Source organism: Scomber scombrus, chromosome 9 (genome assembly GCF_963691925.1).
Source record: "Scomber scombrus chromosome 9, fScoSco1.1, whole genome shotgun sequence".
NCBI lineage: Eukaryota > Metazoa > Chordata > Actinopteri > Scombriformes > Scombridae > Scomber > Scomber scombrus.
In genome coordinates, this window is record NC_084978.1 from 20,239,663 (window position 1) to 20,353,475 (window position 113,813).

General features: G+C 39.6%; 8 protein-coding genes across 9 annotated transcripts; 3 read left to right on the forward strand and 5 right to left on the reverse strand.

Moving 5' to 3' along the window:
• The first annotated feature begins 403 nt into the window (after positions 1 to 403).
• On the forward strand, positions 404 to 9,347 carry neurl1b (neuralized E3 ubiquitin protein ligase 1B). The gene is made up of 6 exons (XM_062425792.1): positions 404 to 645; positions 4,233 to 4,477; positions 4,577 to 4,910; positions 6,470 to 7,213; positions 7,771 to 7,896; positions 8,337 to 9,347. Exons 1-6 carry the CDS (start codon positions 615 to 617, stop codon positions 8,582 to 8,584), a joined length of 1,728 nt encoding a protein of 575 aa, XP_062281776.1. The 5' UTR covers positions 404 to 614; the 3' UTR covers positions 8,585 to 9,347.
• Positions 9,348 to 13,023: 3,676 nt separating this feature from the next.
• Positions 13,024 to 24,397, forward strand: mtnr1c (melatonin receptor 1C). The gene is given in 2 exon segments (XM_062425794.1): positions 13,024 to 13,234; positions 23,532 to 24,397. Coding segments are annotated over 2 exon segments (1,077 nt in total).
• Positions 24,398 to 35,442: 11,045 nt separating this feature from the next.
• On the forward strand, positions 35,443 to 39,090 carry vma21 (vacuolar ATPase assembly factor VMA21). Its single transcript, XM_062425635.1, has 3 exons — positions 35,443 to 35,617; positions 35,869 to 35,978; positions 37,995 to 39,090. Exons 1-3 carry the CDS (start codon positions 35,556 to 35,558, stop codon positions 38,132 to 38,134), a joined length of 312 nt encoding a protein of 103 aa, XP_062281619.1. The 5' UTR covers positions 35,443 to 35,555; the 3' UTR covers positions 38,135 to 39,090.
• Positions 39,091 to 42,656: 3,566 nt separating this feature from the next.
• Positions 42,657 to 44,497, reverse strand: LOC133985657 (gap junction alpha-3 protein-like). Its single transcript, XM_062425308.1, has one exon. The coding sequence runs from the start codon at positions 44,495 to 44,497 to the stop codon at positions 43,412 to 43,414; it is 1,086 nt and encodes a 361-aa protein (XP_062281292.1). The 3' UTR covers positions 42,657 to 43,411.
• Positions 44,498 to 47,836: 3,339 nt separating this feature from the next.
• Positions 47,837 to 48,996, reverse strand: LOC133985704 (gap junction beta-1 protein-like). The gene is made up of 2 exons (XM_062425375.1): positions 48,987 to 48,996; positions 47,837 to 48,698 (listed from the first exon to the last, which is right to left on the reverse strand). The coding sequence occupies exon 2, from the start codon at positions 48,682 to 48,684 to the stop codon at positions 47,857 to 47,859; it is 828 nt and encodes a 275-aa protein (XP_062281359.1). The 5' UTR covers positions 48,685 to 48,698; positions 48,987 to 48,996; the 3' UTR covers positions 47,837 to 47,856.
• Positions 48,997 to 60,867: 11,871 nt separating this feature from the next.
• Positions 60,868 to 63,800, reverse strand: LOC133986293 (transforming growth factor beta activator LRRC32-like). Its single transcript, XM_062426120.1, has 2 exons — positions 63,661 to 63,800; positions 60,868 to 63,489 (listed from the first exon to the last, which is right to left on the reverse strand). Exons 1-2 carry the CDS (start codon positions 63,748 to 63,750, stop codon positions 61,606 to 61,608), a joined length of 1,974 nt encoding a protein of 657 aa, XP_062282104.1. The 5' UTR covers positions 63,751 to 63,800; the 3' UTR covers positions 60,868 to 61,605.
• Positions 63,801 to 63,937: 137 nt separating this feature from the next.
• LOC133986294 (tumor necrosis factor ligand superfamily member 13B-like) lies at positions 63,938 to 66,683 on the reverse strand. Its single transcript, XM_062426121.1, has 6 exons — positions 66,458 to 66,683; positions 66,246 to 66,333; positions 66,064 to 66,120; positions 65,868 to 65,980; positions 65,634 to 65,778; positions 63,938 to 64,633 (listed from the first exon to the last, which is right to left on the reverse strand). The coding sequence occupies exons 1-6, from the start codon at positions 66,641 to 66,643 to the stop codon at positions 64,518 to 64,520; spliced, it is 705 nt and encodes a 234-aa protein (XP_062282105.1). The 5' UTR covers positions 66,644 to 66,683; the 3' UTR covers positions 63,938 to 64,517.
• Positions 66,684 to 67,014: 331 nt separating this feature from the next.
• eda (ectodysplasin A) lies at positions 67,015 to 79,344 on the reverse strand. 2 transcript variants are annotated; one of them, XM_062425797.1, is made up of 8 exons: positions 78,949 to 79,344; positions 72,310 to 72,409; positions 70,303 to 70,341; positions 69,799 to 69,969; positions 69,414 to 69,448; positions 69,217 to 69,268; positions 68,505 to 68,629; positions 67,015 to 68,203 (listed from the first exon to the last, which is right to left on the reverse strand). In XM_062425797.1, the coding sequence occupies exons 1-8, from the start codon at positions 79,273 to 79,275 to the stop codon at positions 67,943 to 67,945; spliced, it is 1,110 nt and encodes a 369-aa protein (XP_062281781.1). In that variant the 5' UTR covers positions 79,276 to 79,344; the 3' UTR covers positions 67,015 to 67,942. The 2 variants fall into 2 exon arrangements, with proteins under 2 accessions (XP_062281781.1, XP_062281780.1); XM_062425796.1 differs by having other exon boundaries at positions 68,499 to 68,629.
• Between the last annotated feature and the right edge of the window lie 34,469 nt (positions 79,345 to 113,813).

The following is a 113,813-nucleotide window of genomic DNA, read 5'->3' on the forward strand; positions in this document are numbered from 1 at the left end:
CACAATGGAGAGATCAATACTCTTGAAAATCTCTTTAGTGAGATTAGTTTAACCACTTCAGGATGCTATTCTGTCAAACAATCATCATCAGTAATCTTGATCGCATCAAAGTTTGCACCATGCTGCCTGCATGACTCCTCTATATGCAAATGTGCTGCCAACACTGCCTTCCTGTAGATTACATCCCCCCTCAACACCCCTCCTTCAAGCTTGATGTTTAGTGTCAGCCCTATAAACTACACACACTCATTAGGCTTCATCACAGGCTTTGAGTGAGTTATTAACCGAATTATTCAGAGGCACTGTGATGCTTTTGAGGGGCTTCTCCGCTTACTGTGTCTTTAAAGTCTTGCAGAGGGGAGCCTACACTAAAGAAAGGAGGGGGCTGCTGTGCGCCAGTTGGAGGTATCTGCCTGTCGCAGCGGCTTGGGGTTGACATTAAGAAGAGCGTGTCCATGCTTCAGCCAAGAGATAAAGCGCAATTTGAGGGCAGCGATACTCAGATTGAACGGCTTCCAGACAAACCCTCATCACTACGCGGGATACATGGATGGACAGACACACATTGCAATCGGAATTAACTTGTCAGCCGGTGCGAGGAATTTCTGGATATAATGGGGAATACGACACCCAAACCTTTAATAGGTGAGACTTGTCATCGATTTATCATTCACGAGATTTATAAGGCACACACGCGCGCGCGCACAGGGAGCGATCTCTGTGTGAAACAGCTCGGTAGATACACATGGTTTGTCCTAATGCCTCTATTACTTGTGCTCGCTGTGCGTAGAGACGCGCTTCCCATCACGGGGGAGCTGAGCGTGATTCCTGGCAAACAAGTCCAAGCGAGCGCTGGAGCTGGAGCAGCCGCGTTTCTCCACAAGATTTACCCACAATTATTCACTCAAAATCAATGACTTTATCCTTTTTTTTAATGTGATTCAATCTTTTTTTAAAATATATTTTTGCTCATGTGAAAAGGCAAATGAAGGGCGCCTAATGATGATCATAACGCAAGTAGCACCATTAGAAGTCATTCATATTTCCGGAAAGCTTATTCGCAACTATTACCAAAGATCCAGTTAATACTAAACAGATCAGTCTGATCTGTAATGATGTGTATAAAGTATTTTTTTTCATATGTAAACACATACATGCTGTTAAAAGCTGAGTCTCCAGATTATTTGAAATGAATGTAGTTTGTGCAGAATAATGCACATTTTAGTGGTGCACAATCTGATTTTTGTGTTTTGTCTTGCTGCTTTCTTCTTGTCATTTGCAAGATTTATTACACGTGAATCTGGCTTTTATTTCACACAGGGATTACATTTTGTGCCTGTTTTTGTGTCATATGCAGCATTAGTCATTTTTTATCTCAAGTGTCAAAGCGGTTTTGGATAAAGGACAATCTCAAGTGATTGCCAGAGAATTATTCCTTCAACAAGATTGTCAGCACATCTGCATAAAGCTGTCATTATGAGTTCTCAGAGTATCACTTTCTGAGCCACTTTGTCATTACACCTAAAGCGCATTACTTGATAATCAGTTCCCCATATCACTTTGATTTAATGTCTGTGACACTCCCACGCCCCCAGCAGATCTACTCTGGCTAGGTGATGTGGTTAGTGCCACCAGAGCCAGCTGACGTAGGGTTTGGACTGAGAACAGTTAGTCACAGAGGAGCAGTTTGGGTCCTATTGCTTGCAATTCATGGTTTCGATTAACACTAATAGAATATCTGTGTTTACTGTTTCTACATTAGAGATGCTGTACAACATATCAAAAGGTATTACTGTTTAATTTCTGATCACTTTATAGAAAGATGGCAGGCCTTGGTGCAAGTCATCTGTGAAAAGGGTTTCAAGTCTTGTTGATTCGACCAGAAAATTCATATTCACAACGACTAGTAACATAAATGTAATTCCTGAAATTCTCTTAAAATCCACCCTGGCTCATGCATTGAGCAGTGAATGAGCAACTGTGTGATGAACACATACAGCCTAGAGATACAGGAGAATGAAGAGCCTGATCATCTTGTGGCCAAAGATAACTCTGACGAATGCACATAATCAGTTTTACATTTCAAAAAGCTTTGCTTGGCACAGCCATGTGCCTTGTGCAGTCTTATGATTTCATTTATTCTTGCTTTCTCTTTCATTAGGAACTGGGAGCTGCCATTCCTATTACCCAACTGCTTTTTTTCTTATCATGTGTGTGGTAGCAGTTATATACTGTATGGGGGACTTTTTTATTTTTTTACATTAACAGCCTCCAAACATGATAACCAAAGATCTGATCAGCTGCTTGTCTCTTTCATCTATACTGCAATTTCAGTCTGTCTCAAAAATCTCCACATCCTTCATATAAAATAGCCCCATTACAAATGTTTGATTCTCAGTACTAAATTCAAAGAGATATTCTTTTCATTTTATTCATAGGGTCACATGATTACAGTGTTTTCACACCAACAGGTTAACCTCAAAGTCTAATATGCACTTGTGCCTCATGATTAAAGGAACAAGCACAGTAGTTATCTATCACTGTAACCATACATCTGAGAGACATACAGCTATAAGTATCTGATTTTCTGATAAATCAATACCCAGCAATGTTTGACGCAGAAGTTCATTTAACAAAACTCACTGCTGCTTAGAAGGTATTTCCAGTTTCCTGAAAGACTCGTCTTTACATGTGGATGAAAAATATAGAAAAAAATGTAAATTTTTAGCCCTTTTTCTCAAATTGCAATCCTATCCAAGAACTAGAAAATGTGAAATTATAATTAGTAACATCAATAGACATAATAGTAAAAATCTTTAAATTTGGTCCAGTTGCGTTCTTGTCATGTCAGCTTGAGACAGAATATTTTTTCAAACAGATGGTTAGAAAAGTCTGGGGATTGTGGAAATGCAACAAGAACAGTAGTAAGTGTTGTTTAATGACCCTCGCATCATGTTATTTTTTCAGAGCATCACATTGCTTAGCTCTCAATGAAATAATACATGAGAGGTACAAACTGGGGCTAACACTGACCCTCCTGGGAGCTGTCCTTTGCTGCATGACCTGTTGTGCTATGCCTTTCATCTAATAATGGCAAACAAGTGTCTGTATCAATCTTCACTGTAGGTCTTTTTACTGCAGACTTTGTCAGCGAGGCAGTTGAGCCTGAGCACTCTAGGCTAACGCTCAGCCTGTTTTTCTCCATACGCTTTGACCGAAGTATGGTTTATTTCCTCAAAAGATAGATTCCCTGAGTAGCCTAATCTGTGCCTCAGGAAGAAAAAGGCACCCACACATCATTTGAGATTTTACAGATGTTCTTGCTGCTGCTTCATAGTTTACAATATAATCAGTGATAATGTCTAATTTAGGAAATGTACTGTGGAACATTTCACTGAGTTATTGTTTTTACACTAGATCACTTTGAATTGAATTTTAAGCAGAAATTGAATCACTCCGTTGCCTGGAGGGAACTTTAAATATTGGCTCCCAGCCAGTCTATACCATAAACAGTCATCCACAGCTTTAATTTAATTTTGATATCAAAACAAATGAAAGGGGCTATTCAGGGTTTGTTTATGCTGTAGGCCAAGGGTGTGTTCAGCCCATAAATAAGAGGAAGACTCATCCCGTCTGTTGTCAACTTTCTGTTGATGTCTTTTATTAGGTTTTCTCTCTCGTGTGAGGCTACTAATATTAGCATTGCTCTAATTTATGTGGATTTTATATAAACCAAATGTCCTTTTTAAGTTTTCTGGACAAATATGCACACTGAGGTTTTGTCTAAATTTACCTTGTTTTAGTTCTGTGATATAAATGTCCCATATGCGTGCGGTAAGAGGACTGATTTGGGACAGTTTGCCTTTTTATACTGTAAATATGGGTTAGATGCTAAAAGAGACTGTTTTATGTAGTTGTTGAGAGGAGCAGAGAGGCTTCATAGTGTCAGTGTGGGAAAGGAAGTGTCTGAGACTGTGGGCTCCTTTACATAACTGGCCTCTGCCCTCTAAACCAACTGCCATGGACCACTTGCAAACAAGTTGTGTGCTGATATGTTCGCCACTTTTTCCAACAGCTGGTATCACTAATATTGCTGTTTTGACCTTGTCTCAGTCACACAAAGCAGACCCACTATTCACATGCCATGTGGACCTCTAATTTGGTTGATCAGGTTAAATCCTTGATGAGTTTCTTGCCTCTCACTTTTCCCCTTGATATTTTTGCACCCACAGATGCGACCCTGCAACCCCGCCCTGTGGCAAGCAGGCAGTACTACACCCTGCCAAACAATGGGGCAGGTGTGGAGAGAAGAACCTCTGCTCCTCCGGTCAGCATCAGTGTGGAATCACCCCGCTTTCACCCCCACGCCAAAGGCAAGAATATCAGGCTGGATGGGCAGCTACGCCGTGCTACACGGAAGAACAGCTTCTGTAACGGCATCACTTTCAGCCACAGGCCCGTTCACCTCTATGAGAAGGTTTGTTTTAATTTCTTTATCACTCACTGTGTTTTTAAGAGGCAGAAATAAAAAATAAATAAAAAAGAAGTTACATTAACATCAGTGCTATTCATTCAGGTGCGGCTTCGCCTGTCTGGTGTACACACGGGCTGGAGTGGAGCGCTACGCTTTGGTTTCACAAGTCTGGATCCTAGCGAATTGCTCTCTACTGACATCCCCAAGTATGCTTGTCCGGACCTGGTGACACGACCTGGCTACTGGGCCAAAGCTCTGCCTGAGAGACTAGCCTTGAAGGACAATGTGTTGTCATTCTGGGCTGATCGCCATGGAAGAGTTTTCTACAGCATCAATGATGGAGAGCCAATCCTTTTCCACTGTGGACTCAGCATCGGCTGCCCACTCTGGGCCATCATAGATATCTATGGCATCACTCAGGAGGTCACACTGCTCGGTAAGCATCATGTTTATCCTGTTTTCTGTACTTATTTTATGCCATCACTCCTACAATTTATTTTTTGGTCATTAATGTCCTGGTTAACTAGTGATGCAGCTGAGAGAAGCCAGCAGTAGTTGACTCATATTCCAAAGGGAAGTGAGAGGAGCAAATTTCACAACTGACTGGTCATGAGTTTTGCACACAGTTCATCATTGAACCTTAAACATATCTCATAAACTGTTGAGTAATGGATGTTTTTTGACTGGAATCAACCATCAGCTAGCAGGCTATGTACTATGAACATGGCTCTGACAGCCCTGAAACCTCAGGAACTTATTTTTATAGTGTCAACACATTCACAGCTAATTTAAGCAGCTTCCTGAGAGTTCTGAGAGCAGCTGTGCCACGAAAATCCACAGCGGTGAAGGCCAAAGTTCAATGATCCACTATCTGTATGACAAATCTATTCTGTCTTTGTCTACTGAACCATAACAAACTGTGATAAACAGGATCTTGATCACAGATCTCAATCCATCCTCTCACTCCTAATTACTCTTCCTGCTTCTACTTCAACACTCTCTTACTATTACTTTCCCGCGCTTTGTCACTTTCTCCCTCTATGATTCCTTTATTTCCATCACCCTCTGCCCTGTGGTTCCCTCTCTTACTCGCTGGGTGTGTTTATCTTTAGTCTGACAGGAGCTATGGCCATGTTTGGTCAAGGCGGCAGATCCCAGGAGCTTTGGTGAGGGGCCAGTGCACTCAACTGCTCCAGCATCACTGGAAATAGTAATAAAGGAATGTATCATAAGTCAAAGGGGGACTACTAGTGCCAGATTTGTTTATATCTGCCCATAATACTTTGAGAATTTCAGTGCAGTTGTACTATGAACTGTGTGCATTAAACATACCAATTCTGAAACCTTATGTTAGTGAAGAAAGGAAATTAAATAGGGAGGTAAATAAACTGCTGGCCTGTGCAGCTTATTTGTACTCAAAGCTAAGATTTAGTTTACTCCACAACATGCATCACAACAAACACTTCTTATTTTACATATCAGTGTAGACTTGTATTCCAGCTGTTGGGAGAGGAGTGTCCATCAAAATGTTTCATTCAGTACCTTGACAGTGAAAGACATGTTCAATCTCATGTGTTTGCTGTCAGTCACAGTGGGAAAAAGTGGGAAATATTAAATAGCAGTATAGAAGTAGATATACAGTAAATACATTTATGACAAATTATGCCAATTTACAGAGAGGTCATGTCGTAGTTTTACATGGTATTTCAAAATGTTTCCGTCGTATCCTCTTAATGGAAAAAACCTGGTTGACCATCAAATACAATTCCAAGGTGAAACCGGAAATTGCATTTCCTGTGGAAAATGTGTGTGACTGCTGAAAACTTTGTAATGCTGCATTGCAGGCGAAATACAGAAACACTGCACATCATTTAAATTGCCTACAGGTGGGATTGAACTGTCATCTACTGCTTGCAAGACAGCAGTGCCAAACATTGAGCTAATATGACACTAAACACAGCTCACATGTATGTTTGTCTGTGTTCTCCACCACAGAAAGCACGTTTGCGGAGAGCGTGGGATCCAGCTGCCTGAGTGCAGCCCGACTGAGTGCCTATCTGCCCCAGAGTAGCCACGACTCAGCCAATTACAGCAACAATCAGCTGGAGAACAACCAGGCTGCTGCTGCCAAAATGGCCAACCTCCAGCTCAATAACTACACTCAGCTCATCCCGTGCTGCTCCTCCACCTCCTCCTCCTCCACCACACCATCCTCATCTGCCTCCACTGGATTCAGCGTCCCAAGGTTGGTCCGGGGCCTTCCTTCCCCACTGGACAATGACTTGCACTTTCACCCTGTCCGTGGCTCCGACGTAATACTCTCTGCAGACCGCTCAGTAGCCTGCATCCACTTTTTGGACAGCAGTCGGACTCTGGTGTTTAGCGACCGGCCGCTACATGTTGGGGAAACTTTGTATGTAGAGGTTGGTCACCTAGGCCTGCCGTACTTTGGGGCACTGCTGTTCGGTTTAACATCCTGTGACCCAGCTAGTCTGCATGCTGCAGACCTTCCGGCAGACCCAGAGGTTCTCCTGGACCGTAAAGAGTATTGGGTGGTGCACCGGGGCTTCCCCATGCCTTGCTCTGGAGACGTGCTCAGTTTCAGCCTGCTGCCCAGCGGAGAGGTACACCACGGGGTGAATGGAGTGGGACGTGGCAGGCTGCTTTGTGTGGACTCCTCTCAGGTCCTGTGGGCCTTTTTCACCCTCCACGGGGCTGTCAACAGACTCAGGATACTAGGTAGGCTGGATGTATTGTAATGATGAGACCGGACAGTTGTTTTCCATTTAGTAAGACCAAGTAGTATTAAAATGAAAAATTCCTGAAAAGAACATGTTCTTCTATTATCATTAGTCAATTCTTGAGTCTAGGCAGCCCATGTAATTTATTTTTTCCCAGACTAGAGGAATGCAGTTCAGTACTTTACGTCTGCAATGTGCCTGTTCATTTTTGGGCTGTGACCTATCTCTGTTCCAGTCCCACTACTCCCACGTACACTCCCTACAGCTCAGACCTCATTTTCAACTGTTTCTGATCCAACAATATTATCCTCAAACAGAAATAAACTCCCTCAAAGGAACTTCAAATACAAATAATCTGACCGGTCAGAGACAGTCAATGTAAAGCTTTACACTGTAGCATTACAATGAAACAGCTCATGCACAGTGTATTTAAACAATACAATCAACAGTCAAAAATACACTCTCTTCCTTTCCTCCATTTCTAAATTGAAGCCTAATTATCTATGTTGGGTTTTTTGTTTGTTTTGTTAATGTGTATTTATCTTTGGGACACAGGAACACTGCAATCCAGTCCTCCCCCCAACTCCCCCAGCACTTCTCAGAGCAGCAGTCCAGATGACAGTGACTCAGACCTGGCGTTTAGTGTCAACAGATCCTCCTCTGCGTCTGAATCTTCTCTTGGTACGTTATGAAATTTTTGACGACATGCCTAAAGCTACAGTGTATGTAGAAACCCCCATGAGATCACCAGAGGAAGGTTCTTTTGGTTGCGAAGAATGGCAGTTCTGTTGGACAGTACCATCTGAACTTTGAGGGGTCATGGGAAAAATGTCTCACATGGAAACATTATCACAATTTTAGAAAGATTTGTTAACAAGTCATAATTAAGCATATTTTCAGACCTCAGATGAATGTACTAGTTGGATATTTGTCTTTGACGTAGCTTATAAATACATTAAAAACTCGGCACACACACATAGAATAATAGAATCAATAAAAGTAACACTGCTGTAGAGTCTGGACCTCTTCCCACAAAAACAACAAGAACAAGAGTTATCTGTGTAAATGCTTGTGCCTCTGCTCCATTTCACGTTTTCTGTGTTTTCTGTGTTTTCGTCTAGTGACTGCACCCAGCTCCCCTCTCAGTCCTCCCGTCTCTCCCACTCTCACCGCCCCAGAGCTGCCCTCTTCTGGAAAAAACGGAGAGTGCACCATTTGTTTCGACCAAGAGGTGGACACTGTCATCTACACCTGCGGACACATGTGTCTGTGCAATGACTGCGGGCTGAAGTTGAAGAGACAGATCAATGCATGTTGTCCAATATGCAGGAGGTCTATCAAAGATGTTATCAAAACATATCGGCCATGATGTTCCAGATGGACGGACTTCCACAGCTGGCAAGGAGATGACTGGATGCCACTGGCTTCCGATTCTCAGGCCCCAACCAGAGATTTAGTCACAACAGGACATAATTGTGCCTACAGGATTTCCATTTTATGTGGTTAATCATCTCTGGAAACAGACTTTTCATGTAGAGAACTGTGAGGACACCCAACTTAATACACAGACTGCCTACATGAGCTCCTATATTTTGGCTAAGACGAAATAGATGAATTATGTGCTACCATTTTGTATTTTCAATGTGATGTATTTTATGTCAGATGTATTTGCTGAGCAGAAAAGCCTGCTGTGAATATGTTGTCCATAGTCCCTGATCTATGTGTGCTTCGGCAGAAAATGTGGACTGTAGTCTAACTTCTAGTGCCTTAGATTTTTGTCACATTTTGTGTAATTATGCTAACAATCTTAGCCATATTTTCAATGTATATTACTGAAAGTTTGTGGTAAAAAAAAGGCACAGATGTAGAATTTATGCAATAAAATGTATAATAGTAAGAGTAAGTGGAAGGTGAAACTGTATGGCAAGTGTGTTCAGATGTGTTTGAAGAAAAGTATGCTCGGAGAGTATATATATAAATGAAGATTCTGGTTTTGCACATTGACAGATTAATAAAAGTGAGGTAAATATGATTTAAAATGTGTGTAGTTTCAATAATAAGACTGACCAACTGGAGATTGAAGAGAAAAAAAGTGTTTACTGTAAATGTAAAGATTCAAAGACATTTTGTTTATCTGGAGTTGATCAGAAGATTAACTACAGTTTTATCAGAATAGCTGTTATCAATACATGTAACACCATTTTTGAGTGTCATGATAATTATCCTTTATAATAATTATTAAGCTGTAGCTTACTTTGTTTTAGCCTATTTTACTTTTCTTTTTTTTTTCTTTTTTTTTTTTTACAATTTTGCATCTTCACCAGATCATATCACATAACCTGAAAAATATTATGTGATATGAAAATCTCCAGATGAGCTAAATGGACCTTGAGGTGAGACTGCTTTGTAAACTGCTGTTTTTCAGGTCATGAAGGACTGGTGAAGCCTGACTCTTCAGCAAACATAGACGCAAAAGTCCTGAAAACGCTCAGAAAAAAGGAAATTTGAACACCTTCAGTCCCATAATAATAGGGCAGACTCTATCTTGTGACGAAAATCATGTCAAAAGCTCCACAGCAGCTACTTAATGGACTTTAAGGTGAGACTGTTTCAACAATTATGCCTTCATTTGATCTTCTGATTTGATTTTCTACAGTAATACAGCAGATGTTATGTTTGTTAAGCATTGTAGAACATATGTAGATTATGTCTAAATTAGCTGACTATAGCTGCAATATCTGATTGACATTTTTAATAATTTAATTTTAATATCACATTGTCGTCTAACAAATGATGTATGGAATCCTCGCCCTGTAATAGGTGAGTGCATGATGGCTTTCAGGGCTTATTTTTGAGACTCTGTTTTGGAGTTTTTCTGCCCCCTTGTTCTACTTGTGTAACCATTTATTACACAGTCACAGTGCTGAATTCAATCACCACTGTTACCTTGATACTCATTCACAGTGACTGACAGATGAACACATTCTCCATATGTCTTTGTATTGCCCTGTCGTTGTTTCAAGAGTGTAATTTGAATTTCATGATTTTGATGAAGTGATGTTATGCCTTTACAGAGAAGAATGTGAGTGGTATGTGTTTCATTTACAAATATAATGTGAAACTATATCATAATTCCTTGTAGATAATCATATAAGTAAAAAAAAGTTGTCTTGTCAAACTCAACAAATTAAAAGATTCATTCTGGGTTGATTAATAGAACATTGAAATATCACAAAAGTTCATGTGAAAAAGGCAGCAGAAATCAATCTAGTTTGGGTAAACCACCACTGCTGAAGTCAAGGCAAGGCCAGGCAGCTTTATTTATATAACGCATTTCATACCCAGGGGCAACTCAATGTGCTTTACATAAAAACAATCATTTAGCAGTAAGAATTGGAAACAAAGAGCATAAAAACATACAATTAAAAAAAATAAAAATGAATCCCAATAATAGTAAAAATTGGAAACATTAAAACATACAATTAAAAACAAGAAAAAACATTAATAATAAAAAATAAAAACAAAGTACAGAAAAATAGAAAGAAAGAAAAATTAAATAAAAACTAGACTAAAATAGAGCATAAAATATGAGTTTGCAGCATAAAATAATGATTTGTATCAAAGTCATTAAAAGGATATACAGTGCAAATGAAAGATTAAAATGTATTATGAAGAAACCCCTTTACAGACGAGTGAGCCAAAACACAAAGTGTCTTCATCACAATCACATTTTATTTAATCCTCACAGAAGCCTTCATTTTCTGCGTGTATGGACACACTGATCTTGTAATATTGAGCCATCAGCCTCATTAAAGTGTAGTCTCTGTTACAGGATATTCAATTTCCTCCTCCACCAGCAGGGATCTCTTATCCTGATTTTCATCCCTTTTCTGTGGAGTGAATGTTATAGCAATCTATTACACTATTTACGTGCATGTGCAGCTGAATCACATTTCAGACCACAGGTTAATATATCATTAACTTACGTTGTTGTTATTTTTTATAGCTTTGATATGGTCTTGCTATGTGTATTCTACTTACAGACATAAAGTGTGCTTACATTTGGGAATTACAGGTTCTGACACACCCACACATGTAGTCAATGTGGTGGTTACATCTTCTCGACTCATTTTGCACAGTTGGGCTGTGGGAAATAAATAATAGCTCTTATTTAGTCCATTAAAATAAGAATGAGGTCTTTACATTGAAGATGCTTCATTATGTTAATCAGCTAGTCTCTTTCTGTCAGCAGTTTGTTGTTGGTTTATCACAGCCTTTTTAAAAAAAAAAAAACAGAATCAGCTGCCAATTGAAGTTTAATACAGCAGCCATACAGTAAACTTGCAGGCCAAAAGAAAAAACTCCTCAGAACTCTAGATTTGAATGATTTACACACTATAAAGGACACTCTCACATTACACAGAGTGTTTTTATTTGAGTAATTTAAGGCCGAGTTAAGATAAGGCATGTTAAAACACTTGAGATTGTGGTAATGGTCACTGATTGCTAGGCTATAATGTTCACAGTTAAATGGTTTCATTAAAAGTATCACTATGGGTAGGCCTATAACATTGGATCTGTCAACTATATCCACTGAAGTTACAATGATTACTTGATCAATTGGTTAGTCAATCTACAAAAATTAATCAGCAACAGTTTTGATAACTGATCACTCATTCTGAATGGTCTGTTTTAGACAAGATACAACTGTCATATTCCTGCTTCACACTTGATTGATTAGTAGTCATTTTGACCTTTTGGGAAACTGTGATGGGCATTTTTCAAAATGAGCAAACAATAAATTGATTAATGGAGAAAATAATCAACAATCGATGATAAAACTAATCGTTTGTTGCAGCTCTGATGTCAAGGATATGATTTCCTAGTGAGGCTCCTCTCCCCTGACATCATCTGTCTCAGCTCCAGATGACTCAATGAAAATATTTTCAGATAAACTTCTTCAGCATGTCTCATGCAGTCTTTGGCAGTGGCAGTAAAAGGCTGTGGTTTTTACTACTTGGGTTGGCAAAACTTAGAACTCTATTTAGAAATGCACAATTCATAACCCCTTTTGTGGGTATGTGTTCCTCGTTGTTTGTAAGCATCTCTGTTGGACACGTGAAGGCGCCATTTCCATGCTCGTGAGAGTCCCTATGCTTTTAGGAGGATCAGTGGAAAAAAAACTGTGACAAGTTGTAAACCTTGCAGTTAATATGCTACAGTATCCTTGCCTCAACTCCACATTCAGCCGGATCTTACCGGTTGTTATTTTACGAGAAGTCTATCAGGACGCAAATATTGCAGACAACAGACTTGAAGAGAAAGGCGCTCAAATATTTAAACTGGAGGGTTTTAACTACCGTTGAAATGTGTCTCCCTGCAGACTGGATTGAACACAAGTACAGTCTTTATTAATTCCCACAAAAACCAACACGGGACTCTCCGCTGTCCTGTGTGTGAGCTTCGCATCCCCACATTTCCATTACGCACAGGAGAGCGCTCATATGCCTTTTCGACCAGCTCTCCTGGAAGAAGGGCCTCGGTCACTCATGAGGTACACACTGGAACGGCAGCGACACATGAGCTCCTGACATCTTCATCACCTTGAAATTGAACTTCTTAAATTTCCATCCGTAATGTCTTTTACTGTTTCAATTACCATGGTACTGTTCGCGTCCTCCTACTGTTCCACAGGCGGAGGAGCGTGTTTTCGACCCTCAAGAAGTTCAAGATTCCCTTCAGTAGAGCCCCTGAGAATATTTGGTTTGTGAATTTTTATTTTCAATTGAACAACGGAGTACGTCCACCATGGCCGCTGCACCCTGAGGGGAGATGGATTTAGAGGTGAAGGATTTGAACGGCTCCAACAAGAATGAGAGCGACGGCAGACTGAGCGCTTCCTCTGCTGGAGTGTCCACAGCGCTGGCCAGCGTGCTGATCTTCACCATCGTGGTAGACATACTGGGTAATGTCCTCGTCATCCTGTCCGTGTACAGGAACAAAAAGCTCAGGAATGCAGGTGAGCAATAAAGACATGAGTTGAAATTGACTGCATGCGTTTCTTGTGTGAGCTGATGCAAATAAAAGGTGGAGAGAAGCAGCTTCTAAATGAGGGGAAAAGACGCTCAAAACAGAGATGAGGTAACTTTTTAATTACAAATTGAGAATAATTTACATTAGCATCATCTGCTCCGCATATAACAATATTGTGTGTGTGTGTGTGTGTGTGTGTGTGTGTGTGTGTGTGTGTGTGTGTGTGTGTGTGTGTGTGTGTGTGTGTGTGTGTGTGTGTGTTATATTTCAATAACCTAGAGCATGTGGACTGCACTCTGCTCTTCTGCCTTCATTCATAACTACAATTATGTCATTGCCATTATAACACTATCTTCCCTCAATCTGGCCCTATCCTTGGTTCTCCATCCCAGAGTTGTGTCTCATGACCTGACAGGGTGAGATACCCTGCTGTATAGCCCCTGTGTCCTTTTGAGTAGCTTTTATTTTGAACACAACCTCATATTTTGTGTCCTGGCAGCAATGTGAAGGTGAGGAAGATATTTATTATCATCATTTTAAAACCATTTTTCCTCCTTGGAAAATATGCCATCAGCATTAAATTGCTCCCTTTTAGTCCGAAATTGTTTCAAATGGCCAATAAGTCATTTGCTCTGCCTCTTTTGGAAATAAGGGACTGTACAAAAGTTATTAGGTGGGGATGGGGGGCAGAAAAGTGAGATGGTAATGTATTTTTCCTTTTGGCTATTGGAAGGCATGTTGGCTTTACTTTTTTTTAATTAAAATTTTTGGAGCGCATTCTAGTCTTTTTTCTTTATTTTAAATTTATTTCAGTCTCCATTTGCAAGACAGTTACAGAAACAAAAATGCAGAGGACAACAGCCAAAAAACCAGGGTTTTTATTAATTTTTGTCATCACAATCAGTTATTAGCTAATATGAAGTATTCCCTTCCTATTATGTCATTTTTCAAGAAGCACAGAATACACTTTAATTATTGGTGACCGAATATATCCTTCCAAACAGTGAGTCCTTTTTTTTAACATTTCCGTTTTAACTTTAATGTACGTATGTGTGCAAATTGGAGAGGAGGCGGTCCAGCAGAGCGTCCAAAGAAAACATTGATTAAGAAAGCTTTTTAATTTAGTAAAACATAATGTTCTTTCCCTCCAACCCCGGTAATTTTTGAACGGTCCCAAAAACAATGCAATTATCAGTCATATCTTGGGTTGCAAATGATGCTGGTGTCCATTTCCTTTTATTAAAAACAGATAACATCTATGTACTCAGATCCTATCTTGTTGTCTGGTATAGGAAAACTAGTGACAAGAAAAACATACAAGTCACAACAATATCAAGTCACAGGACAGTCTCAGTAATAAGCATACATTGAAGCCCTATCGGGCAGGGCTTGCAGTCGAAAAGATGGATAATGTACATCTTATCTCTCCAATCACAAGAAACATGAAAGCATATTTTATTTTTAATTACATGCTCAAATCTCATGATTTGGTATTACACAAAGTACAGATGAGAACACTGAGATGTGTTGTGAGAAACGTCTCCCAGAGGCATAAAACAGAACTAGTTCCAATATTGTATATTTGATGTTGCGCTGCTTTTGAACTCCAGCATCCTTCAGATCATGCACTCACACACCATGGCTGTTATACCCAGCAGCTGTATGGATAAAAGTCAAGGCAATAAATTATTTTGTAGAGTCAAAAGACTCAATGATCATAACATGATGCTAATGAGAATACGCAAATAAAGCTTTTTTATAACATTTCATTACATAACACATCCAGTGTGTTCCTGTGTGCACCGTCCAAAAGCAGTTTGGCAAGAAGTTTAAGAGCCCGAAGAATAATTTGATTCTCCATTTTTGCAAAAATTACACAGTTGACTGGTCTCAAACAGAAGGACAGGGGTAAATGTCCTGTTCAAAAGTCTTCTCCATGTTGGCAGACTATGGACACTGCACTGATTGCAGACCCGACATGACTGCTCTCCTTCTCTAATTAGACTAACTGACTGGCCCAGTCACACAAGATATCCCGTTGGTGTTGTGGAGTGGTCAGCATGTCTGACTTAAAATCTGAAACTACATCAGACGCTTAGAGCCTTTATCTCATACTATCCATTTTTTTCACAAGTGTGTCCTTAAGTGACTGAAATTGTCGCTGTTAGCCCATCGACAATGTCCCCTCTGTTCTTAACAAGCTATTTATAGTTTAGGCTCACTTTGTATGAATGTTTAATTGTACAGTGCTTCTGAAAAGGGAAGCATGAACACAGCTGAGGAAATATCAAACACAGAACAGCTGTAGAGGCTCTGTTTGTCATACAAATCGGTTTCTATGATGGATGGCTGTTTTGTGAAGAGGAGATAGGTGCAGTGTAATACAACAACGTCCTCTGGGCCGTCAAACTGACTTGTGAATAATATATTGAGGTATAATTTATGATTTACAACGGTTAAAGACTATATTCAGACATATATTTTTGGGGAATCTGGCGTAAAAGGCAGACTGCTGGAAACATCCCATTTCCTCTCTACATTGCACACTATTCTGGCTGCTGGTTTGCTTTCTCACAGACAGCAGCAGGACCTTTCCGCTCTGCTTCACTTCAACACACTTGCTTTGCACACTGCCTCGATATATATCCCTCTACTACCTACCACTTACCACCACCCCCCACACACACACTAAAAAAAGAAAAATTATTTTTTCACCTCTGGTTGGTAAATGAAGGTATTTTTTCAGAGTGGCCTAATATCTTCTTATATTTGGGGAGAATTGGTGTCTTATGTTGCATTTTCACAAGTCTGTAGGTTCTTTCAAGTGTGCAAATGTAATAGGATCCCTCCACAGAATCTTCAAAGGGTTGAGCATGGCACTATAGGACTGCCAATGGGGTGTTAATACTAGAGTGTCCCACTGGGGTTAACCATACTAAAAATACACTCACAAAATGCACTCACGAGAGAGGGACAGAGAAAGAAAAGGATGAAGGGAGCAGATGGAGAGAAAAATGAGCCTGAGTATGTGAGTGTTGGTGTGTGTGTGTGTGTGTGTGTGTGTGTTTGTGTGTGTGTGTGTGTGTGTGTGTGTGTGTGTGTGTGTGTGTGTGTGTGTGTGTGTGTGTGTGTGTGTGTGTGTGTGTGTGTGTGTGTGCACGCATGTGTGTGCAACTTGCACCTCTGTGTCAGGAGCTGTGGGTCGTGGGGTATGTGAGGTCTGGGATGGACTTCAGTTTAGTTAAATCATGCATTGCATCCTCCCTGTCACTTATGAATAAAACCTAAAAACTGTCCAGAGGGCGGTTAATTGAGTCAGTGGATTTAGTGAGTCAAACCAGAAGCCAATTTAAATTGACAGCGTAGATCCACAGGGAATATGACTTAGCACACTACATTAAACATGTGTTCTTTTCCCGACAACAAAATAGTAGAGGACAGTTATTTTCTATAAGTGTGGAGGTACATTAACAGATTAGGATTATTTTACTATACTACACTTGTGGTGAAGGCAGCATTCGCACAAAATGTTTGCATTATATCCAATCTTTCCTTCCACCTCAGGAAGCTATTTGGATAAAATATACATCATTCACATGCACATCGTCATTATGCTCACTGCGATTATGCCGAATAAGCTGTTAGACCAGACACTGCTTGTGTCCTGATGGTTTGATTTCTCTCAGGGCTAGTGATTCTTATTTTCTCAGACATAGGGGGTCTGATTGGGAGATGGCCTTTGATGATGATGATGATGATGTTTTTGGCCGGGCTCATAGCAGGCTGCATCACCAAAGGCAGCTTGTGTCAGTTTAATGCTAAACTTCTTAGAAAAAATTCTCTGGCCCCTTGAACATGAGTTCATGAAGTAGTCACTACTAATTCATCAGTGCTAATGCCCTTGCCGAAAGGTTATTCTTGCTTATTTATGATAACATGACTGACTAAGTCCAATGTAATCTAATTTGGGATGTGCTGTTGTAGTAATAAGCCCTGTGCTGACATTCAGCTGGATTCAAGCAACGCCATCACTCCTACACATTTTTATGAATTCCTCTTTCCTTCAAAGGTGTATAAATATAGCCGGGTGAATCAAAGCACAGTGTATCACGTTTCCAGTACGAGCTGTGAGAGTGATGGGATGCAGGCGGTGGTTTTGACACAGGAACATAAGCCCTTGAGATTCATATGTGCACACAGCCATGCAAGTTGTCAGATTGAAAATTGACTTGGCCGGCAGGCTTTTGATTTGTCTTTTGGTTTGTTTATTTCTTGCACTGACTTCATTATGTACCTATTCTTGTTCCAGCATAACTCTCTTTTTATTTACTACATTGTTCTTTTTACTATTCAGAACTACTGCGCTTGATTGAAGCAATGTGCCATAAATATGCCGGCATTGTATATGGAGCCTATTTTAATACATATGCAGGTTTTTACCCTGAAAGGGCAGGTGTGAATGCCATTTCCATCTAAAATATTTTTGAATATGCTGCAGCCTGATATATACTCGATGATTCTGGGGACAAATATGTTTGTTTCATTCATGCAGAGCTAAACTCTCTGCTTTGATTTACATGTCATTTACTGAAAAATATTAGATGAGACAGACATAGAGAGAGAGGGATCCACTGGGGCAGCGCATGGGGTCATCGCTCACATCTCCCATCTCCCAGAAGACTAAAGGATGAATTGTTTGTGTTGTTGGAAGAGTTAACTTGGTTGACAGTTTTGTGAGAGTCTGTAATATCATACAATTACAGAGACTGCTGTCACAGGGGTTAAAGTCTGCAAGTCAGCTATCCCTAGTGGCCTGTAACCATTGAGCATTGAGGTTATTCAACTCACATACGTTGGTAATAATAGTTCCCACAGATTCAAGCGGGCATGACTCTATTCTGGAATCCAGGCATGAGAATGTCTTTGTTCGTGGTCTTTTTTAACACTAAAGCTATAATTGAGTGCTGTGAGTTTAGATGTGTTGAGCACCGGTTTGGGCCAAGTTGGTTAATTAATAAGAAAGGTAATAGTTCATCCAGTGTTTTAATAATGGATGCCAACAAAACAAAGACAGTAATTTGGCTACGCCAAAGCAATCCTCTGAACTGTGCTTTAGCACTTACCTCATCCTCTTGACGATAGAGGGGAGGAAGGGTTCAGCCAGAGAGAGAAAGGCTCTACGTAACATGCCCTGTCCAGCCAGCGTGCATGATAACAGTGAACTGCATGATGTCAGCGAGGAATCAAACCTCTGCACAATGACAAATGCACAGAGCGAGTTGTGCGAGCATCACAAATACAATCTGACAGTTTTGCCCACTGAGCTGACTCGAGGATGAAGAAAAAATATTTTTATTTTTATCTTAGCAGGCTTGAGTGATGGCTTGTGATGTTTCTCAATGAGTGTCTAAATACCTGTACCTGTTTTCAACAACAATGAATAAATAAATAAATAAGAAGAGCCCATGCTTAATATTTTTAAGTAACATGATCCAAGAGGGAAGAAATAAAATGACACGTGAAGTTCCGACATGAGAGTAAATTAAAATTAGACTGGTTGCTTAACAACATACCTTCCTGGGATCATAACAGCCTTTGAACGGTACGATTGATGGCCAACATGTGTTTTAAATCTAGTCTCATCATATCTGCCAGTCAACACTGTTGTTTCAGCTGTTGTCTGGCTGAGCGAGAGCCTTGCGCCATCACATTTAGACTTCAGGACGTATTTAGTTTATTTAGGAAAATACAGCTACCGCCTTGTAGGGGCATAACTATTACTCGCTTACCTTGAATTATTAAGAAACCGAAAGGTCTAAGTCCCTGCCCCCAACACCACTGGTCTCATTATCTAACTATGTTTCTTACATATCTTGACGTGCAGTGTTATTAATAATAACACTATCAAGTATGGCTTTCTGACACAGCAGCTACCTGGACTGACTATCTTAAGCACAAACCCTGCCCCTTCCAATATCCAACAGGATAAGTGAGACACCCCTACTCCAAAGTAAGTCCTTAACCAACAAGGTGAGCCAGCATACAGAGCAACAATGACTTATTTATTTAGTATAATCCAATCCAACTTTTATTAATCTCTTTTCTTAGATTCAGGGATTTAAGGTCACTTGTAATAAACATATCAAGTCCAAAACTAAAGAAAGAAACCGCAACTTTTACTGCAAGATAAGTAAATGTTCAACAGTTCACATAGAAAACCAAATATTCTACTTATATTCCTGTATAAAACACAATGTCTCCACTTAAATCTTTGTCTCAGCCCACAAAGTGTCCATGTTTCTGGATTTCCACAAGTGATGTCCCATGCACAGTAGCGGATAATCATCCACTAAATAACAGGTTGGATGGATCACTTTAATCATCACACATTCACCTTTCAGTTCAAGAAGACATATAATTAGCATACCTTTCTCCTTGGTATAATAGTAGAAACAAGAACATAATACCAGTCTGCTGAGATGAGTGGAGATGGATGAGATGAGTCACTGGAAGATTGTAGTTAGGATGGCAGGGAAACCCTTCGTTCAATTTTCCTGAGAATCCCACACAACATGATGTCCACCTGCACAATCACTGCCAAACACCTGCTTAAAGGGAAAACTTCAATGTAGAACTCCTGCCTGATTCCTAGCAATCTCAGTTCTCAGTTCAACTCCTGACATGTCCAATGACAGTCTCCAAGACACAAACCCACTCTGTTTCCATGTGTAAATGTCTAATTCTAAAGCAATTATTTTTATCTTATACTCGCCAGTAAAGCGCAACATAGTCACAAAGCACAACAGGGTCGCAAAGCTTCAGCTTAACCTCCCATTTTGATGTCTTGCCCCTTTTTTAAAGTTATGCCGAACTGGAAGCAGCAAATATATGGCTATATGACAACAACATGTCAGTTTAACACATGCACATTCACACTATAACATGAATATCCTTGTCATATTTTGTTTTATTTGGATACATTTTTAAGATACTCTATCCCAAAACATAATTATTTCTGTACCTCACAGGAAACAAACCCCTATTCACTCTTTGAGGATGCCTAGGTTTGGATGTGTTTTCAATCTCTGTGTCTGATACATCAGTACCCTTTAACTCTTCTACTATGGGTGTCATCTCATCAATTACTTCTTGAGTGCCATTACTGTTGACTTAACCTAGTTTACTCGATTCTCCATGCCCTTCCCTTATATCTGTATTGGGTACAAGTGTCGTAGCTGGAGTGCAGATAACGCTTGTTCAGTCATTATCAGTGTTTAACTCTGCTGCAGACCTTACTCTATCTGTCTGCAGTCTTGTGGGTGACTGGAAAGTGCAATGGCTCAACTGTTCTCTGTGTACAACTTTATCTAGACCTGCTTTCTCTGGTCTGATAGTAAATGAAGGTGAATCTGGGAAGTTCTGTTTCATGACAATGTAAGTTATTGGGTCTCACTTGTCCTGTATCTTACTCCTAACCCTGTGTTTGTGATTGTATAGCAACAGTTGGTTGGTCTAATTCTTATTAGAACCCCTTGGGATTTGCGGATACAATTTCTTTTCTGTCTTCCTCAATCACCATAGCTGTCTTCAGACATTCATAGTGGTCCTTAACCCAGTCATCCAAGTTATCGGCCTTAGGGAGAACCCTACGTCGTCAAGATGGAAAATAAGGATGTTGAAGGTCAAGTCACCAAGTGCCATTGAAAAGTTTCTAGAGCATAACATAGGCCGAGTGGTATCTGGCTCCACTCAAACAGCCCGAATAATATGGTGATGGAAGTTTCCTCTGTTCTCCTCATTCATGGCCACATAAAAGTAATCTGCAGTTAATCCAATCTCGACAACTCCTCCACAGGCAGTAATAGGCATCTTTGCATGTCACCTTATTCAACTTCCTCACAGCAGAAATGCACTATTCTAACTTTCTTTCGCATGGGATACACATGGGGTACAGCACTCTTTGAGAACCCCCAGATATGCCCTTTGAACTCTTTGAAAAGCTGTGGTGTGTTTATTTGGAGCTGCATCCCCAGTAGGAATGTGACATGTCCACACCTTGCAAATATATCCCTGTATCTTGATAGCAGTTCACTAAGCTGTTGACATTGTGGTGGCATGATCATGTCTGTTTCTTACTTGGACAGGGACAGACAACAGTTCTATCTTACAGTTTAAGGCCCTGGCTCTCATTTAAGTTGAGCCCTTTTACATGAACACCAACCCCCCATTTTCATCAAATTCCACCACGTCTCATGGAAATACTTCATTCAGTTTGCTCGCAGTGGTATTTGTACTCATGATTCTGACTGCAATTTTGCCATCTGTTGTGTTTGCAAGGTTGCTGGCTACCAAGACCCCTTTTAGGGAGGCATGCATTAGGCACAGCTTCAGCATTTTACTCTAGTTGACACTCTGCTGTGGTCTTCAACCACTATTTCCCTAAATGGAGGGATAATGACCACTGCCTTCCACACAGCTTGATAGAGCCGGTCTTGCTATCAGGACTTACGTGCTTGGCTTTCTTTACTTTGGACAACACCAAACCAACACCTGCTTCTCCTTCATCAGTCATGTAGTGTGAATTAAGCTCCTCGTTCCTACAATACCTGGCAGCCATATATGGCTTTAAAGCATTACAGGCAAAATGTGTCCTCTACTTGTTCTGATATTTTGTCATCTCAGGATTCTCTCTAGGTACACCCCTTTCCATGCAAATGAAGAACTCCAATAGATCAGTGCAAACATAAAACCTGTATTTCTGAAGTTCACTAGACAGGTGTTCAGAAAAAAGGCATTTAAGAATACTTGTATACCTGTGAGGAGGAAGAGCGGGGCATCCACTAATCGATTCCCGGCTCTTTGTGTCTTCATGTTGAAGTATCCTTGGGCAAGATACAGAACCCCAAATTGCTCCTGATGGCTGTGCCAATATTGTGTGAATATAAGCTTCCCGAAGAAGAGCAGGTTGGCACCCTGCATAGCAGCCCCTGCCATCAGCATATCAATGTGTGTGCTGTACAAGTACAGTCCATTTACCATTTACTTACATGTTTCAACCCTGGAATCATCCAAATTTCATAAAATTATGTTAAAATGGAGCACATTATAATCCTTTACAGAATATTTACAGACATAATAAATGTTCATATTCTGACCACTGATGTAACTGGCAATATGTAATTTTACTAAATACATGGAGAATGAATTACTGAATTTATTTTCTCAAAAGTTGGGAAAGCTGTATAAAATGCCAACATACACTGGGTTTATTTGCACTACATCTTAAAATGTTAATCCTAAAATGTGTAGTGGGATACGGAAAACACTCTTTATTGCACATTGTTGACTTAAAACTAGTGGGAAACTAGGCCTGCTTTTGAAAAACACCAGTTAGGTTGAATTGTGGCTCCACTGTATATTATTGTTAAATGCTTTCTTATCTGACACAACAGTTCAATTTTATTTATTGTTTTATGCCCCACCTAGAACAGCTGCCCTATAATAATATCAGACGTAATTTTCTATGATTCATGTCATCTGAGGAGATCCAGTGCCACACCAGCAGCTTAGACCTCAGGAGAACAGGAACTTGTTTGGATGTTATCGGGCAATAAAATCATCCATTTCCTGTTTTTTATGTACTTTAACTCAATGTTCAAATATGTTTCCTTACAGGCAGATGGAAGCTTTAAAACAAAGCAGCCATTGACTAAATACTGTAGTTTTGTGTGCTGTATTTAGAAAAATGACAAATACTGATAGTATTACTAATAGTTTCTAAATACGACTAAGTCTTTGTGAGGATGTATGACTCAACAAAATTTAACGGAAATCCATCCATATTTTGAGAGAGGGACAGAGGAAGAAAAGAAAGATATTTAAGTCTGGATCAAAATGGTGCACTGACTGAGTAACACTGCCATCTCTAGACCCATGCCTCTAGCGTGGCTAAAAATGTTGTTAGTTTTACCAGAGAGACGGTGAGTTACAGTGAGAAGAAAAGAGATTGTGACACTGAGGGACCTGTGACAATAAAACATTTGCCTCGATCCAGATCTGTGCAGTCAAGAGTACATGGTAAAAGCCTCATCAAAATGAGCCTCAGAGGGTCCAACGGAGCTGCTCTTTTATGATGGAAAATCACAGTTGTAACTCCAAGGACCCAGTTTATTTTAAGGAATTTAACCTGAGGCAGAGAGTAAAAAATGAGTGCTGTATGCTTTAATTATAGATGAGTTTGGGTCATGTTTTGTCTGTTATCTAAACCTCTTCTGTTTCTCCAGGCAACATTTTTGTGGTGAGTTTGTCAGTGGCAGACCTGGTGGTGGCCCTATACCCCTACCCTTTGGTCCTCACAGCCATCTTCCACAATGACTGGATTATGGGTGACCTGCACTGCCAGGCCAGCGGCTTCATCATGGGCCTCAGTGTCATTGGCTCCATCTTCAACATCACAGCCATTGCCATCAACCGTTACTGCTATATCTGCCATAGCCTCCACTATGATCGTGTGTACAGCCTGAGGAACACCTGCTGCTACCTGGGCCTCACCTGGCTGCTCACTGCCATCGCCACAATGCCCAACTTCTTTGTTGGGTCGCTGCAGTACGACCCTCGCATCTACTCCTGCACCTTCGCCCAGACAGTCAGCTCATATTACACCATCTCGGTGGTCATCATTCACTTTCTGATCCCGCTGCTCGTGGTGTCTTACTGCTACATGAGGATATGGGTGCTGGTGATTCAGGTGAAACACCGGGTTAAACCGGAACAAAGAACCAAACTGAAACCAAGTGACATGAGGAATTTCCTGACTATGTTTATGGTGTTTGTGTTGTTTGCTGTGTGCTGGGCTCCATTGAACCTCATAGGTCTGGCAGTAGCTATAAACCCTGTAAAAGTTGCCCCCAACATACCTGAGTGGCTCTTTGTCACAAGCTACTTCATGGCATACTTCAACAGCTGCCTCAATGCTATCATATATGGACTATTAAACCAAAACTTCCGTAAAGAATACAAAACGATTCTCCTCGCTCTGTGCGTCCCACGTTTGCTCCTCGTGGAGACCTCCAGGTGTGCCACAGAGGGCCTGAAGAGCAAGCCTTCACCGGCTGTAACAAACAATAATGTAGCAGAAATAAATGTATAAACTCATGTTTTACTGGGAAACTAAGAGGAAGTTTCTATGGAGCCTCATTGTGGATGTGTGCTTTGATTCACCCAGTGTCTTTACACAGGATGTGTATCATTTTCCTATTGTAAAGATGTAATCACGTCTGGAGAGGACTGCTGCCATCTTATTCCTTCCGGCCATGTCAGATTCTCTTCCCTCATGTTGAGACCATCAATTGTGAGACTGGTACATTGTGTTCCTTTGTGACAGCCCTCCCTGCACTCCTTTCAAAGACAGGCCAACTAAATGGTTAACAAGCAAGAAAAAATATTAGTCACTAGTCTCCAATTATATCATGAAGGGTAATCATCTGTGAGAATTACTCTCCTAAAGTCAATCAATACATGCCATGAAGGGTTTTTTTTAAAGGGAGACTTAATTTTATAAGCCACATCCCACCATGTTATATATCACATGCACAAGAATGACTACTGCATTTCTGCACACCTTATGAGTACATTAACAAAACAGTGGGAAAAAATAAATGTCTTTTTTATTTGCGGTCTTAAATGCAGCTTTAATGATGGATAAGCCAAAAGGTTGTTTTATTTCAAAGCAGTCCTTAATCTAATTCTAGATTCAAACTCAAGTCGTTTTTCGGCTCAATTACCAAAGATTTAACACTATTGCTTGGATTTTATTGACTGAGACTATTGAAACTGGGATAGGTGCCAATCTGGAAACACTTTAGTTGCTTTATAAGTTTGCATCCCATATTCTTTTCCTCAGTGTGTATGAATATCTCCTTCTTACTGGGAATGTATGATGTATCAACTGACTATGATACTGTTTTACCCTTCAGTTTGTCTTCGGAGCAATGATGCCCTCACAAAAACACACTGGAAAATGTTTGTAAGCTCCAGTTTTAATTCAAGAAAAGTCAAGTATCAACCAGAGTGGGCTTTATGCGTTTATGGAAAAGGGCATACCTTGTTGTTTGTAGAATTGAATTTTTTTCATCGTTTTCAATCAATTCCTCTGGTAAACAAAACTGTCTTTTAACCATTTTCACTATTGCATGTATCAGCTTACTGGGCAAAAAAGTTAAAAGCCCCAAGTGTCCTCTCTAAGACCATGAATGAGTTAGAAATGGGAGAAATTACAAAAATGGGAAGAACAGACGATAAACAAAGCTAGCTTTCTTGTTTATTAAATGCCTGTGGGACATGATACGCATCAGGAGCCAGAGATGTAATTTTGTGATACTGCAAGTGTGCCCGAGCACATGTCACCCTAGCCAAGATGAGCTCTGACAGCCTCCCAGCATAGCTTCCACCCAGCAAACAAACTATGAGCGGTTCACCTCACAGGGAGATAATGTGACACATTCTTGATATGATGCACTGTTACTGGAGTATTAAAGAGATGACACATTTTCCATGTCTAATTCAATGATGTATACATATTCTTAACATATTTTAAATTTACTCTCAGATCCATTTTCTGAATTTTGCATTCTAGGCATTGCTGCAGCTAAGCTTGGATACTCTGCCTCATGTCTGACTAGAATTAAACCCTCAGTGGATGATTATAGATGCAAAAATGGGAATCTGAATCCATAATGGATCTTGGAAAAATAGACTCAAGCTATCTTACAGAGCCAGGCACTGTGAAGTTGCACAGCAGCAAAACAGGACAAAACCGTTCAATTGTGCTTGCAATCTTAAAAGTCAGTGTCCCTGATGTGGAAAGAAATAGCCCTCATGCCAGTGCAAGGTCAGCTACAGATGAGTGGCTAAAGGGGCTCAAGGGAAGATGACAGTGTCAGTTTAACCACACCAAAGAGTCACAGACTAATGGCAGGGTCATCCTCCTTCCTCCTTCTCTTACTTTCCACTATTCATTCCCTCCTTTCTGCTCTCTACCATTCCCTCTTTATCCTGCTCTCTCTTATGGGATCTTAAAGGACTAGTTTTGAGACTATTTGGGACATTAAGGCAAATGCTTCGCTTTCTTGCTTTAAATACAACTAGAACAGTCACCTTAGATTAATGGCGAAAATATCAAGCCTGACTCTGTCCTAATGTTTATGTCCAAGTGAAATTAAATAGCCTTTTTTGGCATACGTATCTGCTCTGTAAATGACTTGTATTGTGTTCTCTTTTCAGAAGAAAATCTGAAACCAAAGGGGAGAAATTTACTTCATGATGGTGCACCCTAATTTTACCGTTCCACCATCCATTTGGAGGACAGCAAATCAAATCTAGCATCAAACAGTAACATTCAATCATAGGCAGAGCAGACAGTCACACTGATAGCATCCTGCTACACAACACATAAGCTACAAATTCAACAACAAACAACTTTCCTGCTAAAGTATCCTTCTTATCTCAATTACAAACATGAACACACATCTTGTCCTTCACCTTACCTTGTTGAATGAGCTACCAAACTAAACATTTATGGGGGGAAAGTGCACCACTATCGTCAGTTAGCAGGCTAGCTAGCTGCCAAGCTCAACCAAGGTTCGACTCACCCTCCCCAGCCGGCCGAGACAAAAAAATTGCATTTTTGATTTCCCTAAAGATCTTGTTTCTTGATTGAATATAAAACTATTAACAATACACTACCAATAAAAAGTTTGGACAGTGTAGTTGTATGAATTTTATTTTATTTTTCCGCAAGAAAGCAAATATCAAACTAAAACTATCTGTAAACAATCATGCGTTTCAGACAATGTCCACTCTGACATAACCAAGTTGATATTTGAGGTGTACTTTTTTCTGTTTTAAAATTTATTTATTTATTTTACAAGTGCTGGATAACTCCTGTGATGTGGTAGACTGTGATAAAACTCATATTACTCAGCAGATTAATCAAAAGTAAAATCCAGAGTTCACTATGAGTAATTGAAATGACAATCCACCTTCACTGTCAGTCATTTCCCCTTTGATTTAATAGGAAGGGCAATAGCTTATGGATATATTTTTCTTCCAGTTATGTACTACAAGGACAGCATGATCTACATACGCATAGACATAGGTGGTTCTATCCATCTGTGACTTACACTCTCTCTCTTATAAGTGTTTTACAATATCTCTGGTTTCTCTCTGACATCATCTTCATATGCCTTCATTTTGGCTGCTACCAGGTAGGCTTTCTACAGCCAAGACACATCATAAATCCCCATGTACTGTCATATTTGAATGTTGGAGATTAATATCTTAATTGTCAGGCTGGTATCTTAATCAGGCAAGTATCATTTTTTATCAACATACCCGAGAGCAGTAGTGATTGGTGCAGTATCCACTTGAAGTCACTGGGTATTTACAGCCAAATCTGGACCAAGCACAGGAGGAGCAAGACATAAACTTGAAGTTGGCTGTGGACATGATACTCTACTCCCTCCACAACTGTGTTTTTACTTGCTTATTTTCTTCTCCTCCTCAGTGGTATGTGAACAGGCGAGGCCATGAAGAAACAAATTCTCATTATGCGGGAGATAAAGATTATTTACACAACAGCAGAAACTGTTGCCACAAATGTGGTTAACACAAAATGCAAGAGCAATGAGGCATTGTATGGCCTAATACATGACATGATGGTTTTTCAAAGCCAGCCGTAACTCCCTTTTTGCACTGAGGAATTTCTACAGCTCTTGCACATCATTGAATTTTACAGCAACAGGGTTTCATTGTTGGCCTGCTGCCACAATAGCAAGTCTCCTAATGGATTTGTGCATCAGGTTTAGCACTGCCTGTGTTCTCATGCATATGATGTGTTCCTACATGTCTCTATGGGCGGTCTCAATACAACCAGGAGGTTATAGGTGGACTGCTGTCCAGCTTGACACCCACCACTGCTGCTAGGATTATTAGTAATATTCTTGTTATCATTGTTGTTATTGGTGTTGCTGTGTTTCTCTGTGTCTCTTTCCTCTTTCCCCATTCTTTCTCTCTCAGCCCAACTGGTCAAGGCAACTGGTCACCTACCTAGAGTCTGGTGCTGCTTGAGGTGTCTCCCCCCTAAAGGGGAGTTTTTCCTTGCTGCTGTTGCTTGCTCATGGGGGAATGGTGGGTCTCTGTAGAATAAAGAGTATGGTCTAGAGCTGATCTGTGTGAAAAGTGCCCTGAGATAACTTCTGTGTTGATTTGATTATAAATAAAATTGACTTAACTTGACTTGACTCGACTCGTGGGTCCAAGGAAGCCAGTGACAGCAGGAAATGGGGATGTTGTAATGATTTTCATCAGATTTCTTGACTTTACTTATGGACTGAATCAAATTCCACAGATGGGAATTATAGAGTCATTTGTGAATGTGTAATTTTTCTACTTGACAAAGTGTTTCCATGCTCCGTGATTGCTGACAAGAACATCTAGTGTGCTGTGGTGCCAGTGGTAGAAGAGGCTCACATATCTTTTACTTAAGTAAATGTACCATTACAAACTGTGAAAATATTCCTTTACAAGTTTAAGTCATGCAAGCTGAATATACGTAGGACCAAAAGTCTACTCAAGACTACTCATTCCACAAAAAAATGTTGTTAATACAACTGATGCAACAATATGTTGTATTTTTTATTGTTGGTGTCTAGTGGTAGCTATCCAAAATACATTCAGTATCTTAAGTGTGGTGAGAAGACCCGAAAAGTCTGAAAGGAATATTTCTCTTTGGTGGACCAACTCGGATATCTGAAATGTGACAAGGGGCCCCGCACAGACACTGCTTTTGTGTAATGAGGTCACATACCAAATTGGTTGGAAACCACTGATTTGAAACAAAGCATTGTAATTCATAAGCTCCTTTTAAAAATCTTAATCTTTAAAGTAAATAAAATCTAAAGCTATTAAATAAATGTAGTGGAATAAAGTGTATAATATTTCCTTCTGAAAGTGTAGTGGAGTAGAAGTGTAAAGTAGCACAAACTGGAAACAATAAATATACAAATGCAGTACTAAATGTTTCCATTGCACGCTACCAAAAGAAAAATATTAGTCCATAAAACATGCTGACACGAATGAGTAACAATAAGCAGTTAAGCAGCAGTTATAAGTCTAGTGGATGACAATGGTAATGACAACATGAAACTATTTTTAAAGTGTTTATTCTTAGTTTCACTTTAAATGGAAACTTCATTCCACAAATAGCTCCCCTGTTATGATACTTTACATAATTTCTGAAAGACATTGTGCCACTTGGTCAAAACAACAGGTGAAGGTCCGGGTGTCTCATGTTAAACATAGAGTACTGGTGACGTGTGGAATGTAAGACATGTAGTTGGGGGAGTCCAGAAAGAGAGAGCCATAGGAAAAATTTCCAGAAGGTCAGATTTCAAGATCTGTGAGGAAGGGCATCATTGTGTTGAACATGCAATACAAGACCCAAAGACAAGAAGACACTGTAATTCCATTGCGAAGATTACTTTTATGAAACTCCTAGTTTATAAGCGGTTGTTCTATTAAAATCCATCATCCCACCATACCCAGGGTGAACATGTGCGGCCAGTGTGTGTATCAGTTTTGTCATCTGTGGTTTTGGTATATCCCCAAAGCTTATTGCAAAAAAACATTTAATTAATTGTGAGCTTTGCATCTGTTTCCAGAGAAAATAAAAATCCAGTGTATTGGATTTCATCTGGAATAATTACTGATGACCTGTTTATGAAAAGAGGCCATTGTTTATAATTATTCCTCACTCCAATGATTGGCCAAAGATATGCTACAATTAAAAAAAAGTTTTATTAAGAGTTATGGTTGCTGTGAGCAAGATTTGAGAAGTTAATATTAAGTATTACATGCTTTGGCTCCTAAAAGGTGTTTAAAGATTTTTTTGGCATAGATACCTTTATTGAGCAGTAAACAGACGGGTAACATGGCAGAGAGAGGGGGGTGTGACATGCAGCAAAGGACCTCCGGCCGGGATTCGAACCGGGGTCGGCTGCGTATGTGGCATGCACTCTGGCAACAACTCGACCACCTGCGCCCCTAGGTGTTTAATTTTGATCATTGGCTTGTTTTAAATTAGGTAAAGTGAAGTGAATTAATAATGAAGTTCATCTGATCTTTCATAAGTGATTCTTCATTTAAACTGAGAAAAATACAACTGCTATCCCTTAAAAACAACATTAATCAAATTCCATACATCCACAAAAAGCAGCCTGTTCTTTGATCTGATTATGTAATTTGTGAGGTACAGTTATTACAGTTTTATAAGAAAAGCTTGTTAACAAATATTATAGAAAGGTCTAAGTGTATTTAAACCAGCCACTGAAAAAAAATTACACTGATATGACAGAAAATTACATTCTGCCTTCATTCAAAGTCAGAGAAAGAATGAAAATGATTGTATTTAAAACTAAGCACTAAGGTCAACACACAAGCACATTTGAGGATGTCTATCTGTCTAAACTCTCCCCTGTTCTCCCTGTTTGTCTCCAAAGTGCAACATCCAGAGTGACAAAACAATAAAGGCACAAACTCAAATTTTAAAACTGTTTGTCCAGCAACAGATCTGAGAATATTATGTGCGACTGCAACCACTTTGTGCATCTGCAGAATCGGTGACGTCTGGGGTTTTTGTTGAGAAACTAATTGGGAGTGAAATTGCCACAGAAAGCAAAATGATTACTTTAAGCACACATCACTGGACTGTTCTTAGTGGGTCTGGCTGGTCCGTTTTGAGAGTCTTTTCAAATGAAATGTGTTTTGGGGAACCTGCTGAGCGTGGGGCCGGTGAGAACAAAGCCAACTGGAGCAGAAAGTGCCACTGCTTGACACTCAGCCAGGGGGACTTCAACCAGAAACACAGCCAGTGCACAGACACTAAATGTATATATGCAGCATGAAAAGGGCTAAATGGCTCTCAGTTACACCAGCAATTAAACAAGAAATAGTCTACGCTGTTGCATTATTCAGGAATGTAGGATGCACAAGCACATACTGTAAATGTGCACTGAGCCTGACAGCCACGGAGTACATTAAGGTCATGTGATGTTATTCTTCTTTGTGTCCATTTCCTTCAAAGATGAAACGCAAAGATATTTGAATGATGAATGCAAATACATCCGCTCTTCATTTCTATCCTTAGGGCTAGAATATGGGATTGAACAGAATTGAAAAATATTTTCTTTTCCCATGGGAAAAAGATTTTTAAAAATAAGTTCAATTAGTGTTGGATAAGATCTGTCTGCTTTCCTTACAAGTATAAACATATTATTACTGATACAGTACAGTCCATGATTCAAACTCTAAAAGTCACCCACTTCATCATTTTAAAGAAAATTCTAACCTTCTTATGCAGAAATTAAAACAACAATCTCTTGCATTTCTTTAGATTATTGTATTATAAACATGTAAATTCATTTTCTATTTCAGATAATGTGTTTACAATTGACCAAATCAGCTGTGATTATCAGAGCAGGGGAGTCTTGTGATACCACAAGACATAACATCGTATACACAATCAATCTACAAAAGATGCAGTGTCTAAACGACTAGAGAAAGAAATAGATATATACTTGAATGAATTAATATCCTGCATGAGACACTGAACTAAGCTTCAACAAAAGCACTATTGTTGTCCAATGCCTATCTCCAAATGTCAGTTTTTTATATTGACCAAAGGATAAAGTGTTCTCTTATGGGTTGAGAAAATACTCTTAAGCTAAACAAACCATCAACAACTCTTTCACAGAAATGCACATCGTAAATCCAAAAGTAGATTGTTTTACTAGGTTAGATACCAGATTTTTACAGGGGCAGCAACAACACGTATTATTGTCATACATGTTGTCATACTAATGAAGCTTTGTTGCTGTTCACACAGTCAGTTTTGTGCTGATACAAAATAACCCCAACACACTCTTTATTACATTTAGAAAGAGTTCAACATTTTGAGCCCAAATTGGCTCTTCATTACGTAGAGAGGCATGTAACAGAGTTAGATGTGTGTCATTGAATAAAAAGTCTTCTCTCCTGTGTATGTGGTTACAAACAGGTAGTTGGTACACTTCTCTGAGCCAGTGTCTCTGACAAGCCAAAAATAACCATTGTTCGCTCAAGCTGAATTGCAGTATCAAACACACTGGAAAAAACAATGTTCTTCCAGTTAGTCTGCTTAAGGCAAGAAACAAAGCTATAAAGTTAATAAAGTGCCCTCAGAAGAATTGCATTCAACATACTGTGCTGACACCTCTGGAAAAATGCTGTGGCGTTTACTTTTGTAACAATGTAACCTGTGTGACATCTTAACCTGGATTATGACATGACTGACACTTATGGATTATGTGTGTATGTGTGTATGTGTTCCTGTTCTTTTCTTAATATCTCAGTTATCTACCGGTTTGGTCCTTTAAGAGGTGAAATCGAGATACATTTTGGAGGATGTAGAATGACTCTACATAACAAGTTACCTGATATTATAGGCAAAATGTTATAAAAATGTCAAATTTGCAAATTTTCAATTAGGAATTGGCTCCAATTTATGAGCACACAGCAACTGGTTTTGGTTGGTTCAGTGTAAAAAATCAAAGGCATAATGAGAGGAACTCTGTATTAAAGAGCCGTATGTTTCACCCCAGGGTGGAACTGAGCCCTCAGTGTGTGTGCTGCTCACACATAGACAGTGAACCAGGTGAAGAACTGGAGGTGACTAACTACACTCATTATGTTACTGTAAGTGCAATAAAAGATACCAGAGTAAAAAACGAAGACGAGTAATTTAATTTAATCTGTCCAGAGGATGGATAGATAGTGGGTGACGGTTGGGGGGGCACGGACCAAATATTTATTGAATTAAAATGTGCTATATTGGGATAGATATCATTACTGGGATATGAAATGACTGATATTGTGATGTGGGATTTTGGTCATATTGCCCAGCCCTAGTTGGTATAAACTTAAGTTATTGACATATTTTGTTCTTTATTCGTAGCCAAAAATATTTGTAGCCCTCTCTATCATTAAAGTTGTCCATCCCTGATCTAATATAAACAGTGGTTCAGAGTGACTAAATTATTAAATATATTAAATAATAAGCATTTACTAAAATACTGTAGTTAAAAATAATTTTCTACCACTTTATGCCTCTACTTCACTACATTTTAGAGACAAATATCATACAGTAGGCCTATCATATATATACTTCTTCATGATTAAGATTTAATATACGAAATATGATCAATTAAAGAAATTATTATGCAATGGGACTATTTCTCTGTATTCAAAACAGTACAAATGACCTCACCTTGACAAGCTACAACATTAAAATCCTGATGCATTCGTGCTTCAGTAATAATGATCCAAAAACAAAGAACATTAAAGGACAGGTTCACAGTTTTTCAAGTTGGTCTATAAACAATAGTCAGGTGCCCAAATGAACATTATTACAAGGGTTTTTTTTCTTGCTGTAATCTTTGCTAAATTTCATACTAATCATTAGATCCACTCCAAATGTGGCTACACTGTAAGTGATGAGGGACAAAATCCACAGTCCTTGTTTTGATTTGAACAAATAAAATAAAATAAAAATGTAAAGATTTCCTGAAGAATATATTAGGCTTCAGATGCCTGAGTTAGTCAAATAAAATGGATATCTTTAACAGTTACTCTTTTCAGTAGTGGTGTAGTCGGTGTTTTTTTCCTAATGCATTTGACACTTAAAAGACAGTAACTTTGAAAGATATAGACTTAATTTGACTAATTTGAATAACTGACACCTCATATGTGCTTCAAGTAAACTCTTAAATATATTTTTGCACAGAAGAAGAAGAAGAAGAAGAAGGGCTGTGGATTTTGTCTCCCATCACTCACACTGAAAGGGATCTCTTAGTGACCAGTATGAATAGGAGGAATAATGACAACACAAAGTCTGTGTCAGTGTTAATGTAGGCACCTGACTATTGTTTTGGGAAAGACCCTAACAAACTGTGAACCTGTCCTTTAATATAACTTTAAAATTGGGTCAATCCATGCTTTGCACTTATCATACTTTAAGTACATTTTGCTGATAATAACTCTGTCCTTTTGCTAAAGTAAGACTTTGATTACTTGTAACTGGGCATTCTTACATTGTTTTCTTGATATTTTTAGAGAAAAGATCCGAATACTTCCTCTGTCAGTGGGTATAAAATGGTACATTACAGGCAATTCTTACAGAACACACCACAAACACATTGTTTGACAATGTGGCATTGTTAATCACTTGTCCAATACTTAACTGACATAAACTACTGTGATAAACACTACACTTCCTTCTCATTTGTATTCCATATGTTACTGGTTCCATGAAGATCACAAAAAAGTAGTACTACCGCAATCTAAATCATTCAATTCAATGAATTCAAAAAGTATACAGTATCTCCTGGTATTGATTTAAACTGTCAACTTCACTTTGCTCTATTTTGCCAAGACATAACTCCATAAGACTTGGAAGAATGACCAGAGCTATTACAAATTAATTGAACCCTATACCAACTTTTAATAACAACTATGGTTTAAGATAATTTTTCTGCACGTATGCTAAAAATTGGAAGACAAAAAAAAATCCCATGTCCCATCACAAATTCTCCCTCCTTTTTACAAATTAAATTCATCTGAATCAAAATTGTAACCACTAACATCTCTGTGTAACTTATCTGATATGTAAAATGTGTTCATTCTTGTTGTTTTTTGCTTGCTTTTGCAACCCATATATGTCAAGAATATTCTTTATCTAACTTGTTAACTTTCATCATCTGCCTGCATGTTTCATGTTTTGTATTTTGTATGTTTTTTATTGCTTTTTGTCCTCATTTTGGAAAATAGTTTTTAAAATGAGTAGGCAGATAATGTTTTTTTTCATTGCTCTGCAGTTTGTTTTAATCATTTTAATATATTTTTCCTGTTAAAAAAAATGAGAAATGAAATGAAAAATGAAACTCAGTGCTCATATTTCATCCAAAAGAAAAACACCCTCTATGTCTTCAGCACAAAAGCTGGTTTGACTAATTATTAATAATAATAATATAATAATTGTCCCTAAAGTCTGGTATCGCGAGAGTATGGGCGTCATAACTCGTCATGTGACGGCCCCGTGACCCTAAGCGGAAGAAGGGATTTCAACAGTGACAACACAACACAGAGCGTAGACGCTAATTTTAAGTGGTAATATTTCCCATTTTCTAATCTTCATCTCGTCGCCCGTCTACACAGCTATGGACGGATCTGTCAGAGGCTCTTCAGACGCCGCCGCCGGCCCGCCGCCTTATTTCAGAGGGTGAGAAAACGACCACTTACCTCTAATGGACAGCTAACAGTAGCTAGCTAGCTTTTTAGCGAGTTTATTGAAGTGACGACTAGCCTCAAAAACGTCCCTTCAAACTGTTAGTTTAGGTGCAGAACATGTGCCGACCTTTACAAAGTACTTTTATTGAATGTGGTGTGATCTCGAAAGCCAGCATCAATCATCGCCAGGGAAATCCCGACATGAACAGTAAGGTAGCTGTTGTCTGATTGTTTTCCATGCAGGAATGAAAGCTCCATGGTTTCAGCCCTCAAGACACTGCTGTTCTTTACTATCCTGATGGTCACGCTGCCCATCGGACTGTACTTTGCATCAAAGTCGTACATCTTTGAGGGTAAGTTGAGGCTTGTAACACTATCTTGATTGTGTTGTTTAGTTCCACTGATTTGGATGGAAGAAATGCTCTGCCACAAACTGCCCTCTGGACTTTTTATTAGAGAGTTTAAAAAAAAAAAAATCGAATAAGGATGTTAATTATAACTGCATAAAAAAACTAACTTGCTTTTAGTGCCACAGCAATTTCTGACTTTAAAGGGGTCGTCTCATGCACATTTACAGTTATATATCTTAGGGCCCATGACGATACTGATATTAGTGAGTAAACAATTCCAATATCAATATATTGGCTTATAATCTTATAGAATATGTACATAAAACACACAGTTTTTGCAATGTGGTTATCAAACACTTGTGACAAAGATATTTAATGGAGGTAGGATATTTTACAGTTAGACTATAAACGTTATTGTACATAATGGGAATTTGTTAATTATAAATTCCTATAAATAATGAAACATATGTACGTATATACTGAACTTGAATTAAGAAAAAGGATCAAATACACATAAAATGCTGCATATATAACTTTGAAAAAAATATTGGTGCTGTTACGACCCTTCCCTTTCTGCTCGCCATCATGCAGCTGATTACTTCCTGCAGGAGTTGGCAGTCAGGGAGGGTCATTAGGGCAAGGTGCTGACACCTGGCTAGGCCTCTACCAAGGTGATAAATGCCAGCCTGGTCTATACAATAATAATAATAATAATAATGATAATGATAACTTTATTTATATAGCACCTTTGAAAACAAAGTTTACAAAGTGCTTTGACAGACAAAGCAAAAGCAGCACAATACAAAGCAAAAGCAGTACAGTAAATATAATAGTGTAAAATAAAATGAAATAAAAGACAGCAGCAATAAACAAACAAACAAATGACATCACATAAAAGCTAGTGTGTAGAAATGAAATGGAATATCTTTTCATAATTTTAGTGTTTTAAAAAAGAAAATACACATTTATGTTATACTGACTCTTCATGCAACACAGTTCAGTTTAAACCGACAGTTCAGTCAACAAATTATGAAACAACCTATAGTAGTAGGATTTCACTGCTATTTCTCATTCCTTACTCCAAATGTCAATTTCTCAACTAAATCTGGACACGTTCAAGCCGAAATCCGAATCCAAAATGTATGGACAAACAACACATCGAAAAACCATAGCAACAAAGGATGCAGAACAGGTGACCATTTGTGGGCATTTGAAGGTAGAAAAGACTGTGACAAGCAGTGTTCATAGCAGGTTGAAGACTTTTGATTTGCAGGGAGCTTTTGAAACTCTAACCATGTTATCCAACATTGTAACAATATAAAGATAGCAGATTACCTCAAATAAAAAATAATTTCAAAGAGTTTCACATAGTTTATTATATGTTAAAATGAGCACTGGTACTGGAATTGAATTAGTTCATCCCTACCTACTGCTGGACACTTCACCAAATCATGCTACTAAATTGTTGCAGACCTACCATTGGCATTACTGCACTACAATTGTTGGTAGTGAATTGGACAACACAAATGTCAATACAAATACTTGTTTGTTTCTCACACATCAGCCGATAGTATGACAGGCTTATTTATCTGAAAGGCTTTATTAGTAACTGCAAGGCAAAAAGATGTTTTACAGTTGTCTTACAATCATTCTCGATGCAACTTTCTTTGTAACATTCAGGAAAGAAGCCACTACAGGGTACTGTTTTTATTGATCAATAGCCTGTTTGTGGCTCCTCCAGTGAGAGATTCTGCTGCTTTATCACATTTTATGTGAAAAGCCTGTGAATCCAAGACTCATTTATAAACAGCTTTGAAAACTGCCTGACTGTTATCAAATTTTCACCATCTCACTGTATATAAAATCTTATTGCCCAGCCCATTTTCATTTTTCAAATATGACAAGTTTTAAATTTGATTCAATGGAAGTACTTGGTATTATGGTTACTATGCACTCTCTAGACTGTATTATCCAGCTGCGTGTCATCACTGTTAACTGTCCTCCACTTCCTTTCCCCAGGTTCGATGAAGATGTCAAGCTCTGACAGCTACTTCTATGCCGCCATTGTCGCCGTGCTCGCTGTGCATGTGGTTTTGGCGTTGTTTGTGTATGTGGCGTGGAATGAAGGCACGCCTAAAGGGAAGGGCAAACACGATTAAAGTATGTCCTTATCAGCTCATAAGACCAGAGGAGATGGACGGACGGACACGGGGATGGATCCACAGCTCCCCCCACCATAAACACGGTACCATCTACCAACCAGACAGTTAGGCGATCTGGTTTGCGCTTAAGCTTTAACTCAGGGTTAAAGCCTGAAACTACTGTATACTCCCTGGCATGGGGGCACAGAGACTGTTGGGTGTCCTTTTTTTCACCAGCCCCAGCAGGCATGCCTTTGTGACTTTTTGTTCTCTGAAAATGTTACTTTTGTTGACAGAGGACAGCCCCTATTTTAAGAGGCTTTGTTATAAGCTGTCATTCGGCTAAGTGCTGTAAGTCCCTTCACAGTAAAGAGTTTGCAATGTAGGAAAACATCTTGGATTGTGGATGTTGTGTGGGCGCGGGCACACACACACACACACACACACACACACACACACACACACACACACACACACACAAATCCATACAAATACTACTTCATTTGTATTTGTATTAAGGATTGCAAAAAAGCTCTACATCGATTCTCTCATAATTTGTTGCACTGACTTGATTTTTCTGTCCTCAAATTAAAATGACAAATATTTATATGCATACATTTTCAGATTAATCTTAACTTCAGTACAAACCCACAGTGTTTAATTTTCATGCCAGATTAATGGAGAGTAGATATTGTATTTTTCAACATTCGTCATTATGTCTCGTCTTTAAAATAATCTGATTCATCAGTTTGTCCTTGTAAGTAGTGTTTTTTGTTTGTTTGTTTGTTTGAAAGTGTTTGTGTACTGTAGTTGTGATGTTTCAGAACTTTGTATTAGGGAATAATTAGGTTGCAAGGTCAAATTATGTTCAAAGAAATGCTTTGTATTGAAGATGTTTGGTGATTTGAAGATGTAGATGTCTGTGGTGGAGATGAGAATGATGACTTGCTCAAATAAACTTGTAAACATTTTAACCTTTGCAGTTGTTTGACATATTTTCAACAGCTTTGTGCTTTTGTTGTCTCACTAGAACAAAATACAAATTTACATTTTCAAAAAATAACTTGCATCACTTGCAATAGATTTTTATGAAGCCTCTCACATTTAAAACATTCATGTGGTTTAAAATCTGAGTTTCAATCTATGAGACTGATGACTATTTTTTTTATAAATGAGGTATGTGAGTTTGATAAACAAGCTGTACCACACAAGAGGCCATGACTTCCTCTACCATCTGTTGTGTAAGGCACACCAAACCAATACATGTGCACAGATGCATGCCTTCATTTACTTACCGGGTTTTCCTTTTTTTCCCTGAGTAATGTGAGCTTATGCAAAGTCAAATTCAGAGCTTCTATTGAAAACAGGCTGTATGTGTATTTGAGAGCACAGACAGATTTATTATGGTGTTTATACAGAAGGCAAATTCAACTGTCATAACTGAAACATGTCCGATATGCAATAATAAAATGCTAAGGTGAAAAATGTTAATTACCTAATTCATCCTCCTTCAATGCAGAATGCACAGCAAGGCATTTTAATGGGAGAAACGTTTTATACTGCATGTGTAGAACAACAACCCTGATTTCTCCCAGGTCTGATAGAGATTACAGTGAAAAAAATCAAGTCACCACAACAACACACGCTTTCTCTTAAGTCTGCGGAGAATTTCAGCTGTCACATGGTGGCAGCAAACAGTCAGACTGTTCCCACCATACAGACAACACAAGACATAAACTGACAGATGCCAGGTCATAATGACATTTTCTGCCCCAGAAACCATGTCAGCAGTTGATTTCCATCCTTTTTTCTCTGTGCTGTGGCTCATGCACTATATTCCACAGGGTTTGGTGTTGGGCTGTGTGCAGTCTGCATTGAGTTTAACAAGGCTGGTGTTGGTGATGAGGTGACAGGCCTGCAAGCAATCAGACTCATTCAGTCAGCAAACATCAGAAGCCCTATTTTCCTTTTGGCTGATATTTCACAAACGTGCCCTTGCAGCCACACAAAGTTGGTGCAAGGGTAAGCTTTGCTTCTGGCTGTTTGTCATTTATCACACATTAGCAGGTTGGGTGCAGAGTGCCAGTTTGATGAAAAACAGGCCAGAGATCACTGAACACTTAGTTGAATCAGAGATTAAATACACACTACAATGTTCCTCAAGGATTTTATTCTGCCTGTCCCACAATGCACATTTAATCCACATTTACCTACATTTTATCCTACTTGAACAGATTAGAAAGATACATAGGAATACTTAAAAATATCTGTTTAATGTTTTATGTACAATGTGCTAGTAAAATGAAGAAAATTCTTTTGATTCATTATGAAGCATAAATCCATGTTCTTCGTCCAGCAGATGGCGTGCCCAGCTGCTACAACCCACATACATTACAAGCAGCATGTCAGTGTTTAAGTAAAAGTAAAGGGAGAGGGCAGTAGAGGACTGTGCTACAGCTGGTGACAAAATCACATTAAGCATCACACCACAGGGAACAGACAGAAAAATTATAAAATAACTCATCTGGACACATGCAATTATATCCACCATTAAACATAACCAAGGCAGCGGTTTATTGTGTTAGTCCGAGCTTTTATTTCCCATGAAACTCTGCTCAGGTGCTTTTGAAATGATAATTACTGGAGTTGCTTCAGCAGTGCAGAAACAACAGCACTGGGAGTATTTTTAGCCCAAACATATACAAAAGACTAGCATACAGTAAATAGGATGCCATAATTCTGGCAATTGCTAATTCCACTTCTTTTATTTTATTTAGCCTGTTATAATATGTTATATGTTTATGCTAATGTTTGCTGGTGGTAACAATACATTAAGGTCTGAAGTTTAGTTTTAAATTAAAGTACACCATCTTAATTTCTTTGTATACTTTTCATGGTAAAATGAATTTGACCAATTCAATAGTATTATATTATGTTGAGATATTGTTGGGAGGGTGTTGTAATTTTTCTCTTGGGTGGATCCAAAGAAAGTACTCATAACACTGGGGAGGGCTTTCTGTTTTTAAAAAAGTGAAACATAATAAACAATGCATTAATCATTTTTACTCAGTCCCTTAAATGAACCACACTGAAATCACAATGCTTAGTGTAGTTTTGCAATTAATATCACTTTCTGAACTAATCAGTACTAAAGCCATCACCAATCAAACTGTATTTATAAATGATACTTTTTATACAAAAAGCATTAAGTAGTCCATGTCATCTAACCTAAACAGTTCACAGACTTTGTTGTGTGATTCAGTCAAACTTGAAATCTGATTTGAATTATAATCTCTATGGTAGTCTCCCATGCTCATGTAACAGTTTTGACTTTTATAGATAAATGTAATTTGCTGAAATATGTTCTACATCCCCAGAAATGTGCTATACTGCATGTCTTCTGCGGTCCAATCCTCTGATGCAACCACAGTTTGAAATGTTGGACTTAACACTACAAAGGTTTCATTTCAAAGTGCTGGCTATCCATATGTACTCATAACTCATATCTATTCATCTGTCAGCATTTCAAAAGCACACATGATCCTTTTGTAAAAGATGACCACTTTATTATATTTTTAAGATGATGTATGTCTTAAAATAACTTTGAGAAAAGCGTCATGTTTTATTTTCATTTGCAAAAGTGGATATGACATTTTAAAAGAGAATTTTCTGGTTCACTCTCTGATTTATGTAATCATACATTACAAATAACACTTTGTCTGGTTATGCTATTATTTATATTCTCCAATGACTTAGGGGGGGGGTCTAAAAGTGATATCTGGCACCACAAAACACTACATACTTTAGTAAGTGTGGACTAGACAGAATCATTTCTCAGCACAGTTGAAAGCCTTTTTTTTCAAGAAATTGCAATCTTTTGTTTTTAATATATTTATATTTAAGTATAAATCGTATTTGCTTTTCCTTTGGCACCAAAAATTATGAACACACCATGTTCAAAGTATGCAGTATTCAACGTCATGAACACACCATGCCATTAATTTCAAGGTTTCCATACCAGGACTGCCCTCTATGCAGTGCTGCCTGGCAGAGATTAGTATAAGATGTGCATATGTGGGATATGCAGGCAGCAAAGGCTACACACATGACGTGTGTATTCCCGCTCGAGCACTTCAGTTTTGAACATGTTAAAATGTGTGTACTGCTGGCTCAAACTGCACCTGTCAGATTTTAATTTTAGAGCCTTCAGTGGTCAATAAATACTACAGCAGAGCTACCTTGTATATTGGAGCTACTGTGTAAAGATACTGCACTAAATACAACCAATAATATTGTTTTTACTCCTAAGCTAAGTTGTCCTTGATTTATTTGTTTCAGCATTCTGAAATAAAAATTGCAACATGTGCTCCAGTGAAATGATTCCCGCTTGTTTCTTGATAAAGTCTTGTGAATGTAAATGGACCACTAACTTTGCAAATTTAAGACAGGTTTATTTCAAGGAGTTGTACAAATATGGTTGTCACCAAGTGCTTTACAGAAAACAAATGACACAAACACAGATACAAACAAGGATAAACAAAACAATGTGCTTATAATTATGTACTTGCTGGCTGTTGCAATAAAAAGAGACAGTATAAATCTGGGAACTCCTGAGACCAGTGCAATTTTCTTTTTGAGGCACGTCCTGGAACTAGTTACTTCCAGTGTCAGTGTGTTGTCAGGTATTGCACAACTTCTCACTTCAAGTCTAAGCAAGTGAACTATGCTCGATGCCTCAAAACAGTTAAGAAAGTTAAATTTAACTATTCGCCCTATCTATTTACTCAAATGAGGTCATGTCAGTACTGAACAAGTTTCTGCTCTGGATTCTGTTCCCAAAATTTGGGCGACTTTACACAAGGAGTTGCATTTTTCAGGTTCATTCACATTCATCACACACTTTAAAAAAAAATAAGATAAGCTCAGTGTAAAACCTGAGCAGAAATGTGTTTTATTGTGTTTTGTCAATTTTGTTAGATAGTAGTGAATAGTGGAAAGATTCATACCATAGAAACATTTCAAAAGAAAAAAATATAATGGGACTCTTTCAGTGGAGCAAAACATCCTTGAAGAGGTTTAACTTCATTAGAAATGTTTTTGTTCTACCACATCAGTCCCTTACACATTAAATTGCAACCTCTGTGTGCCCTATAAATGTCACTCTGCTCTGATTTGGAATGAGTAAAACCTTTGCCATCGTAAAGAGGGGAGTCATTCGGGCATGTATGAATGCTTCAAAACAACATACGATCCCCTCACAGCAATTTAAGACCCCTCAGAGAAACATAAACCTCCTCATATCTTCAGATCATCTATTCTAGTCTTGTTGTTGCTGTGTTTGGCACTGCGGCTGGGCCTGGCCTGCGTAGGTGACCCAGGGGCTGATCCTGCTCCCTTCTTTCCTTTCAGGTCACATTCCTCTGGCTTGCTGCTGCTCCTTTCCACAGCCAAGTTATCCTTATTCTGTTTGTATGCCGCCTTGCTGTGGTAGGGTTGAAAGGAAGAGTCTGTGCCCTGAGACAGAGGCGAGAGGTTGTAGCTGGGTACAGGAGGGTAGGCTGGCTGGACTTGGTGATGCCCATGGAAGTAGTCGTTGTAACTTGGCGCAAACGGCACTGGAGTCTCGCTGGGCTCCTTGGAGGAACATACAGATGGCTGTTCATCTCTCCTGAAGGTGATGCCCTGACGGCACTTGGTGAATCCCAGGTGATAGATCTCTATGAGATTGAGGAACAGGGACACGCTGGCTACTCCCAGCATGAAGATGATGAAAATGGTTTTCTCTGTGGGACGGGATATGTAACAGTTTACCACATTGGGGCAAGGGGGTCTGTCACATGTGTACATGGGCTTCAGCTCAAAGCCATACAATAGGTATTGGGCCACAATGAAGCCCACCTCAAACAGGGTCTTAAAAACCACATTAAAGACATAAGTGCGCAAGAGCTCCCCCTGCAGGCGCACACGGCCTTTAGTGTCCCTCACCAGAGCCTTTTTGTGCTTAGTATCCGCAATGAGGGCCTGCTTGTTGGAATGGTGTGCATGTTCCTTCTCTTGGTCTTTATGCTTGTCCTCCATCCGCACCAGATGGAGGATGTGTCCCAGGTAGATCAACGATGGCGTGGACACAAAGATGATCTGCAGCACCCAGAAGCGAACGTGGGAGATGGGGAAAGTGATATCATAGCACACATTCTCACAACCAGGCTGCTTTGTGTCGCACGTGAAGCCCGACTGTTCGTCACCCCACACCTTCTCAGTCGCAGCACTCAGGATCAGGATGCGGAAGATGAACAGCACAGTGAGCCACACCTTTCCCACCACGGTAGAGTGCTCCTGGGCTTTTTCCAGGAGCTTTCCCAGCAGGTTCCAGTCGCCCATGGCTATGTGAGGTCAGATCTGTGACTGGAGGCATTTAAAAAAAATTCTTTAAGCAGAAATACACATTCTCCATTTGATTTGTATTGGCTTGTCTGTAAAGCAAATAAAAGATATGACGGATATAAAAATGATCTAGAGGTTAAAGTAAGCTTAGGTGTAACTCACAAAGATTTTTCTTCCTCTTTAAAATGTCTTGCCAAGTTCAGCAGCAGCTTAGACCAAATGAGTCTCCAGGGAGCCAAGCTGTTAACTGAGTGTACAGTGCAACTGGGGGGACTCTGCTGAGCAGGTAGTGGCCTTTTTCACGTAGACGCAGACAGGATTATATTTACTTTAGGAGGGTATATATTTGGCAAGTGTGGACAGGGGGGGGAAGGCCGGTTCCAGTCATGATTCTGTGGCTGCTGGCCTTCATGGCCTGAAACACAGCAACATGATCCACAAGAGGTGAAATGAAATGCCAGGCGGATGTGGTGGAAGTGCGAATTAGAACTGGTTGAGGACTGTCAGTACTGTCAGCCCCTGTAACACATTGTTAAAAATATATCCTACGTCTAATGGATGTACTGTACAGACGCAGTCCAACAATTTCAGGAGATGCTACTGCGGGTGGGAGCAAGAATTCTGCTAACTGCTCTGCTGGAATGTAGCAGGTGAACTGTTTTTAGGGTCTAGACTGAGCAAAATGACTGTTTTCAATTTAAGCCTGCCCGACTTTGCAGTTTCCCCACAACAAAAGGATAATTCTGTGATGGTCATTCTTCCAAAAATAATAACCAAGAAGTGGTTTTCTCAAGATCTTTCCACACAAGACAAATTATAGCCTTTGGCTGCATGTACTGTTCTTTGTCTGACTATGGCTTCTAATAGAACAAGAACTTCAATCAACAAAGAAGTTTAAGGCTCCCAAATACCGCATAGAACTCATATTGACTGGATAAACCCACCTTGTCAGCTTATACATCCCCTGTGATGAAGTCCCACATGTCTTCGAGGGTCCATGAGGGCACCCGCTTCGCTGACAGGCCTCAAAGCAAGCTTGATCTTCGGTGGAGGTGGGGGGCCCAGTAATGCCCTTGAATGGACAGGAAAAGTGGACTCTTGCTAGCCACAACCTCTGTTCCACACCAACAAACCCACTGACTCAGTACTCTGTCTTCAAGCACAGCTCAGGCAGGATCCAGGCCGCGGGGGTCTTCCACTGACCACAACACACATAACCTGCTGGACACACTCTCAACCATGTCCGGTCTGCCCTCCCTCTAACCCCCCCTCCCGCATGGTTAAATTTGGCACAGGACTCTAATGTAAACTATTAAAGCCCCTCTACTCGCTTGTTGCAGTGAGTGACAGGGCAGCTGGCCAATGATGTCTGCTGTCATGTCTGGCCACAAGTGCTCCTGGCCTCTAAATATAGCATGAGGGTCTCTCCTATCATGGGGGGCATGATTTGGAGATGAGTAGCCATTTGCATCCTCAAGTTACAAATAACAGAGGCAGGAAGGAAGTAAGTGAGCAAAAACATTCAGTTCAAACATATTTGTAATGAAATAAACACTGATTCTAAGTACTAAAATGAAAAAGGCGTGATTTATATAATCACAGAAAATACTTTTGTTATTTTAGAAATCCACTGAGATTAATGTTTGTCAAATTAACAGGAAGTTTATTTATTTTACATTATGTACACACAATATATAGTTTCAACCCATTTTATATATAACTGGATTGTTTACCTGGCTGTAAATCGTAAATTGATATATGTACATTTAGGCACCACAACATAAAGGTGTTTATATGGATACACTGTGTATAAAAACAGGTTAACGTAATAACAAATGTATAAACATACCAGCGTATGGTACATTAAACTTATCAGACCAGAGAGATTTAGAATAATATACATTGCAGGTCAATATTAAGAGAAGCAGGTGCCTTGTCTGACAGTGATGGATCCCTGTTACAAAGTCGGTCGACCTCAAGAATTGCAATGAAGTATTTACAATTGTTTACAAATCCAAAGAGATTACATATGTACAGTACTGGGATTTGCAAACTTCGAAAGGTGACCCAGCAAACAAGTTTTGCCATTTCATCAGTTAAACATCATGTAGCATCTTTAATAGTACCAATTGACACTGAATCAGGCCTGGAGATACTGAAATAAAGACTTTCAAACACTTTTGGTTGGTGGGTTATCCACTGTTAAAAAGTCAGGAATTACACGTGTTTAAGAGACAATTGTATTTAAATTGAATTTCCTTTTGTTGCTACTTGTAGTAATATCCAGGAACAGTTGTCCATAGTTATTAATATATTATCAGTCTGGTTTTTATGTCTGTAAAACATCAATAAATCATATCACATCATAATCAGACAATATTTAAGAATTTTCTTTGGTTTCCTAGCACCATTTGTTTTAATATTCCATAGCAGTATGCCAATAAGCTTACATAATAGTTACAGCAGTTTGCACCAGGTTTAGCATAATCGAATGACAGCAACCATCCAATAAAATCACGCTGTACAGTTGTTGGCTTAAAGGGCTGTTAGTGCAAATCATTTTACTCACTTAAATGCTTTTTTGTTCATTACTTTGCACCAGATGTGACTCAGTCTACTACATACAGTAAAATAAATATTTTTGATGTAAAGTTCACTTTCCTATCCAGCATTTTAATCTCTACAGTAATCTGTGCCTCTATAAAAAAAAAAAAAAGGTCCATACCAGTGTTTTTTCCCCCACAATTTACCACAAAACCATGTACACTTTGGAGTATTAGGTACTTTCCAAGGCTCAGCGTTGTTTTTCTTAAATGTGCTATTAAATATTGTTGCCAGGTAAAGTAGATTAGCATCTAACCAACTGGCCACACCTGCAACATTTTCAATCCAACATATACTTTAAAGTGAATTATCACACAATAACGCACATTGACAGAAATAAAGGCACAATGCTCATTGACATGGTTTCATTAGCTCAAGCAGTCTACTTGCTCAGGCTATTACTTCTCAAACTGTATTGAAATGAATGGAAACCAACTGAAAATCAGAACAATCTAACAAATTAAGGTCATTTTTTCAAATGGACAATAATAACACAAACTGTGTTTAATGTGTTGTTTTCGCACTGGTATGGCATTTAAACTTCACTACTGGCTCCAAGTTCCAACAGCAATTACCACGTCAGTAGAAACTTAAAAGAAAAATCAGGTGAATCAATAAGCAATTGAATGAATGATAAAATACATAAATAGGTATGCTGATAATGATCATATCTACATTTTATGTGACATTAATGCAGAGCAACATGCTCCATGGATGTTGATTAGTTTAAAGGGAATGGGAAAGGCAGAGTCTCAGAAAGCAGAACACCTCTCACCCTTCTCAGTCGGGCCCTTTTTGGTCACAGTGAACTTGGACTTAAGAGAATGATCTGCTATCAGCTGATTGATTTCATTTTGCCTGTAAGATGACAATCTTTGACTTATCCAAGCTCCTTTAGACTCTTCCTCAGAGCCATGGAAATACCGTTTGCAAGCCCTGCTAATGAGGTACACCACCTCAGCCAGGTTGAGCAGCACACACACACCAGACACTGCCAGCATGAACACAGTGAATATGGTCTTCTCTGTGGGTCTGGAGACAAAACAGTCCACTGTGTTGGGGCAGGGGTACGAGTCACACTTCACCAAACGCACCATCTTAAAGTCAGGATAGATCAAGTAGAAGATGTAGAGAAAAGCCACCTCGAAGATGATTCTAAAGATGATACTGATCATGTATGTCCACCACAGAGCTCCGGTGATCTGATACTTCTGGTTCTTGATGTGTTCTAGGTCCTTGGGGCTGCTGCGGCCTGCCCGCTTTAGGATCTTCTTTTCAATGTGGCGGCGGTGGGCCACATGCATGGCCACCAGCAGGGCGGGGGTGGAGACCAGGATAAGCTGGAGCGCCCACAGGCGGATGTGTGAGATGGGGAAGAACTGGTCATAGCAGACACTATTGCAGCCAGGCTGCTGGGTGTTGCAGGTGAAGCCGGACTTCTCATCTCCCCAAACACTCTCAGCAGCAACCACCAGGACCAGGATACGGAAAATGAAGATGACGGAGAGCCAAACGCGTCCGATCCCAGTAGAGTGCCTGTTTACGCCGCTGATCACGGCATAAAAGCTCCCCCAGTTCATTTTCGACTCCAGGTCTACAGAAAGCAAAGGTTAAATATTCAGCCAAGGTTACATGGATGTAGGGTAAGCTACATCTCTAGCTTAAAGCAAACTATTATAACCATATAATTAATGCAATATAAATATATATAAGTGAATTTTATAGAAATTGCCCAAAATGCCTTAAAGTCACATTTGTAGCATTGGATTCTCAGGTTAAGTAACTTAAGAGCTACAAACACTGCTCTTAGTTGTGCACAATAACTTGATATAGTAACTTAGTAAAGGTTTAACTGTGGTAACATTAGTTTTTAGAGGTTTACCAGGCTCAGCCGGCGGTGCAAGCAGCGTAAGCAGCGCCGGGTCCAAAGATGACCATCTTGAGGTGTGACCTGAGCATCAAGCTGGATTTGGCAGAGTAAGAGCAAACGGACAGGAATTGCCAAGTCGCCTGTTGGCCGTATAAAAGCAGGGGCGATGGCCTACCACCATGCACCGTCATAAGACGCAACAGGTCGAAGCCAATTGCGAAACATTCACTGAGCCACGTGATTTGCTCACCCTGTATTAATACTCTACTCCCAAACTGACCTACAGCCCAGTTGCAGACAGACTGACAGACTGCCAGCAAATACCTCCAAGAGACCCAGCAAGACATCCATCTCATTATGAGATTTTTTTAAGACAAGTGAGAGACCTCTATTGTTTGTAAGAAAGGCTACAAACTTGATCAGATTTGCCTCATAAAAAGAAATAAAATGATCACACTATTTAAAAGCTGATTCATTAAAATATTGCTTCTATAAATGGAGATAATAAGCACAATATCATGCCAAGTATTTGTCAAGACGTGTGGCATGTCAGATGTCACTCACATCAAATCTGTCTTACTGCACACTGATTGTTAGTATAAAATAGAATTAAAGGATAGAACGTTTATTTTACCTTCAGCTGTGGTGGTACACAAAAATGTGTACAAAACAGGCAGAAATGAATTAAAATATTGTGTTTTTTAGAAAACCAAAATGCTGGACAGAGAACACCATGCGTTTGGAAAATGCTAATCATTCCTCCGCCACTAGCCACTGCCCTGCACCGTAGCGGTCATATGTCTCTTATATAAACTATTTACATACAATGGTGTCCTTTATTGGGCTAAAACAAGACTCTTTAGAATTCAGATCAAACGCCTCGATTTCCGCCCACCCCGGGCAAAAGAAGGAATCTGTGTGGACACAAAAGGCCTCAGCCTGCCACATTATTTATTGTGCTTGGCAGGGCAGGGAAGTGAAGGAAGCTTTTGACCTGAGCCACTATCATAGAGCATAGAGTCAGTAACAGGTTTTGCAGATTCAACCAAAGAAAACATATGCCGTTCAACAACCCTAACCCCTAACACTACCATAGTGGAAAATGAAATCCAGGCTCAATTAAAAGATAATTCATACACAAGATTGAATTAAGATCACTTAAAATGTGGATTTAATAGTCTTGTTTGTTCAAGCCATTTTTGTAACCTAAACCCAATTTAATATTGTAAATTAAGCATGCAAATACTATTTCATAAAGCACTGCCTTGATAAACAGCAGATACAGTATATTCTAACAAAAATACCACTGTTCTTATGTTTTAACAGGAAAACTTATCTTGGCTGCAACTACTTTTGATCAAGAACTTCTCACATAAATTGTTTGCAGTGGTTTTATAACTATATAAAAATATAATTTATGAACACAGGAAAACATATCCATAGTGATTTGGGTTAAAGGTTAGTTCACAACTTTATGTAAGTTACAGTAGATTTTATCACTATACAGTAGTTTTTGTTATTTTTCATTACCTATTTATTTATGATTACCTGACTTTTGTGGTTATAGTTTTTTCTCTTTCATGGTGTAAGTACTTGTATTTTCTCTAACCTGTTTTTTCAGTTGTTATGCACCATAACGCCAAGGCAATTTCCTTGTATGTGCAAACCTACCTCAGCAGTTATAAAAAAGGTACAATAATCATAACTCTAGTTTGAGATTTCTCAGTTTGTTCCGGTCAAATTCCTCCCTGTAACAGTAGAAACAATAATTTACAGTAACACATGAATGCAAGTGAGAAGACAATGTGGTCGTTTGTCATACACTATCAGATGACCTGCAACAGTTCACTGTGCCATGAGCGTTTCTGCGTCACTTCTGACACATGTAGTGGGAGGGTTTGGGTGGTCGGGTAATTCTTTCAATGAACTAAACCTCATTTATATTCTCTGTATGAAACATACACAACTACAAGATAGACAGATATGGATTTGAACAATAGTGGATAACAATTTTATTGCAAAAGCAGAGACATATACATTCAAAATCTGCCATTGTGCAATAGCTCAATATTAACTGAGACAACATAGCGTAATAATGATTATTCTCAAAAGAACTGTTTGTGGCATACAGATCAAGTATCACAAGGCAGTAGTAGAGGGCAGGTAATCTGACTGAACTGGCACCATCTGGTGGCTGGAATAATAATAATAATGATAATAATAATAATTTACTGCTTTTATGAAAGTATAGACCAAAGGCATACAAAACTATCTTGACAGTACATGATTTTTATTGCCCAGCCCAAGTGGGCTTACAAGACAGCAAAAAAAAGGAACAAATAATAGCAAATGAAAACACAGGTAATGTTCAAAATAATACAACAAGTGCCACAATTATCCTCTCAAGTATAAAAAGGTTATAAAAAAAACAATACAAGACACATAAATACACAAGACAGCTGACAATCTACAGTCAATACCTTCAGGTTTATTTTATTTTGTTTTAAATATCCTTGAATTGTCCTTGTACTGCAAAGTGCCAATCACAGCAGTTTGTCAATGTGAAACCTTTACTAGAAGTCCACTGTGTGCGTGTTTGTACACAGATGGTCAAACTAAATTAGACGATCAATTTAAAGCTCTTTAAGAATCATTAAATGTCTGTTACACAGCACGTTTGCCTTTTGTAATTCAAATGTGACGTTTAGTTGGCTGTGTCAAAACTATTCACATTCTCTGCTTTGTGGATTACTTCTTACTTTTAGTGTAGCACGAGATGAGGTACTTCTCCCAGTCAGAGTCCTGTTTCCTCATTTTAGCTTGAACAGCACCTAAAAAGGCCAAACAAAAGACTGAGTGAAAATGAGTGATAGTATGGTCACGTACTGCCACCTGGATGTGCAGTCTCGGGTAAATGTTGCTGCAAAACTACTTACTTCTTTTCATGACTCCAGCATTCTTAAGTTTGTTGTGTTTAGCATGTCCATTCTGGGTCAGTCTCAAAGACAGTGATGCACCCCTCCTAAAATGCACATAACACCGCAGTATGGTTAATAATGTGTGCAGTTTATGACCCGTAACACTATATAAACATTATTATGTCAATTCAAAGCAGTACATCACTTGTACAATAACAACTGTTAAAATAATAATAATACTACTTGTTGCCAGTAACAACATTAGCTGTGTTAATAACTGTGTAACTTAATTTGCCCCCCCCAACACACACACACAGAGATAGTTATTAATTTATGATGTACATTTAATTGACCACGCTTCATACCTCATAGCCCCAAGCTTTCCCTTTTCCAAGAACAGCTCGACTGTAACTTTGGGCCCCTGTGGGTAGAGTCTGGCATAGAGCGTCCTGTTGTGTACCATTGCTCTGAACCAGCCGACTGCCTCCTCAGACCAGTCTCTCCCATTCACAGGCGTCACCTAAGGGGGGGGAAACAGACACAAAATACCATGAACTGAGATAATTCATTTCCTTTATCACTAAGCGATAGATAAGACTGTGACTAATCGTGTGGACAAATGCCAATAATCCAGTCTGTCTACACTCACAGCAGAGCACAGTATATTAACCTTTTCTACGTATGCAAATCCTGAGAGATAATCAGCCAGCCTGTCTCTAAAAACCTTAACATGTTCATCAGTGGGAAGTGTATGTGCCAGTTGAAATATATGTCGAAAATCATGAAGCCAGTATTGATATTATATGAATAAGGAACTACCTACATTTGCCAGAGAGACCTGCACTGCCTGGAGTGGCAAGTTGGCCATTTCTGGGGTCATCTCCTTGATGTTAAACAGCGACAGACAGGCATTATCACCGTGGTCCAGCCTCTGCACCTCCACCTTGATGGATGTTTCACCCGCTGCTCCGTCAGTGGCATTATTATCTTACATCCAAAAAACAAACAAACAAGAGAACATGACAGCAAGAGCCAAAGATTTTCCCAAGTGGCTACAGGCAAGTTAAATGACATTGCTACCATCTAGAGGTACGCATTGGCAAAACCATTCCAACACACAAAAACCAGACCCACCTCCACTTACTCCACATATCTTCGTCACCTGAGCCCTGCACCATTGTTCTTGCTTAGGGAACCAACACATTACTTGGGTTCCAATGTCTGGAATGCAGTTCTGCACGGCATATGAACTACTGGCTTTCCAGCTGCTGCAAATGAAGAAAAAAAACAAAAAACATAATGACAACCAGAAACATGTGGAATATTAAAAAAGGAAAAAAAAGAAAAATCTACAAAGAGAGCAGTAATGAACAAAAAGGATAAGTGGCGCTTTAAGTTCTGTAAATGTGATCAGGGAATCAGTGAAAGCTGAGAAAAAACAGGCGAGAGATTACCAACCATGCTGAGTGACTTACTCTGTGACAAGGGCCTGCAGCTTCATTATGGAGTCTGCGTGCTGGATGTAGAAGCTGCCTGGACTGACAATATGAGATACAACAACCTCGGTCTCTTCAAACCTCCGGACTTGGAACTCGGGAATGTTTATACCATCGGTGGCTGGCATGTTTACGCCAGCAGAATTGTTTTCATGTTCAGGATCTGTGCACCGGGTTTCCCACTTGATGTTTACACAAGCCTTCTCCACCTGATCCATTTTATTTTGGCAGCCTCCATTTTCAGGGGCGCTGTCGTCAGAGCTCCCCTGCACCACCTCTGTGAAGATGTCTCCAATATCCCACAATTCTGTTTTGGTTGCAATCACACAAGTGTAGGTCAGAGAGCCGCTTGACTCGACCCGTTTCACCCTGAAGACCGGGGCTTCGTTTTCTACGTCTGCAAGCAAAGTTTTTGGAGCCAGTGCGTTGATTAGATCATCTGCCACGCCATGTCTCAATTGGTAGCTGTGTGTTTTGATGGTCGGAGATGACGACTGTGGCGAGCTTGAAGCATATGTACAATTTTTACTCCACTCCATGACCGTGACCTCCAGTGCACCCATGGTTTTGGCTTTTGCTTGGAGGAAGCGCAGCAACTGAGAGGATGTTTGTTTTTGGTGTTGCACCTGGACATCATCCTCACATCCCCAGTGGTGTTGTGTTAGTGGTGTTGTGTTCCTGGGTTTAGGGTTACTCATCTCTGGGAATACAGCTTTAATGGGAGGTACTAGTATTGGTGGCCTTTCTGCATTCATCTTGGGACTCTGCATGATGGCAGGAGGTAGAATCATAGCCTCTGGTTGGCGTTTCCCCTCTAAAGCAACTTCTTTTTCATCCTCTAAATGACAGGACGAGCTCGTAGCCACAACAGCTCTGTCACAGCTGGACGAAAAACTGCCCATCATGTCATCCTCCTGGATGGCTGAAACAGCCATCCAGGAGGAGTGTTTCAGCTGCTGATGGGAAAGTGTGGCTCCAAGTACATGGACTGCTTTGGCTATGGAGCTCGCCATCAGGGAGTTCTGCAACATGGGCCCAAACTTGAGAACATCTGTCTTTAGGATCCCTTTGTCTCTGAGTGGCTGAAGCAGGTTTTTACTAGTAGGCTGCACACAAACCTGTGGCTCTGTAGAGAAAGCAAGGTGGGGAGGGCATTTAGATTAACAGCGCTAGTAACATGATGTTGACTGCAGCTCACTTAACTCACTCACCGTTGTCACTAAAAAGAAGGGATTGCTAATTCTTACAAAGAGATTTTTTGACTTACCAAGTGCTTGGACCTTTAATGAAGCTGAGAGCTTGACAATAGTTTGACATTTCACATCCAAAGCCTTAGCGAGATCACTGGACACACTGGTGGAAAAAGATGAATTCAAGAAACTTTGGACCTCTTCGTAGGCCTGCGGGAGGAATTGAAACAAGCTTAAGTGATAACAGAATTATAAAAAAGGCTTTTGCATTAACAAAATATATATCACTGCAATATGGATATCTTCGGGGTTTTTGAACTGCATTGTACCCTACTGTTATGGCTATTTTTTCATTCAAGAAATCTAAAAACGACCAACTTATGAAATAAGCATTCAATGCAACCATAAACTGCATTTTTATCGTTTTGTTTGATTAATGCTGCATTCACATGGAATCAGACAAACGGCAGACGGCAAACCGGATGTCATTTTAGTGGACGAGAGAAGGACGGTAAAACTTGGGCGAGGCCGGCAAAGAAACCCGTCGACGGCAACGGCCGTTCAAAGTTAAAATGTTTTAACTTTTACCGTCTTCCACCACGGAATTCAGTACCGGATGTGACAAATATAGAGAAGGAATACACAAGTGACTTTCTCATCTCACTATCAATCTTGGAAATTAATGAATGAATTATGTTTTGGAGGGAATTTAACATAAGTTTCAGTTTGCAAGGCAATATCTAGAGAAAACAGAATTGTATAGCCATAGATATGTATTGCTATGATAATAACACTAAATAATACACAAGAATATATTTTTTATATTTTATTTTATTTACTGTAAACAGTCCAGCAGATGTCGTCTGCCTGATTATATGTGAATGCAACATAAACTGCAGCTAATAAATTTAACTAGCCAAATTATAATTCAGCTGTGTCACGAAGATTTGACACGAGTGCTTGCTAGCTTCATTCGTTTGAAGATAATTATACGGATGATAACTTTACCTTTTTGGTTAAATTGCGAAGCTCTTCTTCAAGTGTGTTGCGGGCATTTTCCAGCAAGAACAGTTTATAGGTTAGCTGCACTTTCTGGCTGATGATGGAGGGGTGAGGTTGGCACTGCTGAGGAGTCATGATGCCCGGTTGACTTCTGCCTGCTACTACTGGAGCGAAGCATACCCATCTGCAGCCTTCAGAAAGGTGGACCTTTAACCCCGCCCACGTGTGATTTTGATTGGTTCATAGTCTCAAATGTGGTGTTAAAGGTCGATTGAGATTGGTCGCTGGTTGTTTAAACTTGAAAGGAGACAATGGAGGTTTCCCGCTGTTCCTGGAGGGAGAGCCTGTCCACCATATTCATCTCCCAGACAAATAAGAGTCATTACTATACATTCAATAGTCACTATTGAATGTATAGTAATGACTCTTATTTGTGCACTATTGAATAGTGCACTTGTGCCACTCTAAAATTCTACTTTAGTCAACTAAAGGCAGTAAACAAAATCTTTGTAACACATGATCATAAATCTGCAGCAGATTATTTATATATATAAATAAAATTCTTACAGTAATATAAGTATAACGGTAATATAAATATAGGTATAAAGATTAAAAATAGTGTATATAAATGTGACCAAAAACCCTAATATAAAATAAACTCTAAACTATAATATTCTAACTATAAATCTAAATATTTAAATATGTAATATATTCACTTCCAGTAAGTACATCGAGCAGAAAAGTGGTAATAACAGTGTAGATAATGTGTGTGTATATATATAATAAATATAATTTGTAATATAAAAACATAATACACTGCACAGCTAATGTCAGATCATTTGTATTTTGCACATTTGAGTTGAAGATAATCAGAAAAATGAGTGCTGAGGCACATTCATCCGACAGGCAAACTTCATTCCCTCTGGCCGGCCATAGAGGCTCCTCGCCCGGGCCCGACCGCCAGGAAAGCTCGGGGATCTGCAAGGCCAAGGTACTCAAACCGTTTTCAGTGAGCGACCTTTAGTCCCGCCCACATTCGACTTTCAGCCAATCACAAGCGACCTTTAGACCCGCCAACCAATCACAAGTGACATTTAGATCCGCCCACATTCATTCATTTCAATCAAATACAACCACATATGAGCGGGGATAAGCGTTCACCTTTGGTCCCGCCCCTTTCTGCAGGCTGCAGACGGGTACATGGAAGGAGCTGCAGCCGCTGGAGCCCGGGCTCAGCTCGTGTTAGCTTGCTAATGACTAGCTTGCACCGCAGGTAGCAAATACGTGGTTGAAGTTACAGAGTTTTGACGACATAGTGTGTTCACAGCTTTATGTTTTCTGGGTTTGGGGAGTTATCTCAGAGCTGTCCTCGTTGTTGTCGTTCTGCTCTTTCTTCCACTAACACTTGACAGCCGGTAGACAAAGCGGAGCCCGAACCCGCCATGTTGGAAACCTCTACTGGATCATTTTTGATGCCGAAATAGTTAATTCATTCGAAGGAAATGTTTTGTAGCGTTAATGTTATTGGGTGTCCTACTCTTTCTTCAGCTTCCCCCGACTTTTAAAACATGTTCAAGCAACTTCTATTCTTGCTTTATCTTTCCCGGACACTGTGGACTAAAGAAAAGCACTACTACTAAAACTACTAAATCTTAATGGGTGATATTATAAAAGCACTATTGGCGCTTTTCCACTACACAGTTCCAGCACGACTCGCCTCGACTCACCTCGCCTCGGTACGGTTCCAGAACAGACCTTTTCCATTACAAAAAAGTACCTACTCAACGTGGGCGGGGTCGTCATAGCACGGCTGAAAACTGAAACTGCTGTGACTTCGTTTTATACCCGACACAAAACACATAAACAATGGAGGACATTGAGGCAGTGGTGTACTTGCTGCTGTATGAGGCTTTTTGTCTCACACAAAGCAAGAAAATTGAGCCGTATAGCTGTAACTATGGTTGTAACGCTGCTGCCGGTATCTAAAAATGCCGGGTTTGATTCTTGTGTGGGACGGCTCATGACTCTTCCAGCGACAACTACCAATCAGCGGCCAGCAGTGTGTCGACGTCACATCTTAGTACCGGCTTGGCTCGCTTGGAACCTCACCAGAGCAGGTACTAAAAAAGTAACAGGTACCAGGTACTTTCCCTAGTGGAAACGCAAAAAGAACCGAGGCGAGTCGAGGCGAGTCGTGCTGGAACAGTGTAGTGGAAAAGCGCCATAAGGCCCGGGGTCATGATGTACATTGGGGTCCTAAAGTCTGAGACTACATTAAAAATGTTGGGGTTTTTTAACCTAAAATTGGAAGTAACTTGAAAATGTGAGAAGTTACTATACAAGAAGTAATGGCATGTAAAATGAAATAGAAATATTTTAAAATTCTGCACTATTTATTAATCAGAAATACAATTTAAACAATTTTGTTTCATTGACAAACTGAAGTCCTTTGTACAAAAGGTCAGATTTCTTTTAGTTGTATCCCTTTCATTGAAGCATGTGTTCAGATGACATTCAGGTGGATTTTACCTTCTCATAAGAGGCTCATAGTGTCAGGATTCAAATTGTTATTCTAAACAAAGTGGGGCTTTCTCAGCATCAAATCATGTCTAGACTAAAGGTTTTTAGGGAGGCAATGCATGGAGCTCTAAAATGCTTTGCAGAAACTGGATCGATTGTATCCAAAGCATAATCAGGCAACTTCATCACAGATACAGAATTTGCGAAATAAAAAACGCAAGACTCCTATCAGCAAAAGTACTGTCAAAAGAAGGCTGTCTTGTAGTCTCAGAGGACAAGTAGCAGTTAGTTCTCAGGAGGGAAAACAAGGTCAAGCACTTGTGGTGGGCTAAGAAATACCAGTATTTCACAGTGGATGACTTTGCCCTATTTAATAATGAATCCAAGTTTGAGATTTGTGGCAGTAACAGGAGAGAGAATGATACCGCAGTGTATCAAACCGACTGGTTTGGGAGTATTCAAGTCTGGGGGTGTTTTTAACTACTCTGAAGTTGGACACCAACACTGAATTGACATCACCCTGACCAAGGAGGAGTACCAGTCCATCCTTCAGAGACAGGCTGTAGTCTCTGGTTTGCATCTTTGTGAAAGAGGATTCATGCAGCAGCAGGACCTCAAGCACACCCCTAAACTTTGGAAGAACTACTTCAACACCAAAGAAGACCAAGGAGTCCTTACTGTCATGGACAGCCAAGCCATGCCAGCTCAAGTGCATGCTGTCTTTAAAGCAAAAGAGGAGCATATCAAATACTAAGATAATTTGAAATTCATGTGCATTTTTCAAAGATTCAACTTTCTGACTAGTGGTCTCAGACTTTTGGACCCCACTATATTCGTATAGTTTGACACTGGGATGCTGTTTTTACATTAGATTGTTTTATATGTACATCTTACAACGTGTCTGGAGGGGATCTTTAAAATCACCTAATGTGAACAGTGCAGGTCATGAACTCTTGTGATAAAGGAGATCGACAAATAGACCACGAGGATCTCTGGATAGGTTCAGTTTAATTCCACTGACATGTAATGTATCCCATCATGTATAATTATCTGTGGATTCACACAGTACATCTGCCTTAATTACAGGGATGGAATATTTACTGGTGGATCTAGTCAAGGGTTAAGGAAATTAAGATTCCCTCTTATAATGCTTTCTTGGGAGCAACTTTTCCATTGACCTCGGTCAGACCCAATATTACACGGAAGTGAACTGAATGTTTCAAAGTTACCTCTTAGTGTTCACCTGATAGAAACAAGAAAATAAGAAAATAAATGAGACAAGGTCAACCTATGATTTCTGTATTGAAGCACAGTAATGTTTTCTTCGATGAGATGCTATTTCTACCAAGAGTATAGTTATGTGACAGGTGGACAACACAATGTACTTAGGGTCAGCAAATTCCCACAATGAGAAAACAAAACAGAAAACGGTAGCAGGAGAAACAGTTGGATGCTGAGTAGTCAGGATATCAACAGAATAGATATAAATGAAAACAGAAAGTGACTTAATACAGAAGACCCAGATACCAACAATGTCAGATAAATGATCTTTATGAAGAAACATTTCCAGAGTTTCATATTTGATTGAACAAATCTGACATTTTTCTGGTAAGGATGGGGTTTACTGGAAATATAGTTAGCCTAGAGCAATGGTTTTCAAACATTTTCATGTCAAGGATCCCTAAACTGCCAAAGATTAGACCACAGACCCCCATTTGATAAGATTTTGTCCCAGAGTCCCCCATCTGATATCTTATTTTTGCTATTTGATGTTTTATTACAGAAAGTGTATCAAACACATGACCAAAACAGTCATACATTCTGTCATTCTGTTACTTATAGATGGAATTATAGTGATGATAAATTATTCCCCTTTTTGCTTTGGACCCCCTCAAGGTGTCCCAAGACACATTTGAGAGCCACTGGCCTAGAGGGAGAGACTGATAGTATTAGTTTTCAGTACTTGCTGTTATGTGTTAACAAACAAGCTGCTGCTATAATACTTGAATGCCAGCTACCTTTAACCACCAAGTAGAAGAATGAATACAATTTGCTATTTGCATTCCTATGGTTTTACTAATACTATCCACACAGTGCTCTTTTCTTTGAGTGTTCTTTGCTTGAACTTGTCAAGCTGCTACTTGATCTAGTACCTCAATCTTGTGGGTGGGGCAAGAAAGACATTTCCTACAGTTATATTGCTCAAGAGCCAGATTGATAGGCATCCTGGTTCCTTAACACTAATGCTGGAATCACAGGCCTCTTACCCAGTGGACGAAGTGGTAATGGGTACAAGAATTTAAAAATGGCACTTCTGTGTCACTAAAAGAAGAGGGACAATAAGAAGATTGCTCAACAGGATATCCTCCTGCTACAGCAGTTCCTCCTCCATACACCCTTGTTGAGATGGTTATAAATTCTGCATTTTACTTCTGCACCATGTTATCTTTCACCAGCATTAATGTTATAATCATTGTCTGTGTATCAACAGGGTGAGGCGGAATTCATAGTTAATTAATGTGTTGTTAGTTTGACCTTATTTTATTGCTATCTAGAGGGGTCTCGTTTTTTTCTTTCTCCTCAATTCAAACTCAGACAGATTATTGAGTGAGTATGTATCTTACACTGACTGATAAAAGCTCTTCCAACCAATATTTTATGACTTTGTGGAATTCATGTTGTCCAACTATAAAAAGAAATTCACAAAAACAGAAATCCGTACGCACTCAAACCTCTGTGATTTATTTATAGATAAAGAGGTATTTTTATTTTAAAATAAAGGCTGTTAACAGGAAAAAAATATTGTTATTAGATACAGTATGTTTATTATGTACAGCATGACTGTTGTCAGATTTACAACATTTGATGACAGTCTTCCAGGATCAGAACTAGATAAGTCATGCATTATAAAACATAAACAAATGGAGATAATGATATTTATAATAATGGATCACACATATATCTATATACACTGTAAGATAAGCTATTTTCATAAAGGAACTCTTACAATGTCCGTACTTGGCGTTGGGTTGAATTGTTCAGGAGCTTAGTCCTCATTCTGGGAATGTTGTGCAAGGCTTCACAGACGTCATAAAAATTTGAGCCAAGGTTAAAGTTTTAGTTGCAAACAAACATTTCACAATGAAGGATGGGCAAAAAACAGTGATTTGGCACGCACTGTGACCAAACGGCTTGGGAGTCGATAAAGCCAATTTTAATCACAATATTTCAGCTGCACAGGTCACACAGCGTGATGCATGTCTCACAAACAGAGTAATGTGCAATGGAATGGAGTCTTCTTTATACTTCTTCACTGAAATTGTAAAAGTGGTACAGCCTAAGCTTTTGTTTATAGTGAAACTAGTCATGCACAATGACACTCACAGGAAATATGCTTCAGCAACTGCAGTCTGTTCTCCAGTTTCTCATTTGGTTTGCATACAGTATACACATGTAACCCATATGAAACAATATACACAATAAACCAACAAAAACAGATGTTATATCACACTATTAATGATCTTTGATTGCAACACATTCTTCTGGTGAATATGATGAACACTATCAATATTGCAAATATAAATAAAATAATTATAATCATTTGTCCAAAGTGAGTTTCCTGCGTTTTTGTATGAAACAAGCAATGTATTTCAGAACTGTTCAAATACTCTGTTATCAAAATGTTACCAGCACTTATGAAGCATTCGGCTTGACCGACATCAGGCAGTTTGATATTCGATTCATTTAGGAGCATCAGCCATTCACTGTCACAGCAATTAAAATAATTCCCACTAATGTGCATCATATTTAGGTGTACAGATAAAGCAAGAATCAAAGAGTGGTTTAAAGACACAAAGGCATTATTTCTTATGTCGATTTCTCTCAAGGGAGAGCAACTCAAACTGCTGGGCATGATGTCTAGATCATTGTTTGATACATTCAGCTGGGTTAACGCTGGCATACAAGGTAAAGACAGATCAGAGCTGGTCATGTTGAGTTCACTGAGAGTCAAAGACTGAAGACTTCCCTGCACATCCTCAAGTGCATCCACATGCATTGCCATATGTACATTTCTTGCAAGATTGAGGGAAATCAAAGAGGTTTTCTGAAATGAGTTTGCGTGAAGCATCTTTATGTTGTTTTCTTTAAGATTGAGGTGTTTAAGAGTCCTTAATTGCCCAAAGACGACACAGGATGTGTTGTAATTTATTTGTGCTGTTGACTGAGAGCTTGGCAAATGGTCCATGGGAGAACAAGGCAGCACGGAATTGTCTTGAAGATTTAATGTCTCTAAATGTGTCAGTGTCTTGAGGAAGCGAGGGGAAATAGATACAATTCCATTGCTTTGCAGGTCAAGGTACTTTAAAGAAGAAAAGAAAAGCTGACGATTGTGTCCTGATTCACTATCATTTCTAACATTCCAGATGATGTTTTGAACACAGTTATGGCTGAAATTCAGCGTTTCCAAAGACGAGAGAAGGATCAACGTCTCCAGTGGGAAAGATCTGAAGTGGTTATAGCTCAAGTCAATATAAACCAGAGGCATCAGCCTCCAGTTTGCGTGAAGGTCATTTTTCTTAACTCTAGTGTCACCATGATTTACAATCTCATTATAAAGATAATTGGCTTCTGACACCATTGTTGCCTCTGAATTCAGGGCACCAACCATGTTATTTTGTAAATGAAGATACTTCAAACTGTTAATCTTTGGAACAATTGGGAAATAAAGTAATTTGTTATAACTTAGATCAAGAATTTCAAGTCTGTACAATTGGTGATCCTCATGTGTAAGAAAGAACTCTACTGAATTTCTACTGAGATTCAGATATTTAACTTGATGTAATTTAAAATCACAGATATGGGCCAGATTATTTTGGGCCAAGTTTAGCGTCTCTAATTTGGTCAATGGTTCGAATGTGCCCTGATCAATCACTGATATCAGATTGTCTTCAATATTAATGGCCCTCAAACTTTTACTCTCTTTGAACAAGTTGTGTGTAAGTCTTGTTAAAGCATTACCAGTCATCTTCAGTTGATCAAGGGACAATTTGTTTCGGAGGTATAGCTCCACCGCAGTATCACTCAGACCGTTCATTGATATATCCAAACTCTTCAGTTCACTGATGGATTGGAGGGCTTTGCTGTTACTGCCAAGGTTGTTGTTCAGCGCATTTCTGGACAAATTCAACTCTTCAAGTCGAGCCAGGTTTTCAAAAGCCCCTTCGGAGATGAAACCCAGCTGGTTGCAGCTCAGGTCCAGCTGCTCCAAGTATACCAGACCAAGTGTGTGCAACTGTCTGATGAAGTTATTGGACAGGTCTAGTTTTCTAAGCCTTACATCCAAATCCAGAGGGACAGAAGAGAGGTTGTGGTTGTTCCAGGACTGCTCCTTGAAATGAAAGGAACATTAATCATAATCAAGGAGTAAACCATCGAAACAAAGTCAAACAACCTGCATAGTTTTTTTTAAAGATCTCAAAACTAGTAAAGGTTCAACAAAACTGAATACATTGCAATGATTTTACACATTTAGCATTTAAACTGTTCATCTTCAGCTTACCTTTGGGTCACCATATGTTAGTCCAGTTGCATAAACCTCATGGCTAAGTGACCAGAGCAGTAGAAGATTAGAGAACATGTGTCTGAGCATTTTCCCTGTGCTGCCTATGTTAAACTGTACCACCACTGTTGTCAGAGCTCACATACACACCCTCTTATATCCACGCTTCACAAAAAAAGAGGGGGAAAAAACAGCTGTGGACACCAGATAGGCATTGTTGTATCTATATTTAGACAATCAAGACTTGACAAAAGATATATCACTTACTATTAAGCTTTGGGAATTCTAACTGGGTTAAAAACTTTTATTCAGATAAAGATTGTCACATTTTTCTTTTAACATGATATATTACAACATTTACAGTGTTGAGGGGTTTCGTGCCAAATACAAAACACCTCCTCCTGAGTGATATAAATTTATACCATTGTTTGTTCCTGACATAGTCTTAGGAAAACGGAAACCATCCTAAAATAGATGAGGAACAAATAAACAGACAGACAGTGCGGAGATGGTGCTAGAGGGAAGCCCCCAGCAAGGTATAAAGAGATGTGCTAAAATAGGCTGATGAAAGGAGGTGGTAGCACACATAAACAATGTCATGGGATAGCAGCGCAGGTGGACTAACTGAAAGAGACACTTAAATGCTTTAAAGGATTTCAAAAGTAAAAAACTAATGGGATGTTGATTTTAAAAAAGTTCATTATGTCCTTTTCTGACCTCCCGGGAGGCTGCGATGTTCAGTTTTGCCTCTGCTGTCACTCTGTCCTTTATCAACATCCCCTCACAACGCTCAGTGTCAGCTCTCTATATCCTGTGACAACAAGCTGTGCTGTTATCGTCTTTATTCTGTCCTTGTTTCAGTTCAGCTGTATGACACCAAAAAATGTTGACTCTGCGTCCATGGAGATCAGGGCTTGGGGCCGGTATGGTATCACCAGTTCTAGCTCATCATTCTGACGCAGCTGCACTATGCCTATAACAGAGGACACATACGTTTACAGTTTAAAAAGAAGGCATCAGAGGAGACACAAGTAGGGTGACAAATTAGATAAAATTACATGTAATGTGTCTCAGTAAGGCCACCACCAAGAGCTGCAATGCTTTTTTTAATGCTCTATTGAATTGAACACAAAATATATTCCCTAATTTGGTGGCTTGATGATGGTGGTGGAGAGCGCTGTATGACAAATTGCTACCAAATCTCTAAAGTGTTATTCTTGGTTAAGATCTAGTGGCTGAGAAGGCCACACATCATTTTCATATTCATCAACCCCCATTTGCTGTTGTTTCTTTGCTCATTATTCAGGTTTTTACTTGGATTTGTCACAGATCTTTACATCATTAAAGCAAGGCAGCTGAAGTTAAAGGAATAGTTTATGTTTTTTTTCCGCTTTCATGCTGAGAGTTAGATGAGAAGAATTAAGTTAGAAGTTAGATCATACTCTCATATCTGTACAGTAAATATGAAACTACAGTTAGGTTAGGTTAGAACAAAGAGTGGAAACAGGGAAACGGCTAGTCTGGTTCAGTCCGAAAGTAGGGAAATCTGCCTACAAGCACAACTGTAGCTCAAAAATTAAGAGATCACTTGTCCTTTGTATAATTAGCAGAAAAGTCCAAGTGTAAAAACAACACACACGATAAGTGACAGAATAATTTCGATCCGTGAGCAACCTCAGGGTAAAGACAAGACTCCAGGAAGTCACTGTTCCTGGCTTAGAGATAGTCTGGAACATAGCCAGCTGTACAACCACAACATGCCATTTTAGCTTTTTTTTTTTTTTTTTTTTTTGTATGAATTAAACAAATAAGAAATGTAAAAAGTGCTGGCAGGTGGATTTTTTCCCCAGTTTCTACTAGTCAGCTGGCTGTTAGCATAGCTTCACATTTACCATAAACTCAAAGTATTTTAAAAATGTCAAACTATTCCTTTATGCAGCCTCACTGCAGGCCAGCAGTAGTGCCTTACTGACCTGAGGTGTAGCATGTATTGGCAGCAGCTGCATCGGATATCTCTTGCAGACAGCACAAAAGCTCTGTTGAACCTGTCCCTGATGTCGTGGAACCCCAACTTCGAATTACATGTCCCATAACTGTGCTTGGGCTCTCGAACAAAACCTGTGAATTACACAGAACATTAGCAGAATAGTTGGAACAAATCAATTGGGTATTAACTTAGTTATGCTTGAGTTACAGTGACACAATACTTGTCCAAACACCAAGTAATAACCATCTTCTTGGACAACAATTCTGTTTTCATTAGCTGAAATTGCATTTCCTTGCTGCGCAGAAACAGTCCAAGGGATCTCTGTTATATTTCCTATGAGAGAAGGCAAGATACATTTATTCAAAATAATGGCAGACGGTGCAATGTTAAAGCCAAAGACTTGAATTTAGTTTTACCTCTTATGCTTGGCTGTTTGTTAGTATTAGCTGTTAACTGCAGAAATGATGTTGGAGCTGGCAAGAGGAGGAAACAAACATAATACTTTAATTGTATTAACTTCGCATATACAGTTTATGGTCTCACTACCAGATTAGACCGTAACTAATGAAAACATTTTCAGTTCTCAGCTCCAACCCACCTCTGCAGCTGCCCTGTCCCCGTTTTACTCTCCTAGAAGATATCTTCAGAGAACTCTGAGATATTTGGATAGTACTTGGTTTTATGTCCTGAGAGAAAACAAAGCATTAAGAGAAAATGTATTATTGCAGTGCTATCTGAATGAAACTAATGGCATAAATCTCAGTAGTACAATGTCCAAGATGACTCCATCCTGCATAATCAGTGACATACCTCCCTTGTTTTAGACATCTTGGCCAGTTTCCCATTGACTCCCTCAGAACGTGGCTGATTTAATTTCAGAATTATATCCCCTTGGACTTTGCGAAAATCATTTTCTAAAACACTGGCTTTGTGCACCAGGAAAAGACTAAGACAAAACATAAATGCCGTTAGTGATAATAAAGCATTGTAAAGCATACTGAGACTTGCAGACTCATGTCCTCATGTTAGTCAAATGGGCGAGGTCACACATCAGTTAACCCCGGAAACCTAAATGTTCAGTTTCAAAATTTGCCTCTAAATGAGGAACTATCTCCTCTCTCCTCAAGATGGAACTCATTTAGATAGTATGAAGGTTACGGCCAAATTTTCAGTGTATTGTGAAACTTCCTGCAAAAGTAAAAAAGCCGCATTTTAATAAAGACAGAGGCCTCACTCAAAGAACATCATTTGTTCTTGTCAGTACTTGTGCCAGCGGAGTCCTATATGAAAGAGCAGTTTTAACCTTTTTAAATCAATACCACCGGCTGCACAAACACAAAAGACAGACAAATTTGTTTAGACAGAAAATGAAACATTTTAATCCATCAATCAACTCCATTTACAAAAGTATATCCCATTTTATATACAATATGTACAGAGACATATAAACAACTCTCATTTTTCCACATGGACTCATTCATACGTTAACTAAACAATAGCACTGTAACAAAACATATCACTGATATTCTGCAGGGATGCTGTAGTGCAAATGTGCGCAAAATATATAGTGCTGTTGCTCTGTGAATACCTTATAACTCCAGTTTTAATGGATTTTATCAATGTTGCATAGATACCTTTATACTTGCACTGAACCTTTATATGATACTTTAATCATTCCTTATAACCCAGGGGCATATGGAGCTTTAAACCCCTTCTTGTTAAACCACAACTGTTAATATAATTAAATTAATTAAAAATTCCAAGTCTAAAAACTTAAAATAAAACATTTGGAATAGCTGGTGTGTTTGGAGATACAAGATTATCATTCAACAGCACTTAAACATATGTAAATATAAAGTATCTGTCAGCGCAGTGTCCTTCCTTGTTATAAAGAGAGATGCTGTCTGTGTTGACACAAAATGGTGACTATAAATAGAAACATTTGTTTGATGAGTAAAAGGACATTTGGCTCATCAAGGTTAGTCTCTTTGCACAGAATCAATGGCAGCGGAAGCATAACAGTCCATATTGTCTTTTTTTTTTTTAATACAGAGCTGTGAAAGTGAACAAAAGTCACCCAGGGGCTTCCTCAACTTTATTAACCTGGAGGATTGAAGTATCCTCTTGATGGGGTCTCATGGGGCAAGGCTTGGGCTTGTCGCTTCTAAAACACAAATCTAACCAATTAATCAATCCTGCATGAGGCTGGATAAGAAAAGACAGTGTTACTCTGGGCTGATTTGACCGTCGTGAGCAACGTTTCATTTCTGCAGAGGGCTGGTGATTGTGTAGTTATCAGTTCTGTCCAGCAGATGGAGCCTCTCCAAGTCTGACACTTCCAAGGAAAGTGGTGTGGTTGGTCATACTGATGAGTGTGTCCTCATAGACTATGCGTATGGAGATCCTCTGGCCGGCTCGCAGCAGGCTCACCCCAGCCGTGTAGCAGGTGTTGAACTTGCGCTGTCCCGTCTCGATGCTGCAGGTGCAGCGGAGGAACGGGTTGGAGTCCACCATCACCTCATAGCTGGCAATGTCGGTGAAGTTGAGGTAGTACACCTGGTGGAGAGGGGAGACATAATTCACAGAAGACTGAGAGGGGTAGTCAACACAAATCTGCATGATATTAAAGAGCTCATTCAAAGCTAAAACAGCTGGAATATTAGAGTAGCCAACAAGCGTTTGAGTTATAGATTCACATTTAGCCACAGGGAGCGGGAAAATAAATATGTCATATAATATAACTCAAGCATTCATGGATAAGCAAGGCTTTTAAGCTCAACTACAGAGCAACTGCCAGTTCTTCTGACTCTCAACTGTAAATTTTAAGAGTTACGTCAAGGACCGTACTCACTTCTACCTGACTATATATGAAGTAGACACCATCCAGCAGCACCTCTAGCTCTCCAGAGCGAGAGTGCATTTTAAACACACGGTGATGGATGGACACCATCTTCCAGTTCCTAAGGATGCCTTCAGACAGATCTAAACATGTCACAACAAACAAAAGAAGAGGTAAACAGTCAACATAAACAGCTTTGGCTATGTTTAAACAGAGTTCAGCACTCACAGAAATAAACCTGCTAATGATGCTTACACTCTGTTCAGACTGACAAAGTGATGCAGCATGACTTCAATGCTCCTGACCTTAGTTAACACATGTCTGACTTATAATATAAGCCTCTAACTGTATACTAATCCTGTTATAGCTATAGGTTTATTTTAGGGTTTTACATAATCTTAGAGTAAATATTGGTGGCAATATTTCGCCATCTTAACCAATAAATCTTTGGTTTTGTAATGTAGGTGGCTGCATTTACTTTCCATTAGATTGACAAGAATAAAGTCAATAATATCTTTAAAAAATTACAAACACTTCAACTGAATGTCAACAATTTCCTAGCATGTATATGTCTCCTGGTGTAATTCTGTGGTTTAGCAGGTATACAGTTGCAGCTCTTTGACAGACAGCACTGACAAGGATTGAGCATGTTCATTATCTTGTGTCAAAACAGTGGCTTTGCACATGGAAGTGGTGAAACTATAAGTGAATGCAGACAGAAAGGACCCACCTTCTCTCACTTGGATGGTTGTTTCTTGCCCTTGCAAATGGACCACTGCGGGCTGAAAAAAGAAAAGAAAAAAAAAAAAAAGACATTCTTGGTGACTAATCTGGATACACAGTAACATGGGAGAACAGCTGTTTCATCACCGATTTTTGTGTGGGATAAAATTTATCTCTAATGTTTTAATAGGTGACATAATCTACCTGGAATTCCTTTGTTTTTGTCTTGTCGGGAACTCCTGCAACAAAAAGAGAGACATGATAAAATTCTGGACTTCGACACTGCTGAGGAACAAAGTAGGGATGATGATTAAAACAAAACAAACAATGGCATAGCTTACAGATAGATCACTGCTATCCCACACAATGTTTGACATCCTGCATCAGAAACTGTCCCCGTAAAGGCAATGAGTTCATTCATTTTGACAACTTGAGCCCCCTTCTAGTGTGGGAACATGTCTGCATGTAGGCAAACACTGTAATCTAAGAACAAATCTCTCAACTCGTGGGTGTTTTCAACTTCCCTGGCTTGAGTCTTTTGGCTATATCTCAGCGTGTTAACGTGTCGGGTCTATTTTAAGCTTTATACCTGCTGGACCCTGAGCGCCTGGAGGTCCCTGTGGCCCGGGAGGTCCAGGGGGTCCTGCAGGCCCCACAGCATTGCTTCCTGGAATACCAGGGATTCCAGGGATGCCCGGTGGCCCCTGTGGACCTGCGGGACCAGGGGGACCAGGGGGGCCCGGTATTGACCTTTTCTTTCCTGAGAAAGGAGAAAACGGAATGGTTGGCAAATTAAAAAACAAACAAACACCTAAGCAGGTTAATCTTATGACAGTCAAATGAACTTTATTTTTTATTAGCCAAAATAACATCAATTTGTTTCAAAATGGACCTTATAATCTGTACAGACTGTGAATCCTGATTTAAATCCTCTAGGTTAATACATTTCGGAGAGAATTCTTCAATGGATTTCACTTTTAGCTAACACGGTTATCGGATTTTGAACGACATCTCGATCATACTTCCAGAAAGCCGGCAACAGGTAGCAGTCAATGACCAAGATCTCTGAAATTTAGACTGAATTTTTTATTACCTTTTTTCTTCTCTTTCCTCCTTTCCTTTCCAGTCGATTCTGAAAGAAATAAAAGCAATGTGATTAAGCTTTAAAATGGTCCCCTGAACAATTATCATCTCAGATAACATCTCGGATATCCAGATCACTGCGTGTAGGTATCCTAAATAGGCTAAAATAACAGATTCAGATGTTCTGCACTGAGCAATGCAGTGGAGGTATGTCAGTCTGCGGTATCTTCTAGTGTAGTAATTTGTAAGTGTGGTTTCACCTCCTCTGTATGAACAAGTGCCTTAAGCATTCACAGGCAGTGGAACTGGAGAAGATCATTAGAGAGATACTTTATCCTGCCAAAATCCTTTTCTTTGAATTAAGCCCAGATGGAGAATGCAGATGAAAGTGTGTGTACGTGTGTGTGTGTGTGCACGTGTGTCTGTGTGTACACATGTGTTTGTGTGTGTCTCCCCTTTAAACCCATGTGTATGTGTGCGCGTGCATGGACGTTGGTAGGGCATCTATGTCTGTGCTTGAAAGACAAAATGCACTTAGTGTGTGTGTTTATGTGTGTATGTATGTGTGTGTGTGTGTGTGTGTGTGTGCTCAGTGTACAGCTGAAGAATCCTTTTCAAAAAGCCGTCTCGCTGCTCTTGTGTTTACCATGTCATTACAACTACAAAGGCCATTTAACCTTAAAACCTCACAGTTTGAGTCCCCCTCAAACATATGGCCAGTGTTTCTCCTCTGGCTAAATGACTGGATGCATCCGCATAGATTTCTCTTAACGAGCAGCCCTATCTGGAATCTGGTGCCCGTTAGGAGTGCCGAGAACGCACACATACGCACACACGTGCAAACACGGGACACACACATGCACACACACAAAAAAACACACATCTAAGGCTGAGATTACAAAAGCCTTTGTCTGTGCGCTGAGAGCAGAGGAGAGACCTGGGAATGATTAGTGTTTAGAGGCTCGGGACTTTACTGATTTATGTAGAAAGTCTCAAAGGTGAGTTTTTTCTTCTAATTTAAACACAATCACTAAACTTCCCCCCCAAGTATTCAGTGTCACGCCACAGACATTGGAATGCCTTGTGATCATGCTGCACTTGTTGCACTCAGACATGAAACTTCAAAGGCTGCGCTCTTTTATTTGAATAGCTCACATTCTAAACAAAAACTACAAAAGCTAATTCAGGCGTATTGGCCATATGGTTTGCTGTTGAGCTATTGATTACGATAAATCAATTCGGTGGAATTAATGAAAGCCATCAAAGTCTCAGGCGACAGCCTCCTTCACAAAATGGCCACCTGGTTCACTAAAACATCTGCATGTTCTACGAAATGACTCGTTTTATGTCTTATTTTCCGATGGTTCGGGCCTGACCGATAACACAGTTGGATTCTTGACTCTATATCTGCTTACTTGACAGCTACAAAAGGATATTTCGGGGACCTGGTATTATTTCGAGACGGGGAAATCAACACGGGCTTCGCTGTCTGTTTCAAATTGGTGAAACCCTCAAAAACTCCCTGTTGTCCTTGTTTGCTATCCAAGTAATAATCAATCCCATTCCGTTTAATCTCTTGCTCTATAAACTCGGCAACGTTATGCGGTGGAGCTGCTTTGTTAAGTAAGCACAAAGCAGTAAAAAATCAATTCCACAAAAAGTGAGAAACCATTAACAAACTGTTTTCAAAATTTAAGAGCGTTAAGCCCACCATAAGCCTGTTATTTACACTGTACCGAATCCCCTCCAAACAAACATAGGGTGAGAGAAACCGTTGCTCAACAGTTGACCAGGCTGTTGCCAATTTAATATCCAAAAAAACCCACACTGACGCAGGTGCACCAGAGAGAGATGAACATACTTGTCTGTGCTTTTTTGACTTACTAAAAAAGTATTGAATTTGGAGTTTGAGCCTAAAAAAATATGAAAAGCAAGAACTTGAAAAACTTTGAAACTCAGAACACAACTTCTGTCTCAAAGTGTGAGGAGAAAAGACACAAAAGTAGTAAAGGCGTACCTGTTTCTGGCTGCTTGCCGGGACTCCTTTTCGATCGCTGAGTTATGCCCCTGCTGTCCTCTGTGGCAAGGAAGTCACTATTTCTATGCAGTAACCTCTCCTGGTGAAACACAAAATAAAATTTAATGAGTGTGGAAAATTCACAAAATTTAAGAGGGTCACAGAGACTCTGCTGTGAGCATTAATGCACCTTAAGACCACCCAATATTGATTCTTTGAATCAAACTAAAGGACTGAGTGATACAACTTTTTGAAGATGAAACCCATGTTACAAGTGCTCTTTCTATTTGTGGGGTATAATGTTTGCATAGAGACAACTTTGGGGGATTTGATAAGATGTGAGATGTCAGCCAGCCACATTCATTTGTGGCCAACTCATTGTCTGTCCCATTGGGGCTGTAACCTATCCTGTAACCCAAGTCACTTTTGTCTGTGTTTCTGCCGTTTGAGACAGTCACCTGGACACTGCTGTTCTAAAATTCACCTTTTTATACAAAAGGAGGGCATGAATTGTGGTTAATCTGAGAGCAATACCCATTCATATGGCACCTGGTCCCAGCCCTATTCAAGGGTAGCGTGAATAAGGTTAAAAACAAAAAAAAAATTGTAGTCAAAGAAAGGATCTGATGTAGCTGGTCTGAGCTCATCTCTAAAAAAACAGGAAAAGCTATGCTACAGTGGTGGGGTGTTCCCATGGGCCAATGTGTGGTGGGACAAACCGCACGCCTGTGTTCTTATGTGACTGGTTCTGGTCGACCTACATTCACATGAACTCTGTGGGACGTGCTGACCTGACTGTAGCACGCTCGGATGTGACCGGCTCTGACAGCAAAACTTTTCGTGCTAAGCGCTCGCAGTTCCTGTTAAAACGTGGACTGCTCAAAGTCACACACTGTTAGAACAGCCAGTTTGTGATCACATCTTTGGAGGGTTCCCAATAGGCGATAGACAAAGAAACCCAGCAGTGGAAACACAACAAGACCACCCATAGCCTTCTTTTCGTCAAGCCTCGCAATATACGAGATCACTTTCGGTCACACTTTGGAGTGTCAGCATAAATAATGGTGAGAGTGCAAGGCTTAAAGGCTCTCAATGGCTGAGGACAAACGACCAGACGACTTGTATTGTGCTGGACATCTGCTTGGAGTTTGTGTAACAGACTTCCCCCGAGCAGTGACACGTGCTGCACCTTAGCATGGATCAAAAGATAGTAAATAATAATGTATCGTTTAGTCTTATGGCTGCGAATCAATCAGACAAGCTCACTGACAGACACTTTGACCTCTCTTTTCCACAGAGGCCTACCCCAGTTGGGCACAAGATGACATATTCCATGTTTCCATCTGTGATGCTCGAGTTAACATAGTTGTTAAACCCCCGATGGCGAGAAATCTCCTTCTCCTCAAAGCCGCGTGAACTCCTAGTGCCTCTTTGTGTGGTTTCGAGCAGAGCCACTGAAAGACCATAAGAAGACAGACGAGAAAAGTTATGTTTTGAGTTTTTTCTTTACCTCGTCTCAGATGTGGGAACCCCCCCACACACGCGGTGAGGGATGAGCTGTATCATGTCAAACACCCCCCGCCGGCTGTGTTGGGCAAGCTCAAAGTAGTTAAAGTTCTACATCCCTGACCGGCTGCCAACCATGTCTGACCTTATAAGCACGGGAATTCCAGCCTGATGGAGGAGTATGTGTTGGAATGGTTTTATCGACACACAGACCTCCAGATGTTACCGCGAGCAGCGACGTTTGCTGTTCATTTGGCGCACAGGTGGCTCCACATCTCCTCTCCAGCTGTTGGCATATAGGGGGCTTTTACCTCTCAAAGGATTCTGGATGTATAGTCAAGCATATGGCATTACACTTTCGTCTGTTCTGACAGCCAAACATGATTCAACAGCCAGTTTCTGGCCCGAGATTAAGCCCCATCAGAACGACAAAAAACAAACAAGCAATCTGCAGGGCTACTACCAAACTGGTGTGTCTGGTGTTTTAGATGAAGGCAACAAAGTGATTAAAAAAAAAAATAAAGTTACTCTATTATATGACTACGAGAAATGGTTTTGCATCCTTGTTTGCATCATTTAACTTCATTACAACATTTACAGCCTTCATACCCTTCAAAGGCGCGTAGAGTTACAGTAAATCAGGATGACAGCGTGTTGGTATGTATGCCAAGTGCCAACTATTGAGTAAACCATTCTTTCTCAGCACAAGGGAAAAAATGCTATTAATTAGAGGGCTTTCAAATCTTCAAAGCGTGGGGGGTGCTGTTGCGCGCAGTGGACACGATTCCCTGTTGCTCTGTGAGGATATGACTAAAATTCAGTCACCCTGGGGATGTGTAATTTTGTGATCACAAGATTCTTTCTGCCCTATTAACACTTAGTATAACAAACGGCTTGTATTTGCACCAATTTCTACACTTATACTACTGACATTTGCTGACAATCTTAATATTTAAAGTTTATTGTGGGGGGGAGAGAGATATACTACAGCTTGTATAATTTTTTCATTATGATGCCTTCAACACGGTTTCCAAGCTGACATGTTCTCCAAAAATGTAGCAATTCTGGTTTTACTGACCCCTCTAAATCTCAGACGAGCAGTGAAAATAAGTCCCTAAACTGCATTTGAGAGTGTGAGGTTACAAAGTTGAAGAGGTGAAACTGAGGGCTGGTGGTTGAGGGTAACAGATGCACACTGAGAGCGAGTGGGTGCCCGTCACTGCTGTACTAACTTTAATGGCATGTTGAGCAGCTTCATAATACTCGTGTGATTCACACTCACGGATAGAACAATGACAGCGTGTTTTCTTCTTAAATGTCAGAAAAAGGAGTGGTCATACCTCAGCCAATATCTTCAACAGGCCATGTGTTTTGAACCATAACTGGGGTAATTTAATAACAGCATCCATAGATTGTCATCTATAAAAGCTGTGGAGCTTCAACCTGAGGGAAATGTTGCCTGTCAGCAGCCAGTCACACTTCAGATTGTTGCAACACTGCTGGCAAAGTGATTTCAAGCTGAAAGCCGTGAATGCCTTGAGAATTTATTATTTTGCTAGATGTTTGCAACTCTGGACTTAATCTTTACTGGGCGTCTACGCCATCTGTCTGTCAAGGCAATTCAGTTTTCTATGGAAAAGTTTGCAGCCTCATATCTCTGATGTTTCTACCTCCTCTGCCTTGCGCTTTTACGACACTCGTGTCCATATTGATTAATCCCGATATGGAGGCTCGCTGTATCTGTACATATGATACTGCTGTTTTAGCTAATCATGCACTGGTCACAATTAAAATAAATGTGGGTGACAGCCCACCCTGGCGCCCCAGAGCATGCATGCTGCTGAGGACTTTGTGTCCCATCAAACTGACTTTTTTAATAGCCGTTAACTAGACTCCAGATGTTTCAGCATCTGTTCTTTGTGAGACTTTGAAGGCATACATCAGAGGAGAAAATTATTTCATATAATGGTTATAAGAAAAATGTTAGGCTGAAGAATAAAACGCTATCTGAGATAACACTATTAAATATTCTGCAGAGTGACTTTTATTATGCTTACTTGCTGAGGTCATGTGATTCAAAATGTCTGACTGAAAGTGACACTTGTTCTTATTCACTATTGCCCAGCATCACAGTTTAACCTCAGACTAGAGAGCAACACACACCTGGGAGGGTTTTTTTTTTTTTAACTGTTGGGAACTGGGGAGATCTGCTGGACAGCTGGGGTTTACTGCCTTGCTCAAGGGCATACCAACTGTGAGTGTTGAGGGAAAGACTGTTTGGCCAAGATCATAAATGACGAAATCATCTGCTCTCATTAAGAAGCAGCTACATGGATCTGAGAAAGTGTGAGATGTTATGTGGGACAGAATTTTTAACCGCATGCCTGAAATAAATGAACTTACCAGAAAGTTTCTATTTTTTTTATTTTTACACTTTCTCGTTAGTGAGGTAAAATCTCTGCCGTAAAATCTCTTTCAAGTGCGTCCTACAAAAACATGCTGGATATTACTTCTGTATTTTCATCAGAGGAAACAGATTACATAAACTTTAATAGGCATCCTGACAGATATAGATAGGCTCACATTGTGTGATATTGTTTTACAAATTTGGTTTGATAACGTTTCCTGCTTTGCCTAACATCAACCCCCAACCTGAGTTACAAGCAGTCCCTGGCTTGCTCACAAAGAGATTCTGAAAACTGATTAGAGACTTGTAGTATTACATCTTTTACAGCTTAGATCCTTATCTGGGAATTTTAGCTGCAATCACATTCTTCAGATCAGGTGTATATGAATACATTCTGCCAATTACTCATGTTTTTTTTTCCTTTTTCTTTCAGTAAAAACCTGTAAAACAAGTGGTGGCTGATGCAGAACAAGACAGAGATGAGATAAAATGTATTAAAATGTGATCAAACGCTAAAATCTGATATTGCCAAACTAAGATAAAATGAATGAATGAATTATTAAACTAATACATTTGCAACCTGCATAAACACAGGACAGGGTTTTTATTTTGAAACTGTGACATTAAAACAGATGCAAACACTTTAGCCTTTTTCCATGAGCACTTGGAGAAGTTCAGATATTTACAGCTTGAAGCTGATGTTCATTTTCCATTTTTTTCCAATTAGTGGAACTTTCATCCTCCTTAATATCGTGATCTCAACTGAGCAACAGCCTTCTTTGAATTCTGTTTAACACAACAAGCCGCTGAGGAAGAGAGCGCTCTTCACTGAGGATGATTTACGCTCGACACAGACAAATCTGTTTGAGAACTACCAAACATCATCTGACACGCACTAAATTCAGTGTGCAAAGCTGTTTTTACATGATGAGAAGCCACACGACTTGTCTTTCTCATAATATAACTCAACCACAATGTGTACTAAGTCCGTCTGACCACTGGTTACACATTTCCTTTCCACTGACATTGACATACTGCTGCTATATGCCGACTAAGCCTGCGTGCTTCATGTCTGATGCATGTCTATGTGCTGTATGTTTGTTCCTGTACCTGATTGGTGGGGCTCTCCTTAGTTTTTTAAGTGCACTTTCATATTCTGTTACACTTGTCTGTATACCTGCACATCACATCAAATTTCACTGATGCCGCTGAGGTGCCTTTGATGAAGACTTGTGTGAAAAATCCAATAAACAATTTTAGGCCTACAAAAGAGATTCTTCAAAGGAAATGTCTCGAAAGCTAACAAGTGCGGCCGCTGCATCCAAATGCCACATCCTCCTGTTTCTCCAACTATGTAAACTGTGGGATGTGTAATCAGAGTTGTTTAATGCAGACATCTGGCAAGGACAGCATCACAGCGCTGTTAAATATTTACAGCTGGGCCACAGTCTTTCACCTCATGAAGCGTCACCATCTGGATTGAATACCAGGCCCATCTCACTCGCCTTTAACCAGGGAAACCACTACTATCTAAAATAAGCTTAGCAAAGGACACACAGAGGACTAAATGAATAGGCTTGGCTTCCCACTTGTGAAAGGAAAATGTTATAGAGCAAACACCAATATCGGCAATAGAAACAGACCTGCTGCATCCCGCTTATGTTTCCTACAGAGAAATAATAAATTGAGGGTCATTCACAACTAAATGTCCAGCCGGTGCCCCACACAGAGGATCATTTTCTCTGTAAAATGAGGTTACACAACTGGCGACATATGAGCTAATTGAGCAAGCAATCCAATGTTGAGACCTACACTTGGTCCCTTTGTACTGGTAAAATTAGGGAGTGTGTGGTGGTGGTGGGGTGTGTGTGGGGGGGCTGTTGCCAAAGCCACAGACAACACAATGAACATTCAATCAGCCCGCTGCTAGAAAAGAAAACACATGTGAGACGAGGCTGGCTCCGCTCCAAGTACCAACTGCCCCATCTAAGTCCTGATGAATTTACATCAGCCCTTGGGCTTTGCACCTGCTGGTGATCCAGTTAATTTTCTGTCCACCTGCTCCAGCACATTGACTGACCTGTGTCTGTGAATCCAGCTGGGCACATTGCCTAAAGTTTGGAGCAGCAGCCTCTGCCTGTTTAGGGAGAGCTCTCTGGAATCAAGACAAATTGGTGAAAATGGGGTTTGATTAGGGAAAGAATAAAGACATTTCTGAAGTAGATGAGTTAACTGAGGATTTTCCCCCTCCTTCTCTTCAACAGCTTGTTTTATGAAGGCAAATTAACACCATGCCTCCCTCTAACTTCCTTGATTATTCCTCCCTGGATGGTGTTTACCTGAACAGGAGACTTTGGCCAGGTGACAGACTTAAAGCTAATACCTCTGTGCATCTTGGTCCAAGAGGCGGAATCACGCGCACGGGAGCGCTAATTCAAAACATATTTGTCTGGAAACTGAGCTGGCAAAACGTCGTGACAGGCTACTGTAAAATAAGTTGCCCAGAAACATGCCATGACAGAGCACAGACACAAAACCTGACACCGTGATACGGGAACAGGAGGACTGAGCGGAGGTGAATGAACACGAACAGCCTCCGTGTGAGGAATGAAAACAATGCCTCCTCAAAGAAGCTCCCCTTAGTTTGCTGTATTTCACCTTGTCCCCCCCCACCCCTTCCCCTCCACCCTTTCTTTCTTTTTCTTTTCTGGATGTGTTAAAATTACCTCACGACCCTCTCCGCCGCGGCTGCTGTCGGGGTCCAGACGCTGATGGTGGCCGGGTGAGAGCACCTCCGCCGGGTCAGCCAGGTCACTCCCCGCAAGTGTCAACATGGAGTCCCGCTTCTGGTGGATAATTTCCCTTTTGACCTCGGACCGCAGATCCAAATAGCAGACGAGGGTGACAGCGTGCAGAGACAGCGACAGCAGGAATAATCCCAGGAAGACAATACTGCTCCTGCTCCTGCTGCACTTCTTGTTGCACGTGCAGGGAGCTGCCCTGGGCATCACTTTGTCCGGGAAATCCTCAGCAGATGAACCATCGCATGCCATTATCGGACCGAGCGCGAGCCAGATGCTCTTTATCTCGGCATAATCAGCTCGTTTGTCTCGCGCGGGCCGCGGCTATTCATTTACGTGGAGACTCATAGGTGAAGCAGCAGCAGGTCGGCTCAAACTTCTTGGAGTATCTGTAGTAACAATGGAGACCCGCCTACCTCTTCTGTGATTGGTCCGGGCCAATTACGAGCCAGACAATCCGGGCCAGAGGTTGAGGGCGCTGCACGCACCAGGTGCAGTAATTGAGCGACACCCAATGGAGGAACCGAGTTGCTGCAAGGCCTGTGAGAGAATGATGATGATGATGATGATGATGATGATGATGGGGATGTTGTGAGAATATTCCCCCTCTTTGTGTCAGCGTGTTGTTTACAGTGTTGTGTGATTATGACGCTGCACTTTGAGGCCGGAATTACATTTCATGACCTCCTAAGTGATTTATTTTCTGCTATGCGAGTGTGAATAAGGAGGGGTGGTCACTGATGTAATGTATACTGTTTATGCATGCGTTTTAGGCTTTGGACGTGCTATTTTTCATGGGCGTACTTTGTTTGGGCACTTTGTTTTGTTATGTGGGTGGCATGTAGTGGTGGTCCCGTGTGAAGAATTGATTCAAAACCCTGGTAAATATTGCACAGTTGTTGTTATTTAAAAAAAAAGAGCAAATGGTGTAGAGTGGGAAAGGTATTGCAAATTATATTTTTATACAGACTGCACATTATATGATTATATTTAATTGCATCTGGACCCTGTCAGTCTGAGCAGTAAGATAGCCAGCCTGGAAGAGAGTCAATGTCACGGTGAGGTCAGCACCGCTCTGTGTACAACACCATCAAATACTCTAAACACGCGTAACTCAGCGGGACTTGGGGAATAGTTTGACATTTGTGTTACCAAAAAAGCCAGCTGAGGACAATGCTTTAACAAGATTGAATGTGGCACTGTGGTTTCTACATTTCTAACATCCAAAGCCAACCTTCGTTGTGTTCCTTTCAGATGTAGACACTTTGATCTCTGAGGCAAGGAACAAGAGGTAGCCTGTGGATCAGTCCGTCCTTGAGATGATGAAACCCATTCACTGAGAACGGCTGAAACTTGGGACTTGATGGATCACCAGCTTAGATTAGTTTTCGGGCAAGTGTCACAAAACATCTGTCTTTATTTCTTTGGGACAAAACCTGACATTTGTGTGTACTTGACCTACGGAAAGGTACACTCCTTCATAATATGGGCTTACACTGACAGACACTGAGTAATTCCTGGTTTTCACTTGGTATCGTAGAAGAAAATAATTGAGAAGAATGACTTTTGGAGATCAGAAAAAGGGGTGTTTCATCATTGTGAAATGTTTTCAGCATGAAGTTGATTACTATAAGAGGGTGAGAATCTATTACTATATTTCTTGGGGTTGATTCTGTCCTGACTGCCACTGTATCAGAGTCTATTTCTGTTTCATTCCTCATCTGCAGAAAAAAAGTGATTCTAGTCAGCTGCCACTGAAGGGCAGCATTGCCAAGCCATAAATCAATAACACTGCATGCCAGTGTCCTGTTGAACTTGAACTTAAAACATAAAACTGCTTTATTTTGTTGGATACTTAAATAACATCTTGCTTTTTTATATTCTATATGTATAGCTTTATATAGCTTCTCTGTGGACTATTGATCTTAACCATTCTCCCTCTTTTTCTCCTGCAAAGTCATTTCTCCATTGTTAGAGTATAAGATAGTGAAATTGAAGAGAGAAAGGCATTCAAAGTAACCCTCATAGAGCCTGTGAGTAAGGGCTCAGCCTAAGCATGTTTGCCACGCTTTTCATCCGAACAGCAGCCACAATGACTTTGAGAAGCAGATAATTCAGGAGTGGAATATATATATGTATATTCCAGTCCTGAATTATATATGTATATATATATATATATATATATATATATATATATATATATATATATATATATATATATATATATATATATATATGTACACACACACACACACACACACACACACACATATATATATATATATGTTTATTCCAGTCCTGAATTATATATGTATGTATATATATATATATATATATATATATATATATATATATATACATTGGCATTGTTTGTTTCTGTGTAAGAAAGAGGTCAGATGGCCCTGAGGGATAAAGATCAAGCTCACACAGTGTCACCGTCTGCTGCCTCATTTTAGACAACAAATACAACTTTAAAGCCTGTGACAATTAAATGCAATTTTTTCGTGATTTTTTGGCATAGAAAAGAGCAGGAATAATTCTTATAACATCCCCCAGGCTTAAATGCAGCATTCATAAATGGTGTGCCACTCTATCCTCTCTGAGCTTATAACAAGATTTAGAGGCTTTCCCTGCCAGATGATAGAGTTTTGCAGGAGGAATAGGCACTCTTAGATTTTGCTATGGAGAGTTGAGCGGTGGGCTGAGGCTCATGGTTTCAACAAGCTGTTGGAAGATGCAACTAAAGAGGTTTTATCTGTTAATTTCTCCTTTCCATCTTTATGTCTCTTCTGCTTGTTGATAAAAGTGCTCAAATTAAAATCGACTTCCAATTGCCAGAGTCAGCTATGAGCTAAAGTGACTTATGGGTAATGGATTACATATTACAATAAATTGTTTTACACCTCCCCACCCCGAATATTACCTCCTCAGAAGTCACTGTTTCTGCACATTGGATTGCACAGGTGTAACTTTGGCTAATTGATATGTTACAGCATTTGATTTCCTACCTATAATTCTCCTGTGAATTAGACTGTGTTCCTCATTTTCCCAAACAATGATTATTTCACTCTCATTGTGGGTGTCTGTCTTTACAGTCCTTATCAAGATCAGAGTGCTCTTTCTCACTGCCTTTCTTTTTTTACTGTGCAGATTGTGTGCCCTCATCTCACATTCTCCTCTTCCTTCTATTTGCTGGTTGTTCTGTGAAATTCAGTAATTGATTATTTTTTATTACACACAGCATTGGCTCAGTTTAGTGGTCTTTGTTTGAATTGCTCTGCTCTTAATCATTAACTTCTTTTGTTTTTACATTATTTTGGGGGCATTTTGGCTTTATTGGATAGTGAGGGGATATTTCAACACAAGCAGGAAACATGGGGTGCGAGAGAGGTGTACATTGTATGTATTTTAACCAAAAGGCTATTCAAAGACTGTTTTAACTGAGATATTTACTTGTTGTCAGATGAGAAAGAAGTTCTCAAATCCTATACTTATTTAGATATTAGTACAGTGAAAAAATCATAAAGTCATAAGTAAAATGCCTGCATTTAAAATGTTACTTCAATAAAAGAACAGAAGTATTACCACTCAAATGTCTGATGAAGCAGAATGACCCCTCTCAGAGTGTTACATTATTATAATTATATATTATAGAATAACTATCACTTATTCATTAAAATGTAAGTAGTAGTTTCTTGTTTTTGTAATTTTAACAGATTCAGATATTAATGGAACTCATGATTTTATGAGTTACCAGAGCTCTATATCTGTCAAATAAATATGATGAGGTAAGTACAATATTTCCTTTCTGGCATAAATTGTAAATACTCAAGTGCTTCAGAATTGTGCTTTAAGCAGTTTTTGATTACTTGGCTACTTGGATGCAGCAGAATAGAAATGGTGAAACATTAACATTCATTTGGAGTTGTGTTTGTTACCCTCATTTAGCTCTGATTTTGGTCTCCACCAACTCGTGAGGAAAATATTTGGCTTTTTGGCTACTTAATGCTCCATCCTGTTCACCAGCTTTGTCTTGGTGCTGGGCAGGTAGTGTACAGGGGGTTTATCAGAACATTGTAGCTGAGTGAGAACCAAAACACATTAAGTTGTCACATTACACATTGACCCATTTTTAATATAAAAATATTGATAATCATATTGTGTCACATTAGTCCACTTTCTCCAAATGGGTAGCCATAAAAAAGTAGTTCCTCCCTTGACTGATAAAGATGGCAAGGTGGAAGCCCATACTCAGTGATATGTCACTACTACTGTCTACAGATAATCAATGAGTTATAAGTGAAAGTGCCAAAGTTTCATATTTAAACTTTTGTTAAGTTTATGCACACTTTTATTCAAGTTTCTGTTCCTTCGAGCAGTTTTTTTCCTGTGCCAAGTTTCCATTGTTTAAGGTAATTCATGTTATGCTGTAAAGGCTATCATTTTTTTGTCTTGCCTGAAGCTCAGCACTACTCCTCTGTGAGTAACTGAGTCTGTTACATTGCAGCACCATCAGCAGAGACAAGATTCTGTAATTGTGTTTATTAAGGTACAGGACCTGAGAGACATACAGCACGTTCACATGACACATGGTGAAGAACTAAGGGTACCTCTGAGGAATACAACCCTGCTGATTATAAACTACATAATGGATATGAACAGAATTCAGAGTAACACTTTACGCCACTGTTCTCTTATTAATGCTTAATTAACCAATGATTGAGCAATATTTAATCACATGTTAACAAGTTTGGTTTTTTGGAATGTATTATTCATGCTTAACTGGTATCAATATTAATTCAAGCTGCAAGCAGCAATGATCGGGTCTTCACACCTCGGTGCATGTCAGGGCGCGCCACTGTTGAAGTGCTGTTATTGCAGACTTACATGATGCAGCAATACATGTAACAGGGGATAACTGACATGGATATGAATTTTCAGTCAAGTTTACATAAGGCTTGCTTCTATTTGCCAGTAGGTGGTGCTACACATGTAGGTTATTAATGCAGCAATACATTTAGTGGAGGTCACCTGACATGCATATGTAATGTCATGAATATCAGACATTGCAAAAAGGAGTTAAATATCACTTCCTGTGGCCACTATGTGGTGCTAGGGAATACCCACTAATTATATGTCTTGTGGTAGTATACTATGTGTAGACCACACCATTAACATTTCTTGTAAACTGTATTATGTTTGTCATATAAGGTTGACTTCATGTTGTCAGTCGGTGGCGCAATGACTCAGTGTTGACATCTAAAAGTATTTGGGTCTGTACTCTAGTCAAGCTTGGTACATTTTGGACAAGATAATTGGACAATTCTGTCAAGTTACAACAACTTCCTGTTTCATGGCAAGCTATGTCAAAGGCGTTCCATGAAAACTCAAAAGCTGGACAATCTAGCATGGCAAAAGTTTTAGATGTCACTGACCAAAGTTGAAGTTGTTCTGGTTAATTCTCTAGGAGGATTTTGTTAAAGCACAATACCTGTAAATCGTAAATTCTGTGCAAAAATTGCACAGACTTCTTGTAGGGCTTTGGGTATGGCCCCTGGACATGATCATGTGCCTACCAGTTTTAGTACATCTAAGTGAAATCTAAAGTTGGGGTTTCAACTTTTAATTATTTTAATTAGGCATTATTTAGTCATTTTGCCACATCTATGCCTACGACCCAAAGAACATGTCAGTTTTCACAACTTCTGATGCAAAGTTTCATGAGTTTTCAAGCACCTTTACCACTCAAAAATGTGATTCATTTGGATAAATGATGATTTATGCATGACAATAGGGTCTCTACACCACTCAATGCTCTGGCCCTAATTAAATTGTATGTTTCACTGTGAAGTCCAAAGACCACAGAATATTTATCAGCATAGAAGTCATGAAAACTTTTACGAAATGATTAAAGTGATAAACAGTTTGTTGACACTGTAGTAATAAAATCATTGAAATACTTGAATGATAATGCCTGCATTATTATATTTTACTAATGGTCAAAAAATTCAATGACAAGAAAAAAACCCAATAATGAATGAATATCTTATAAATAAATCGGGTTGGGGTTGTCAATGTAAACTGAAAACTAAAATAAGGTAATCACCACATTTCACAAAATGAAATGCTTTTTCTGGCACTTTCCACTGAGGAAGAGATAGATATGGATCAGAATACTTTGAGCAATTATTCCACTAAGATTTTTCATGCTTTGCTGCCAGCTCCATCATCGGAGGAATGTTTACATTTTGGGTTTTTAGGCATCAAATTGCTCACTAATCCAAAGCAGGTACAGTGACAGAGAGATCATTTAGACTATCTTCTTGTAGACACTTGTATATCTTGGGTGTGCTGTGAAGCTGAGTCCAATAAAGATGTGAAATATGAGTGAGATGCATGTTTATATGAGCCTTTATATGTGCCAGGATGATGGTTTACGGCCTCTCTGATCCCTGGATATTTTCCACGCTGCTTGTTTCTAAGGCTCATATGAGGCTGCCACCTCAGAGAGCACAACCTCTGCCAGCTCCAATAAACAGTCACTACCCATATCAAAACCTTTAAGCCAGACCAACAGCATGATCAAGAGGCACACCTGAGGTGAACCCAGGGGCAATCTACCCTTCAGCCCCTCTCTCTTTTTGTTTATTTCTCTCTGTCTTTTGTGTTTTACTAGCTTATATTCTCTCCTTGAAATAAGCAGAATATTTTGCAGGTGACTGCAGTGTCACCCTCTTGATCTGACTTCACTGTGTCCTCAACAATATCATGTCATGATAATCTAACACTCTCATATGCTGGTGTTTTCCATTTCCTCCACAGCACCCAGTGACCTTAGTCCATTTCATGTACCACCAACAGTGCACTTTGTCACACATCTTTTTTCTTCTCTTTGTGTCCCTCAATCTCTCTCTTATTCTCAGTTTAGATCCCCATTTCCTAGCACAGTCACTGACGGGAAGAAAAATATCCGTTTGCTCGGGTCAGTGTTCATATTTTTTCCTCATGGGGTGAGTTCACCTGTGCTCTATAAGATGAATGACTGGAGCTCTCACACTGGCTGTAGTTAAACCATGAGTTAAACAATACAACCCCCCTCTTCCTCCAAACAGCTGTATGGACAGGCACAAAAAAATGTGAATGGGAGGTGTAGAAAGAGCCAATCACCGAAAGTAATTGCTGTTGTGCTCACCAGAGAGAGAGAAAACAACTTACAAAGAAGTTGTTTGCAGCACACCATGAGAGAAACATATCAAATTGCACAAGCAAAGGTGGCATAGGTTCAATCACCTGAAAATGAACTAATTCATCTTGATGCATGAATTCTCTGTTATTTTAACTCTCTGTTCAACAAACACTCACAACACAAAGACCAGTATTAATGCTGCTGCAACAAGCACTTTCATACATTGGTGACTTTAAATGGCAGTGAGAGACAACTGTTTGAAAAATGTTTACTCTGATACCCAGACATCACGTAATGTAGTGTCAGTAAACTACACACAGCACTCTCAGGTCTACAAACATGGCTCACCAGTGATGCTTTCAATCGAAGGCTACCAGGGGGACCAGAGAGGGAAAAAGATCCAACACTGGTCAATCTAACTTTCACTCTATAGCCTGTGTTTTGCCTCCATTTTTTTTCCCTGTTACTTGCTTTTGATGGTTAAGATATCCCACCAGTGCCTGTGTCTCTTTCTAGGTCTCATTGAGTGATAAAATGATATTTTCTGTGCAGGAATCTCATTATGTAGGCCTGTTGATGCCCTGTTTTTTTCATATAATGTTAATATTCAGCAGTGGTTATAAACCACATCCACATCACATAAAGTATATTTTCATCATGTTTTTACAACATGTATCATATTTTTATAGGTTTGAACATCACTGCAGTCAGTTATAATAATGAAATCACTTCTAAAATATGTGGAATATGATTCGACACAGCTTTACAATGTAGTGCACAAGGAAACCTATGAGTGATATAAGATTTGACCAACTGCAGTAACTTTTGCACATGCAGTTTTAGAAAACAATGGAAAAGCATATCTGGCATTTCACTTCCAAATAATGTATAATAAGGTTTCTCTTAAACTGTCTAGTTCAAGTTATTTCAAGTAATGAAAACAGGAACATGAGAACAGAGCACGAGGTTCAACAACTAGCCACTGAATAGATAATTTACTGTCAGTAATAAATTCTGTGAATAAGCTGGCGCGTCCTATTAGCATGACTGCATGGCATTGTGGGCCAGCATGAGGTTAAAGGCCCAGAAATAAAGGTGGTCATCAAGAGGGGGGAAATAAACCTTTATTAACAGGTTTGTGAGGCTTCTTCACAGTGAAGTCATCCTATTGACTGAGTGAAAGACCAATAAAGTGCCTCCTCTAAGACAGAAACACCTTTAATGCAGAGGCAAGTTCAAGGCCTGGATAAAACTTGATTTATGTTATCACATAAGTACACACAAGTATTATACTAACATCTGATCATAATATTAAAAGGGTCCTCTGTGGCATTTTGGCCAAAAGCACATCAGCACATTAACATTTGGGGGTAGTTTTCTGTCCAGCACTCATTGATTGGTCTGTACATAAGATCTGTTCAAATACCCTTTTGTTCTGTTGTTTAAAGTACAAAGCACAGGGCCAGTGTGACTTGCAGGCTACAGCTACAGTACCAATCCAATGTGCAATTGCATTTTTTTTTCTTCATATTTCACACTCCTGAGATTTTACAGCCCAAAGGGTCAAGCATGTGTTATCCTAATTTTAGTAAGGGTTCTAGATATGGCTCTGTTGCTCGATCCAACACTTTGGCCCAGACTGAAATATCTCAACAACTACTGGATAAACTGTCAACATTTTTTTTTAAAACATGCATGTCCCTGCACACTCTGGTGATCATCTTACCTCTCCTCTCGTGCAGCCATGAGGTTGAAACTTGCTCTTTGGAGTGAAATGTCTCCTGATCTATTGGGTGGATAACCATTAAAATGTGTATATTCATGTTAATTAATTTTAATAACTACAGGGATCTAGCACCATTGTCAGGTCAAAGTTATCATTTGGTCAATACTGTGGTTTATGACCAAACACCTGTCATGATATTCCCAATAGCCTCAGCTGTACCAGTTTAAAGCTACTTTTCAAACGTTAGCATGCTAACACAATTCACTAAAATATATCAAGTTTACAATATATGGTAAACATTATATGTTATCTTCGCATTGTCACTCAGTGCATCTTAGACTTTAGCATTTAGCTAAAGGCACCACTGTTAGTTCAGCCTCATAGAACCACTAATGTTGCTGTACACACGTAGTCTTGTTTCAGACTGGGTGCAGGCCTCAGTCATATGTGGTTTGAATTTAGACACAATTCCAATTAGCAAACTGAGTAGGCATTGCTACATCTACCCCCTTTTTTACTGGCGTTGACTGATGGAAAAGAGTAGTCCATTATTGGTACATCTGGGCTAGCACAGGCAGTTGTTGTTTATAGATGACTGTATGCTCCACAGGATGTATTACCAGCTAAATTAACAATCCAATAAGTAAACCTTTGTTTTGGATTTATTACAGGTTCCATGAAGCTAGAGGTTATCAGTGATGCAGTTTCCAAACTACCAAGATTTAATGCTGCCATCCCTGAAAGCCTGTTAGGGAACTACAATGACCATAATTCATTGCACCTATATGACAAAGTGCATCTGTGCGTCAGAGCATCAGTGCTCCTCTGATTTGCAGTGTGTCTGTGGCAACACAGGCTGAAGGGAGAGTCAATTTGAAATGTAGCCTTGATACCGAGGTGGAAGTACAGCAATCAGATAGCGTTGCAATGCCATTAACTCATTGTACAGTAGATGTCTTTGACTTGACTGCACTTTTGTCAAAAATGATATCTAGTTGTTGTAATCCCTCCAATATCTTGTTGACTTTAAAAAGGATAAACAAGTACAATTTATTTTTGAGAGTTCTGGTATGATTGCAATATGCTCATATTAGATGGAAAAATGTTGGATCCTAAAAGATTGAGATACTGAGGTGAATGAAATGGTAAGTTATCAAAAAAAAAAAATAGTGTGAGAAAAAGAAATATTGCTTACCACCTGCTTAGGAAATGTAGACTTGACTAGTTTTCAAGTCATTATATCTTTGTTTAAATGCTGGAAAGGGTTTAAAAGAGTGGAAGCATTTGGTCTGAATATCTCAGCTTGACCTTGGAAAGTGCTTCAAACCTCAAACTGTCACTTTGTGTTAAGACTTTTCTGCTGATGATCTCAGCTCCTCCATGTCCTCTATCTCCTTCCCTCCATCTCATTATCTCTCCAAATATCATAACTTATTCAGAAGCCCTTAAAAGGCAGACTATAGCCCGACGCAGCAATATCCACCAGGAGTCCGCCAGTTCATTAAAAATCCTCATCAAACATGCACAGCGCAAACACGCAGACACACACCATCATACACACACGAAAGCTAATTCAGCTTTCTGAGAAGTGTTGCCCAGTGGTGGTAACAAGTTTCCCTTCACTCTCACATATTGTCTTCTTATCAGGGTTCAAATGTTGTCCTTTCTCAAAGTCTTTTGTCACAACAACTTGCATGAAATGTATCTTTTCTTTGGGCTGCAGCAAGTGAAAGTTACGGGGAGTGTTCTGCCTACAAAAACTTTGAGTGTCACAAGCAGAGTTACTTTGTGTTAAGAGGGAGAGTTGCTGACCTGAAAACCTTTACATTATGTTGTCAACTGTCAGATACCCTGATAATTTCCCTCCTGGCATCCAGCATTTAAATTATCCGCACCTGGTTGCCATGTTGGTTTCATGTTTTTGATCAAAATCACTTGCCAAGAAGGAATGCTTTTCAATAGTCTCTCAGTAGAATAGCTTGAGGCTTTATTAGGGACCATACGCCTGTCTGACAACACACTCCTGATGTTGTGTTAAATCCCATATGCAGCTGTGTGTCTCAGAGCGTCTTAAGGTATGTGTGTGTGTGTGTAGCTGTTGGTTAAATGGCCCTCTTCAGCTTTATTACCTGGCCATGAATCATGAGCCTTCATTACAGCCTGCTCATTGTGCTCTGAAGGTTAAGCAAACCAATTAGAGTTCCCAACACGCCGTTGGGGTTCTCAGCAACAACTGCATCCCCATGTCTTGCATTTTAAATAGGCAGACGAGGTCCATGATTAAAGAAAGAAAGGGAAGTGAGAGCTAGAAATAAGGATGTTAAGAGGAACAGGGAGGCTGGGCAAAGTTCACGGTTGGCAGTGCAAGAGAGGAGAAAGAAACCAAGGCAGAAAGAGAAGAGAGAGAGAGAGAGGAGGAAACAGACTATGGGAGAGAGAAAGAGAAAGAAAGAAGCCCTATTAAAAGAAATGACACCGTCATGGTTCACTGAGCCCCTGCACTGGGCGGCAGTACCCCTGTGCTTAATGCTCTCTGGCTGTCAGCGCCACAGTCAGCAGCACTGGCTGGCTGCTCCCAGGGGGAAGCTGTGTTGGTCTATGCTCTCGATTAACTCTGCTGCTTATTAGAATAGATACTGGGAAAGGACTCAGCCAACCATAGAGCAGATCCGATAGAGTGCAGACGTGGCACACTGTAATCATAATGTGAAGTGTAATTCTGAGAGTTCCTCTGCAAGTCAGATCTGAGGTTTAGATACAGCAGCAGCACCATCTGATTCTTTGATTACACCCACATTTGAACTCCTTGTGCATTGGGTTTGACTGACACTGCTTTGCAGAGGCCTTTTTAATTGTCATCACAGTCATAGTCATTTTCCTTGGATGAATGAGTAGTTAGATTTGTCTGCCAGAAAGATATAGAAGCCTGTGTGCATCTGCATCAGGAAAAATGTGGCACTATGTGTTGAGAATGTGAAAGCATTTGTGTCTCTCATACTCTGGTGAGCACCCTGGGGACTCAAGTAGACTGAAAGAACTGTCAAAAGAAGTTTTGCGAAACAGCTGAAATTATGGCTTTCATCCACGCATAGAGCTGATAAAGGTGCCTGAAATTGGTTCTTTTCAAAACAGTACAAAGAAAGGTCAATGTGTTGGCGAATTGTGATGAGGAGTGCTTAATAGCATGTGGCTGTTTTTCTTCATTGTCTTGGAGAATGCAGTATTTACAAAACCGCTGACCTTCTCCTAAGTTTTTAGATATTTTAAATAAGCTGGAACTAAACCCTGCACTTGCTGCTCACGCTGTGCATGTCTATAAGAGGACAAGAAGGGACAGACCAAGAGAGAGAGTGATTTCATCCAGGAGATGTAAAGATAGGAAGCCAAGGCTGGGAAAGGCTGACGCTGGCACACTAAGTTGCCATATTAGCATTTCAGAAGGAATAGTAGAGGAATCAGCAAGGAAACAAAAAGGCTAGATCAGCACTGACTGACAGACCCAAGGACTAATGTTCAGTGGAAAAGAAAAAAACTCTTCTTCCTTCTGCTTTTCCTTCAAGCTCCACTCAGCCAAATCACCAGCTAAAGATGCATGACTGTCAGGCTTTCATTGTGTCTGATTTTTTTAAAGCTTCATTGCTAGTGAAAAGACATATTACACATGCATGTGCTTCAGTTTTTTTCATAAGCATCAGTTATTTTCTCCCATTTTGGGCATCTTGGGTCCATAGAAAAGGTCAAAACCATTTTCCCATAGGTGAAAAGTACAGTTATTCTAGTTCTTTACATAAGTTACAAAAGTAAGTGTCTCCATTTAATGTTTTACTAGAAGTAAAACATAAAACTATTACACATATTACACATTAAACTATCCAACAGTGTATACAATTCTTTACACCATCTCCACCTTGACCATTTAATATGAAAATGCACTTTATATGCTAATGCTTCAGTGATAATGATCCAACATTTTAATAAATAATAATATAACATGCTTATGTTATTTTTCCTGTATAATGAGTACTTTTACTTAAGTACATTTCTTCTGTTATCTACTCAAGTGCAATTTTAGATACAGGACCTTTATATGTAACAGCATATATTTACATTGTGGTATTAGTAAAGTAAATTGTTTGAATACTTCTTCCATCCCAATTATAATTTTCTTACTTCATGAAAGGCTTGTGTTTAAAAAATGTTTTCACTTCATGCTATAGGAATATTTTATGTTATATACTGGTTTATGTGCTTTTCATTATTTCCAGAATTACACATTGACAAAAAGACAAACCACAAGAAAACTGCCACTACCTATGTTTGTAGCTATACAGCTATTTACTGTTAGTGTTTACATCTCTGTACAGCTCAGAGTATATGTGCATGTTTGTAGGTATATCACTGGCTGAACATGCTTTTCTGTTCCCTGGTGTGTGTAATGTGGCTCCAGGAGCTGCCCTGGTAGTTAGACAGTCCAGTCGTTTACTCCTTCAGTCAGATTTCCTTGAAGCAGAGGGGGGCACAGGGGTCCTGGCAGCTGCCCTGTCAGCTTGACCTGCTTTAAAACGCTACCATCATCAGAGGAAAAGAGCCTTGAAATGAGTGTTAGTGCTGAGCGCCAGCTTCCCATTCACAACCCTCTGAAAGCCCCACTCACCGCAACCTGATAAGAAGTCCAGGTGATGTCCAAATAGCTGCCTACAGTATAGTCTACACTCAGTCCTAGTGCCTAAGCTTTCACCGTCTCCCACTTTGCTTCCTTCTCCTCTTTCATTCTCACTCCTCCTCACACATTCACTCATTTTCCCTTCTCCTGCTCCTTCTGCCCAGGAAATCTTTGTTAAAGCCTTCTTTAAAAAACGATTATTCATGGGTAAATGTGGTTACCAAATTCCTTGACAAAGTCACTTCAGCCTGTGTAGTTTGTATAGTCAGTATAGCCTTTCAGCACCAGTTAAACTACATGTCATATTTACTGCAGTCAGCAAGTTTATTATGGCTTATGATGCTCTGGTAGCTGCTGTTTCCTCATTTGTAATGTCACATCTCTTGGGATAGTTTGTATAAGGTGAGGTAAATCCATTAAAGTTCATTTTTTGCCATTTTATGGCCTTGGTACATTATAGAATAATAACAATTCTAGGGTAAATTACTTTGGGGCATCCCTGTTCTCATAGTGAACTCGCAGGTTGTGTATATTTCTCTTATTTTTGTTCTATGTTGAGCACAGCACAAGGTTTTGTTGCAATTGTGAGATCTTGGATTTGATAACCTGTCCTTGAGGCAATGAGTCTTGGGGCAGAAGTGCTTAAGAAATGCTTACAATTATTTTCCCTTCCTCTATTCGCATGCTGTGGTTGTGTAAGTGGTCAAACACTAACTCCTTCCATATCCCGCTGGAAAAAAGCAGTCACCAAAGTTCACTCGCTGAATTAAAACGGCTCTCTTCTTTCCAGCACCCCAGAGTACAATGGAAACGCTCAAAAGTTCTCACTCCATTGAAATTATGTGACTGGAATGTGAGAGCTAGTTTGCTAGTTTGACCCAGTTTTTCTATTATCACGAAATGTTGAACATGCAAAAATTGGGAAAATGAGCCTTAAAATGAGAAGACCCAGTATATCCTTGAGGCATATGGCTGGAATGAAATTTACCCAACCCAGGCAATCGGTTTGCCAGGGAAGGAGACATTCAAGTCTTTTTGATATATTCATGTTTCCCACGTCCACTGAGCAACTACCTTCATGTTGTTCCTGCCTTCACTTGCTTCTTGGCTTCCTGTGTAGATGGCTCCTGTCCCACAGGCCCTCTGGCACTCCAGGTAATGGAATCATGAGACGAGTATCAGTTAGACAGAAGATATGAGCGTCTCTTCTCACTGTGACTAAAAGGTTTGATGAGGCGTGTATTCAGCTTCCTGTCAAATCATAACCTACACAGTATCATCATCCTTGACCAGGAGGACACCTTGAACTGGTGGGTAAGCTGATAAGGTAACGCCATTATGCATCTGATCATGTCTGGACAGAACTAACACAGCTTACAAATTTAAAGCAACTGCCAGCATTATAATTCTAGGTTGTCAGTTCTCACTGTCTGCAATACAATTAGGAAATGATTTAAATGTGTAATTAAAATGCTGTCAAGGGTTTTCAGTTGTGTCTGCTTTGAATTCTATTATTAGCATTGTAAAAGGCAGTCCATTGTGACATTAGTCTGGAAAGGGTAGTGATTAGTAGCAGTCAGTGCATACTTGGGATGAGATTCTGCTGTCACACAGCTGGGCAAAGCTGGCATCAAATCAAAAGGTTGGTGAATTGTCCATTTGCTAAATCCCTCCCCTGAACAGTGATTGTCCAATCTTCGCTTAGCAACCGTAATTAAGCACGGCTAGCCTGTCAAGCTTAGGGATTTGTCCACATGCCAAAGCAGTGTGCTCATGCTGTAACAGTAATACTTGGCATGTAAACAGTCTGGAGGGTGGTGTCTCTTTTGAGCCTTTCCCAAATAACAGACACAAGATCTGAAGTATAAGGAGTGGATTCATCAGAGTTGAATCTGTTTGAACGTAAGCTGCAAAGGTTAGCATATCCAGCTATCTAGCTTATTGTGATAACCTAACCCAATATTACCTACAAGGCCAGGGAGCATTTCATTTGCTAACCTGCATTTTGTGGTGTAAGTTATGTTGACACTAACCTACATAGTGTGTAGTGTTTCCTTACTGTGTGTAAGTTGCTCTAGGATGCTACTGTATTAGGCTAGTGTGTAAGCTAAGGTAAGTGGCTCTGCTCTATTGGATTTGGGTAAGTTTTCAACAGCTGGCAACATTAAAATGTTAGCTGGAGCCATGCAGCCTGTGTTAGCTTACACATTACAATAATAATAATAATAATAATAATAACAACAACAATAATAGTAATATTAATACATTTCTTTTCAAAAGAGTCAGCAATAGTTGTCATTTCAGCCAGCAAAAGTATCTTCTTTGTCACTACTTAGCAAAACCTGCTTTTTATTACAGTCTAAAATCATAGACCAATTGTCTAAAAAATTAAAGAATTTTGAGCGGTAAATCTGCCGCCAGTATGCGTTGTTGGATAATGGAAAGCATGACAACTGTACTGTAGCAACCAGAGGTTAAAGTGGGAATTGGCAGGTGGGTGCAGCAGGGAAAAATGACTCAGCTCACAATAACTTCCATTACTGTGAGCCTTGGTGGACTGCTTTTCTTTGTGGACAGGCTATGTGATCAGCTGTCCTTCCTTTAAGCACCCATTTCTTGCTGTGGCTCCGGGCTATATTGTATTTCAATTAACCGGAGAACTTCAACAACACATTATATAGGCTACATCCACTGTTTGATTAAAATAAATTCTAAAATAAATGACATTACTTATGCCAGCTTTACATTTTTATCATTATCACACATTAATGTTAAAAATGCACTTTCTAATGAAGAAATATTCATCCAGATTTAAGGGTCAGCTACTGTACTAGTGGCTGAGAAGACAGCCAGGTTGTTTTGTGACATTTGCTGAGCTCTGTTCGAAATGTTGGATTTGAGATTACCTTCCGCTACAGAAAAAGGGTTGCTGTCCTTTTTTAGCTAGCTAGATGCTGAAGTACCTCAACTGCAAGTTTTTCAACATCTGCACACATGAACTCACTGAAGGGAAGTGATGAACAGAAAAACGATGTGTGTGGGAGGCAAGGCCGTGATGTGACACAACTTTGTGGTTTGTTAAAGGAGTATCTCAGGGCATCAGCTAGAAGGAACACTAGGCTGCAGCACACAAAAAATAAACTCAACATTATTATGTATGAAACTGCCCACCAGCCCACTTTAAAAGCAACAGTTATGGGGACAGGGATGAAAAAGGCAAATTTATTCAAACAATACACAAAGCATTATGTGCCAAATGAATTGACACATTTTTAAACACATGACAAGTTTTACCTGACGAGAGATGAACTTTGGTTGAATTTCCAGTGAGGCTTATTAGCTGAAAATCCAATACATACTCAAGTAATGGATGAAGCTTAAGTTGTCAGGGGGAGATGGAAAGTCAATGCAGGCTAATAGAGATGTGCAAAAAAATCTAAAAATAACAAATCTCTGCCCGCACATCAACGCAAACACACACACACACGCTCACATATTGCTTCCTGTGACGGCAGCTGTAGGTTTCACTGTGTGTTTCTTCTGCTGTTTATTCCCTCATCCTTCTCACTTATCTAACGCCTTTCACTGCAGATGGTGCAACAAACAAACTGCAACCGTTTGAGTCATGTTTCATAAAAGCAAGCCAATTATTGAAAACATATTCTTTCACCCATTTGCTATGAATGACTTAAATTAAAGCGCTTTCGAGCCTAATTCACTTTGCATCATAGAGTTTTCTGTCTCAGGGTCCAATTTACAACAGGGAGTGCCGATAGAAGCTTAGGGCTTCCTTGTCGCAGTAGGAGGGTGGTATCATGATTAATTTAGGCTTGTTTTGTCAGCGCAGGAAGCCACAAAAAAGCTCATTACAATCAGCTGGGTTTTGTCACAGTCCGGGCTCCTTCTAATCTCCCATAGAGAAGAAGAGCGATACAGCCTCTCTGAATATGCATTGATGATGATTGCATGATTTATGCATGAGCGTCACAGCACCGTAAGTCTATCCTGCCCAATAGAAGTCCTTGAAATTCTGAAATTAGAGCTTTTGTCACCATTCTCTAAATGTTTGTTTTAGGCACTTGACTCCATCACTCACAGGCCATTCTTGAATGTGTCAGAGAGTGCTTAATGTGGAAGTATAAGATAACAGTGGCTTGTTTGTTTGAATATTTACCAAATGCTTGTACATAAGCTGTCATGTTTCCTTCAGACTATATTCTGTATGCAGTTCGTTGCATGTCTCTGTTTGACTTTGGGCTTTCACTGACATTACCTGCAATTAGGCTGTCATAATTGCCTGACTTGCCAGCAATAAAATTGAATTAGGACAATGATTGATGGTTGTATGCGAGTCACAGGAGTGATGTGTGCATTGACCTTCCAGTGAGCTCATCTCATGTGGGTGTTGACCCTTTAATAAACAGAGACAAGGCCTCCCAGACAGCTCGAGTATGAGTGGCTGTTACAACATGCCCTGGAGTTTTTCTGTTAGCTCTGATAGATGATGATGCACTGGTCTGTTTACTCTTCTTACCAAGGTTCTTCCGCAGCTGCTGCCTTTAACTAGCAACTATCTGACTGGTGTGTCCAGTAATAGATGGATTCAGAAATTTTAATTGGAAATACCACAATGTAAGTGCTCAGTTACAAAAAAAGTCCTGCATTCAAATTTCTTCTCGAGGAAATGTTATTTAATAGCTTAATTTAGAAAGTAATTAGTAGTTATGGTTGTTAAGTAAAAAGTACAGTATTTCCGTCTGAAAAGTAGTGCAGTAAAAGTAAAGTATTGAGTCACATCAAATGGAACCCTGCTCAAGTAAACTTCAAAATTATGGTTATAAGCCTATTTACCCTTAACTTCATGACATGCTTATGTCCAAATCACCAGTGGTTTTGATCAATTAGCCTAATGAATCCAGCTGCCTCACACGTTAAGACGGTTATTGACAGTGATAGACAGATGGTTCATTCAATCACCTGCCAAGTATTTTTTGACAGTGCCTGCCTTTTTCCAAACAGTTTCCATGGTTCTGTGTGTAACAAACCATCTGGTGCATTATATATACCCATGGTAACTCAACCCACACAGGTGTTTTCATTAGACCTGATTAGACTCCTTCTCAGGACTGGTGTGCAAACTTCACTAATATCTTTCTGAGCCAATTGTTAGTTTTTCTGCACCTGCTTGCTTGGAAGAAGTGACACTGTTATTGGTTCTTAAAGTTTGGTGACTTTTTGATTCCAGGATATATTAGCTCTACACAAATACAACCTGAACAGAGTGGAAACATGCATGTCGCTGTTGAGGTGTGTAAGTATTTGTCTATATGTACTAAGTTACTGCTCATCATCTGTGAGACAGCCATTTTGCGACTTCAAGCTGCATTAATCAATATTTATTTATCAACCATGGTTCAAATGATTATGTGTTATGTGATTGGGGTCTTTTGTAGTGATAAGCCAACAGAGATCTATCACCTGACTTGCTCGTATCAACCTTGAGTACAGTTGGTACATCATTTCCAGCAGTCGCAGCCAGCTGTCCAGCATCAAACAGCACACAGACAAGTTAGCAACTACCTAGTATAGAGACAGATATTTCCCTCAGGGAGTAGGTGGAAACCAAAGACAAGATAAAAGAAGAGTGAATACAGGGCCCACCATTGGGCCAAGTGACAGAAACACAACTTCAAATGAATGCTAATATTGCTTATTGTGTAAATAGGCAACTGTTTGCTAACACAATCACCAAAACAAATTTTGAAGGAGATAATATGTCAGTGTTATGTTTACAGCTTGTGCTGTCCCGAAGTGGTCAGAAAATCTATTTGAGTTTGACTCTCAAGTCAACAGCTGTGGCGAGAGTGTACACTTGTTTGTATCAGTCCATTCTCTGTGGATGAATAAACAAGCAGACTCAGGTGGACAGATATATAAGCCACTGACAGATTACTTAACACACTGACTGTAGCAACTGACAGCTCCTTCATAGCTCAGGATGAATGATGGAGGGAGGTTTCCTAACATCTTTGAGAAAGTTCTGCCTCACTGGCAGTGCTCTCTCCATCCAAAGAGAAGACGCTCTGTTCAGCGATTAGCAGCAACACTTAGAAGAGGACAAACTGATCTTGAGCCTTTGATGTCCATTTGCATAGCAACACTCTCACCTCTTACCATAGACGTGTATTTCCCTCCTGCCCACTTATCCTCTCCCACTCTCACTTTGCTCTCCAACTTTCTTCTTTCGCCACTCTCTCATCCCACTCTACTGAGCCAGATCTCTTCCATATTCCTTTTGCACAGGTCTACAGGCTGAGACAGACTTATTTAACAAGCGCCTGACAGGCTGGGTGGTGGATGTGGCAGCTGTGGAAAAGAGGTTGATGTGGCCCTCTATACCACAGGAGAGTGAATCCCAGGGAGGGAGTCTCCAGATGGGCTCAGATTCAAGCAGTTCACCCCTGGTTCCCCTAGATGAGCCCCATACGGCACAACACTGCATATCTGAATACTAAATGCAGATTCAGTGTAATTAATTACCTGACTGCATTTAGGTCTTTATTTACATACTGCACCTGATACATGTTCAGTTTCCTCTTAAGAATTCAGCATTGAAATTACATGTACTATCTACTCTACTCTAAACCGCATGGCATACTGATCCCATAAAGTACGAGTCTGTTTTTTTTATATTAATGCACACAAGAAACTGACCTTTGTCACCATGCATTCACAATGTGTGACAGATGCTTTGATGTATTCCTGCTTCAATGCTCCTCTCTCCTCTGACTTGTACAGGCTGCTGGTATTCTCCCTGCGTGCCTCTGTGCTGACACTGCTTTCCTCTGCATCCCATTGATTCAGGAGCCCTGAGTGATAGATGGGTTTAATAAAGCAAGGTGCAGTCCCCCCAAATAAATGAGCAAACGCAGGATTTATTACCAACATCTGCATTTTAAGGGGAGTAAACAGGACCTAAGCTGGGAAACACAGTTTCATGATACTCCCACAACCCAAAGTCTGGCCCAGACACATATGAGCAAACACACACACGCACAAGCACACGCACACACAGACAGTTGTGCACATAGACAAGCCAGACATCGACATGCCTATTACACACACACGGATGCACACACTTCCAATCACTGCCTTTTTTCCAGTCCTCTGTCTTTCATTCTCTCTGTCACTTAATTCTCACACATTTTGCCATTTATCTTTCTCCTTCAATAAAAGGAGACCTTGGTTTGCCGACGATCTTTTTGGCACCATCTTCTCAGTTACGTTCTTCAGTCTTTTCTTCTTATGTCTTTCCACTTTCATTCTGACAGACATTCCCTCCTTTTGAAGCAGCAGAGCGGTTTCTCTTTGAATCAAAATGCTCATCACTGGTTTGTCATCGTATATAATGGTCTTTTTTGTCAAAAAACAGCAGCACATTTTATTTGCCCTTTCCTTTTTTGCCATGGCACTGCTACAGTCTGTTTAGTGGTGGTGATGTATCCACACGCGTTGCCAGTGGAGCTAAATCTCTACTCCCCTTGGCACTGAAACAGTAGTGTGCATGGTTTAATTTCAGCTCTGAAAGACTGTCGTGCTGCAGTGATAACACAGGCCTGTCTGCCAGTGATTGGACTAATTAATAGGCTCACAGATGATCCACGGCTGTCTTACCCAGTCACAGTGGAGGAGAGGGCGAAAAAGAAGAGAAAAAAGGAGAGGGCAAAAATAAAGTAGCTTGACCGGTGAACTTGAGAACCCCTAAATGGTAGGCTCTCTCATTAACTTTAATGTGCACACATGTACATACAAAAAAGGAGACAAAAGCTATAAAATGCCAGAAAACTTCACTCGCAGATGACTGCAATTTTTCCAAGCATGTTTGTTTATTAATGACAGCATTTTCACAACTCAGTCGATAATTACAAACACTTTTAGCAGCTCTTCCACAGGCCTTACACACATTTACACACACTGCGTGCAAGTCTGATACCCAGAAAGGTTTATGCAGAGCCATTTCCCTCCCTCTCTTTCCATTTCTGTCTCACTGCAGATGACCCACTAAAGCTTTACACAATGAGTATTACTCTGATCGCTATCCCTCTGTGTAATTACTGACTGAGCTGTGACTAAATGAAAGAAATGGTGTGTTTACCACACATGCATTAGTCAACTATATGGCTCACAAAGGGGGAGTGCTATTCGTGCACAGACTTGACATGGACGATGATGAACAGTTATAGTACACATTTAAGCAATTTGTGCCTGTCTTAAATATACAATCTGGAGGGCTGAATTATATCTACTGTATATGTACACACTTTGAAACATTCAGTAGACTTGTGTTACGCACATGCGCTCTCTCTCTATCTCCTCATAGATGAAGCTCTGTGCATCAAGTGCATAAATATAACGAAATGTATTTGCTTCAAATAATTACTATTTAGACAAAGGCAGCAGTGCAGGGACATTGGTTTAACAGAGGGCGCCATACTGCATTTCTTTGAGAGATTCTCAAATGTGTGGTGCAAAGTGCTTCACACTCATTTGATATTCCATTTTTTCCTGTGTAAAGGCACAGCATGGGAGCAATGTGCAACAATCCAAATACAGATGTATTAAATTTATCCTGGCTTGCGAGACAGATCTCCACGCTGGTTGTTGATAGTAGCAGATTTTGCGTGGGTGTTGGGAGATGGTTAGTTTTGTGGCAGGGCTGTGCTCACCTGACATACTGCACTAATTTAAGGAGGTCCTGTCTCTCTGCATGTAGAGCCGCTGGACTATTAATGAAGCTTACTGCATAAATGATTACAGATCTGACAGCCTCTTACCTCTATCTGTAGTACAGAAACCTATTAATATTTTAAATACAATCGTCTTCATCATGGCACATCAAAAAACCTTTTTTGAAGGCAACCTCCATAAATATCTGTATAAAACTGAAACATTTCATATTTTAAGTGGATGGGTCATAACATTGTTTCAGAAGTAATGTAATATTGAAAGCACATTTGATATGTTGGTGTCATGCCTGACTTTGGACTGTGACATTTCCATAACACTTCCAATGTGGCACAGGTCTATGCTGAATGCTGTCACATCAAAGTTGTCAAAGTTGCTGAGTGCACTAAACCAGAATATTATGTTCCTCAGACATCTCTGCATTTTGCCTTGCTCACGAAAAAACATCATCGTCATTTCGGAAATTTCTTGAGTAACAATAACATATCCCCCATGCTGCAGCAAACAAACTCTGATCTTATACATTATATTTAACTTCATGTGTTGTGTTATCTCTGTCTAGTCTCTTGCAAGATGTGAAATATCACCCAAGTCTTGTGGCTTTTTCATGTCATGTCTGAATAAAACCATAAGTAACATTTACGTAAAAGTCTTCTGTTCTAACCAGCCAAGTCTCAACCAGGTCCAAAGCACCATTTGGTAAAGAGTACACCCAACACTAAGCTGTCCCTATGTGGTGAACATTGTGAAATGCTGCCTTAAATACATAACACTGCTGCTCTGCATGGACCTTGGGGGTCAAAATCATTATATATTTCCTGGGCTGCTGATTCAGGTTTGAGAGAGTCCAAGAGCACAGCAGCGTGTTAGCAAGCTGTTGGAGTACGGCTGTAAATGATTCATATTGGACAGGCAGGCACGATCATGCTAGTGCTGATTTTTAAAGCAGCAGCTGAATGATGTCCTCTAACTCAAGGTCTGGGGTCCCGGAGAGGATATTATGCCTCAGGTTAGTCCTATTAATGAGGAGGAAGTGATTGCCCCCCTCTCTATAATGCTGTTCACATATGTTTCAGGAGACTTTTGATGAAATATAGCATCAGAGGACCATTAGTCCAGGCATGCTAAAGTCACTGCAAAGCTGATGGTAATCTGCTCTGGGACAATCTGTGCTAGCACCATTCCCCCAGTGGGAATGTGTCAATCTACAGGCAGTGAAATGAACACCTCTCATATTTTACAATCCTCTTTTCTCCTTTCTCTGGGGGCTCATTCTCTCATCTTCCCCTAATCTCAATCTCCCTCTCTCTTTTTCTTTCTTTTTTCTGCTGCCTTTCCCACCCTGTGCTTGTATTTTACCTCAGTGAATCCCCAAGAAGATGAAGTGGCAGGATAAGGTCGCGGCATCTGTAAAGGCTCTCATTGGGGCTTAATGAATACCATTAATTCAATCGAGGGAGTAGTTGGGATGGCCGCAGCCTTTGTCCAGTCATGATTAAGAGATGCTATCAGTTATCAATCGTAATGAGCTTTTGTGGCCGTGGGAGACGGGCGCCGGCTGGTGAAATAATAACATCTTGGGCTGATGATAGTGAGTAAGGCCAGACACCTATCTCATCCCGCCATAATGATATGATGGCGTGTGTGTGGGAGGTAGTATAGGCATACAGTATCACATAGCATAGAAACATCAGCACTGAGATGCCATTTATTTTAAGATAGGGATTGTGATATTTCATTTGACAGAGTTTCTTGTTGAATTCCTTAAAGAGTTAATTTCCTCAAAGCTGCACTACTTCATATTTTTTAATCAAACAACTACTTGTATGTGAAAGGTGTTGCTCGTTAGACGCCGCAGTTCTCCTCAGCTCTACTGCAACTGCAGCCTTAGTTTTATGGCCTGAAACATACTGGTTTTGGTTCATTCTCATTAGTCTCATCATTGTCATTTTCAGGCGCAGCAGGCAGTTTTCAGGAAAAAAGCCCTAAAACAAAGGTTTTCAAAGTCTGAAACAGTGGGCCTCCCCTTTGACAAAGCTTGGAAAATGGCATCCCCTCACCACCCTTGGTTTACTTGCTTAGTTTCACTCAATTCCTGGATGCCTATGGAATCATGATTATGTTATTTGATCCCATAGACACTCAACAATTGAACAATGATAGCCTGATATTGCTGTTTGACATAATTCAGACTACAGCAAATACATAGCCTTCAAAATCTGTCTGTAGGCATGAATTAGTTTTGACTCTAGGAAAGTGAGAAAAACAGTAAAATTCCCCCAAAACTACTGTATCTCTGAACTATCTCTTTAACCAAATCACACATATTTAGACTATTTTACATGAGCTCCTTTTGATACTAATGTTTTATTTTTTCACTTCAGTTCACTGAGCCTCCCTTCAAAAATGTTCAGAGCCCCCGTGGGGAGGCTTGTCTCCCACTTTGAAAACTTTGATCTGAATCATCTTTATGCTAAACAATGCTTTATGCCAAACAGCTGACAGACAAAGTCAACAACCAGCTGGTTAGCAAACGTTGTTGCTAGCTTTGTCTATCTGAACATAGGCTGTGTCCAAAATCACTCCCTTATTGACTCATTCACTTCATATCCACTTCCATATATAATAAACACTAAATATTTCACTCAGTAGTGAGCAGCAAATCAAGCCTTTGGACATTAATCGTCATTTTTAAACAACAGCCTAAAATCACAAATATATAAACCTGTACAACATTGACACCCTTCTCTGTCAAGAACCAGACTGAATTTGGTTGAGAAGCCTTTTTCCAACAGTATACATTTATTTAGGTGTAAAGCACGTCCTAACAACATGTTGAAACACAACATTGGTTAATTAAATATAATCATATAACCAACTTTTCAACCAAATGAACCCAGTTCTAAAATTAATGTCTAAATATCTTTTTACTTGCAATTCACTAAATCTATAGGTTTCTAATGATCCTTTCTTTTCTTGCCCACACGCACTCATTGAGAATGCAGCATCTGTATGGTCTTTGCCCTCCAGATTTAAATAATTCACACAAAGCACAGTCTGCATTCAGTTTTTATGAGCCCCCAGTGGCAGTTCAAGGCAGTTTCGGCCTGTTTATAACACAATCTCCCTTATGTGCCCTCATCCCAGCCTTTCTTAATTTTACATTTGGTTGCAGCCTGTAAAGTCTTTAACCTCTGTGTTCTCCTCTGTCTTTTTTTAATAACAAGCTCCACAACTATTATAAGGATTCTGTAGCCTTTAAAGAACTACTGTCTTTGTAAACACTCAACAGCAGCATGATTCATGGCAGAGTTTTTTTTTTAAATGCACACATGACTTTTATGATAAACCCAAGGGCAAATTGCTGGATGGCTTAGAAGCCTACCAACAAACAAAAACAAACAACCCATCATCCAGAGGCACCAGCAGCTATGGGAAGAGCCTATTGTACAGGACGGCTAAGCAAAGTCGCACCAGGCCTGGAGTAATGCACTATTCTCATCTCTCTCATAACGTTATTAAAAGTTTGTGCCTGGAGGCCATAAAGGTTTAGCAGAGGATTATTATTTCAAGCTCCCTGCAAAATAAATCAATCCTTTATCAAAGTCCGCAGTCCCTATGAACTGCGTAATCAAATTGAACAGTGTTCTAGGCTAGTATCCCGTTACTGTTCTATTAAATTGAGCTATTGCTGAGGGAGATGGCTCAAATATAGCCTTCCACAGAAGACATGGGTGTTATGTGCAGACAATTGAAAAAACCCATAAATTTGGCACTGTAAAACATTTTTCCTAAAGGATTCTGTCTTTGAAGTTTTTTCCCCCTGTCTTCATTACCTTCTGAGTGCAGAAAATGTTTTGTGTTAAGGAAAAAGATTGCAACACTCAGCCACACAGAAGAGTTAAATCCAGCTAAATCCTTTTTTTCAAAACTCCTTACACTCCTAACTTTGCATGTCATAACCAAGAATGCCTCTCTGACATTTAGAATGAATATATTGGCCAGACCTATATTGTGATATCACATATTCCTGTAATGCAATTTCTGTGCAACAATATCTCTCCCGCTGCTCAGACTCTCTCCCTTTCTGGCTGGTACGCCTGTCCTACACTTGTGATTGGACGAGGCCTTCTTGCAGGCTCGGCGCTTCCATTCAGCCGGTCCCTGTTGAATAACGGCCGTGAAGCGGAAGGCGCAGATGAAGTGTTTTTGTTGTTATGGTCAATGAAGGAAATGACAGTGAATTTGAAAATATGCTGATGACTCCACTTGAAACAGCCATTCCTCTGAATTTATAAGAGGCAGTGTTTCCAACACAGCCCCCCTGGCTCCCCCTCAAGGTTTCCCATGATGTTGGCAGGGAATTCACCTTGGCAATGATTTGAAACAATGTTGTCCATTGCAATGGATACAATGTGTGTTAAAGACCACACTACAGCAGTGTTTTTCAAACAATACTGAATTTAAGTTTTTGTTTTTGTTTGTTTGTTTCAGTCAGTGCTCTAAATGCTCTACACAACATGGGAATACATAAACACGGTCAACATTTTATAGAGCAACAGCAACGTGAATTGTACAGGCTGAAACAATTCCGATGCTGAGATGAAACCAAGTCATGCACAATTCCTGGCAAATACTCCTACACTGACCTTATTGCTGTTTGAGCTACAAAACTATACAGCTTTTATTCAGGGTTAAGAGCAACTTAACACCCTCCACTTACTAAAAATGTCTGAATAAAACAGCACCTCATTGATTTTCCATTCACAACCAAAGGCATTTTAGCATTAAGCAACATCAACATTCATGCAGAAGCTGAAATATCTTATTAAAAGACTACAGGCCTCCTTACAATGCCAGTATGTTTGAAGAATGGTAAAAATGAATGGTGCTGCCTCGTCTGAAACACATAAGAATTCTGTGGAATTGATTCTTTTTTATGTTAATGCTTTCAGTGAAATTCATTACTTTGTATGCAAAACATGTAGCATGGATGGCATTAACTCTTTAGATCTCATTTATTGTATCTTGGTGTTTGTCATTAAAAGGTAGTGTAGAAAACCATTTTAAAGTGAAGCTTTGATTGAACTTTTGATTTTCCTCAAAGGTATTTTTGAGATACATTCACACTGCATACAGTACCTAGATGAAGAGAGAGAGCCACTCTGCCTTTACAGCTATAATTAGGTTCCAGAGGAGCCTCTGTGACAGGAACATCATTCCTGCTCAAAGACCTGGACTTTGTCACTCATCCACTGTAAAGACACATCGTTTCCGTTTTTCTCATGCAGGTTTTGTTTTTTACAATCTCACATTCAGAGGGGACATCTTATTTATTTGCACAAGTGCTGTAAGACGTTGTCAAATTTAAAAAGCACTACTATTATCTTGTAACTGCTGTCAGTTATGAATAAAAACATCAAACAACCACAGTATTAATACATCCTTCCCTCTACCTCTCACACATACACACACTCTGTTTTTGTCCTCTGATGCTTTGGTGAGGGAAAATTACTTCTCTCACTCTGCTCATCCTTGTTATTCAAGTAATGTCTTAAGTTGGCCTATACCATGTTCACTTTTTGTTGCAGTTGTATTGGAAGCCTGTTTTTCAAAACAATAAAGCCACTTTATGCATTGTCAGGTACTGACAGAACCTTTCCTTTTTTGATAGACTGGTCTTGTAATGGACTGACACCTGTGTCTAATAGAAGATGGTTGTTTGTCCCACTGGAAATGTGCTTTAGTCTTTTTTATGTGAATGTTCTCTTAAGTTCTCCTAATTAATTCAAGGGCACATATTATGCACATTTCCAGGTCTATATTTTAATCTGGGGCTCTATTGCAATCTTTACATGATTTAAAATGTTCTCCTTATGTATCTTGTACTGGCTGGCTGTTTTAACTCCTTTTTCTTTAAGGTCACCCTCCTGAGGAGCCTACTCTGTTCTGATTGGTCAGTTTTCAGAAGTTGCTGGATCTGGAATCCAAACCCTAACCCTAATTCATGTTTGACCATGTTTAACATCCGATATCATAACAGTATATAAATAACAGAAAAACAGTATATAAATAGCAGAAAATCACAAAAAGCATAATCTTTTTACCACTCTGGGGCAGAAGAAACAAAACCACACTGACTGTATCACCACCTTTTAAGTTGATATGGTAAACTTGTTAGTAAGCAGTGGCTTATGAAGCAACATTTTCATTCATTTGGAGTCATGTTGGTGTGGCCTGAGGACTGTTACTTCAATACTCACTTTTTGGTCTCTATAACTCCTGAGGGAAACATCTTTAGCGCTAAAGACTAGCTCCTTAGCAGCTTAATGTTCCACTATGTTCCCCAGTTAGTTGCTAACTGTGCTGAGAAGGTAATGTACATTGGGGTTAAACTGAAAATTGGCCCCTTAGCCCAAATCTGTCTCAGATGTTATTGCATACGACTCATGGATGAGTCAACAAATTACATAATGACCTTTGTATGAGCTGATCTGTTTATTTATGAAAATGTGAGAACTCATCAGTCCCCATGGTTTAGTAAAAATCCATGACCTCTATAGGACAAACTGGGATTTTAAAAATGCAGCAGTTGAGCAACAACATGCAATACATCTTTCCCTGAACTTTCATCAAAACCCAATCAGTGGTTTCTAGAGGGACGGACCACAGCTGACTCATATTTCCTTTTGTTATTGTGGGGAGCAATTATAACATCATAGAAAAACTATTACGATGTTTGGATTACACATTAGACTGTAAAAGCCAATGCTGAAGACCAGTGACCAGCACAACCCAAACAAACAGCAACCAAAGCAATTTCCTCTTGTGAGAAATAAAACCACTTGCTGGATGGTGGTAACTGATGACTGATGATAATTTCTTTTCATAAATGAAGACAAATATATTTGAGTCAACATTCAGGAAAATCTATTTCAAATAGGATATGTTTGCAGTTAGCCGTAAGCCAAATCTATTATAAATGCCTGCTGCCCTGAGCTATAATGAAGAAGTGCAATGTCCAGATGTGAATTCACACTGAGCTACTTGTCAGTTCTAATGGGGCGTATTAATGAAGCTCTGCAGGACTTTATTGCCTGCTACTTTTTGTTCATTTCTCGCTGATCCAAAACTCTAAGCCCTTTCCATACCATCTGCTGCCCTTCACATGTGTAGAAAAAGTAGAAAACTACATACATGAACAGTCAAAGATGGCATAAATCAGTACAGCACACTCAATACTCATGTGCAGAACATTTGGCTCGGACCAGGCAGGACTTCCTTTTACCTACACGGCAGCAGCATTCATCAAAGTGTGGATTCAGCAAAATACTAGAAATGCTCCACAGGGATATACTGTAAGTCCATGCATACTGGAGCTGTCATGCAGTACTTGCAGAGTTTGTAAATATCTTGTTCCATCAGGTGCTGAATTTATTTGAGATCTGGGAACTATTAGATCAGATTTAAATACAAATCCAAACATTTGCCTTACAAATTAATATATCTGAACAGCAACAGACATGTACTTTCAACCATTAATCCCTTTAGTTGTTTGTTGGTATATTTTGCAACATTAGCAGCATAGCAGCATAGCAGCATATAACTAATTAATAAATGGTTTATAACACATTATGATGTCGGTGTAAAAATATATGTAGACATTTTAACTTAACTGTGTTATAATGTATATACGTATTTATAAATACTTCATGATATTAATTAATGTTTATCACATCTGTAATTAGGGATGGCCCAATCGTGGATTTTGGTGTATACTTACTGTATATGTTGATTAAATATGTAGGTGGATTATGGTTGAAATAGCAGATGTCTAGATATACTTGATATGCAATACTGCTGGTCCTGGTTCAAAATTTGTAGGCTTAAATTATATGATATGAAGGAATGTGACTCCTGACATTAACAAGATGAGCTCGGTTAGATTGTTTCATTGGAGAAGACTCTGTGTGTCTTTAAAAATGCCAAATAGTATATGGTTAAGTGAAATGTAATCAGTGTTTATTTTATTTCTGGGGAGATAAAGATAAGTGACAAAATAAAGATGCAATGATGACTAAAGGCAGCTACAAGAGATTTTAATCAGCAAATAATATCAAACAATTATTTTTCTTTTCTGGCCCTTAAAGTCATCTTATAAACTCAGCATATTGCACTAGCACTAATACTGTGAGGAGGAGAAGTCAATTTCTCCACAGAGCCTCAGCAATTAATAATGTAATGCAGCTGCAAGATATTTTGTGTTTTGAGCAAGGGGTTCAACATCTTCTATAAAACTCTCCCTGAGCACAACTTTCACCTTCTTGGATGGAAATGAAAGAAATGTAGAAATATTATGACCTGAGGTATCACAGAGGCAGGCTTAGGAAGAGTGAATACAACACTGACGATATGTCATGGAACTGGAGTTGAAAGTGTGAGTTTTTCTTTAATCTGCTGCTACATTCCTGAACTGGAGAGTCGATGTGCTCACTCTGACTCTGACTCTGCTTCCACTTGGTCAGTATCTCAGCCTGAGCGACCCTTGCCATCCTCACCTGACCTCTCAATTAGAGCTGTTTTTTGTTGTTAGAGCTGCAGTTGTGTTTTGTGTATTGCTGGATTCATTCTCTATTACATCTGTAGCCTTGAGTCTGTTGTGCACAAAAGAATCTCACGAGGGCAGCTATTTCAGTGATACTAAAACTGGCACATCTATTGGCAGGGATCACAGCGTTCAAAGTCATATCATTCGTCTTGCCCCTTCAGGTTAAGACAAACTGTAACAGGATCTTCTTTTGCTATCTGCATGGTATATGTGAGTCACACCAGCATTACTCATCGTCTGGAGTGGTGAAGTTTTACATAAAGGGGAGACATAGCTCCAACACGTGGTAAATCTTTTATGCAGCTGGTGATGATCTTGTTCAATTGTGGCCAGAGTTCACGCAAATTGTTATCTCTTCAGTACAGGATGCTAATGGTGTTTCTGTGATAATATTTGTTTTGTTTTTTGTATCTCATTCTTTCAACTCTGCCCCAGAGGCTTCACATATGATATCCATGTGTCTTCTTGCTACATCTTTATTGTCTTTGTAGTCATTAAAATGTGCTTTAAAGAGCTGGAAGAGCAGCAAACCAGGAATTGGAAAATGAGGAAAAGCAAATGAGGAAAGTATGAGAAACAGCACAAGTGCATGATTCTTTTGATTAATCTCAGTAATCCATTTGTCAATAAAATGTGCCTTTATTCATTTCATAGAGCCCTTGATGATGTCTTCAAATGTTTTGTTCTGAACAAGGCCAAAAGATCCAATCAAATCCAGAAACATTCAGTTTTTCTGTCATGTATTACACGTATACGCCTCAAATCCTCTCATTTTTACTTTAAAAATGGTTAAAATTATTATTTGATAATCAAAATAATTGTCAGTCATAATCTTCTAATCGTTGCAGGTTTCATTATAAGAAACTTATGTCAAAAGTCAATGCACAAAAACTCTCTTGAGCTGTTCTTTTTTTTTTTTTGAATTGCATTGGAAGTGTTTGGGAAGCTGATCAATGTCACCTGAACTTAAATGTCAAGTGCAGTTTTGATTTGCCAGGACAGCCTTTCTCAGGTGCTCTTGAAGATAGTTGAAGAGTTAAAGTGTTGAAAGGAGGGAAATGGAACAAATGAGTTGGAATGTGATTTATTCATTGTGTCCTTGGAGAGAGAGCTAGGGTGAAAGACTGCAGTACACTGCAAAGTGAGGGAGCTAGTGAACCAGAAAGCTTTTTTTCTGCTGTGGCGGTAATCAAAGTAACCTGCCCATGACACGTCCTCGTTCAGCCTTTAGAGTTTTCTCCCTTGCCTCTTTTCTTTCTCACGCACACTCTCTTACTCTTCTTTTTTTCCATCACGCACATACACACATACAACCATCGTAACCTTAGTGGCAGAACCCATGTTAGATCAGATTAACTTTCACAGCCACAGGCCCGAAGAGGCAGCGAGTACCAGAAGCCAGACTAGTCTCACAGTTGCACACATGCAAGAAGTGTGCAGTGACACATACACAGCGGGGGATGATTAGTTGTCCTCTGGTGGAAGGAAATGTACTCTTTTGGTCCTGTGATTAGATTAACAGTCCCTTTCCCCATGTCACTTTCTGAATGAAAGGCTTTGCCCTAATTGCTTGTTGTCTCTCACTTTTCTCCTATTCTTTCAGGACAAAAAGCACCACTGTGCTGCCCTCTTTGATAGGTGACTAAACCTATTCCACAGAATAGTCTCATGAGCATCATGTACTGCAGTGCAGTGCCATCCTTGTGCACCACTCCCCCACGTTGTGTTGTTCCTGTTTGAAAGCAGTCCAGGCATAACAATGAAAAAAAGAGAGGCACTGAGGCAAAGAAGAACAAAAAGCAATATCCTTTCATGCTTTGTCAGAAATTGGTTGTACAGTAGCATTTCTACAGCCCAAGTCTGTTCCACAGGACTGGTGCAGTGAATAAATCCTGAATCATAGTGTCTGCATCCAAAAATGAAAAAAAAAAGAAAAAAAAATCCTGGTCTTTTGCCATGTTTGTTGGATTTGTTATTTGAGCTGTGGCAGGCTGGATCTCTGGAAGGAGGAATTAATTTTTACCACACAATGCAGACCCAGAGACCAGCAAAATGACATAGACTGTCTGGGCAATCCATTGTGTTGATTTACTATACAGTATATATGAGAATTCACACTGTCGGGATAAGTAGGGTTTAAATGATTAACCATCCCTTTGCTGCATTTATTTAAGTAAATCCTGATGAAAATGCCCTCCCTAAAATATAGTTTTCATAGCTGGAAACTTGTGCTGGAATTATAAGCTATACAACGACAATGTGCCGTATGCTATGTAAGCAGTCGGTGGTTATAATAATACGTTATTGATTGTGTCACAAAGCATCTTATAAAGACAGAGTGGGAGAGAAAGATCACATGCCCGGTGAAGCTGTCAATGGAGCCTTCAATCAGTGGATGCAAGGCAGAAGAGCGAGAGTGAAGCAGATGGTGCTTACTATTGATCTAAAACATGCACACACACTTCCACTGACTAATGGCTCAATATTGGACCATTACAGGAAAAACTCTTCTGTTTGTGTATATGTCTGGAAGGGGCTGGTCAGGCCACTGGTAACACACTGGACTCAAAATATGCAGCGTGTTTAACCGGAGCTGAGATGTGCTCCTGCAGGCCGCAATATCCTCCACAGTGTTTTATTTAACATGGGCCGCTTCAAATAATGTTGTGAAATGACATTAACACAGACACAGGACCACTTTCTGTACATTTTTATTTACAAAATGTATTAAAATTCTCTGTACAGCGCCTCACTAATGAGGTTCAGCAAATTATGCATGCATCTCTTGCTCTTTTGTACCCACTACCATGCCTGGCGATTTTAGTTTTGCAGAAGGTGAGAATTACAAAAACGAAAAAGGTGAAACGGACTTACAAAAGAATAACCAGGGCTGGATTTCTAACGTTAACCTAAGGTCAGTATGTGAGTAGCAGAGCTCGTCAAGCATCACTGATTTCACATGCAATTTCTTAGAAAAGAATCAAGAGAAAAAAGGGAAACCAATCATCATGTAATATAAATAATTCTCATTTATCTAAATTTACACATCTTTCTCAAGTCATTGTTTTTCTTCACATTATCGGTTTCATTTTTTTTTAAATATAAAACTATCTGCCCATGGTTTCAGGTGATTAGATAATTATCTTCCTAAATCCTATGGAATCACAGTCTTTTTGAAAGAAAACAAATTATTACAGCAATATGGAAATGTGCTAAGCTTCAGGACTCTCCCTGGTATAACCTTGTATAAATCTATTTTCTGTTGTATTCATATGTTTTTCTTTTTCATTTACTAAGTATAGTCACCAAACACTGTAATGCTCATTAAAGGAAATCAAATTATAAAGCAAACCACAGATCATTGTAAAATGTGCAATTGTTAAAGAAAACTGTAAGGTAATCCAAAATACTACGGTTGAAAAGCCATTACTGTTATCCTTTAATTGGATTGCAGTTAATCTACAATTGAATTACCCTTTTTGTTTGGTTTTACTTTCATGTACAGAAGACTTGAATGACTCTAGACTTCAGGGAAAAACAGTTTGGAGCGACAAACCTCTGTGAGTTAGTTCTCCTTTGATATTTTACAAACTGTAAATCACAAACAGATTTCATAATCAAGCATGAACACTTTGCTTTACGCACTCTTTGTCATACAAAACACACTCTTGGCAGTATTGGAAGTGCGTATTGTGACCTGGTTCTGTAGTGCGTAAAAGCCAAACCAGATCATCTTCTTCTCTTCGTGAGTCCCATCATACGTTTAGAAGACAATGGCAGCAGCACCAGAGTTTAGAGTACAAACAACACACTCGTAATTGTTTTGGGTTAAATGGCATTTTCACTCAAATGAGATCAATCT

Coding starts and splice junctions, on each gene's coding strand:
- neurl1b (XM_062425792.1), top strand. CDS start 615: ATGGGGAATACGACACCCAAACCTTTAATAG. Junction 4,911..6,469: donor TCAGGAGGTCACACTGCTCG/GTAAGCATCATG, acceptor TCTCCACCACAG/AAAGCACGTTTGCGGAGAGC. Junction 7,897..8,336: donor TGCGTCTGAATCTTCTCTTG/GTACGTTATGAA, acceptor GTTTTCGTCTAG/TGACTGCACCCAGCTCCCCT.
- vma21 (XM_062425635.1), top strand. CDS start 35,556: ATGGACGGATCTGTCAGAGGCTCTTCAGACGCCGCCGCCGGCCCGCCG. Junction 35,618..35,868: donor CCGCCGCCTTATTTCAGAGG/GTGAGAAAACGA, acceptor TTTTCCATGCAG/GAATGAAAGCTCCATGGTTT. Junction 35,979..37,994: donor AAAGTCGTACATCTTTGAGG/GTAAGTTGAGGC, acceptor TCCTTTCCCCAG/GTTCGATGAAGATGTCAAGC.
- LOC133985657 (XM_062425308.1), bottom strand. CDS start 44,497: ATGGGCGACTGGAACCTGCTGGGAAAGCTCCTGGAAAAAGCCCAGGAG.
- LOC133985704 (XM_062425375.1), bottom strand. CDS start 48,684: ATGAACTGGGGGAGCTTTTATGCCGTGATCAGCGGCGTAAACAGGCAC.
- LOC133986293 (XM_062426120.1), bottom strand. CDS start 63,750: ATGCTCAGACACATGTTCTCTAATCTTCTACTGCTCTGGTCACTTAGC. Junction 63,490..63,660: donor TAACATATGGTGACCCAAAG/GTAAGCTGAAGA, acceptor TTTCATTTCAAG/GAGCAGTCCTGGAACAACCA.
- LOC133986294 (XM_062426121.1), bottom strand. CDS start 66,643: ATGCTTTACAATGCTTTATTATCACTAACGGCATTTATGTTTTGTCTT. Junction 66,121..66,245: donor GGGACAGGGCAGCTGCAGAG/GTGGGTTGGAGC, acceptor TCCTCTTGCCAG/CTCCAACATCATTTCTGCAG. Junction 65,981..66,063: donor CAAACAGCCAAGCATAAGAG/GTAAAACTAAAT, acceptor CTTCTCTCATAG/GAAATATAACAGAGATCCCT.
- eda (XM_062425796.1), bottom strand. CDS start 79,275: ATGGCATGCGATGGTTCATCTGCTGAGGATTTCCCGGACAAAGTGATG. Junction 69,449..69,798: donor AGGCGCTCAGGGTCCAGCAG/GTATAAAGCTTA, acceptor TTTTTGTTGCAG/GAGTTCCCGACAAGACAAAA. Junction 69,269..69,413: donor CAAAAACAAAGGAATTCCAG/GTAGATTATGTC, acceptor TTCTTTTTTCAG/CCCGCAGTGGTCCATTTGCA.